This window comes from Triplophysa rosa, linkage group LG20, assembly GCF_024868665.1.
Source record: "Triplophysa rosa linkage group LG20, Trosa_1v2, whole genome shotgun sequence".
NCBI lineage: Eukaryota > Metazoa > Chordata > Actinopteri > Cypriniformes > Nemacheilidae > Triplophysa > Triplophysa rosa.
Window position 1 is genome coordinate 281,840 of NC_079909.1, and position 110,765 is coordinate 392,604.

General features: G+C 43.0%; 1 protein-coding gene across 3 annotated transcripts; it reads left to right on the forward strand.

The window, feature by feature from the left end:
• Positions 1–17,079: 17,079 nt before the first annotated feature.
• On the forward strand, positions 17,080–82,813 carry myg1 (myg1 exonuclease). 3 transcript variants are annotated; one of them, XM_057361578.1, is made up of 9 exons: positions 17,080–17,482; positions 22,000–22,112; positions 45,110–45,269; positions 65,492–65,641; positions 70,874–70,996; positions 71,145–71,326; positions 80,626–80,758; positions 80,842–80,893; positions 81,127–82,813. In XM_057361578.1, the coding sequence occupies exons 1-9, from the start codon at positions 17,312–17,314 to the stop codon at positions 81,831–81,833; spliced, it is 1,791 nt and encodes a 596-aa protein (XP_057217561.1). In that variant the 5' UTR covers positions 17,080–17,311; the 3' UTR covers positions 81,834–82,813. The 3 variants fall into 3 exon arrangements, with proteins under 3 accessions (XP_057217561.1, XP_057217563.1, XP_057217562.1); XM_057361580.1 differs by lacking the exon at positions 80,842–80,893 and having other exon boundaries at positions 17,093–17,482; positions 81,127–81,150; XM_057361579.1 differs by lacking the exons at positions 80,626–80,758; positions 80,842–80,893; positions 81,127–82,813 and adding an exon at positions 71,404–80,619 and having other exon boundaries at positions 17,097–17,482.
• The last annotated feature ends 27,952 nt before the right edge of the window (positions 82,814–110,765 follow it).

Below are 110,765 nucleotides of genomic sequence, written 5' to 3' on the forward strand. Positions count from 1 at the left end.
CACTCTCGAGATCTGTTGTGTACACACAGGGACCTGGTGCTCCGGCACCTAGATCGGTGGGGCTACAGGTCAACTGAGAAGAACAAGCTCTCCCTGGTGCAGAGCGTCCTCTTTCTCGGTAGGGAACTCGACTCTGTCCTCATGAGCGGCCCTGCTCACCCCCCGCGGGGGGCGCGAGACCTGTGACGAGGAAGCCCGCACCCACGCGGCCTCCCAGAGGCAGTGCGACTGACTACAGAGCGCACCCGATCAGTGTTGAACTGCCTGAAGCTTTCAGACAGTCAGCGGTCCCCCTGAAACAATTTCAGAGGCTCCTGGGATACATGGCATCCTCGGCGGGGTGGTCCCCCTCGGGTCGATGCACATACGACCGCTCCAACACTGGCTACAGAGTCAAGATCCTTGGAGAGCGTGGCACACCGGCAGCAGGCGTATGGTCACACGCTTTCTGCCGACACACCCTAACCCCTTGGTCTCCATGACCTTCTTGGGGTTGGGGTGCCATGTGCAAATGAGCACACAGTGTCGGGGCAATGGATGGGCCCCCGCCTGCGCTGGCATATCAACTGCCGAGAGTCGTTGGCTGTGCTACTTGCACTGAAGAGGCTACAACCTCTCGTGCAGGACAAGCACACGCTGGTCCCGTTGGACAGCACAACTGCCGTAGCGTATATCAACCACAGGGTGGCATTCGCACACGGCAGTTAACACGCCTCGCCCGGCGCCTCCTCCTCTGGAGTCAACAGGTGATCAGTTCCCTGCGAGCCACACACATCCCAGGTGTTCTGAACCAGACAGCAGATGCGCTCTCTCATCAGTCGACGCCTCGCGGGGAGTGGCGACTCCATCTCCGCGCAGCCAGCTCATTTGGGAGAGGTTCGGCTAGGCACATGTGGTCCTGTTGCCTCCCCGGACTCCACCCATTGTCTGCTTTGGTACTCCCTGTCCGAGGCAACCCTTGGCACGGATGCCCTTGCACGCCGCTGGCCGTGGGACAAGCGGAAGTACGCTTCCCTCCAGTGAGCCTCATTGCACAGGTCCTGTGCAAGGCCAGAAGAGTAGCATCAAGTGGTACTAGTTACGCCCCTTGGCCTAACCAGGACTTGGTTCTCGGAGCTAAGGCTCTGACAACGACTTCCCCCTAGCCGCTCCCCCTGGCGAACTGCTTCCCCAGGGGAAGGGGCACGTTACGGCATCCCAGGCAGAACCTGGTCTCCATGTCTGGACAGGACGAGGAGATCCTGAGTGACCCACCCCCGGTCTGTTTGGGACGTCACTCAGGCTAGGGCTTCGGCCACTGCCTTCTATACGCCCATAGGTGGCGCCTCTTCTCATCCTGGTGCTCTTCTCGGCGAGAAGACCCGCTGAGTTGCTCGGTCGGGTACGAGCTGTCCCTTCCTCAAGAGAGACTGGGGAGTAACCTCTCCCCATCCACACTGGGAATGTATGTAGCCGCTTCGGCCGCTCATCATGACCCAAGTGCTGGGTAGCCTCTGGGACAGCACGGCCTGGTCATTAGGTTCCTAAGGGGCGCGAGAGGGTGACCATCTTCCGCGCTCCTTATCCTCTTGCGACCTAGGTGGCGGGTCTCAATAGGCCCCGCCCCCTTCCAGCCTCTCTGGGTTGCTGCTCTTTCTCAGTCCTGATAAAGACGGCTTTCCGCATGGCGCTCACCTCCAAGAGGGTAGGGGATTTGCAAGCACCCTCCGTGTCCACAGATTGCCTAGAACTTGGGGCCGGGATTCTCACGTTATCTTGAGCCCCCTCCCCGGCTACGTGCCCAAGGTTCCCACCACTCTCCCGAGAGACCAGGTGGTGAATCTGCCGGCGCTCCCCACCGGGGAGGAAGACCCAACCTATCCGTGTTGTGTCCAGTACGTGCACGGCACCTCTACTTGGACCGCACGCAGAGCCCAGAAGCTCTGAGCAGCTCTTTGTCTGTTTCGGAGGTCAGCAGAAGGGATGGCTGTCTCCAAACAGAGGCTGGCGCACTGGATCGTGGGTGCCCTCGTTAGGGCATACCGATCTCTATTTGCCCCTGCCCGTTGGGAGTGAGGCACACCCCTCATGGGCACTGGCTCAGGGCGCCTCTCTGGCAGACATCTGCAGAGCTGCGGGTTGGGCTATGCCCAACAACTCCGTGAGGTTCTAATACCTACGCGCGGAACCGGTGTCAGCCCGCATCCTGGCAAGGTGTGGGACCGGCAGCCGGTAGGGCGTACGCCTGCGGAAGCCCTTCCCCCTCCGGGGGGAGCAGTGGCGATCCCGCCTCACTTCTTTCCCCTCGGGTAAAGAACAGGCATTCCATCCATCACTAAGCACCCTTCCAGGGGACAGGCTGGGCAGAGCAGCCCTGCCCCCTTAGGCCGGGGAACAGTTGAGTTATCTCCCACATAGCTTCCCACCTTGGCAACCCATGACCTCCCCAGGTGGACTCCCACCTTGCGGTTAACTCCTGCAGTCCGCACATTCCTCCCATGAGTTCTCCCCTGATGGTGAGACCATGTGGTGTCTCCACTATTCCTCCCTACGGTAGGTAGTGGTCTCTGCAGCGTTTTTCCCCCAGGGGGGAATAATGCTTACCCAGTGGCCCATACGGTGCCGGGCGGCTTCTCGCCATTTTAGATAACTAGGCCTCCGCCCGTGACGGCCGGTGACAGGGGCTTCCCAACTTTTTGTGCAAAGCTCTGGGTCCCCCTTCCACTCCACTGGAGGGTCATAATTTCGCGTTAGCGTGTTCGTCTGACTCGCCCAGGCCAGTCAACGTCGCTCCGCAGAGATTGTGACGCTGCTCAGTGCTGTGGCGTTTTCCATAGGAACCCCATTCTGTTGGTTCGACACAACGTCGAGAGACCGACAGAAAGGGAACGTCTTGGTTACGCATGTAACCTCGGTTCCCTGATGGAGGGAACGAGACGTTGTGTCCCTCATGCCACAACACTGGCCGCCCACCCCAGCGGTCGGGGGAGGATGCTTTAGGCTCCTCAGACCAAAGGTGAATGAATGAGCACGCCGGCTTCCCTCTTATACCTGGACATCTGGGGAGGAGCCCGGTATGCAAATTTCATTCGCCAATTTTCATTGGCCTTTTCTAAATACTCAGAAGATGATAGGTTCTCAAGACAAACCCCATTCTGTCGGTTCGACACAACATCTCGTTCCCTCCATCAAGGAACCGAGGTTACATCCGTAACCAAGACGTTTTCCAGTACTGACAACGATATTAGAATAATATGTATTTAATAGGCTACTCAAGCGTGGGGCTCGTTAGCGGAGAGGCCGTGGTGCTTGTGAGCGGAGAGGCTACGTGGGTTTAAGAGCCCCTGACAAACTTTTTTTTTAGTCTGTGCAGTTGCTTTTAAATGGCAAACATCACCAATGTAACATAAATGTTTGTGTATATCACCACTGTCCTTCTAAAACCTTGGATGTCCATATTCATTGTTTTTTAGGAAATGAAAAAAAAACTGTGCTTTCAAAGGGATCATTCTCTGGGATTGCAATGTTATAACTTTAGTGGGTGTGTAATGTTTCTTTTAGAGCATAAATAATGTCTGCAAAATTATGAAGTTCAGTGCAAATCGAGATATTCTCTTTAATAGTATTTGCTTTTCAAGGCCTACAGTGAACGGCTGGATAAAACCTACAGCCTTCTACTTCCTGGGTACATGATGTCATGATCCCGAGTTTTTTAATAAAACTCCGCCCACAAGGAGGAGCCTTCTTTAGAGAAGATGTAGAGTTGCAACAACCTGGGCCCGTATGTATAAAACTTCTCAAAAATGTTCTTAAGAGTAGTCTTAAACTTTGGCTTAAAAGTGTCACAAAATTCATAGAAAGAAGTAGGACTTTTTTAAGAGCAGGAGACTTTTATATAGAAGCTAAAAGCAACTTTTAGTAAAGTTTAAGACTGATTCTTCAGTTCTGACTTAAGTGTTGTAAATTAAGGACTACAATGATTTAAACACAAAATGGCCACCTTTGACCTCTGAATCAGCCAATAGGGAGCCTGCAATGGTGAAGTCACAGCAGTATGACAATTCATTTACGATTTATATAAAGATATTACAATTATTTTAATATTTCAATTTATTTGAGAAATACTTTTTTGCATTGTGTGCAAAACGATTACAAGTACTTTTATTTTATACAATTTTGCACAGTATTAATTATGACTTTCAACACATTAATTAAATGGATATGTGGTACCATTTAAGTAATTAAGATGATGAATCACATCATTATAAATTGCACTTACACCTGTATATAAAGGAAAGACCAAAGTTGCAAACTGTTAAAAATGTATTCAAAAAGAAAGTCTGTCCTTAAATGTAAGGAGGTGATAAGAGGAAAATTCAGTCCAACTTTAACAAGTAAGGACAAAAAAATGCATGGCAACAGATTACAATGACTATAAATGCAGCATTTCAGCAGAGGATTGTGAGAAAAGGTGGTACAATGTTTTGGCAACAGCACGGAAGGAAATTTCAGCATACACTGTAAAAAACAATTTGTTGAGTCAACTAAAAAAAAAAAACTTTGCTACCCAGCTGCCTTAAATTTTTTTGTTAAGTTGACAATAAATTTCTTGTTGTATTAACTTACCTTCAAAGTAGAGTCAACCTTTTAAAACAAGTCAACTAGGAAAAATCATTAAAAGGACTAAAGTATTATTTTCTAGCTCAGACAACAAATGTATTTGTTATTTTAACTTATCAATGAGTTGAGTCAACTTAAGCACATTTATTACCCGCTGCCTTAATTTTTTTGTTAAGATGACATACATTTTTGCTTTGTGTTAACTTCATCGGCACAACATTTTTCCATTAACATTTTAATAGATTTGTTGCAAGCAAACAAATTGCTATATATGTCAAGTGGAAATAATACATTACACACATTACTTGACTTTAAATATAAATCTGTCAGGAATGCTGTCACGACCGGGGGGTGTGACAGCGAGAGGAAGAACCCAAGCGCAGGCAGCGGTAAGGGGGTAACAAAACAAGACTTTAATAATAAAAATATTAACAAAACAAAAACCCACGATGGGGAAAACAAGACACAATAATAAGGGAAATAATATAACAAGCAAAACATGAACAAAAACTGACTAAACTAAACTAACAAGGACTAAACACAACACTTGACAAGACTACAATAAACTACACTAAACTAGACTTACGGAAATATCCAAGGTAAGACACAAGGTACATAGCCACAGAAGCACAACGAACAAGCACAGGACAATGAACAGGAGGGCATTTTATAGGGAGACAAACAAAGGCTAATTAACAAGGGACAGGTGTGGGTAATGGAACACTCAGGGAAAGCTGAAGAGAGAACGAGGGGGCGGGGCCGATAACGAGACCAGAGAGAGAGAGAGAGCATGGCAGGTCAAAACAAACAATGTCATGTCTCTCTCTACACTAAACACAAGGGATCTGTCACAATCCTGCCACTAGACCGGAAAATCATGAACAAGGAGGCAGGACCATGACAAAAACAACATTTTTGCAATCAAACTGACTTTACAAGTCATTTCAATCTGATATTTTACTATTATATTACATAACAAACTTATTTTACTGTTTACTTTCCATTTCAACTGCCTTGTAAAATCAATTTGGTTGCACTTCAAAATGTAAGGTTTTTTTTACAGTGAAGAAAAACTAGCACATCAAACTGTATTAAAATATGAATTACAACATGTAATTACTGTATAATATTCTTAGGAGATTGTGTCTATTTGTCTATTCCAATAAACTCATTCACATGAGATGTGTAAAAACAAACTTGACTCAACATTACAACATTTGCAAACGGTATAGAAAACCCTGAAGCTTCTCTTAAAAAAGCTACTTTTTAGGTAGCAACTTGTTGCGGAGACCGTGCACACATGAAGACCAGCTGCTTCCTCCAATGTTCATTATGTGTTTTTGCATAGCCTCAAAGGCTTACTTAATGTGTTTGGGGTAGTCAAAAAGTAAACCCATCAGGAGTCCAAAAGCCTTGAGGACATCCGAGATATCAGTAAGAACCTGACATTCTTCCATGTGAATGTCTCCTTGAAAATCTTAAATTTTGTCTGTTGGCTGAAAATACAAAAGTAAAAATACTGAAATGAGTAAATTTAGTAAGCACTCAGATATTGATGTAAGACATGCTGGCAAGCGCTTTCAGACACTCGACAGTGTCCTATTTTTGACTCAAAGCGACTAGTTTTCAGGTGTGCCTATTATGATGTAATTTCTACAACTTCTTTACTTCAAAGAGTGACCTCTGTAATGTATTTTTAAACATACCTCACAAAGCTTTAAAAAACTGGAGGAATCCTTAGACATGCCCAAAAAAGCAGTTCTGGTGTGAGTCCTGAAATGAGTCCTGAAATGACAATGAATGAACACACAATACACAAGAACTTTGCAAAAAACGAAATATTTTAAACAGAGTATTGTGTGAATGCCAAATAAAGAAATCTTATTGGTTAAAAAAAAATACTGACATTAGGATCAAGCCACAGTAGGATTTTGTTTGGCAAATGTACATCTAGGCCACTATAAAAGGACCTCATAAGGTTAGCGGACATCAGCTGGCTGAATTCAGCAACCATCTAAAAAAAATGACAAACTCAAAAACCATTACAAAATTAAAATGAGAAAGACTGTGTCTACACCTGACATGGCGCGACGCTACACACGACTTGTTCTAATGGGATTGTTGCATTGCACCTCGCCACGTCCGGTGTGGACAAAATTTTAAATTATAATGGGTTCTAATGCTTTCTATTGTCTCTTGTGTAGACATGGGCTAATAGTGATAATGAATCTTGTGAAGTCCCATGCTGCCTAAATACAGTAAATGATTTTTCAAGTCAATTTGCCTTCAGTCAGCATAAAAACAAGGTAAGGGACACAACCTGTTGTAGTGTCTTTGGTGTATAATGCCTTGTTATTACACTGATTTGATGAACTACAAGAGCAGAGATTGCATGTCCTCTTCATTTAACTGTCATCCAGAATCCATAGAACAGAGGGTCTATTTTCTACAAAATAATAATAACAATAATTAACTAAAGTAATTTTTTAAGCCTAAAAACTTACTCATGACCAGAGACAAATACAGCAATTTAGAAATACTTGAGGTCCAACAACGAATTTGCTGGCTAACACTTTGGTACTATTGAGAGATGAATCATGTGACTGCGTGGCGGTGAGATAAAAATGTATCGGAACCTTCTCTCTCAACGGCTCTGGCGAGGGAGCGCAGGGTCCGGAGCGCTTTGGAAAGGAGAAATCGACCCGTCCCGCGTTTTTAGACGCGAAATGTGAATGTAACCTTTCGAGAAACAGATTAAATTACATTTAGACATTATGTTAAATGTTTAAAATGGGGTTTTGGGTGTTTGGGGTTGGGGACGATCGCATCACGCTGTCAATCACTCTCCCCTACATTTCGAGAGAACCCCGAATCGCTTTTTATCGTATCCCTCAATACACGAGATAAAGAGCAATGGCTATTCATCTGTATAAATGGATATAAATATAAATGGAGGCTACATGCTTCTGTGAACCTTCAATACAGCAGATTTTTTTCAGAAGTCTTCCCCAGATCTGTGCCTTGATACAATCCTGTCTCAAAGCTCTACTGGCAGTTCTTTTGACCTCATGTCTTGGTTTTTACTTTGATATGCATTTTCAGCTGTTGCACCCTTTATAGAGAGGTATGTGCCGCTCCAAATCATACTTATTCAATTGAATTTGGCACAGGTTAACTCCACTCGAAGTGTAGAAACATCAACAAGCAAAACTAATGCTTCTGAGCTAAATTTCAAGTGTCCCAGAAAAGGGTATGAATACTTATGCAATGTACTTATTTTTGTTTTTTATTTTTTAATAAATTTGCAAAACTATCAAAAATCAGTTTTTTGTTTTGTCATTATTGTGCATGGAGTGTAGATTAATGTAAAAAAATAATCATTTAAAGTAGTTTAAGATAAGGCAGCAGCATAACAAAATGTGAATAAAATGAAGGGGGATGAATACTTTTGCAAGCCACTGTATATGCATGTTGTAACCCGCACTCAAGGACTTTTACCTTGCATGAGTGAAATAGCTGCCCGGTGGCTTTGAATCCATGGCCACCTAGTGCCACGGCTTGCCTGTAGGGACTTTGGATTCATCAGCACCACCTGACGAGATAAAATGGATTCTATATTTTAAACCGTTGCGTTTTAAAAGGAAAACAAGACCGGGAGAATATAACTATACAAAGAGGTTGACATTAAACATACATTTAAGAGTAGACAAAGATACAGGGAACACAGGAGTGAATATATACAGTTCTGATGATGGGGCTGATGACTGGCAGGTGAGGGTGATTGCAAACGAGGAATGGGTGTGTGATCATGGAGGAGCGTGGGTGATGATGTCCAAGGGGAAAACACTGGGAGAGACAGAGGGAAACCGTGACAGTTGTCTTGTTTCATCCTTATTAGTTCCCAGTGTATTTAAACCCCAGTGTTTCCTTTGTCTGTTGTCAGTCGTTAAATGTTTGATCTTGTCCCCAATGGTTATGCTCAGTGTACTTTGTATTATTTTAGTTTCTTTGTTCTTTTTTTATTTGGTACTTTGTCTTTTTGTTTAATAAAACCTAATGCTGCACGTGCTTCCCGCCTGGATTACTCTCACATTTTACATAGAAAACACTTTGGATGCGAATTGCGCACATAATTCGGTTCTGGTTGTAGATCCCCCGCAGAAGGGTAACTTTGTGACCGTGAGACGGCGTAGTCGCAAATCAAAACATCACTCAACAATCTATGCTTCATGAAAGAGCATTTTGGTTTGAAATAACATTAAGCTAAACGAATGATAACAGAATGTCGACTATCCTTTTAACTTCTTTTTTACACTCTAAAAATAGGCTGGGTTAAAACAACCCAATTTGGGTTATTTTGGTAACCCAACACTGGGTCAAAAATGGATAAACCCAGTGTTGGGTTATTTTAACCCATCCGGTTGGGTTAAATCTTTGACCCAACATGCGGGGTTGTTTTATTTAACTCAACTTTTGCTTAAAAATTACATTGCTGGGGCCCGTTCTTCGTACCTCGCTAACTCAGTTAGCTGGATTTGATTGTTGACGATTTCACATGATCTTGGATTGTTTGGTTCCTCGACACTCATCCTGGACTTGTTGTCTTAGCAACAGATCTGTTAGCTTAAACCTGCTCGGGAGCAGGCTTATTTCATGTAAACAGGATTAGATCTCAGCTATGACACAGTCAAGTCGGCTTTATTCATACAAAAGCAACTTGTTGCGCAAGTTACAAGATTAATAAAAAGAGCTTTGCGAATTTAACATCTAATTAAAGCCACAATATGGAATAATTTTGTTAGGAAATATCCAAAAATCACTTGCACAGTGTGTTATAGTTCATGCAGTTGTGTACTTACATTGTCCCAAATGTTCCCAAGAATGTGCAAATCCAGATAAATTCCTATTTAAAATAATGGCCGTCCCTTGTCTCCCTTGTAATGTTCGCTGCTCCTCACTACCCTCAGTTTCCGATTGTAGAAACTACGGCAACACGCAAATGCGGAAGTGGTTATATAGCATCTGGGACGCAGCATCTGTTGTTCTGTTATTATGGATCACGATTATGCTTTGGCGAGTAAAGGAAACCCAAAAAAAGCATAAACGTAGGCCAAATGAGGCAAGCATGCTTATGGACAAACGAAGAAATAAAACAAGGATTAATATCGGCGTGGCGTTTTCTAAATGGAGAGAGCTTCGTGACCAACTTGGACTCGACAGAGACTCCGCTCTCGCATGTGTTTTAATAGACAGGTATGCAAAGAAAATGTTATTGTACACGAAATACTCATGCACAGATTATTTGAATTTGCAGTTACCCTATGAAATACAGTATATGTCGCACAAAAATATCAAGCCAGTACCGTTACTTGTAAATACTGTGGGTTCATTCAAATTTACTGTTTAAATGACAACTGTATGACTGTTTGAAACACGTAAAACTGTGTAGCATTACGCTACCAAATCAATTGACAAAGTCCAATATCAGTCTCGGGTTAACGTAGCATTACATTCCATGTTTCTTGCAAGCTAATTCATTACGATGACATAAAATAAAATTCATTCATTACCTTGTCTGTGAACATGATGGGCGATCTCCATACGCCTCTGGATGGTGAAAACGACATGTCCTATAAATCCACTCTCCTACATAAAGTCATTTAGCATCGCCCTTTGTTGTTGTTTCGAAAGTGCGCCATCTAGCGGTCTAAATATTCCATATTGTGGCTTTAACGTGATGTTTTGCTTTTAGAACAATATTTATTGTAATGTAATATAATATATTTAGAACAATTTTTGTTTCTCATTTACTGTGAAAAGTATTCAGTGAGGATCGCAATAAATGAATGAACGAATAAATAAGTAAAATATAATTGTTTTCCTTGTGAAGGAGATATTTGCCATATTAATTTGTTGGACCTTCATATTAAATATACAGTATATAAAAGCACAGACAGTGCATGTGATGGAGGGAATTTATGAAAAATGCAGTTTGTCCTGCCATTTGCAAATTTGTGGTGTTTCAGTTTAAGACCCCAGCTTAATTAGTATTATATAAGGAAACTAAAGATTCTGCAGTCATGATCATGTCAATGAGTATGTGTCTTGATTGATGTCATAGACTGCATCATAGGCCTCTGAGCCCTCTGATTATTTTCTGAAAATAAATGATAATATTTCCTGTGGCTCAGTGGTTAGAGCATAGCGGCAGCAACGCCAAGGTCATGGGTGAATCCCAGGGGATTGCACATAGTGAGAAACAAAACGTATAGGACAATGCAATGTAAGTCGCTTTGGATAAAAGCGTCTGCCAAATGTATAAATGTAATATTTGCAGGTAATACTCATTTTAATACAGTAGTATTAAGCAAAAAGGAATTGAATCGATAAGGAAGCTGATTGATTAAATCTCTTAGATGGTGTGTGACACCTACAGTATCGCCAGCACTGAAGCAAAATGACCTGAATCTGCATGAGTCAACAATCTTCAGTCACATTTATGATGACGACACCATTCCCTGACCCAAACCTGTTACACTGCAGCTCAAGTGAGGACAGGATCATGAAATGACCTTTGGGCAACTGATAGGAATGAAGGATTTCAGTTTATATAAAGGGATGATCCTGATAGGGCCTGTACTGTGTCATGTGCTACACTACACACATCATCAGAAAAGAGAGGAGACCTGTGAAGAATGAAGAAGCAGCCTGATGATGATCTCTAAACCAGTACACTTAGACTGAGCTTCATTAGATCGAACTTTTGGAATACCATGTCTTTATTATTCTTAAATAAAAGAAACAACACAGACATGCTTATGCCCTCATGCATTTTATTTTTAATCTCCATAGATAATAGGCAGGTATCAGTGTCATCTTTTACCTGCAATAAGAGTCAAGAATGTTAAGTCAGTAAACAATATAGAAATAGTTTCTAAATCTGCAATATTTACTAAACCCCTATTGATAGAACGTCTTGGTTACGGATGTAACCTCTGTTCCCTGATGGAGGGAACGAGACGTTGTGTCGAACCGACAGATGGGGTTCGTCCTTGAGAATCTATCAACTTCTGACTATTTTGAAAAGGCCAATGAAATTGGCGAATGAAATTTGCATGCCGGACTCCGCCCCCGGATATCCGGGTATAAAAGAAAGACGGCGTTCTCATTCATTCACCTTTTGGGCTGAGGAGCCTGAGCATCCCTCGACCGCTGCAGTGGGTGGCCAGCGTTGTGGCATGAAGGACACAACGTCTCATTCCCTCCATCAGGGAACTGAGATTATATCCGTAACCAAGAAATTCCCTTTCTGTCGGTCTCTCGACGTTGTGTCGAACCGACAGATGGGTTCCTATGGAAAACGCCACAGCGCTGTGCCGCGTTACAATCTCTAGCGGAGCGATGCTGACTGGCCTAGGCGTGTCAGATGTGAGCACCAGCGCGAAATTGTGACCATCCAGTGGAGAGGTAGGGGTCCCAGAGCTTTCCTTGAAAGGTGGGAAGCCCCTGCCACCGGCCGTCACAGGCGGAGGCCTTGTTTCTCTAACAGTGAGAAGCCGCCCGGCACCGTAAGGCCACTGGGTAAGCGCTATTTCCTCACTGAGGAAACGTGCTACAGAGACCACTTCCTGCCGTAGGGAGGAGTTTAGTGGAGACACCAGCATGGTCTCGCCGCCAGGGGAGAACTCATAGGATAAAATGTGCAGACTGAAGTAGTTTACCGCAAGGTGGAGGTCCACCTAGGGAGGTCATGGTTTACCAAGATGGGAACCATTCATGAGGATACATCAGACAGAACCGCCCGATGGGGGGGTTACCACGTCTGGAGCACTAGGCCCGGTTAGAGCTATGTGGTAGATAACTCAGCTGTTGCCCGGCTTAAGGGGGCAGGACTGCTCTGCCCAGCCTGCCCCCAGGAAGGTGCTTAGTGATGGATGGAATGCCTGTTCTTCACCCACTGGGGAAAGAAGGGAGGTGGAAATAGCACACTGACCCACCTAGAGGGGGAAGGTGCTTTCGCAGGCGTACGCCCTACCGGCTGCCGGTCCTACGTTGCCATGCAGGACGCGGGCTGATACCGGTTCTATGCGGAGATTGTAGAACCTCGCGACTGTGTTGGGCGTAGCCCATCCCACAGCTCTGCAAATGTCTGCCTGAGCGGCGCCCTGAGCCATTGTCCACGAGGAGGCTACACCCCGGTTGGAGTGTGCCCTCACTGCCAATGGGCATGGGCGATCTTGGGATCGGTCCATGATACAGTGCACCAATCTCTGTTTGGAGACAGCCCTCCCTTTCAGCTAACCTCCAAAACAGACAAAGAGCTGCTCAGAGAGTAGGAGCGCGGACGAGGCGGTAGCCTTCTCGCGCCCCTTAGGAACCTAATGAGCAGGTCGTGCTGTCCTAGAGACTTACCAGCAACTGGGTCGTGATGAGATGCAATGGTGGCTACATACACTTCCAGTGGGGAAGTGGAGAGGTTACTCTCCAGTCTCTCTTGAGGAAAGGACAGCACGTTTCTGATCGAGCAACTCTGCGGGTCTTCTCTTTGAGAAGAGCACCAGGACGAGAAGAGGCGCCACTTATAGGCGTATAGCCGCCTAGTGGCCGGGGTCCTAGCCTGAGTGATGGTCTCAATCACCACAGGGGGTAGGCCAATCAGGATCTCCTCGTCCCGTCCAGGTGCCAGACATGGAGGTTCCAGAGGTCTGGCCTGGGATGCCATAATGTGCCCTTACCCTGGGCTGGACTGCGCGGGGGTGGAGTCGCCTCTCTCCGCAAGGCGTCAACTGACGAGAGAGCGCGTCGGCTGTCTGGTTCAGGTCACCTGGGATATGTGTGGCTCGCAGGGAGCGGATCACCTGCTGACTCCACAGGAGGAGGCGTCGGGCGAGGCGTGTTAACTGCCGTGTGCGAATGCCACCCTGTGGTTGATATACGCTACGGCAGTTGTGCTGTCCGACGGGACCAGCGTGTGCTTGTCCTGCACGAGAGGTTGTAGCCTCTTCAGTGCAAGTAGCACAGCCAACGACTCTCGGCAGTTGATATGCCAGCGCAGGCGGGGGCCCGTCCATTGCCCCGACACTGTGTGCTCGTGCACACTGCACCCCAACCCTGCAGGGAGGCATCTGTCGTCACCATGACGCGCCTCGTAACCTGCCCGAGAGGGACCCCCTTGAAGACCAAGGGGTTAGGGTGCGTCGGCAGAGAGGCGTAATGACCATACTCCTGCTGCCGGTGTGCCACGCTCTCCAGGGAACTCGACTCTGTAGCCAGTGTTGGAGCGGTCGCATGTGCATCAACCCGAGGGGTATCACCCCCGCCGAGGATGCCATGTGTCCCAGGAGCCTCTGAAATTGTTTCAGGGGGACCGCTGATCAGGCAGTTCAACACTGACTGAGCGTGTTCTGTAGTCAGTCGCGCTGTCATGGAGACAGAGTTGAGTTCCATACCGAGAAAGAGGATGCCCTGCACAGGGGAGAGCTTACTCTTTTCTCGGTTGACCTGTGGTCCCAATCGATCTAGGTACCGGAGCACTAGGTCCCTGTTTGTACACAACAGATTTCGCAAGTGTGCCAAGATGAGCCAGTCATCGAGATTGTTTAGTACCCGCACACCTCTCTCCCCGAGGGGAGTGAGGGCGGCTTCCACGATCTTCGTGAAGACTCGTGGGGACAGGGATAGACCGAAAGGGAGGACTCTGTACTGATATGCCTGCCCTCGAAGCGAGACATGAAAGTAAGCGTCCTTCAGGTCGATTGCCATGAACCAATCTTGACATCTGATATATGCCAGGATGCGCTTCTGCATGGGCATCCTGAATGGCAGCTTGAGTAGGTGTCTGTTCAGGGTACGCAGATCTAGCAACCCCCGCCTTTTTGGGGACGATGAAGTACGGGCTGCATAACCAGTTGAACATCTCGGGGGACGAGCACGATCTCTTGCCAGAGGGGTGGCGACCCTGTCCCGAAGCATGGGAGCATCCTTGCCTCTGACTGAGGTTGAGAGGATGCCCCGAATCTTGAGCGGGCGTCTGGCGAGTTGGATCGTGTAGCCGAGACGGATCGTATCCCGTAGCCACCGTGACGGTTTGGGAAGCTCTTGTCAGGCTCCCAGGGACCGAGACCGGGGCTAGGGGTACGATCTGCTTCATCGACCTCCCAGGGGGTGGTTCGATGGCTGGCAGTGCGGATCCCTCGACGTGGGGAGTCCCCGGGGAGGAGATTGGCTCTGCTGACTTACCTGATTTTGTAAGTTTTATTTGTACCTTTTTTGTTACTGTCCTGTACTTTTGAACATATTTGTTATTAGTCTGTGTCATTGGCGCACTACCGGTTCACACTAGCTGAGAGATAATATAGAGATAAATAGCAGAGCAATGTTGGCTTGCTCACCGGGAGACTGCATTTATTCATTTAATTATTTATTAGATATTATTTATTAGAATGATCTTGCTTGGTCTAAACACCATGCATTGTGCTGCGTTTTACCTCTCTGTGTTTTTCTTATTTTCTCCTGTAAAGCTGCTTTGGAACAATGCACATTGTGAAAAGCGCAATATAAATAAAATTGAATTGAAATGGAATAATATATGGTTGCCGGTGTCGATAGCTAGCATGTTGTCGTGTCTCGTCATGAATGTGTGTAGTGCATGTAAATGAAGACTAAAAAACCACAATAAACGTGTTGTGGTAAAAAGTAGCAGATTCTTTATTTCAGACCAGTAAACCACGTAAATGTTGCACAGTTCAGTTGTTGAGTAGGCTAATGTTGTCGTTATATATACTGTATACACATTCTATGCGCTGTTTTCATAGCGTATTTGGGTCCGTCGGCTGCCAGCGGGAAATCTTTGCGACAGTTTTTACGACATTGTAAACAGACAATTCCGCTTATCAACCACGTGGGGCAACTGTGAGGAGAAGTTGCTCGTTGTTGCTTTAAGTGCAAAATGAAAATAAAAATTAAATTATATCAATTACATTTGTCAGTTCCTACACTAGTTTTAATATGTTATTTAAATTGATATTTTTAACGCTCATTGTGTGTTTTTAACACAATTGCATTGTCATTTTACATACTGCATTGCCATTTTGCGGATTGCATTTCAAATTGAAAATAGAAACCAATATGCTTCCATACTATTGTTCTGCCAAACAAGAAATCTAACATCTAATTACATCCTACCTCCAATTCCTAATTTATTTAACTTGATAAGAAGTCCTTCTTTACATAACATATCGTATGCTTTCTCAATATGAAAAAATACAGCTATAATGTTTTCTTTATTTGTTTGTGCTTTTCAGATTTCTGATATAATATTGAATCCATTATATTTGTATACATTTTCAGATATTTGTAATATAAGTTATTAGAAATTTGCTTTTAAATTGTACAATATATATTTTTCATTATGACAACAATTAATACTGAATTTAAAATAAACTGCCAAGTGTCTTCTTTCATGTGAGACCAAACCTATCATTTTAGTGCAAAAGCCTCATAAACTTATCATGGGTATTTGAACCACCAAATGTTGATTTCTGTGCTGTCAGTAGAGTAAAAACCTTTGGTTAAAACTGTATTTTTTAATGGTAAGGTTGACATTTTCAGTTTCAGTTTAGTTTATTTCGACAGCACATTTTCACGGAATTGCCCAATGCTTTTTGAATGATTTAGTTTTTGTTGAATTACAGAATGAGTTGTATTTTGTATGTCGTACAGCAGATGTCAGTAAAGCGCTTTAGTTCGCGCGTCTCCGCGCAGAAGAAGAGTAGTATGCACGCGACGCGAGTGGGGCCCTGGCCCAAATGGCGCACAGGTGTCATGGGAGTGCATTTCGGGACAGACTTGACGTCATCACACCGGAAAAAGCAAGCGGTGCTTTCTAATCACTCTCGCGGTACTTTGTTGTCATTCGCTGATCAGTCTGCGCAGCGCCGCGTGAAGTCGACCACTTGTTGTCCCATTGTTGTTATTTGGGACTGGAGCTGCCGGTTTTATTGTTCTGTATTTCATATGTTTGTATTTCATATGTTGATATGCCACCCGAGCATTATGCAATAGATACTTATGTTTGTAATGCATTTATTTGCCATGACGTCATGAATGTATATTTATTAATTTGTTTACACTATACTTAATGTGCATAATGTGTTCTTAATATGCATATATGTTGTTATTTAATATTTCTCTATAATAAAGAAGCTGTGTTGTTTAGCTTTACAGAGCCCAGAGACAACTAGATATATATCTACAACAAAACATGGCTTATTACCTTAAGTAAGAAAATGCACTGCATTAAAAGTTTTTATTCTTGAATAGCTGGCTTAATAGAAAATAAATAAGCAATAATATGAATAAGTAACTAATTAATAAATTAATTTAGAATTTTATCAAAACATATATTTAAAAATGTATCCGTCATGTTTACGTATATGTCTGACATCCACGACACTCCTCCAATCTGTTCTGTGATTGGGCGTTCGCAACGATTCCTGGGTAGGGGACTTCAGTCGAGTCTGCGGTCGCATCGAGGGCACAAAGGAGGCGCTCGCGAGCAGACTTCTGAGCGCTAAAAAGACAAATGGGACACTCCACAGACTCGTAGACTTGGCGAGAACGCGCAATTTAAGTCCACGAGACCGCAAGTGCGCCATTTGGGACAGGGCCTGGATCTGCTCACTCAAGAGGGTTGGGAGTGTGTGATTTGTTAATGAATGTCATCCGCGGGAGAATCACTCGAGTGTTTAGTAATAAAGTTCATTTCATGAAGATGAGTGAAGAAGCGCATAAAGCTCGCGTGAGGATCGGGACTCATAACGGCACATTTCACTGTGATGAAGTACTCGCGTGCTTCCTTCTTCGACAACTACCAGAATACAAGGTAAACGAAAGCACATATACAGCATATACTGACGTTTGATAACTCGCATTTAAATACTTTAAATGATACTATTGAACACAATGTGTTTTAAAAGAGGAGTTTGACGGGTTGCACCATGTACTCTTGCTGAAAGCCAAATACATATCTATGGCGTAGCCTATCTGTATCCCCGACCGCACGTGGCCAAAAAAGACTGTGTTTGTTTGCTTTTCTAGTAACATGACAATTAGTACAGTTTTATTTTATATTTGTGCGTAATCCGTCACTTGATTTTAATTTCGTTACTATGCTAGCATTCCCAGATAGCACAGGTCCATCTGTAAGATGTCTGCTAAAGATCTGGCGATCTGGAAAATATCTGCTTTTCATCTGTTTAAGATCTGCTAAACATGTCGAAAGAGCTGTTGTACGTCCATTCTAAATCTGACAGCAGACGTCTCCAGTGTTGGGCAAGTTACTCTAGAAATGTAATAAATTACTGATTACGCCTTTCAAAAGTAATTAGTTACACTACTCGTTTATTACTTGTTACATTATTACCCTCAAAATCACAAAATAACCTCTTGAGAAGGCTAAAGACTAAACTTTATTGGGAAGTGCATACTCTACTCTATCAATTCTTTTAATACATTCTTTCTGCTTATTCCATACTAAAGCAGGGCTCTCTAACTTTTTGCACTGGTTGCACTGGTGCGCCTAACTTTTTTTCTTAGGTGCACCAGCACAAAAGTTAGGTGCACCCAAATTTTCGACCGCATCACATTTAACACCACATTTTACCAGTTCACTTTTTTTTTAAGCGCTGTCCATATAGGCAAAATTGACTTGTAAACGATTAAATAACAATCTGGTCAACATAAAGTTCTTTATTTGAAGCACAATTCTACAAGAAAGGTAACTTACTGAAAAAGTGTTGGTGCTTAAAGTGCTTCACTGAACTGAAACTTAAACTTAAACCATCTCAAGATAAATGGACCAGGGCTTGACATAACCTGGGAGGTTGATGGCTCCGTGTCAGAGCATTGCTTATGATTTTCGGACGGATCAGGCCTTAAAGGCGCAGTTCTTGAAAATCAGCGGCCACTAGCGTTGTATTATTAGTTTTGCAATGAATCTCCCTTTCGAAGTACGACGGTGGCCGCAACAGTAAAAAAAAGATGTTGTCTACTGAGACAGCGGATAGCAGTGATACAAGCAACGATGTTTCTTTGCAAAGGTAAGGCAATATATTAACGCAATTAATCATTTAACATGTATTCTATTGCGAAAGTTACTGTTACAATTCTATAATTAGATATATTTCTTGCGTGCTATCTAGTACACGCTGAGAGTAGTGAAGTAACTAAAGTTAGCTAATCGTAAATAGCAACGCTGTTCAAAGCGTTTGATCTGACAGCGACATAGGCAGTTAGGTGTAAGTTAGTAGACGTTTGTCAGTACGTACCGCAGGGATGGAAAAACATTATTATTCGGAGGTTATATGGCCATTTGTATGAAATGCTAACGTTCCCGTTTCAACAAAACAGTTGTTTGGTAAACATTGAAAAAGTGGAAACATTGAAAATGTTGAATTATTTTACCAGTCTAGCAGAAAACAGGCAACTTCTGCGTCGCCTTGAAAACATTTGTCTTTCAATAGTGCCTTCCATCTGGTAATAGATACACCAATGTTTATCCTGGATTTCTGCCGCCGTTTGTCTCTAATTCGTCTGGCAGCATCACGTTTGCGCTTCTTTGATGACGGAGATTCACGCTCTGTCGGCGCTTGTGCACAATACGCATGGTCCTCCATTTTATCAAAACTTCTAAGACAGAACAATCAATTGCTTCAGCTAGACGACTACTACTCCTCCTCCTCTCCGTACTACGACTTACTACTTTGTGCGTCTTCAACTCGGTGATGACGCAAGCTGCGTCTAAAAAAGCACACGAAGACCAACATATACGAAACACGCTCTGTAGAGCTGTTTGTCCGTTAGAGCTTACTGTACAAAACATGGCTGCACAACATAACAAATTCCATGTAGATAGATGTATATACAACTGGTTTATTCTATGGTAATAAAAACATAACTTTTCATTACGTCGTAAGGTTTTTATACACATCTAAAGACACAGTTTTGTATGTTATATTGCATTTCTGTTAATAGATCATATAAACATCCCGCATTGTACCTTTAACATTATTCACGAAAAAGTTGTCAATCGTTCTTTTCATCTTCTCTCATCATCCGTGGCTACATCCACTCTGTTTAACTGTTTAATCCTCACCTCTCTGTCTGACTGCAGCACACGCATTTTCACACGTACACACCAGAGGTTGTGCTAGTCTTTTTTATTGTCCGTCATTTTGACTGACAGGCTCGTAAAAAATCCGTCATAATCTATTATTACCCGTCACTATGGTGCAAGGTGGCTTTAGATGGTAATTAGTATGTTCGTGACTTCATCACGCTGTACTTGCTGTGCTTGAGTCTATAAAAATACAGTTTTTCTGGACTTTTCTATCTAGAGCCCTGTAAAGCCTGTCATAAATAATAATAATATTTCAACTGTGACATTTTAACTTCAAACATTTTTTCATATGTTAGCTAGTATTTCTTAACCTGCATACTCCATAATGTAAAAAGTCTCTCCTTAGTTTCTTATAACTTGTATATCTTAACTAGTGCTTCTGCATATTTCTGTGATGATTTCTTCGTCATTTAACAAATATAACAGCGTTAGAGCAGCAAAAACTAGTCTGACAAAACATAACATGTTGCTAATAGCAGCCTGGCACTCGACAGTAGAAGTTGATTCATTGCTCTCCGTGCCCGGTGACATTACTTTCTCCAGAAGTTTAACGGTGCTGTACTGCCCTTTCAGCTTGTTTTTCGCGGGAGAGGGTTTTGCTTACCTCCACATGACCGACAACGCACAACAATGTTCTTGCCTTTGACAGAAATAAACTCAAAATAATGATTGTATTTAGGGCTGTCACAATTATGAAATTTGATTGACGATTAATTGTCTAATAAATCATTGCGATTATGGCGATTAATTGTCTGTTTTAGGGATTTGGCGATTATGACGATTAATTGTCTGTTTTTGAGCTTTGACATTTAATTCTCATTCATTTTTGATTCAGCGATTGAAATGACCATATTGTTCTGAATACAAGACTATGTTTTTTTCTTGGAAATACATCGGAAAAAATTGGGTCATCATATATTTAAGGTTTAGGCTTTTACCTGTCAATAATACAACCACCAAATACTTGTAAATGAAGTAAATTGATCAGGAGTGAAATGAAGCCACCATTAAAATACTATCAGTCATAGAAAAGCTTCTAGTCTGTTTTTTTCTCACTTGCAAGACTACAGTAACATTTTACTTGTGTGTTAATGAAATTTTGGTAGATTGGTTTTCACAATGAGATTTGCTTAAATAATATTAAATTGTACTGCAGGTAATTTGTATATGTTTTAGTTTTTTTTTAAGTGATTGTGTTGTGGTGGTACATTTTACAAGTATTACCATGCTTTAGTAACAATATATACACTAAAATATGCAATATGCAGATGCACTACAGCTCCCCCTAGTGTCTTCTATAGAGATGTGCCATAATTGCGATGATCCGAAATCATCGCGATGAGGTCAAACAATCGCGATGAGATGATTATTTAATAATCGTGACAGCCCTATTAGTTGTCAGTTATAATCATCAAATTAAAAGAAATAAACATTTGAAATATATCAGTCTGTGTGTAATGAATGAATATAATATACAAGTTTCACTTTTTGAATGGAATTAGTGAAATAAATCAACTTTTTGATGATATTCTAATTATATGACCAGCACCTGTATATTATGATGTTATACATTGTTATGATGGCTTATTTTGATTTTATTGTGTATTAAGGACACTTTTCATCATGTTCACAACACAATGTAAAGATAACTTCACATTAACTTAACAAGTTCATTCTTGTTGTGAACGGATTGGAAATGATTCGGCACTGTCTCATGTAATCAACAGATAAATGGCGTATTCTGAACTCCTCTGTTAGTTTTATTTTTAAACTTCTCAAATATCAAATCGTTCGTCCTCGGGCTCAAAAAATCTGTCACAGCAAACAGCGAATCGTAGTAATGCGCTCATGTTGTGTCTGTAACCTTGTCAATGATGAGCTGAGCTGTGACCGAGGCGACGACAGCGAGAAACCTCAGTCACCCAGCCACACAGCTCCAGACTCTCCTCTTCTCACACACATAGGCCTGCACTGGTGGGCTCGCGATCTACTCGTCTTTTCACATGAGATAGAACTACTAGAAAAAAATCCAAATTAGCACATGTAAAAAAAAAACGCTCGCGCTGTGCGCTAAATGCGACCATTGGAGCCCTGGCTAAAAGTCAAATAATCCTGACTTTACCTGGCTAGCCACTTAAACCAGCTTCATGGTACAGGCCCCTGGTGTTATGCAGTTATTGAAGTTATACAGTTATTTTTATTTTTTTTCTTGTGTGTATTAGGATGCAGAAATCGTGCGCAGCAGAGACTCGTCATTCCTGGCTGAATGTGATGTTGTGGTTGATGTAGGTGGAGAATATAATCCCAGTGTTCAGCGCTATGATCATCATCAGAGGTACGCAAGTATTCCGCTTATACCACGGTTACCACATTGTTCTAATGTTTGCTGTGAACCCATTTTTAGGTATTTGTCCTGGAATGTGCTAATTTTTAATAAGACGCTAATTTGACTAATTTCTAGAGGTTGCATCATCAATTTAAAGTAAGTCTGTCTCCCTACACTTTGTAAACGTACAACTTGCAGTGAAATGTTCATCTGGTACACTCCAAAGACTCTGCAACATAGAGGAGAATATATATATATATATACTGTATATATATATATATATATATATATACACAAAAGAATATAACAATAACAATTCAATTTTATTTATATGGCGCTTTTCACAATGTGCATTGTTCCAAAGCAGCTTTACAGGGGAATATAAGAAAAACTGAAAAACACAAAAAAGGTCAAACACAGCACAGTGCATGGTGTTTATAGAACAAGCAAGATTATTCTAATAAATAATATCTAATAAATGCAGTCTCCCGGTGGTTTATTTAGCATATTTTTGTCTTTAATCTAGATTTAAATTGGGAGAGTGTGTCTGACCCTCGAATAGTATCGGGGAGGCTATTCCAGAGTTTAGGTGCTACTTTTGAGAAAGCTCTTCCCCCTTTGGTGGATTTATTTATTCTAGGTGTTATCAAAAGTCTGGAGTTTTGAGATCTTTGAGAGCGTGATGGGTTGTAGTGTAGTAGAAGCTCTGTTATGTAGGTAGGGGCTAAACCGTTTAAGGCTTTATAAGTGATTAAAAGAACTTTAAAGTCAATACGATTCTTAATGGGTAACCAGTGAAGGGTTGATAACATTGGGGTTATGTGATCGTATTTTCTGGACCTGGTTAGAACTCTGGCAGCTGCATTCTGAACTAACTGTAGTTTGTGTATTGATGCTGCAGGACAACCACTAAGTAGTGCATTACAGTAGTCAAGTCTTGATGTCACAAATGCATGAATAACCTTCTCTGCATGAGCCACACATAAAATATTTCCTAATTTGGCAACATTTCTAAGGTGGAAGAAGGCTGTTTTTGTGACATTTGAGATGTGATTTTTAAATGACAGGTTGCTGTCTAATATAACGCCTAGGTCTTTAACTGTATTTGTTGGAGTAACAGTGCAGCCTTCAATTTGCAGGTTATAATCCAAAATATTCTGCTCACGTGTCTTTGGTCCGATAAGTAATATTTCTGTTTTATTAGAATTTAATAGAAGGAAATTACAAGTCATCCAATGTTTTATAAAATACATCAAAATACATACAACAATGTATTTTGTTCTCTGATGATAAATAAGAGGTTTAAATAAGAGATCAGTGTTGAGGTAGACAGCAGGTGGCAATGGAATGTGCACATACTGTATATGTTACTGTGTTCTAGAAGTTCAGTGGTAAAGTGTAATGAGCTGATGAATGACATCACACTGTCATAGTCCTTAAAGTGCAGGCCGTGTCCATATTAAGGAGTCTAATGGACTGGGAGAAAAAGCTCTTCTTGAGCCTCTCTGTTTTGGCCAACCGAATGCGGAAAGCAGACTGCAGTAGACAGAAAAGAGAATTTGCAGGGTCTTTAATGATTGTGACAGCTCTGGCTTTGCATCGCAGACCGAGAGATGCACTCAACTAAGCGCACCACTCTGTCTGCATCGCACGCGAGTGGTGCTGTGAGACGCCACAAAAGACAACAGAAACCATTAAGAACAAGGCGTTTATCGCGCCGCATCCAGTGGGGATGGAATTTCTCTATATAATAGGTTCTATAGGCATTTGTCGCAGCACTCGCGTCTGCAAACAAGCCGAAACTTTTGCGGCTCTTTCTTATCAAAGCCCTGAATACTGTATATGCGCGCTTCTTTAATAACACAAGACGCAGTGTGGCGTCTTTAACATGTCGATCGAGTGCTTTAAATCTTAAACAACTTTAAACAGCTGTCCAAGTTCAAAAATATATGAAAATGCGCTTTATTTGCAGTACACACAGCTTCATCCGCACACACACTCATCTGAATGGGCCAGAGAGAGAGAGACACACTGTCTGAAAGATGTATTTATATGCTTTTTGTCAAAAGCAACATTTTCATATAAGATAACTCAACTCAACTTTATTTATATAGTGCTTTTTACCATTTTCATTGTTACAAAGCAGCTATACATGAGACATATTGACTATAAGCAAAACAATTAAAGTTGTACCTGTAAAAACAAGAAAAAGGTGAATACACAGAAGACAGACACACCCACACACACCCACACACACCCACCCACACACACACACACACACACACACACACACACACACACACACACGTATGGGGTGTGGTTTATGCATTATGTATTGCAATCAGTCGTGTCGATGGTTGCGTACTTTGCCATGACCAATGACGTGTGATAAGAAGCGTGAAACTTTCGTCGCCCCGCCTATTGCGTGAGAAGCTACGTGTAAGTTACGCGACGTCTGCGCTGTGTGGTCTGAAGTAGGGCTGTGCGATTTGGGGAAAATATCTAATTGCGATATTTTTGACAGACATTGCGATTGCGATTTGATTTGCGATTTTAACTTTTCTAATTCAAGTTTCAGCTCAATATTGTTGTGTGGAGCACAGTATGGGTATAGTTACCCTGCTGAAAGAAAACAACAAAAAAACATTACAGAAATTCTAATAGTTTCCATTAAAACCATTACAAAATTCATTTTTGTAGTGTGTTTTGGGCATTATTTAAATGGGGCTTACTGTTGTTCAATTGGTTCCCAACTTCCAGATTACATCATACCAATAGAATCCAAATACCAGTGTACACTATTATAGTTTCCATTAAAACAAATACAACTCCCATTGTAACCCTTAAATCCATAACATTTTCTATTGTGTTGTAAATAGTTCATAGATTTATAATATAAAAGTATGTGGGATTTTTTAAAACAAGTAGAAAATGTGTTGAATGTTTAATTTCATCCAAGTGAAATTAGCAAAACCGTTAGATAGAATTTACATTTGTTTGAAACGCGGAGATAGGCGTGAGTTGACACAGGGTGCGCGCATGCGTCAAGCCTCATCCATATTGCCAGATGCCCGTGTGGAGACGGACTCAAGTACTATAAACGTCATTACGAGACAGGCTGTGTGTGCGCGTCAAGTTTAAACTGCTCGTCCGCGAGACAGGCTGTGTGTGCGCGTCAAGTTTAAACGGCTCGTCCACGAGACAGGCTGTGTGTGCGCGTCAAGTTTAAACGGCTCGTCCGCGAGACGCGCAACGCGGGGAAGAGTCGCGCTAGTATGACACAGGCTGTGTGTGCGGTCTTCTGAATTGGATGGTTCTTTAGTATTTATTTGCCTAATATGATCGATCTGACTCTGCAGATGACATAACACACACTCTCTCTCTCCTGCCTTCTGTTTGTTTGTTTTTTTAATGTCGGACATTTACGCAGTTGGCTAGGGCAGTGCTGATTAGGCTTAACGGAGGTGCGCTCACTCAGTTGGTTAGCAAGAATGCCACTCGAAGCGGGCTTGGAACAGACGTGTTTCCTATTTTTCACATCGCTTCCACATCGCAGCCTCTTGCGATTAGCAAATCGCAACGTCTCGCATCACGATTGCAATTCGATTTCGATTAATCGTTCAGCCCTAGTCTGAAGTAACTTTCTGCTTGTTACCACACAAAAATAACCAATATGTTTGCTTGTATAGTAGAACTCTAATACTGGAATGCAGAAAGTCAGTTGTATTACTTAACGCAGTTGATTAGGAAAAGGTAAATGAAATCTTGCAGTAAGCAGATTTTGTCTACAGCAATTGTATAGACGCAGTTAAATGAACACAGTGTCTTAGTACAAATAGCCGCCTTGTTGGCAAAAGAGAAAGTGTCAAAACGACATTGTTTCAAGCGACTCCAGTGGCGTAAGGTGTAAAGTCTGTATGCGTGGCATGGGAGAGCGGGGTTCAATTCCATCTCTTGCTGAAAACGATCTTTTACCTTTTTTAGTTACTTTACAGGTCATAAAGGCATTTGTTTTCAATAGAATTGATTTAAGACTTAATTAATGAATTCACTTTTAGTCATAAAGATTTTGCTTTAAATGTGTTTGTCGCTGTGTCTGATAGTACAACATCAGGACCGATGTATTAACCCTTTCCATGAAATAACAGAGCTGTTAGGCTGATGAAATAATCAGAAGAAATGTAACCTCAAATTAAGAATGTGACATAAAGCACCTGGTGTTCAGCAGAGTCAGACAGAAGAGTGAAGAGAATGAAGTCCTGTCCAAAGATTGCTTTGTTTTTATGAATAACTGAAAAAGGTCAATTTTAGTTTAAAATCTGCAGTGATGTGTGAACAGTATACACTCTTACAGATGCTCTTCACGTATGAACAGGTTTTCTGCAGGTTTCACAAAGTGAAATTTAATACTTTTTAAGACCTTTTTTAGACCATTATGAATGAAATTACGACCTGTATCACAACATAAAAACCACACACCCTACATTCCCAGATCAATTTCTCATGATGACAGCGGAACTTGCTGTATTTTAATACAACTGGATGCCCAATAAAGCCGTTGTTGTTTATATTAATTTATATATTTAATGTTTCTGTTGTCAGACATAAAATAATATGTATTTTTTTTATTTAAAACAAATGTTTATGTTCATATGTCTAGTCCAGGGGTCGGCAACCTTTGCAACCAAAAGAGACATTTTAGACCTTCTCCCACCAAATAAAATTTGTCTGGAGCCGCAAAATATATGTAACCTTTAAATTACTGTAACAGGTTATGCATGTAAGGTAGTAGTTACCCAGTTGGACCACTAGGTGGCAATATAGTGCGGTTTTTATTGTACTTGGATGATAAGCAATTTATACATTTTTGTCCCTGGCAAGAAGTGGGAGTGTTGCAATAGGAAAGTAGCATTGCGAGATTTTTTCTGTGAACTTTTGTTTTGGCGGCGTTTGATGAACAGCCACAAGAGACCACCTACTCTCCCCATACAGACATTGTGCATAAACATTATGAGAAGCGCGCTAGCCAGACAGGATTTAAACTATGCCGGCTAAAGACCTAAACGTTTTGTTTAAAGACAAAAAACGTACCAAGCAGAATGTTTTCTCACCATTCCATCTCTAACACACGCATATACAGTGCTCGGCGCTGTCTCACATCTGTCAGAGCAGAAATAAAGCCGCTGCTCTCTGGATGCTTTTTCTGTCATCTCCGGTCGCGCTCATACATTGCATGGACTTATTTCGAATATTCGAATGAAATGCTTTTTCAGATATTTCTTGAAGAAATCAGGACAGTAGTGGTCAAAAGTGGACAAAATAGACAGATTACAGCAGCAGGTGTAAACGGGTATGTGCCTCTTTCATCCACTTGTGATCCATCGACCAAAACGCATCTTATTACCAGGCATAAACAGGGCCTTATAAAGACTGCAGAGAGCCACATCAGGGTGGCAGAAGAGCCACATGCGGCTCAAGAGCCACATGTTGCCGACCCCTGACCTAGTCAGTAACAATGACATGTGCTTGTAAATGATGTTTTGTACTCACTCACAAGCAAGCTGCGGTTTGGTCATGAATGTGCTGCTTCTGCCGCTCACTGAACAGAGAAGACGCCAAGGGAGACATTTTTGCACTCACTGAAAGTAAAGGTTTATCCAAAAAGACGCTATTCGCTTTTCTGAAGGAAAAAACTCTGTTAACACAGCACCACTACACGCCGTTGTGTGTATGCGTGCACGCGACGTGCTGTGGTCTGTGACAGATGCAAATGCACCATGCGTGCATTTTCCAAAACGGACCAGGCATTAGAAAGCCAATGAATGGGAAACACACGCCCCTTCGCGATCATGTTCAGGGCAGGGGTAGAAGCCTACGATCACGTTTGTCCGCGCTAACTGAACTTTTTGTGGCTAGCTTTGCTAACTGAGAGGAGAACTGATGTGTATACGCTATATCCTATAGTATATAAGCATCAGACATATAATATTAGACGTTAGACAACACGTGTGTAATGTATACGGTTTGTAACAGTCTGAAAACCTTTAATCACATGGTTCCTCTAAATAATTAGAGGATAGTTCAAAATAGCCTCAAAGAAGAAATCACGGCTGCACTAGGCCACAGCAGCAGGAGAAAGACAAACACACTGACAATCACCAAGTAAGCATTTTGACTATTTCTCTTTTAAACGCAACATTTTTACTTTGCATAAAATATGGAGTAACTTTAATACAGCGATCCAGCAACAAACATGCATCCCTTGTTACCAACAACTTACACACAGTATTACGCGTTGCACAAAAAATGTTAAGCAACATTAAACAATATTCACCTACCACATGCACATCTGGTGAAAATAATTAGCCTAAACATTTTGAAAACGAGCCATTGTATAAGGTGACATTTCAGCAACTGACAAACGGATAGCGACTCGTAAGTAGCACTTAAAGCACTGCTACGTGCGATCACGTTAAGTGCATTGTTGGGAAAGGCACGTGAAACGATGAAGAACATTCGCAAAATCGCTTGTAGAAAACGCTCTTAAGTGCTAAGATCCATCGTTATCGGGAAACGCAGCCCTGGGCAACTGTGCTGAAATGGTGAAATTATAACACCTAGTCCTATTAAGCGAATCTGAATTTTGTTGTCGCAATTAAATTTAATCCCCTTACATTTCATGTAAAAATATTTTGGAGCGGTGCGTAAGATAAGTTGCCAACAAATAAATAAGTAAGAAAGGAATACGAACGAAAAACTTTGTTTAATAAATAAATAAGAAGGGAAAACGAAACAAAAAATGTTTATTAAATAAATAAATAGCCTATAAACGAATAAGAAAGGAATATGAAATGAAAAACTTTAAATAAATGGCTAAGCACCAGCTTACACCGACTATTGCAACAAAACAGCGGTGTTTTAAACGCATCATTTTGTTTATTTTCATGTCACAGACATGAATAGCAACACTTGTTAACATACGTGTGTGTATTTACTGTATACGGTGTAATCAACTCTGTTTCCAGCTGCGCTGTCCCGATAGCTACACAGTATATATCATTTACACACAGAAACAAGGTTGTATAGTGTTGCTAAAAGCTGATGTCAGTAAGCACGCTATTTATGGCGCAAACCAAAGAAACGACGCGCTGTCACTTGCAGCCGAACCAACCCAAATAGACGATAACGATGTTTAGTGTCTTGATAACTTATGTGATTATTTTATATGTCGGTGACATGGATAAACAAATGATGTGTTTAAAAACACCGTTAGAGTGTGTGAGTGAAACCCGCCGCAGCTTGTGGTCAAGTACAAAAGCTTGTGTAATTTGACACACATCCTCTGCTTATACACTGCGTTCCAAATTATTATGCAAATTGGATTTAAGTGTCGTAAACATTTAATTTTATATTGTTCAATTAAACTTATGGATGGTATTGTGTCTCAGTGCTCTTTGGATCACTGAAATCAATCTCAGACACCTGTGATAAGTAGTTTGCCAGGTGAGCCCAATTAAAGGAAAACTACTTAAGAAGGACGTTCCACATTATTAAGCAGGCCACAGGTTTCAAGCAATATGGGAAAGAAAAAGGATCTGTCTGCTGCCGAAAAGCGTCAAATAGTGCAATGTCTTGGACAAGGTATGAAAACATTAGATATTTCACGAAAACTTAAGCGAGATCATCGTACTGTGAAGACATTTGTGGCTGATTCAGAGCACAGAAGGGTTCGTGCAGATAAAGGCAGAATGAGGAAGGTTTCTTCCAGACAAATTCATCGGATTAAGAGAGCAGCTGCAAAAATGCCATTGCAAAGCAGCAAACAGGTATTTGAAGCTGCTGGTGCCTCGGGAGTCCCGAAAACCTCAAGGTGTAGGATCCTCCAGATGCTTGCAGTTGTGCATAAACCTACTATTCGGCCACCCCTAACCAATGCTCACAAGCAGAAACGGTTGCAGTGGGCCCACACATACATGAAGACTAATTTTCAAACAGTCTTGTTTACTGATGAGTGCCGTGCAACCCTGGATGGTCCAGATGGATGGAGTAGTGGATGGTTGGTGGATGGCCACCATGTCCCAACAAGGCTGCGACGTCAGCAAGGAGGTGGCGGAGTCATGTTTTGGGCTGGAATCATGGGGAGACAGCTGGTGGGCCCCTTTAGGGTCCCTGAAGGTGTGAAAATGAACTCTGCAAGGTATGTAGAGTTTCTGACTGAGCACTTTCTTCCATGGTACAAAAAGAAGAACCATGCCTTCCGTAGCAAAATCATCTTCATGCATGACAATGCACCATCTCATGCTGCAAAGAATACCTCTGTGTCATTGGCTGCTATGGGCATAAAAGGAGAGAAACTCATGGTGTGGCCACCATCCTCCCCTGACCTCAACCCTATTGAGAACCTTTGGAGCATCCTCAAGCGAAAGATCTATGATGGTGGGAGGCAGTTAGCATCAAAACAGCAGCTCTGGGAGGCTATTCTGACATCCTGCAAAGAAATTCAATCAGAAACTATCCAAAAACTCACAAGTTCAATGGATGCAAGAATTGTGAAGGTGATATCAAAGAAGGGGTCCTATGTTAACATGTAACTTGCCCTGTTAGGATGTTTTTGATTGAAATAGCTTTTGATTTCAGTAAATATGACCTCCTAATGCTGCAAATTCAACAAATGACCATTTTCAGTTTTTTACAACCTATGAAATGTTTTCAAACTCTGTTGTGCATAATAATTTGGAACAGTGCATTTTGAGTTTTTCATTTTTTAAATAAATACTGTTGTCAGTGGGAGGTTTGTTCAATAAAATTCCAAATGTACCCTAACTGTTGATTACTTGAAAATTATACTGACTGTCATTTGCATCGACAAATTAGGAAAACCAGAGAAAGATATCATTTGCATAATAATTTGGAACCCAGTGTACATTCATAAGATCATTCATCGTTTTAATAACTCCAGCTCGGTAGTCCAAACAATTGTTTTTACTACCATTTGCAAATGATTTGCTGGTGCTTTGTTAGAACTTTCAATAATTAAGAATTGATTCAGTAACTGATAAGATCAGAACAATAATTAATCAAATTAACAGCGATAGAACGAACAACAATAGCTATAACAAACTCCATCATTCAGAACAGAAAGGAACAGTAACTAAATAGTAAACAAAACATAAAGTAAAAAACAGGTAAAAGGGCATTACTTAATTTAAGAATGATAACTGTTAAAACAACATTATTGCAGACTTCACGGCGCGCACGTCACGCAGCTCCTCACGTTAAAGTTAAATTTTATTGTTGTTGTAATTTTCAAAAGCCGATGCTTTGCCATTTATTTAACATAAACGTTTTTTGTTTCGTATTCCTTTCTTATTTATGTACTTGTTGGCAAATTATCGTATGTACCGCACCAAAATATTTTTACATGAAATATAAGGGGATTCAATTTAATTGCGACAACAAAATATCTTATTGTAAGATAGTCTATCTAACTATTTTCGTTTTTTAACTATTTTTTTGCTTGATGTGTGGTGTGATTATTCGCTTTGTAAGGTCTGTGTTTAATATAAGCAAATGTCATTGCACTTTTTTGTAGTTTTGTGTGTTTTTATTAAGAAAGATATTGAACCAACCATTAACTCAAGCAGTTGCCTTTTTTACACGTCCAATAACTGGTGGGAAATTTTAATAACCGCCACATCCCTACCGCTGTGTGTGTGAGTAAAGCCCGTTCATGGCAGTCACAAATAGCCTAGGCTATGATGATACAGCTGAAGTGGTCAAGTAAAACATCTCGTGTGATTTGACATACATCCGCTGTAGGTTGCAAATAATGATACACTGTAAAAAAGTATCCACGTTGTTTCTTCACTTTAGTCGTGTTGTCGAAATATTTGAATTTGGCCCCACAGACTTTGCACACAGTATGGCTCTTATCAACGATACCTTTCTCTTTGTCTTCACAAAATCCAAAATGTTGCCACACAGCCAATTTCAAATTTGATGGAGCAGGTCGTAGTTTGTCCATCTTGGTCCAAACGAAGCGAATTCGCCATCACACTTACTGAACTCAACCTTATTTTATATAGCGCTTTTTACAATTACATAATGTACATAAGACATATTGACTATTAGCAAAACAATTAAAGTTGTACCTGTAAAAACAAGAAAAAGTTGAAAAAACAGAAGACAGACATACCCACATACAAAACACTCCACACACACAATATGCACATGTACTAACACACATAGACATAGACACACACACGCACACACACGCGCGCGCACACATACACACACACGCACATGCTTTGGTTGACTATCCCCGTGGGGACAGTCCATAGGCGTAATGTTTTTATACTGTACAAACTGTATAATCTATCCCTATCCCTAAACCTAAAGATCATAGAACACTTTTTGCATTTTTAGATTTGTAAAAAATATTGTTCTGTACAATTTATTAGCTGTTTTGCCCCTGGGGACCTCAATTTTGGTCCCCACGGTGACACGAGTCCCCATGTGTTGGTGTGTATTCAGGTTTAGGTCCCCACCGGGATATACAAACATGAACACGCACACACACGCGCGCGCACGCACGCGCGCACACAAACGCACGCACGCACGCACGCACGCACGCACACACGCTCAGTGAGAGCACACATTTAAGATAATGAAGAGAGAGAAACACATATAAATTCCTATATGCAATATTAATTAAGTAAAACTTTAAAACTCTAAAGCAGTCCCCCGGCCAGGCAAATAGTGCAAAAACAGTATGCAAATGGTGGCGAGGAACCCAAAACGCTAATCGAGAAAAAAAACCTCAGGAGAACCCAGGCCCAACCAGGGGATTCCAGTTCCCCTCTGGCAAAAGCTGTTGCCTCTGCACAAGCTCCAGAGAACTTGCACAACAAGGCTAAATAAAATAAATAAACTTAATAATAAAATAAATTATAGTTTAAGATTATCATTATAATCTAATAGCATTTGAAATTTTGTGGTGAAGACGTGTCAGGTGACCGCGTCCTTCTTTATCCAGCTCTATCATCTCAGCTCTTGTCAGGTCGCCGCTTCCCATTCTCCGCTCTACCATCAGGTCAGGCCATGAACTGCATCCTGCTCGCTGTGGTAACCTTGGAACAATGAGACAAGACTGGCTGAGAGTAGAGTACTGTTCTGTACTCTTTGATGCAACAAGTACATCAGTTGTGTTTTTGGTTCCGGTTGATCTAACTAATGCAGCCTAAACCCTCAGAAGATTTATATTATGGAAGAGTAGTGTATGCAAGATTAAAAAGATGCGTCTTTAGTCTAGATTTAAACTGACAGAGTGTGTCTGCCTCCCGGACAGTGCAGGGAAGACTATTCCAAAGTTTAGGCGCTAGATAGGAAAAGGATCTACCACCTGCACTTGATTTTGAAATTCTAGGTATTACCAACTGACAGGACGCCTGAGAGCGTAATGCACGTGAAGGACTGTAATACAAAAGGAGTTCATTCAAGTACTGAGGAGCTAAACCATGTAAGGGCTTTATAGGTAATAAGCAAGATTTTAAAGTTAACGCGATGCTTTATAGGTAACCAGTGCAAGGTTGACAGAACCGGGCTAATATGTTCATACTTTTTTGTACGTGTAAGAACTCGAGCTGCCGCGTTTTGGACCATTGGAGTTTTTGTAATAAGCCTGCAGGGCAACCACCTAACAGTGCATTACAGTAGTCTAGTCTTGATGTCATGAATGCATGAATTAACTTCTCTGCATCTGAATTGACAGCATATGACGTAGTTTAGATATATTCTTAAGATGGAAAAACGCAATTTTACAGGTGTTGGCGACGTGGCTCTCAAATGACAGATTACTATCGAATAGAACGCCAAGATTCTTTGCTGACGACGAGGGTTTTATGGAACATCCGTCAATAGTTAACAGTATTCTTGGTTGTTACTTATAGCAGTTTTCGGTCCAATAAGTAACACTTCTGTTTTGTCCGAGTTCAGTAATAAAAAGTTGTTACTCATCCAGTTTTTTATATCGACTATGCATTCCATTATTCGATGGAACTGCTGTGTTTCATGAGGCTTCGAGGAAATATAAAGTTGAGTATCATCAGCATAACAGTGAAAGCTAACTCCGTGTCGCTTTATTATATCTCCTAGAGGTAGCATGTATAATGCGAAGAGCAGAGGCCCTAAGACTGAGCCCTGTGGTACACCGTACTGGACTTGCGATTTGCGTGACACCTCATTGTTTATTGCTACAAATTGAAAACGGTCGGATAAATAAGATTTAAACCATTTCAAAGCTATTCCCTTAATGCCGACATAATTTTCGAGTCTATGTAGGAGTGTGCTGTGGTCAATGGTATCGAATGCAGCACTAAGGTCTAGCAGCACCAATAACGAGATACAACCTCGGTCAGACGCCAATAGCAGATCATTTGTAACTCTGATCAAAGCAGTCTCTGTACTGTGACATGCTCTAAATCCAGACTGGAATTCTTCATTGATGTCATTCCTTTGGAGGAAGGAGCATAATTGAGTTGAAACTACTTTTTCCAGAACTTTAGATATGAAAGGTAGATTCGATATAGGCCTGTAGTTCCTAGTTCTCTAGGGTCGAGTTGGGGTTTTTTGACAAGGGGCCTTATAACAGCCACCTTATATGCTTTAGGCACATGTCCTAATGTCAGAGATGAGTTAATAATACCAAGAAGAGGATCTATAATTTCTGGGAGCATCTCTTTCAGTAGATTTGTAGGTATAGGGTCTAGTATGCATGTTGTTGATTTAGATGATCTAATAATTTTAGACAGCTCATCTTGATCTACGGTATAAAATAATTGCATTTTCTCCTTAAGGGCGCTGTAGTTAGTTTGTTCAGCGGGTTTCACTTCTGATTGCATTGTTATAATTTTTTCTCTAATATCTTGGATTTTATATGTGAAGTAGTTCATAAATTCATCACTGTTATGCTGATATACAGGATCAGAAGTCACTGACGATTTATTTTTGTTAATTTAGCCACTGTGTTAAATAAAAACCTAGGGTTGTGCTGGTTTTCTTCTATTAGTGATGAAAAGTAGGCGGATCTAGAAGTTTTTAGGGCTTTCCTGTATTTTCAAATACTATCCTTCCATGCTGTACGAAATACCTCTAATTTAGTTTTCTTAAAGTTGCGCTCCATTTTTCGGGCCGCTTTCTTTAGAGCCTGAGTGTGTTCATTATACCACGGTGTGGGGTGCCATTTTTAATCTTCTTTAAACGTAGAGGAGCAACTGTGTCTAGCTTACGAGAAGGTGGAATTAAAATTTTCAGTGGTAATGTAAAGATCTTCAACGTTATTTCTCATGCTAAGCATTTGAGACAATTCGGGCAGATTATCGAGAAACGCATCTTTGGTAGTTGAAGTTATTGTTCTACCATATTTGTAACAATGAGTTTTATTTGCAGCCGTAGGCCAGTGAAGCAAACATAATACCAGATAATGATCCGAAATGTCTTCACTCTGCTGAAGGATTTTAACGTCGTCCACATTTATACCGTAAGACAGTATTAAATCTAAAGTATGATTACGAAGGTGAGTGGGTCCTGACACATGTTGACTAATGCCCATGGAGTTAAGAGTGTCTTTGAAAGCCATTCCTAAGGCATCTGTAACGTTATCTACGTGGATGTTAAAGTCACCAACGACAAGGAGTCTATCTGCGGCCAGTACTAGTTCTGATAAGAACCCACCAAATTCTTTAATAAAATCTGTGTGGTGCCCTGGAGGCCTATATACAATAGCTAGAATCAATTTAAAAAGTGTTTTATCTTTAGTATTAGGTGTTGAAACATGAAGAACCATGACTTCAAAAGAATTATATTTAGAGTTCGACTTCTGGGAAATGCTAAAGAGTTATTGTAAAGTGCTGCGACACCTCCCCCTCTGCCTTTTAGACGAGGCTCTGTTTATAATAATAATCTTGGGGGACAGATTCATTTAAAGCAATATAATCATCTGGTTTTAGCCATGTTTCTGTCAAACAGAGCATGTCTATTTTATGATCTGTTATCATATCGTTAACAAAAAGTGCTTTATTAGAGAGAGATCTAATATTTAGCAATCCGAGTCGTAACAGTTGATTATCTGTATTTTGTTCATGTTTAGTTTGTTTAACGTTTATTAAATTACTTTCAAGAGGTTTACGCATTATTTTATGTTTGCTAATCCGGGGGACAGACACAGTCTCTATTTTGTGATGTTTGGGAGAACGGATTACTACATGTTGTACATTTTGTGTATTCTGCGACGTGTGACGGCAAGCAGACAGTTGGTTAAGCCATTCTGTCTGCTCCTGACCTGGGCCCCAGCGAGTCAAGCTTTAGCATTAGCATTAAAGACTTTTTGCCATATTTCTAGACAGGATGGAAGCCCCAGCCCAGGAGGGATGGAGACCATCTCGTTCGGTCCAGCGGCGTCCCAGGTCAGCCGGCGTCCGTGTATCCAGCCGGCGTCCAGTCCGGTGATCCAGCCGGCGTCCAGTCCGGTGATCCAGCCGGCGTCCAGTCCGGTGATCCAGCCGGCGTCCAGTCCGGTGATCCAGCCGGCGTCCAGTCCGGTGATCCAGCCGGCGTCCAGTCCGGTGATCCAGCCGGCGTCCAGCTCCGGTGATCCAGCCGGCGTCCAGGCCGGTGATCCAGCCGGCGTCCAGTCCGGTGATCCAGCCGGCGTCCAGTCCGGTGATCCAGCCGGCGTCCAGCCGGTGATCCAGCCGGCGTCCAGCCGGCCTTCCAGCCGGCGTCAAGCCTGTCCAGCCGGCCTTCCAGCCGGCTCAAGCCCTGTCCAGCCGGCCTTCCAGCCGGCGTCAAGCCCTGTCCAGCCGGCCCCTGGGAAACTGCCAGGGCCAAAGACTGTCCCCCCAGGACTCCCCCTAAGTCCCCCAGGACTCCGCGCCCTCGAGCGCAGCCGGGGACTGGGACTTTCCCCACCCCCTTGGACTGCCCCCTATGGGCCCTTGTTTGGCCCCCCCCCCTCCCATGTTTGTTTTTTTGATGCTCACCCAAGTCCTGTTTTGTTTGTCGTGTCTGCCACTGATTTTGTTTTCCATGTTTTGTCTGTTCATGTCACTGTCTCAGTCGGTCTTGTCTCGTCCGTCTACCCCTTGGTGAGCACCTGGAGGTGCTCATTAAAGGGGGGGGCTTCTGTCATGGCTCTGCTTCATTTAGTCATGTTTTTCTTGGTCCTGTAGCAGAGTCATGACAAAGCCTTTGGTTATGTGTGGAGAGAAACATATTATTGTCCTTTTGAGAATAATATACATTCTCTCCAGTGTCTCGTTATTGGCCCCGCTCCTCTTGTTTCCTTGTGATCTTTCCCTGAGTGTTTGATTACCCACACCTGCCCCATGTCGTTATCCCTCGTTTGTGTTCCCCTATAAATACCCTCTTGTTTCTTTGTCTTGTGTTCGTGGATTTCGTTGTGTATGTGTGTGTTTGGTGAATGTCCCCCGTAAGTGCTACTCTGTGAGTTCTCGTCTTGTTCCTGCCTTGTCTTTGGGATTATTATTTAACGTTTTGGACTTCCATGCCTTTTACTTTGACGTTTAGTCGTGTTTTGTTTTTTTGTTATTTCATTCTGCTGTTTTTGGCCCCCTCGTGGGAAGTTTTTGTTCTAGTTTTGTTATCTTAGTTGGTTCTTGGTTTGACACCCCCTCGTGGGTTTTTGTTTTGTATTTTTATTATTAAAGTCTTGTTGTTTTGTTAACCCCTTCACGCCTGCCTGCATCTGGGTTCTTTCCTCACCACGATCGTGACAGATGGAGTCGAACATCATTTGTGCCGACGTGAATTACAATCTTACTGAATTTACGATTAGCCTTAGCCAGCACATTTAAATTTGACTTGATGTCAGGCGCTCTGGCTCCCGGTAAACATTTGACTATGGTGGCTGGTGCCTCTATGTTAACGTTCCGAAGAATAGAATCACCGATTACTAGGGCACTTTCAGCAGGTTTCTCAGTCGGTGCGTCACTGAGCGGGGCAAACCTGTTCGAGACTGTAATCAGAACGGTTGAGTGATGTTTTGTCCAGCGACTATGCCGTCTCACAGTCACGAAGTTTCCCAGCTGCGGGGGATTTTCAACCAGCACCGAGGTGTGTGCGCTAATGTTGCTCGCATCCATAGTGTTTTCTATCGTCGTTAAACTCTTACTATCCTCAGATAAAGATTGGATGCGAGACTATAATTTTAAGATCTTCTCTGTCAGCCTACCTACGTATTTCCCTGCGTTTATCATATATAAAACCCTCGCAGCTGACAGAGAAGGCTAAGCTAAACATATGACATGAGGTGCAAGTAACAATAATAGGAATAGAAGCCATAACTCACCGGGTTTGAAGTGCAATTCCAACTTACCAAGGTTGCTCGATGAATCGTAGTATTCTCGGTTAAAAAGAGAAACAGTTAGCACACAAGACAAACTAGAGGCAAGATGATATTCCACAGTGTAAACAGAAAGCAAGCTAACACGCTATTGCTATTCTAACGGCGTTAAGTTAACTATGACTTTTGGTCTAGAATCTTCAAGTAAATAACAAGAACAGGGTTATTGAGATATCAGGATAAGTTAGCAACGACAATAATAATGAACTATAATAAAATACACTAATACTAGAGCGAAGTGTAAGTGCACTGATACAAACAAGCCGCCGGCAGCGATGCAGGAAACTTACATTCATCTGTCAACGGATATTTCTGTTTAGCCTGCGCCTGGCCTCAGCTCAGTGGCAATTTGAACTGAACACAGAATCGATTCAGAATTTTTGAGAATCAATTCTGGATCATTAGATAATGAATCGCGATGCATCGAGTTTTTCTCCCACCCCTAAATGAGAGCAAGACTGAAATGATCTTGTTTGGTCCAAATGAACGCAGCGTCCTTGAATATGATCTTTATATTCTGTCACCTTACAGTAACAATTGTGTTCAAAATCTGGGGGTAATGCTTGATGGCGCTCTTAAATGTGACAAGCAAATATGTACTGTGATTAAATTCAGTTGTTAACACAGTCATCTTTTAGCAAAGGTCAAGCCCTTACTGTCTGCAAGAACTTTGAATCTGTGATGTTGTAACGGATACACTTTTCATGCGCCAGTGCGCCTCACCTACTTCAAGTTTCTATAATGTTACACCATTTTCAGTAAATGAATAATCACAAAAAAAACCCATACAAATCTTGAACCAATTCTTCGTGATAATTAATATTATAATTTATCCGGATTGAAAAACAATAGTCTGGAGAAAAGGGTGTGGTTATCGGATAAAAGAGAGAAAAGAACAGATGAGGGTAGGTGGAGTCAGAAGGCAGAGTGCGGTAGGAAAGGCTGAACCTTGCAGAGCGTGTGCATGTGTATTCAGTTTGTTTGGATTGCCACGATGGAATTGCTTTCAAATCAAGTTAACCTTGTGGGTATTACGTCTCTAAATCTTTGGATACAGTATCTCACAGTAGTGAGTACACCCCTCACATTTTTGTAAATTTTATTATATCTTTTCATGTGACAACACTGAAGAAATGACACTTTGCTACAATGTAAAGTAGTGAGTGTACAGCTTGTATAACAGTGTAAATTTAATGTCCCCTCAAAATAACTCAACACACAGCCATTAATTTCTAAACCGCTGGCAACAAAAGTGTGTACACCCCTAAGTGAAAATGTCTAAATTGGGCCCAAAGTATCAATATTTTGTGTGGCCACAATTATTTTCCAGTACTGCCTTAACCCTCTTAGGCATGGAGTTCACCAGAGCTTCACAGGTTGCCACTGGAGTCCTCTTCCACTCCTCCATGACGACATCACGGAGCTGGTGGATGTTAGAGACCTTGCACTCCTCCACCTTCTGTTTGAGGATGCCCCACAGATGCTCAATAGGGTTTAGGTTTGGAGACATGCTTGGCCAGTCCATCACCTTGAAGGGCTCAGCATACTACATTCGAAATCGAAAAACGACCTTCTGTGACCTGATTTCGAACAAAATCTGGTCCAAACGACAATTCGTTTCACTAGTTCGCTGCAGCAAACCAAACAGAACTCTCCGGGAAAGTTTGTGTTGGCTGGTAAACACCCTCAAGCCACCATTGGTCCATGGCCATTACGTAATAGGTGGGTGTGTTGTTTGTGTGGCCACGTGCGCAGGCTATTTGCCTATGTCATTTAAACCCCACCTCCAGAAAGGGATGTTGGATTGTTCAAAAGCACTTTACCGTCTATCAACGTTTTCGAGCTTCTTTTTACCCCAAAACGCAGAGCGACAGCGCAATTCGCCTGGACTATGCTGAGCCCTTTACCCTCAGCTTCTTTTGGGGTCATTATCCTGATGGAATACTGCCATGCGGCCCAGTCTCCGAAGGGATGGGATCATGCTTTGCTTCAGTATGTCACAGTACATGTTGGCATTCATGGTTCCCTCAATGAACTGTAGCTCCCCAGTGCCGACAGCACTCATGCAGCCCCAGACCATGACACTCCCACCACCATGCTTGACTGTAGGCAAGACACACTTGTCTTTGTACTCCTCACCTGGTTGCTGCCACACACGCTTGACACCATCTGAACCAAATAAGTTTATCTTGGTCTTATTCCCGTATGGTATAACATTATAAAACATTACCATAACCATGTCGCAACCATACGCGCCGCCCAATTGGCTAAGGCTGTTCTAGCTCCACTGGCACCGTTAATGCATTCGCAGTGTCCCCCGGTTCCATTTTATTAATTGGTCATTTGGCACCCCATTTTGCATCCTTTCGCTTCAACCACAACCAGTGGCTCCTTCTCAGCAACAGTGGCAAGTTCTTTGACTACGGTCTGTTGGGCCTGTCCTCTGATCCCCACTTTCTTAAGCAGCCTTGTAGTGGAATTGGAAACAAAGCCCCTGCAGCCCACTTCCACCGGGAACACTTTCGTTGTCCATCCCCGATCTTCAGCCTCCGCTGCCAAGTTGGCATTCCCAATATTATTTCTTTCAAATGCTTTGTTAATGGCCTCTTCCCAAGGTACAGTCAACTCAACTATGAGGACTGTCCTACTGGAGCTGGACCACAGAACCATGTCCAGCCGCAGGTTGGTCGCTGCGATTTCCAAGGTGAAAGTAAGTGTGTGGTTTAAATGAACTCGCATTTCCCAATCCCTGGCAATACTCAGCAGACCTGAATCCGGTTTTCTGCCCCTCCCGAATAAAGGGTTGCCTTTTTAGTGAGTTAGCCTGGGCGTTTTGGGTGATGGCATTTGCTGCCACTCTCTTGGTCTCTACTGCTGCAGCAAAGCTCTTTAGTACTTGATTGTGGCGCCATGTGTATCTCCCCTGTGTCAAGCTCTTCTTACAACCCACAAGAATATGTTTAAGGTTTGCTGGAGCTGCACATAGGTGGCAGGCTGGATCCTGTCCACACCAAACATGCAGATTTGCTGGTGAGGGCAGCACATCATATTTAGCTCTTATGATAAAACTTGTTTGTTTCCATACTCCACAGCTCACTCCAAGTGACTTTTGCCAAACCAAGCCCCCCTTTGCCATGTTGAACTGGTCCCATGATGTCCCTATGTCTGAGGGATGCCTTTGCATCTCCTACCGCTGTAGTTGGGTTCCATTTCCTCGCAACTGTTGGAGCAGCATCTCTTACACAGGGATCAAAGATTCTTTGAGCGTCATCTCTAACCTTGTTTTGGTGCATTTATATTCCTCCACAAGGCTTGAAATGGGAAGAGAGAGAGCTCCATTCCCATACAGCCCTATGTTGCTAAGGCATCTTGGTAGCCCAAGCTATTTCCGCACTTGTGTACTCGCCAATCTCTCCAGGTTCTTGGCGTGAGACACAGTGAGCTCATACATTGAAATTGGCCACATCAGGCATGGCAACAAGCCAAATTGGAAGCACCAGAGTTTCAGCTTCCCAGGAAGAGCTGTATTATTGATTATCTTGAGTCCACTGGCTGTCTCTTGCCTGAGTTGTTCGACGTCTTTAAGGTCTGCGGTGTACCACCATCCAAGGCTTCTGATGGGCTTTTCCGCGACTAGTGGTATAGGCTCGCCCTTTATACAGAAACTGGCGTTGGTAAGCCTGCCCTTGACATAAAAATGCAGAGGATTTGCTGGGTTTGACCTCCATTTGTGCATCCCTAATTTTCTCCTGGAGCTTATCCAGCAGCCGCTTTGTACATGCTTTGGTTGTTGCGATGGTTCTCATGTCATCCATGTATGCCCTGATTGGAGGTAGGCGGAACTCATTTTTCAAATGCTCTCCTCCAACCACCCAGCGTGATGCCCGGATTATTATTTCCATTGCCATTGTGAAAGCCAGTGGTGAAATTGTGCAACCTGCCGTTGTTACGTGTAGACGTGTATATATATTTTTATTGTTGTGGTTTTGCTGTTTCCTTGTTCTTTCTCATGTTCTAAACCTGTTTTCTCCTGTTTATCTGTAGTCAAGGAGTGTATATATTTATATTTTATTTGTGTTATTTTCTTTGCTAGCTTAGCGGACTAACTAGTTAGGTGGGTACTCCATTTTGTTTATTATTTTGGGCCTATTCCCCCTCCTGAAGTCCTGTTTGCTTCCTCATTATTGTTTGAATGCTCTCTTTTTGCTACTTATTATGGAGATGGCTGAGCAAACTGAAAAATAAACCTTTGTTTTAAGAAGTCATACGTTGGGTCTGTAAACTGAACTTTCTCTTGCATTTTTATTCTAATCTTTTTTTTATTTAATACTGTTACTCCATCTCTTAGACTGCCATTAACACTCAGAACGTAACACCATTATGCCAACCTCCAGCTGTTGCCACGCGGTGGTACTATCCTGTGTGGTAATACAGAACTGGAGATCCTGAAAATATGCCTTAATCAGCTTTGTTACCTGCTCTGGAACGTGGAAGAAGTCAAAGGCTGTCCACAGCAGCTCACGTGGCATTGATCCAAAGGCATTGGCAAGATCTAGAAAAAACACATGCAGGTCTTCTCCTTTTTTGCCATTTGCATCCTGTGACAGATGATGTTATCATGTTCCAAAGAGAAAGCCCCTATGCCTGCCTTCTGAACTTAAGTGTCAATGAAGTTGATATTCTTAAAAAATCCTAAGAGTCTATTGGCCACAATGCTGAAAAAAATCTTACCTTCCACATTCAAGAGGCTAATTTGGCGAAACTGGTCAATAGTTGAGTTTTTCTCCTTGGGGATCAGTATACCTCCTGCCCTTCAGACCATTGGTATCACCTGCTTTTTCCATGCCACAGCCATTAATCTCCAAAAGTACTTCAACACTCCAGGGGCTTTCTTGTAGAGCCTGTATGGTATACCGTTGGGTCCAGGAGCTGAAGCTGATCTTGCCCTTTTACTGCACTCTCAACTTCGCTCCATTTAGAGGGCCTTGTGTCCATCTGATGTTCTGGTAGCTGAACTGGTGGCATGTCCTCTGGAATGGAGATTGGCTCATGCCTCTGATTGTCGGAATACATTTTCCTTAGGTGTTCCTCAAGATCTGTTATAGGTACTGTACGGATCCCAGTTTTCTCCTTGCTAAAGATGCTACTGATAAACTTGTAAGGATCTTTGTAGAAAGCGGTCCTGGTTCGCTCCTTCTTCTTATGTTGCTTTCTCAAGCTCTCTGCTCTTCGCAGCGAGGCCAGGTGACTTTTAATATTGCCTTGTAGTGCCTCTAGGCCCTTCGTTTCCTCTTTTGTGGCCTTTTTCCACTGTTTCCTCAGGTTCCTCATTTCTCTCACAAGTCTGTCAATTTCTTTTTGTCTCCTGGACTTGGGTTGGCCCGTTGTCTCCTTCTGTGACCTTGGGTTCTTGCTTTTCACTCCAAATCTCTCCACCCCATAGGTGTATGTGATCTCCCCATCTTCTCCAGTTTTTTTTTGACATCTCCTTTTTGGCCTGCTAAAAGCTGGATGAGATCTGAGTCAATGGTTGCCCATTCTTTGTTGCAGGATTTAGGCCAAAGTATCTGAGGTCTTCAATCCATTTTCCTTTCTACTGCTTGCTGCGGCTGGGTAGTCTCCGTGTTGCTTATTGCTGGTAAGTTTATGCCCAGTTGGTCTTCGTCTGGTGTTCTGACCCTGTGGGCTGTGGTGCTTGTCCCTTAACTGGTCTTCACTCGACTGATTTGCCCTACCTCTTGTGAAGTATTGGTCAGTGCGAGGCCCCTCACTAAGCTCTCTCAGGCACTTCTTCCTGCCCTGATGGATTTTAAGAAAAGGTTGAGAACCACTGGTCTATATGATATGCTTTAACATTAGAACATTATCTATATACAGAGACTAAAATAGGCCATTCCGCGATTTTAATGGCTTGAAACTATACAAATGGCCGATCTAGTCACTGTCTACATACAAATGCGTTGAAGTCTCTACTGAATGCATACATTTAAATCAACTAAAACCGCAACATGTAGTGTTTGCAAAACCTTTAATAAATGTAGATTAATGCAGTCAAACGCTGTATGAATGACGTAGATGTGCCATCTAGTGGCTGTGTATGGAAGTCTCTTGAGGCTACAGTATTCTTTACTTTTTGTGTTCAATTATTGTTTAATGAATTATTGCTGATTCAAATTAAATTAAAATTAGGCCTCATATAAACTGCTCAAGGGGTGCCATTTGTTAATCTCATTTTATTTGACATTAGCATAAGATATTTGCACAAAGCATCAACCTCTTTTATTAAATATTGTTTAGGTGACTGTTAAACTAATAAACATTTGAACTGATGTTTCCGAAATTGCCAGTCAGAATTGGGTAGTTATTATAGTTTGTCTTTGTGTTGCGAAGTGAAAATTATCTATTTTTGGCAAACAGTTGCTTGTTTTTAATAATGTAACATTTAATTAGTAACAATAAAGGCTATTTTGGGGGATTGGGGTTGGGCGAGGGTGCGTGCAGTCTTCCTTCTTTTTTGTCCTTGGCTGATCCGAATTTTTAGCTCATTTAAAATATTGATTGTTCCCCTCTTATATTTTTTCAACAGATCTTTTGTGGAAAGTTTCAATAGTTTGTGTTCAGAGAAGCCATGGGTGACGAAGTTGAGTTCGGCGGGTTTGATATACCTACATTTTGGTAGACGTGTCCTTGCTGAACTGACACAGCTGAAACAGGAGGACAGACAGCTGGAGGCGCTTTATGATAAGGTAAGTTTATTTGAACCTCTTTGAACAGATGAGGGTAGAACCATGGGTGCACATTTCATTTAACAGTAGGGAGGGACAATAAACATAAAATTTCTCAAGAGTAATTTTTGAAGGGGACACAAATAATAGTCAAAATTGTACTTCTAAAGATATGTGAACACAGAGGAAAGCCTTGCTAATTTGCTAATATCATTATTGTAGCATGGAGACTGCGTCATTATGGTTACTTTCAAAGTTTCTCTCTGGCTAATGAAAAAGCTGATTTTTCTTCAAAACTATTTATTGCAAATGTTTTTTTAAGTTGTTTACAATCAAGCCATCAACAAGAAATGTATACAGATTTGGAACATGTAGAGCAGGGCTATTCAATTAGTTTGTCATGAGGGCCAGTTCATGAAAAGCATCCCAAATGAGGGGCCGGAGCAGTGTTAATTTTGACAGCAAATTTTGATTTAGTTTTAGTCATAGTCTTTTGACGAAAATGCAATTTAGTTTGTCACATTTTAGTCAACCCCATCATTTTAGTTTTAGTCTAGTTTTAGTCGACGAAATATGAAAAACATTTTAGTCGAATAAATATACATTATATTTAGTCTACTAAAATCTAAATGGTTTAAATCATTTACTTGGTGTAATTAAATGTTCCATAGAAAGATTCAACTGTTTTGACATAATTTACTTCACCTTAGAATAAAATTAAACCAGGTCATTACCTTTATTTTTCAGAAAATTCCAGTAACTAGATATGCATTGTTGGAACGCAGAGTATTAGACCATGAACGACATGTTCCAGTTCGTTCAAATCCATTTGACTCAATTGACTCGTTAAGTAGGGCATGTTCATTCAGTTCATTCAACCAATGAAACGCTCTGACACAGCTCACACTCAAAGGCTATTGGCTCATGGCATGCCTCTTTGAAGGAAGTCTTTGCTTGAGACGGCAATGAATGAGAATAGCTTTCAAAAAGACATATTATATAAATTGTATTACATTTCTTTAGTCATGCAAACATGTTACATATTTGGTTGGAATGTACAGTTCGACTCACTTCATCACTTCTATAATCAGTAGAGGACAGCGCTGGTTTCTTTTGGCTGACTCTGTTGCATTTCACGTTATGCAGCAGCTCGTGTTAAGTTAACATAGGCATATAAAAACCTTTGAGCTTGCCTTCGTAATGTGTTTTGGGGTGACTCGCCTGCAGTTGCGCTTCAAGTTTGCGGCGTTTTACCGGCGATCGTGAAGGAAAATAAGACGCTTTGTAAACCTCGTGGAGACACAGAATACATGTCTGTGCTTCCACTTCTCCCAGAGACTTCTCTCTGCCGTTTATATGAGATAAGCAGCACATGCGCGCAAACTGATGTCTGCCAGGTGGGACAAGAATATTTTCGTCTCGTTTTTATTAGTTGACGGAAATGTTAGTATATTTTTATTACAGTTTTCGTTATAATGCATTCATTTTTATTTAGTTATCGTCTCGTTTTCGTCAGTGAAAACATGTCGTTAACGAATACTTTTCGTCATAGTTTTCGTTAACGAAATTAACACTGGGCCGGAGAGATATGGCTTGCAATATGAGGGATGACACAACAACAATAAGAAATCTGTTAGATTTTTTCCCAAATTCCGTTTTTTCTGTTTTAATTTTTCTGCATCTTCGGTCCTTCACTATACAATAGTAATATAAAAAAATACTAAAATATACTACAGTATTCACTTATAAACTATATTAAAAACCTGCAGTAGATACAGTACGTTGAACCATACAGGGAAAAATAAAAATAGAAATAATAGAATCTTCCGTGATACATTTGCAAGATTCTGTGCCATTCCGCGTTATACAGCAAAATCTGTTTAATGCCTGAAATCCGTGATTCAATCTTGGGGCCGTGTATGTTGTATTTTTACATTTGTGCCCCATAAGACACCCAAAGTTTTTTCCTATATTTAAACATGCTGATGTTGTATGTTAAACTGCACAACAACAACATTGTTGTTCATTGGTTCATTGTAAGATGCCCAAGCAGGCCTTTCTACATTCAAACATGTTCATTTGTTGTATTTTGAAACTGCATAACAAAAGAGGAAAATTCAGTGAGTGAAACAACATTAACCTACACAGGCGCTATTCTCCGAGGCGCTATTCTCCACCCTTGCCTCTGTACTTTTGAAATGGTGGTCCTATTCGTGCTAGCAAAATGTCAGAAATGAAAGTAATAAAAGTTATCATCCGTCATTGTCCTGTTCACCGCGTCTCACAGGAGAGAAGGCTTGCGAGTCACGCTACTTGCCTAATGTCACGTGACTCCTGCTTGGTGTTGCTGCAGCTCGTGCTGAATGGAACAGGCGCGCTTCACTTCAGTACTGTAGGGTCTTTTCCCGACTGAACTAAATTTATTCTAGAGATTCTTTTTCACACTATGCTACTTGAAGGGGCGGAACAAATTACATGGAGGGCCGGGTTCGGCCCGCCGGCCGCCAACTGAATAGCCCGGATGTAGAGAGTGAGTAATTCATCACATTTGTTGTTTAATAAAAGCTCAACACACTTACCTGACACTGTACACCTGAATAATTCCTTCTCTCCCTGTCTCTCAATACTTTCTGTCTCTTTTTCATGTGATTGATACTGTGACATTAGTATTTTCATAAGTTCCCATTCTTTTAAAGAGCTCTGAACATGCAGACTTGCAGTCATATTATAACTGAACTGAACTCACATACTGCAATAAAAGTGAACAACTAATAAAGCTGTTTCCATTTTGTCTCTGTTGTCAAGACAGGAAACAAGTATAAAAACACACGTTAACAATGAGTCACTTTTAAAACCATACATCTACATTAAAGAGTGGTGGTTATTTTCCCATGTAGTGCACTGCCTCCGCCAACAAACTACAGTATGTGCATAGATGTACCATGTTCATGTTCGTTTACTCAAACAGTCAGTAACAGTGACAGATGCTTAAATTCTTTGTTGCACTCGTTGATGAGTCGCCTGAGTTTCAGTCAACTGAATGTTTAGCTTATCCGCCGCACACACACTGCACAAATTGATGCTGAGAAAACAACCTTTTCCAACTGAATGAAAGCTCTGCACCTTTTGTGGACAAAAGGGGCCTGAAATTTGCTAAATTCAAAGTCACTAAATTGTCACCGGTATGTGCACAACTGTGTGTGGCTAATTGTGGCCTTTAATGTTAACATTATGCCAGGTCGCCGCAAATAAAACAATGCATGGGAAACTGCTTCGGCGTGTTAATTGTAGTGTGTGACGCACTATGCAACAAGCTACTGTTAACAAGCTAACGTTAACTAGCTAAGCAACGTTTCAATCGCTAACATAGCAGATTCATGGAAAAATCTTGGTGAGATGAACGGGGAAAGAAGGCAGTGGGCCAAACCACTGTGAGGCACGGGAGAGGGAACTCAACTGTTTCTAAACTTAACGCATTTTTTGCGTTTGTATTTTTATTTCTACTTACACAATTATTTGAGGTATACATAAAAATATTTTTTTCAATAGACCGTGCGATTTTTAATGATTTTTGGGGGGAACAACCCTCGGATGGGGGGACGTGTCCCCTCCGTCCACCCCGGGATTTACGTCCATGGGTAGAACTTAATTCTAAAGGGCAAGATATGATCGTGCGTAGCCTCTACGCCAGGGGACGGCAACCTGTGGCTCTTCTGCCCTCCTGCTACGGCTCCCTGCAGTCTTTATAAGGCCCTGTTTATGCCTGGTATTAAGATGCGTTTTGGTCGATCAGATCACAAGTGGACGAAAGAGGCACATACCCGTTTACACCTGCTGCTGTAATCTGTCTATTTTGTCCACTTTTGACCACTTCTGTCCTGATTTCTTCAAGAAATATCTGAAAAGGCATACATATTCACCCAGCCACACACCCTGGCTGGGTAATGTATTTTATTACATAGATATTTATGTTTTATAGATATTTTATTCGAATAGACAAAATAAGTCCATGCAATGTACATATAAGCGCGACTGGAGATGACAAAAAAAACACAGAGAACGTCTTGGTTACGGATGTAACCTCGGTTCCCTGATGGAGGGAACGAGATGTTGTGTCGAACCGACAGAATGGGGTTTGTCTTGAGAACCTATCATCTTCTGAGTATTTAGAAAAGGCCAATGAAAATTGGCGAATGAAATTTGCATGCCGGGCTCCTCCCCGGATGTCCGGGTATAAGAGGGAAGCCGGCGTGCTCATTCATTCACCTTTGGTCTGAGGAGCCTAAAGCATCCTCCCCCGACCGCTTGGGTGGGCGGCCAGTGTTGTGGCATGAGGCATGTTGTGGCGGCCAGTGTTGTGGCATCTCCATCAGGGAACCGAGGTTACATCCGTAACCAAGACGTTCCCTTTCTGTCGGTCTCTCGACGTTGTGTCGATCTGAAAGAATGTGGTTCCTATGGAAAATGCCACAGCACTGAGCCGCGTCACAATCTCTGCGGAGCGACGTTGACTGGCCTGGGCGAGTCAGACGAACGCGCTAACGCAAAATTATGACCCTCCAGTGGAGTGGAAGGGGGTCCCAGAGCTTTACACAAAGTTGGGAAGCTCCCGTCACCGGCAGTCACGGGCGGAGGCCTAGTTCTCTAAATGGCGAGAAGCCGCCCGGCACCGTACGGGCCACTGGGTAAGCATTATTCCCCCCTGGGGGAAAACCGCTGCAGAGGCCACTACCTACCGTAGGGAGGAATAGTGGAGACACCACATGGTCTCACCATCAGGGGAGAGCTCATGGGAGGAATGTGCGGACTGCAGGAGTTAACCGCAAGGTGGGAGTCCACCTGGGGAGGTCATGGGTTGCCAAGGTGGGAACCATTCATGAGGATACATCAGACGGAACAGCCCACGGAGGGGGGTTACCACGTCTGGAGCACTAGGTCTGGTTAGAGCTATGTGGGAGATAACTCAACTGTTTCCTGGCCTAAGGGGGCAGGGCTGCTCTGCCCAGCCTGTCCCCTGGAAGGGTGCTTAGTGATGGATGGAATGCCTGTTCTTTACCCGAGGGGAAAGAAGTGAGGCGGGATCGCCACTGCTCCCCCCGGAGGGGGAAGGGCTTCCGCAGGCGTACGCCCTACCAGCTGCTGGTCCCACACCTTGCCAGGATGCGGGCTGACACCGGTTCCGCGCGTAGGTATTCGAACCTCACGGAGTTGTTGGGCATAGCCCAACCCGCAGCTCTGCAGATGTCTGCCAGAGAGGCGCCCTGAGCCAGTGTCGATGAGGGGTGTGCCTCACTCCCAACGGGCAGGGGCGAATAGAGATCGGTATGCCCTAACGGGGGCATCCACGATCCAGTGCGCCAGCCTCTGTTTGGAGACAGCCCTCCGTTCTGCTGACCTCCGAAACAGACAAAGAGCTGCTCAGAGCTTCTGGGCTCTGCGTGCGATCCAAGTAGAGGCGCCGTGCGCTTACTGGACACAACACGGATAGGTTGGGTCTTCCTCCCCGGTGGGGAGCGCCTGCAGGTTCACCACCTGGTCTCTCGGGAGAGTGGTGGGAACCTTGGTCACGTAGCCGGGGCGGGGTCTCAAGATAACGTGAGAATCCTGGCCCCGAGTTCTAGGCAATCTGTGGACACGGAGGGTGCTTGCAGATCCCCTACCCTCTTGGAGGTGAGCGCCATGTGGAAAGCCGTCTTTATCAGGACTGAGAAAGAGCGGCAACCCCGAGAGGCTCGAAGAGGGCGGGGCCTCTTGAGGCCCGCAACCTAGGTCGCAAGAGGGTACGGAGCGCGGAAGGTGGTCACCCTCTCGCGCCCCTTAGGAACCTAATGACCAGGCCATACTGTCCCAGAGGCTACCCAGCACTTGGGTCATGATGAGCGGCCGAAGTGGCTACATACATTCCCAGTGTGGAGGGGGAGAGGTTACTCCCCAGTCTCTCTTGAGGAAGGGACAGCTCGTACCCGACCGAGCAACTCCGCGGGTCTTCTCGCCGAGAAGAGGCACCACCTGTGGGTGTATAGCCACCCAGTGGCCGAAGCCCTAGCCTGAGTGACGTCCTAACCAGACCGGGGGTGGGTCACTCAGGATCTCCTCGTCCCGTCCAGACATGGAGACCAGGTTCTGCCTGGGATGCCGTAACGTGCCCCTTCTCCTGGGGAAGCAGTTCGCCAGGGGGGAGTCGTTGTCAGAGCCTTAGCTGCGAGAACCAAGTCCTGGTTAGGCCAAGGGGCGTAACTAGTACCACTTGATGCTCCTCTTCCCTGGCCTTGCACAGGACCTGTGCAATGAGGCTCACTGGGGGGAAGCGTACTTCCGCTTGTCCCGCGGCCAGCTGTGCGCAAGGGCATCCGTGCCAAGGGTTGCCTCGGACAGGGAGTACCAAAGCGGACAATGGGTTGAGTCCGGGGAGGCAACAGGACCACCTGTGCCTGGCCGAACCTCTCCCAAATGAGCTGGCGTCGACTGACGAGAGAGCGCATCAGCTGTCTGGTTCAGGAAACCTGGGATGTGTGTGGCTCGCAGGGAACTGATCACCTGCTGACTCCAGAGGAGGAGGCGCCGGGCGAGTAATGTTTAGCTGCCGTGAGCGAATCCAATGATATACGCCACAGCAGCTGTGCTGTCCGACCGGACCAGCACGTGCCTGCCCTGCAAGAGAGGTAGTAGCCTCCTCAATGCAAGTAGCACAACCATCAACTCTAGGCAGTTGAAATGCCAACGCAGGCGGGGGCCCGTCCACCGCCCCGACACTGCTTGCCTGTTTGCACACGGCACCCCAACCCCAAGAAGGTCATGGAGACCCCAGGGGGTTAGGGTGTGTCGGCAGAAAGCGTGTGACCATACGCCTGCTGCCGGTGTGCCACGCTCTCCAAGGAACTTGACTCTGTAGCCAGTGTTGGAGCGGTCGTATGTGCATCGACCCGAGGGGACCACCCCCGCCGAGGATGCCATGTATCCCAGGAGCCTCTGAAATTGTTTCAGGGGGACCGCTGACTGTCTGAAAGCTTCAGGCATTTCAACACTGATCGGGTGTGCTCTGTAGTCAGTCGCACTGCCTCTGGGAGGCCGCGTGGGTGCGGGCTTCCTCGTCGCGGGTCTCGCGCCCCCCTCGGGGGGTGAGCAGGGCCGCTCATGAGCACAGAGTCGAGTTCCCTAGCAAGAAAGGGGACGCTCTGCACCGGGGAGAGCTTGCTCTTCTCAGTTGACCTGTAGCTCCACCAATCTAGGTGCCAGAGCACCAGGTCCCTGTGTGTACACAACAGATCTTGAGAGTGCGCCAAACTGAGCCAGTCGTCGAGATAGTTTAGTACCCGCACACCTCCTTCCCTAAGGGGAATGAGGGCGGCTTCCACGACCTCCGTAAAGACTCGTGGAGACAGGGACAGACCGAAGGGGAGGACCCTGTACTGATATGCCCGTCCCTCGAACACGAACCGTCGAAACGGCCGATGTCGAGTGAGGATCGAGACATGAAGTACGCGTCCTTCAGGTCGATTGCCATGAACCAGTCCTGACACCTGACGGACGTCAGGATGCGCTTCTGCGTGATCAACCTGAAAGGCAGCTACTGTGTAGGTGCCTGTTCAGAACACACAGACCCAAGATAGGGCGCAACCCCCCGCCTTTCCTGGGGACAATGAAGTACAGGCTGTGAAACCCGCTGAACATCTCGGCTGGTGAGACAAGCTTGATCACTCCCTTCACCAGAAGGGTGGCGGCCTCGGCCCGAAGTACGGGAACATCCTAGCCTCTGACTGAGGTATATCGGATGCTGAACTTGGCGGGCGTGTGGCGACTGGATCGCGTAGCCGAGACGGATCGTCTTCCCTAGCCAGCCTGACAGTCTGGGAAGCCAGACAGGCTCCCAGAAATGAGACGGGGACTAAAGGTACGATCTTTTTCATCGTCCCCCCCGGGGGTGGTTCGATGGCTAGCATTACGGATTCCTTGCCGGGGGAGGTCCCCCGGGGAGGAGATCGGCTCTGCTGTTTTTCCTGCCTGGCGACTGCCCAGCTCAACGCACTGTCTGACTGAGAGTGCTGAGGGCTGGTGTTTATACTCGACATTGCGCTTCGCCATGACGCAACGTCGAGTTTGCCGTTCACCATCGTGCAGAGGGTGGGAGCGGCTGTGATAACCCAGAGAGAGAGGAAACTCTCCTTAGCGAGTAAGTGGGCGCTAGCCCCCCGGAGGGGGCCAGCAGGATCCGTCCCTATCCGACTTCCCAGCGATGTGGCTGGGGTCGGGCCCAATGGTAGCCTCGATCCCCCTGAGGTCTTCCCATGAGGGCCGCTTCACCGCGGCTGCTGATGGGGCGATGGTCTCCTCTTCGCTGTCTCCTCCAGGGGGGGCCTTCTGAGTGGGGGGCGCCAGAGCTGGAGGGCGTCGAAGAGGACCAGGGCTGCTGGGAAGCAGAAGGTGGACAGGACTCGACGGCCGAGGCGGCCGAGTCGCGGCACGGAGGACTGCTTCTTTACTGTCGAGAACCCTCCGGGGGAGGCCGCGTGTGGGTCTCGCGCCCCCCGACGGGCGGGGGTGAGCGGGGCCGCAGCGGCTCGACAGTAACACCAACCAGCCCCCCCTTGCGAGACCGGTGCGTCGAGAAAGCGGACCTTCTCGGCGTTACTCATCTGCGCAAGGATCGGCCAGAGGAGTTTCTCATGGACCACAAGTGTGGACATCGTCCGACCCAGGGCCCGCGTGGTCACCTTGGTCGCCCGTAGAGCGAGGTCGGTGGCGGCGCGGAGTTCCTGCATAAGCGCTGGGTCGGTCTTACCCTCGTGGAGCTCTCTCAACGCCCTGGCCTGGCAGGAGCCATAGCGTGGAGAGAGGAGGCAGCTTGGTCCGCCGCAATGTAAGCTCTCGACACCAGAGATGCCGAGACACCACATGCTTTGGACGGGAGTCTAGGTCGAGCCCCCCCAGGTGGCCGCCGCCTACGGGCACGAGTGCACCGCGGCGGCATACTCCACCTGGGGGACACCGACGTATCCTCCAGCTGTCTCAACCTCGAGGGAAGAGAGGGTGACAGAACTTTGTTTGACGTGAAACGTGCCGGAAGGGGCGTTCCAGGTCTTGCAAAGTTCCTCATGCACTTCCGGTAAACACGGCACTGGGGGCGGGCGCGGCTTGGAGCCGCGCTCAAACCCGAGGCGCCATGTAGCCAGCCGCGAACGCCGGGAGAGGCAGTGCGGGCACTGCAACCCAACACTCACGGCGGCCCGGGAAAGCATGGCCGACATCTCGACATCCGCTTTTTCCTGGGCTCGACCCCCCGAGGGAGGGAGCCCGAGGAATCGTCGGAGTCGGATGGCAGTACGTCACCCCCCGATGCTGCAAGAGACATCTCATCATCACGCATCGTGTCCGAATACGTGATTGAGGAATAAGACGGCGGACCGTTTTTTTTGGGGAACGGTCAGACGAGCGAAACGAGGTGTGAACGGTCCGTGAGCCGTGGCTGGCGGATTATCGCTCACAGTAATCCTCATCTCACCCTCGCTGCTTGCCATAGCGGACGGCAGGGCCGTAGTCCTGCCGCCACGGAACGGGGAGCAAACGAGGTGGTGGCTGAGTCCCGTGGGAACACAGCCACCTGTGACGCAACGTCTGAATCGTCACCGCCCGCAGTGCGGGCAGGACGTATCCACAACGTCTGCCCCAGCGTACTGGAAGCAGGCATTGTGTCCGTCCCCCTCCTCGATGAGTGTGTTGCACCCATGAGAACAGCGGGACAAGCCACGCTGGAGAAATTTGCTCTTTTAGAAAAGGAAATTTGCTCGAACACCTCCGGAACTGCCGAGACGCCCAAGGGAGAGTCACTGCAGGAAGGGACCGTCCGCTGTCCACGTCCTAGATTCCAGCAGAAAGAATGATCACCAAGATTGTAGAAAAGCTCATCAGATGCGTAGGCTCTGAAGAACAAAAGGTGAATGAATGAGCACGCCGGCTTCCCTCTTATACCCGGACATCCGGGGAGGAGCCTGGCATGCAAATTTCATTCGCCAATTTTCATTGGCCTTTTCTAAATACTCAGAAGATGATAGGTTCTCAAGACAAACCCCATTCTGTCGGTTCGACGCAACGTCGAGAGACCGACAGAAAGGGATCAGCGGGTTTATTTCTGCTCTGACAGATGTGAGACAGCGACGAACACTGTATATGCGTGTTAGAAATGGAACTGTGAGAAAACATTCTGCTTATGTTTTTAGCCTTCAAACCAAAATTTTAGGTCTTTAGCCGACATAGTTTAAATCCTGTCTGGCTAGCGCGCTTCTCATAATGTTTACGCATGATGTCCGTATGCGGAGAGTAGACAGTCTCTTGTGACTGTTCATCAAACGCCGCAAAAACAAAAGTTCATGTATAAATTGTTAACATCTAAATACAATAAAAATCACACTATATTGCCACCTAGTGGTCCAACTGGGTACCTACTACCTTACATGCATAACAACCTGTGTTATAGTCATTTAAAGGTTACATATATTTTGTGGCTCCAGACAAATTTAATTTGGTGGGAGAGGGTCCAAAATGGCTCTTTTGGTCTCAAAGGTTGCCGACGCCTGCTCTACGCCATAGGCAACGTGCCGGTTTTCATTTGTACTTGTGTGTCAGTGTCGAAGAAGAAGAAGCTGCTCGTTGTTTACGCTGTTTTGAGAAGCATTAGCAGTGATAGCGGAAAGTAAACAATCACTTTTGTTGCAGCTTGAGATGTTAAAAACAGATGCACAAATAATTTACTTAGATAATTAATTTGGCAAATGTGTTTGAGTAAACATGACGCCATCGCAGTTTTTGACCTTAGGGAGGGCTTTAAACAGACCAATCACAGTGCTTGTGGTCCGCGTTGAGTTGACACGTTGTTACATTTTTGAAGAGGTGCACATCAGGCTACGCACAGCCTACGGCGTAGGTCCTACCCACGACCATTAATCGCCCTTAACTGTTACATTGAACCAAACACTATCATAATTATCTTAGTTGATGATTTCATATACTTGATTTTTGACCAAAGAAACATCAAAAATCAAGATCTTACTCTGCACAGCAGAAACTTGCAGGCAGGTGTGGGTGGAGCTAAACTCTGCTGGACACCGGCCCTCCAGGACCGAGTTTGGGTGCTCGACCTGATTTTGCCAAGTGGTTGATGTCCTCAGGGCAACATATTTTGTTGACCTAAGGACAACATTTTTATAAATAAACCTAAACCCACACCGAACCCCAACCATAACTTACCCCTAAAATCTTCTATATCCTATATCAACCTTGATTAGTTAAGTGATTCAAGGATAGGCATGAAAGGGCTCTTTTAATTCATTCAAATAAATAATATTTAAGTACATAAAGTACTCTTATTAACTGACCAAAGTATTACAAATGTGAGAATTATACATTAAAGCACAGATTTTAAAGTTAGACTCTGAATTTTGATGTCAATTCCACTATTACCCACACATATATTACACAAAGTATTTAGTTTAATTACATCAAAAGTAAGTAATTAAATTACAGAAAAAAATAAGTGTAATCCCTTACTTTACTTTTGCAAGGGAAAAGTAATTAAGTTACAGTAACTAATTACTTACCCAACACTGTATTACAGACCCATACATCTCCCAATCACAAGACAATCTTTGGTACTACCAGCGATAACGAACTCCGCATGGAAAGAGAAACGTATGCATTCTGTAGCTGGAAATACTTTCATTATTTTGAGTTTATTTCTGTCAAAGGTAGGAATGCACCGATACCATTTTTTAAAGACCGAGTACGAGTACCGATACTTTTTTCCTGGTACTCGCCGATACCGATACCTATAACAGATGCCTGTATAATGTACAATAATGTTAATAAACCAGTATCTTACTGGTACATTTGTTTTTCTTTTGTTTTTAGGTCTACTTAAATGTAAGTACTATTTTTAAATTAAGTTCATTTTTTTATGATAAGTAGCACAATTTTACTAGCACATTTACTTCAGTTTTCTATAGTAAACAATATACTCTGTGGTCAAATTATAAAAATTTAAGGGGGGTGGTGTGGTAAAATGTGAGTGTATTATAACTTGTTCAAGTCAACTGGACTTTTATTTTTGACGGATCGCCGCAAATGGTGTTTGTTTATGTCTTCGTGTCCTCGTGCAGTGAAACGCTGGCTCTGAAAGGTTCACAAGCACAATGGGTTCAGGTTCAGTACACGCAACCTCACCACTCTTTCACACACATTCACGCAAAACAAGCAGAATACATATTTAAACAGTATCTGAATATTTCGTTAGCTGTTAGCGGTTCAGTGCTAATTTCTTGTTAGGAAATAATACATTTGCCAGATTCCGTGCCATTCCGTGTTGTACAGCAAATTCTGTTTTTATGCCTGGATTCTGTCTGCGTTTTCCGCATTGCGGAAATCATAGGGCTCTATGTATGTCACGTGAGGATTCGGTGTGTCATTACGAGTACGAGTACATGAGCTTGGTATCGGGCCGATATTGTGCGTTTTCGGTCATATGGAGGTTAGCAAAATCCTCTCTCCTGCGAAAAACCGCCTGAAAGGGCAGTACAGCATGGTTAAACTAACTACTGCAATGAATCAACTTCTACTGTCGAGTGCCAGGCTGCTATTAGCAACATGTTATGTTTTGTCAGACTAGTTTTTGCTGCTCTAACGCTGTTATATTTGTTAAATGACGAAGAAATCATCATAGAAATATGCAGAAGCACTAGTTAAGATATACAAGTTATAAGAAACTAAGGAGAGACTTTTTACATTATGGAGTATGCAGGTTAAGAAATACTAATTAACATATGAAAAAATTGTTTTAAGTTAAAATGTCACAGTTGAATTATTATTATTATTTTTGACAGGCTTTAGTATGGAATAAGCAGAAAGAATGTATTAAAAGAATTAAAGACGGGGTGCCCAATAGGTCGATCGCGATCGACCAGTCGATCGCACAGGCAATGCTGGTAGATCGTAATAAATTAACCAATCTAATATTCTTTTGTTAAATTTTAGTAAAATTTCATATCGTTCCCTCTTTTAATTTCTGTCTGACTTGCACTTGACCAATACATTTTGACAAAATAAATAAAAAAAAATGTTTTGTTTACTCATGACACTTACGCAGGCTGCTCGTGCCTTCCAAGAGCTTCTGAGCACAGAGCGTGAAATCGCGCAGCTCGCAGTACATGCTTGTTCGCAAAACAATCTAAAATTCAAACCAATTTTATAATGAGCGCGGTACCAACCAAAGTCAAAAACATACCATTTCCATTCGGAGTGGGAGGAAGATTTTTTTCTTCACTATGTCTTTTTCTAAATGCATTTGTCTGATCTGCCAGACAAGTATTGCTATTCCAAAGAAAGGAAATGTGGAGAGACATTTTCGGACACTTCATAAAAATTATGAGAACGATTTTCCTGCAAAAAGCGAGCTTAGAAGAGCAAAGGTAAAAGAACTGAAATCTCAATTATCTGGTCAGCAGTCACTCTTTACTCGTCTAGGCCAAAAAGCAAAAGCAGCCACGGAGGTATCATTCCGGGTGAGTCACACCATCGTCAAACATAAAAAATCATTTCAAGAAGGAGAAATGATAAAATACGCTTTTGTCGAGGCAGCAGACTCATTGTTTCGGGATTTTAAAAACAAATCTGAGATTGTGTCCGCCATCAAAGCTGTTCAGCTATCAAGATCTACAGTTACGCGTCGTTGTGAATTAATGGCCGATGACTTGACACAGCAACTGAGAAAGGACATAACTGATTGTGAATGTTTTTCATTGCAATTAGATGAGAGCACGGATATTAGTGATACTGCGCAATTGTGAGTTTTCATACGGATGGTGTTTAAAGACATGACAGCGAGAGAGGAACTGCTGACCCTTCTGCCTGTGAAAGAACACACTCGGGGCGAAGACATTTTTCGGGCATTTAAGGACTTTGTCGACAAAACACAGCTTCCGATGTCTAAATTAGTGTCAATCACCACTGACGGAGCACTTGCGATGGTCGGCCGTTCTAACGGTTTTATTGCCAAGTGCAAGGAGGATGATGTTTTTCCGGACTTCCTTAATTACCATTGCATAATACACCAACAATCTCTATGTGCGAAAATGCTGAACATGAAAGAGATCATGGATGTATGCATGATAATAGTCTGTTCAATTCGTGCACGTTCACTTCAGAGACGGCTCTTCCGCACTTTTTTGGAGGAAGCGGACTGCAACCACACAGATCTCCTGCTGCATACAGATGTCAGATGGTTAAGCAGTGGCAAATTCTTGGAAAGATTTCGAGGGCTGCTGCCTGAGATAAAGGAGTTTCTCCTGTCTACACATAATACAGAATTCAAACAACTTGAGAACGAGCAGTGGCTTTTAGATTTGGCCTTTTTGACTGACCTGACTAATATGCTGAATGAGCTAAATTTAGAGCTGCAAGGTAAAGAGAAGATGGTGGTCAACATGATCAGCTCAGTTAATGCTTTCAAAAGAAAACTACAGTTACTCACATCTAAGCTGCAGCGCCACCAATTAGGGAACTTCCAAAACATTGCATCTGAACTTCACAAGCAAGGAAAGGAGCCAGCACAACTTGACAGTGAGCGCTACATTGAGCAAATTGAAAAGGTCAGATCAGACTTTGACAAACGTTTTCAAGACTTTGCTTTACTTGAGCCAGTTGCTACATTCATGTGCTTTCCATTTGGAGATGAGCATGAGGTTGAGTCCCTGGCCACAGACATGGGGAAGCTGTTTCAGATGAACCCATCCGCATTGGAAGATGAGATTTTAGCACTGCAGACTGACATTGAGGTGAAGGCAAGGGCCAGTGGACAGTCTTCTTGCAGAAGAGAAGTATCCAAATATCAGAAAATGTGCCACCTCACTGACCGCACTGTTTGGCTCAACTTATCTATGTGAGTCAGCCTTTTCTCACATGAAGATTATTAAGTCAAAACACCGGTCCACCATGACTAATGACAATTTGGAGGCCTGTGTGAGACTAGCTACCAGCAGCTACTGCCCAAATTATGCAAAACTGTCTGATTCAATTCAGTGCAAGTCATCAGAATAAGGTACATGGCCTGGCTATTGTAATCTGTTGTGCTGTAGATGTTTTGAGTTTAGTGTTAAAATTAATGATATCAGCACTGAACATTGTTTTGCATTGTTGAATTCCATGTAGAGAATACGTTGGAAGTGTAATTAAAAAATAAATAAATGTGTTGAATGTGTTATAATTAGGGCTGTCAACGTTAACGCATTAACGCATGCGATTAATTTTTTCAAATTAACGCGTGAAAAATATTTAACGCAATTAACGCAGCATCCGTTTGTTTTGACATTCTTTGTCTAGCGTTACATTATGTAATCACGCTCTTATTCGTGTACAGGCTTTTAAACCACTTAAGCTCGATTTGAAACTGTTGCTTTGACGCGTTCAATGAAGATAGACAGCTTCTAAACTGTGGGACGCGGCAAAACGCAACGCGAGGTCCAGTCTGGTGTAAACAGTCATGGGCTGAAGGCTGCGTCGGTGAATCTCTGTCAGACCGTGTCACATCCGTGTTAAGTTCTCTTTCGTGCTTGAATGGATAAAATCATACAAGATTATGTCAGAAAGCCCGTTTTGTCTAGCATTTTCTTAAGCAAGACTTCAAAATGTAAAATAAAATCTTAAATGAATGCAAAGAGTTGTGAAAATGGGGGTGCGGTTACGGTCAGATCTGTGTACTGAGACAGCTCTTAAAGGGGCCACGTTCTTAAACGTGCTGCTGTGACTCCTGTCACTAACGTTAATCAAAGAACAAAATAAAATAAATCAATGTGATTTTGTAGCTTTAATGAGAATTCTTCTGCAATTTACTTATAATTTAGCATTAAAGACGAGTGTTTGAGAACTTCCTTCAATTTCTGTATATTTCATGATAGCTCTATAATTAATGTTAAAATAATCAATTTAATAGAGACATCAGTTACAGTACTAATATCAAAATGTTTTCTTTCATTCATAAAATGACGCTGTTAAAGAAATATGTTGTTTCTACATCAATTTGAAGATTAAATGTGAAAGTATATTTTAAAATATTATTGTTATGTGCGATTAATCGTGATTAATCACAGAAAATGTGTGATTAATCCGATTCATTTTTTTAATCGATTGACAACACTAGTTATAATGTGTTTTTTAGTTGGTAGATCTTATCAGGTTTACCATTTTAAAAGTAGATCATCACGCAAAAAAGTCTGGGCACCCCTGGAGTAGAGTATGCACTTCCCAGTAAAGTTTAGTCTTGAGAAGGCAAAAGAGGTTATTTTGTGTTTTTGAGGGGTGGGGGTAGTAATGTAACGAGTAGTGTAACTAATTACTTTTGAAATAAAGTAATCAGACCAGTGACTTGATTACTTTTAAAAGGAGTAATCAGTAATTTAATTACATTTCCAGAGTAACTTGCCCAACACTGCTCACTAAACACATTTGTGCTTACACACTGTTGATAAATGAGGCCTCTGGTTTCGTCGCATCCACGTAACCTTGTGACGTAATTTGCCTGTCGTGGTCATGTCAAAACAATGTCTTGGATTAAAAGTGTTGTGTTTGTAACCAGTTAGTAATTTTACGTTTTTATTTAATATTCTTTGGGCGGACATGCAGTACAACCAATTTAACTTGTCCTTATAGCTATAACTAAAAACATAAATGACTCTGAGTTGGAATACTTTTCTTTTACAGATTTGCTTAATATGACTTGGTGTTATAATCGCACTATTTCAGCACAGTTGAATTGCCCAATAGGACATTTCCCACGCGTTATGCATGACGGGAGGAGCAGTCAAGAATATGAATAGAGGAAAGGAGGTCAGAGGTTTCACTGGGTTCGTCAGGTAGGCATCCTCTGTGTTTGGGGGATAAATGATTATAGAAAAACACGGCATACTTACCTTTCCTTGCCATTATCAGAGAGACATCTCATGAGTAGTGTGTCCCACTTTCCTCACATCCATTATCCTGGGTGAAAGATGCCTTTTGGTGAGGTGCTGCTGATAATGCCCATCAATGCGACACATGGTCAGTTGTGCTCCTCAGCCTCATTGGGTGTTTCGGCCCTTTATCACAAGACACCCTCAGCCAAGGGAGGCCCACCGCAGGTTGATCAGACCTGTGTGTGTCGCATTGTTACATGGTCATCTGGCAGCCCATGCTGTGTCCATCTGCCTAAACCACAGCCATTGGCTTCTTCTTTCTGCACCACTGGCATGTTCTTGTTTCCCTCCACTGGACCTGTCCTCTGAGAGTGACCTATTTGTCAGCTATGGTGACCTAGGCATATAACCCGTCCAGTGAGTAGTGAACTCACCCACTGCAAGTCATATGGATAAAAGCAACATATCAACATATCAAATCGCGTTCAAAACGGTACACAAAAAAGTGTTCTCCAGACGCTTAATTAACTGTTATTTAAAACATATCATAAAACGTGATATATCGCAGATGATTTAAGAAACATACTAAATCATTACAGATGCATAAATATGATAGCACTTAAAATATAAGGTATTGTTGGTCTTTTTTATACTGGAGACAGAGTTTTACTGGATGTTCTCTTCAGGTGCCGGTCATGTCCTGGTTGCCATGGTTACTCTTAACCATCACTGTGCTGTATAATACCATAAAAATAATACAATAAAATTTAATAAAACTTTACTGTCATTTATTTTTGTAAAAGCCGTTTATTTGTTTAGAAATATTTAGAGGCTCACCTGATCAAAAAAAGCGTTGCGATTGATGTCAGAAAACATTCTGCTCAGACTAGAAGTAAAAATTAGGGATGTCCGACCACATTTTTTCCTTTCAGTATTGAACATACCACGATGGTTCGAAAGCGTTGAATAAAATCAATTTCAGGATTTTTGATCATTCAGATCCTGTCTGCTACAGGTGAAGTGATTAAAGCACACGGAGCCTTGATCTAAATAAAGCTTAGATGGACCTCGTGAGAAAAAATGCATTTGTTCTGTAATCTTATATTATTATCAATTGCACACATATCTCGGTCGAATTTATAAGTCAATTATTTTCAATGTCAAGTTAGCTCGCAGTACCTGGATGACTGTGTGATCGAGTTTAAAATGGTGAATAACAGACCTCTGAATTGACTCGTGACTGGCTAATAATAATCCAGTATTTCAGAGTGTGGTCTAATAAAACTCATTCATGTGTTCTTCAGCTTGTATACGGGCTGACAGAATTCATCTGTAGATATGCTTATATCAGTGACGTAGACGGAGTTTTATTTTTGAGGCGGCCTGTCTGTAAATGAGGGGCCATTATGTATATGTATATAGCCATTTCATTAGGTTTCGATCTATTACTAAAACGATACACCTATATTATACAGCACATTTGACCGTTTTAGCAAACATAAACATAATCATCTGCATATTCTGCGTCTCTCTCTTGTGTAACACACCTGATTTAATCACCAGCTCATAGAAGAGCGCTACATGAATGAACTGTGTTCCTATTGACAGGAAATCGGCTGAAGTTTACTTCTGAAGTTAACCTTAATCTTCACACACGGTCAAAGCTTACTACCGTACGGAAGTTTGAAGGGTTATTTAACCGCAACCATGACGTTTGCATAGGAGTCACGCTTTGTGCACTTCATTGCCCTTTATGTCCACTTCGCAGGGCTCTTGAACAAACCTCTGAAGCGGTAAGAGACGCATACAAAATAAGAGCGAGGGGTGTGTGTGAGGACCAGAATTAAGAACCGCAGTAGCTTGGTGGCGACCAGTCAAACCATTGGCTCACCTTTTACATGACAAGGCGGAGTGTTCGATGGTGAGAAAAGTCTTTTGACAATACAAGAAGTCATATTCAGTGTAATCGTTATCTTTAGTAGTATACTCATTTTCTTCTTGCTCAGCTTTTTGTAATTGATAAATCGCAGCTTATAAATTAAACTCTTGGCGCAAAAGATGCTACGCACAACATGTGACATAATCAAACCAATAATTTTAAAAACAGCGGTGAGCACTGATTGGTCGATTAACCAGAGTAACAAATCAACAATTCCTTATTTTTTTATTTTAAGCAATCACAAATCTGAGGGGGCCGTACATGTAAATGAGGGGGTCTTGGTCCTTTCACTCTCATTAATGGATTTAAGCGTCTAAAGTTAAACTTTTTTTTTCTGTGGCATGTTGAGCGTTTTAATGTTTAAACTAAAGAGTAACTAAGACATTTCATGAACAAATAAGTTATTGGCTTGGCTTGGGGAAAAAAGGAGTCGGCCGTGCGCATGACGCAGTTTACTTTCACTTTTGAATTAGCTTGAATTAATGATGGGTTCAATATATTTCTTAAAAAAAACACAAAAAAGGGCAATGACATGTACTTAAATTAAACACAGACCTTACCAAAATGAATAATCACTCCACACACCATGCAACAAATAAGAGACGAGTGTAAAAAACCTTAACCTTAGATAGGTTGCCGTTAACAAAACGAATAATCAGACACGCATCACGCGATAGAGATAAATAAGAAATGAAAATATAAAAAAACCTTTACATTAAATAACTTGCCTATATTAACAAAACGAGTAGCCGAAACACTGTGCAAAAATAAATAAATAAAAGGAAAAAAAAAACGAAAAATGCTCATGTTAAACAAATGGCAAAGCACAAAAAGAAAATGGAAACCTTTACTGGCTCTTGATGACAGTGCTTACATATTCTGAATGGTCTTTGCCAGAAAAGCCTCCGCCATTGTCTTGTCAGTCAGCTCACTTACTCTCCTGACACGATGAATCAAATCTAACTCCTGCTGCTGATCTTGTTCAGCTTACACTGAATATAGCAGACACGTTCAGATGTGCGATTGTAGTCTGGTCCGTGTATCACCGGGGACACCGACTGTCTCAACAAGCCTATAGTGGGCTGAGGAATAGTCCTATAATGAAGCGTGAAGTTGAACACCTGATGCCTGAAGTAGAGGGCTGCTGTCCCATAGTTTGCAAAGTGCCAGGTCAAAGAGACTGAGCTCTCCACACAACAAAAACAGGCATTTCTCTATTCTGGGATGTTTTCAAATCTCTTGATTTAATTTCAAGTGGGCGATTCCCAATTGTGTGTCCTGTAGAGAATAATACCGGTGAAATGCCAGCAGGATTAGACAAGGAGCTCATTTTATTATTCCCAGTGTCAGACACATGAGGTGTTGTGTTTCAGATGTATGAGAACTTTGTGGAGGAGGTGGATGCAGTGGATAATGGGATTTCTCAGTGCGACGGTGAAGCGCGGTACTCCATCACCACCACCCTCAGTGCTCGCGTTGGCCATCTCAACCCTCACTGGAACAGCAAAAACCAGGACACAGAGGTTAGTGTGAGAGCTTCACAGACATATAGGATCACATAACGGGCTGCTTGACAAATGCACTGTAAGTGTGTCCTATGGTTCAGAAAAAAGACATCTCTATGTTATTTTATATTATAAACATGAATCAAATCAAATACTATAATAGATTATCAGTTTGTTTTCAACATTTTTGTTTGTCAACTACCCATTGATCTAGTGTGTTGGACTGACACATTATTTTACACTTGCATTCATATCTTTAGTCCGATGACTGTAATGTCATTAACACTTGGTAGAGTCAGAGGACAACTGACCACCAAGAAGATTTAGATTTTCTTTAGCCTGTTCACTGACATCCATTATACACTACTGGTGAAAGGGTTTACAACACATTTTAGAATGGTAGTAAGCTTATCAAAACTGTGGAGTAACACAAAGGGAACTACATGAATGATGTTTTAACTAGGGGTGACCCCTATCGTCGAAGATTCCACGATTCGATAGGAGGAGCCTGATTCTCACAGTCTCACAGTCATTCTCTTCGCAGATGTGTTATGAAACGAGGATCAGGCCATTTTGGTTATATGGGGGTGCGCAATGTCTGTTCTCACATTGACAGGCTAAACCTACCGATTTTGTCCCAGTAAGTGAACAGCCTATTAAATGCAGTAAATAAAATGTGAAAAGAAAGCTTTTAATAAATATTTTTAACGTGCGTGGTGTATTAATTCATTTGACCACCCCTGTGACAAATAAAAGTTTCACTTTCCATGATCCGTGACCAACACAGCAGCATCTTGGTGGCAGGGATGTAAATATTATTTAACAATGTCGGGGACACGAAAATCTGAAGTGTGGATGCACTTTGAAATGTTTAAAGATGATTAAAAAAAAAAAAGATGTTGTTCAAACAGCTTATGACCTACCACTCAACAACTACAAACATGGCCTTCCACTTAAAACGGGTAAGTTTCAAAATAAGATTCCCGGGGCTAATATAATGGCTAATATACAAATAGCATACAATATTGGGACTTATAAGTTACAGACGTGCTCAAATTTGTTGGTACCCTTACAGCTCATTGAAATAATGCTTCATTCCTCCTGAAGAGTGATGAAATTAAAAGCTATTGTATCATGTATACTTGCATGCCTTTGGTATGTCATAGAATAAAGCAAAGAAGCTGTGGAAAGAGATGAATTATTGCTTATTCTAAAATAGTCTGGACACATTTGTTGGTACCCCTTTGAAAAGATAATACATCATTTGATTATAGTGATATTTCAAACTAATTAGTTTCTTTAATTAGTATCACACATTTATCCAATCTTGTAATCAGTCGTTCAGCCTATTTAAACAGAGAAAAGTAGTCACTGTGCTGTTTGGTATCATTGTGTGCACCACACTGAACATGGAAAAGAGAAAGCAAAGGATAGAGTTGTCTGAGGAGCTCAGAAAGAAAATAATAGACAAGCATGGTAACGGTAAAGGCTACAAGACCATGTCCAAGCAGCTCGATGTTCCTGTGACAACAGTTGCAAATATTATTAAGAAGTTTAAGGTCCATGAAATTGTAGCCAACCTCCCTGGGCGCGGCCGCAAGAGGAAAATACACCCCAGACTGAGCAGAAGTATAGTGCGAATGGTAGAAAAAGAACCAAGGAAAACTGCCAAACAGATACAAGCTGAACTACAAGGTGAAGGTACGCCAGTTTCTGATTGCACCATCCATCGCTTTTTGAGCAAGAAGACCCAGAAGGACTCCACTTTTGAAAGAAAAACATTAAAAAGCCAGACTATAGTATTTGCTAAAATTCATATTGACAAGCCACAATCCTTCTGGGAGAATGTCCTTTGGACAGATGAGTCAAAACTGGAGCTTTTTGGCAAGTCACATCAGCTCTGTTCACTGATGAAAAAATCTAACTTTCAAAGAAGTGAACACCATACCTACAGTGAAACATGGAGGAGGCTCTGTTATGTTTTGGGGCTGCTTTGCTGCATCTGGCACAGGGTGCCTTGAATCTGTGCAGGGCACAATGAAATCTCAAGACTATCAAGGCATTCTGGAGTGAAACGTACTGCCCAGTGTCAGAAAGCTCTGTCTCAGTCACAGGTCATGGGTCCTCCAACTGGATAATGACCCAAAACACACAGATAAAATCACCCAAGAATGGATAAGAACAAATCATGTGACTATTCTGAAGTGGCCTTCTATGAGTCCTGATCTGAATCCTATGGAACATCTATGGAAAGAGCTGAAACTTGCAGTTTAGAGAAGGCACCCATCAAACCGGAGACAGCTGGAGCAGTTTGCTCAGGAATACTTAAAGAAAGAAACAAATACCTAAACATCTTGGATGACATGGGGGTGTGTAAATGATTATGAAATTGTATTTTGAAAATGAACTACTCCTTTAAAATTCAGGTATCGGATCAGCCCACCCCTACTTTAGATCCACCCGCAGTATCAGATTGATGACAGCTCATCTTGTTGTACAGGCGCGCAGCACCGAGACGAACTCAAAAAAAGCTAGATTTGGGACTGACAGTGTCTGAGAAGAGGAAAAGAGAAATTTGAGGTTTTTTTTTTTCAAAATTGCAGAGTTTGTTGCTCTTGGCATGAGGCAAGTGAACATTGAGGAAGGTGAAGGTTTTAAAGAATTAATGCACACACTTGAGCCAGGAAACACCATTCCCAAAAGAGAGACTGTTATGCACGGGGTGGATGTGAAATAACGGGAGTCTGTTGCGCGGGGCATACACTACAATTATGCATAAACAGTGTATTAAAGAAAGATCCCATTTGTCACAGTGTTGCTGCTTCAAGGCGCCTGGTTTCGCACTTCAAAAAATCACAAAGGCCACCACTGCACTTGCAGAAAAACTAAGAGAACAGAATGTAGTCAAGCATAAACTTGTGCAAGATGTTGCACTCGATGGAATTCTGTCTACATGATGTTCGATTGCCTGTTAGACCAAAGAGGGCCAGTTTCAGCTGTGCTGACGGATTCCAGTGTGAGCAAACGGTCCGGCCGTGATCTAGAGCTCACAACATCCCAGTGGAGAACGGCAGAAGACACTGTCAGTGTTCTCAAGCCAATGATCACACTGACGGAGCTTTTGTCACAAGACATGAACGCATCTCTGTCTGCCACTGTTCCGATGCTTATGAACATTAAGAAATGACACTTAGTGATGCATGAAGACTACAGCGCTGTTACTAAAACCCTCAAGACTACACTGACCGAGGGGTTTGACAGACGATGGGAGCTCAAAGATCATCTCCTGGGGAGCTGTATTTATATTAAGGCTGCTGTTCTTGACCCATGTTTCAAGAAGCTTTCTTTTTTTACTGACGAGCAAAGGAATGAGGCGTATACTGCACTGGAAAATCTGAGAAAAAAAAGAGTCTAGCTGCCAGGCCTGTACAGGAGGAAGATGAGGACAGTGACTTGCTCGAGGAGCGTGATCGTTTGGACCCTTCAAAACAAAAAGAGAAGGACCAAGTCGTGTCCATGCTGTTGTCCACAATGTCCAGTGATGAAGAGGAGCAACAGCCAGAGGACAGCGAGATGAAGGCTTGTATAAAGGATACCACGAAAAGCAATACAGGGCCGCTGGAATGCTGGCAAAAGAACGATGAGAGATACCCAAAGCTGTCGAGAGCCCCAAGAAGGATCCACAGCATCCCATCTACCTCCACACCATCAGAACAAATTTTCTCCAAGGCTGGAGTTATAAGCAGTAAAACCAGGAGTGCACTTCTGCTGGCCAACGTTAACAAGCTGGTTTTCCTTGCACACAGTTTGAAAAGGCTCACACGGACACAGACATAGTGAAAGATTGATTTATTTCGATCATGTGGGGACAAGTGATTTCGAAACATTTCAGGCTGTTCAAATTAAATTTTTGGATGCTGTGAACATGTTTATCCAAAAGACACTCCAGTTTAACCTTTATTGTTGTCTTTGCAGTTATATAGACAAAGTTGACAATTTTGGATATACTTTAGTTAATCATTTTCATTGAAATCATTTCTTTATTTTTATTTAATTTATTAATCACTCTGGGTTTATTTAATTTAACTTTATTTTGAGGAATATGTTTCCTTGCATTTTATATTCACCTTGTGACTTAACTTATGTCGTTCTTCATTTATTTTTATTTATTAGAAAGTTATATTCTGCTCTAATTTAATTATGTAAATTCATTTTTGATTGTTTTCGGTGTGTCAGTGTTGCGCTGTCCTTGTATGGTCGCTGCATCGAGCTTGCTCGCACAGGCCGATTTTGCCAAATGAATTTGTTTTGCCAACATGTGAAATGCAAATCCTTTCTGCAGTTATTTATTTGATATTTTTTAGGTTTGTTGATCCAAAATTGTATTCTAGCCTATATCTTTGTGTGGTGTTGTTTTGTACATCGTGGCTTTAAAATGTTCTGAGGAATCGTTTAATGAATGTTCATCCGCATTGCATTTATCCCTACTGCATTTCATTGCCTTTCATTTAGGTTTAAAGAAATGGTATTTTCAGTTTTGTCTATCACTTGACAGGCAGTTTTGCCACACACAAATGATTCGACTATTATTCGACTATAGGCAAGACGTGACCATTCTGATTCGACTATGTAAATCCTCAGTCGGGGACACCACTAGTTTTAACTATGAAAATAAAACAAAAATGTTATCAGGCAGCTTCTTGACATGATTTGTAAACCATATTGAAGGTGTTTCCATGTATTTTGTGTGCCTACTGTCTGATCTTTGTTTTTATTAAAAAATATTGTGAGGTCATGCAGAATATGGCATTAATATGTGCTTTATATGCATTAATATCCAACCAATATGCATAAGCAGGTAATTATGAGGATGAGTTGGATTTTTTTTGTCTACTAAATGAAAGTCAGACATTTAAGCACACACCTTCAGATCAAAAGTTTTTGAAGCTAATGAGAAACATTTCACTCAAGTGTTTGAACACTTTGAAGGGTATCTTGCCTGAATTACAACTGGAGCCTTATAGACACCTTACTTCAAATCATTCAATGTAAAGTGTGTGTCAACTCTGATTTAGTTACTGACACGTGTAGTAATATTCTTGAGGGTTTAACATGCGCATGCATAGATCAGAATAAAAGCGTGTTGTAATAAACATGTACAACACTAGCTCACATATTAGAGAGGAATGAGAGCGCAGCACTATGTCAACCATCACATCTTTGTTCATGTAGTGAAGTGTTTTCTCACAGGAGGGTTTCCATAAAGCCATAGCTCTCGTGGGAGCTGAATTCCAGGACCGTTTGAGTTACTTCATGAATGCCTGGGTTCCAGCGAGAGACATCGTGCAGCAAGCGGTTCAGAGCAGATATCAGGTAAAAATCTGTGCTCGGATCCCAAACCTCGCCAAGGCCAACATCAGCTGTACAAGTCTTCAAACACGATCATGACTGATATCAATGTAAGACATCCACAACATAGAGACAACTGGAGAAAGTATCTGTTGTTTGTTCTGGTGTGCAGGTGGACCCGAGCGGTGTGATCGTGTTGCTGGCTCAGGGTGGATGTCCGTGGAAAGAGCATCTCTTCGCTCTGGAGAAAGAGATGAAGCTGGATGTGCCCATCAAGTTTCTTCTGTACCCGGATCAGAACGGCCACTGGAGAGTCCAGTGTGTTCCTGCTGGACCCAACACCTTTCAGAACAGGTGCGTCTTGTGTCTAAATGCACAGAGATTTGAACAGGTCTCGTGTTGTGTCATTGTTGATGGTATCGTGTGTGTAGATTGAGTCTGTTGGAGGAATGGCAAGGGGTCCGGGATGACGCACTGTCCGAGCTCAGTGGGATTCCCAACTGCATCTTTGTTCATGCAAGTGGTTTTATTGGAGGGAACAAGACACAGAACGGTGCTCTGGAGATGGCGAAAAGAACGCTTCAGATGGCACCCAAACCTTTACAGACCGACACAAACCTGTGATCCACATGATAACTGCATAGAAAACTACATTCTGTTTGTAAACACTGTAGAAAATACATCAACTCTTGCAGCAAGTTTGTTTTCATGATATTTATTCATTAAATATCTAGTTATTAAAAGAGTAAAAGAGATGAAATCTGTGTCTTTACTTGGCGATTCACAACAGTAATGATTATAATTTGAGTGCACTGGTCAGATTGTATGGGTAATGTGGTTCATTCATCTTTGCATGTTTAGGTTTTACCTGTAAACAGAAGAAAGTGGAACCGGCTGCTGTATGGCATGTATGCAAGATTCTCATGATGAAGCGCTTGTAGCTTGTCCTTACAGCAGTTGATCCACCATAAATCCAATGCACCTGTTGCATCATTTTCAAGTAGTCCTGAATACTTTGATTAGCTTGATCAGGGTTGTATCTAAACTCTACAGGACACTAGGCCTCCAGGAGCCCAGTTGACTAACCCTGGTTTACAGTTTAGAATGGTCATCATTTGAATTTCATGGTCATCATCTCTCTCCACTGGCTACCGGCTGAAGCCCGTATCGGATACATGGTCAACATTGCATTTATGTCATCCTCATTCAAGATTATTTGCTGGAATGGAGACAGAGGCACCACTGTACAGTTTTCTAACAGAAGTCGTTCTGCTGACACAAAAATATTGTGGTGCAGATAAAGCATATCAGCTGTGTCATCACATGACAAAGTCCCAACCATTCGATCTCCTAAGATGGGAAAATTCAGGCAAATTCAGCACCATATTTACATGTCCATGGCATACGAAGCTGCTGACTCTGCTGAAGTTGCCTAATTATCTGGACCTGGATTGTCCTATTGTTTTTATTAAACTTCCCAAGTATTCCATTAAAACGCTCAAATGAAAGCACCAAGATGAATAAACTGGTCCATAGTCTAACATGAACTCTTTCAAATGAAGATGTAAAGGCATATTGGGGGTGCAGTACAATGGGCCAAAAAGTTCAACAAATTTTGAAATAAAATGCTTGCAGGTGTCCATCTGCTACATCCAGTCTACTGACTGAAATGACTCTGGAGCAGAGGATGATACAAGCCTGCACAAAGTCAAACCACATGTCACAGTGTCTGCTGTCAATAAGCCCCTTCAGGCAAAACGGAGTAAATGGTTCTCCAGTTTTTCCACTGATCCGCAGTAAAGCCTGAAAAGCATGATGCAATTCTTAAGGGAATTCTCCTAACATCATGAGGTACTTTGATGGTTTCCACCCTAGATTGAAGTTCACCAAGGCTATTTGCTGTTAAAATTCCTAATTCTGTCTATAGTCGGAATACATGTCTCGCTGTACCAAGGAGTAGGTTGTGCATTGGATCTATGATGACAAATCGGATGGCATTATAGTAACTCAAACGGAAAAGTTCTGACCATCTAGCTCCATATTCGTGCTCAATTCTTTTTTTGTTCCGTCTTTTTCTTTGCCCGCTTTGATAACCCAGCATAGTGTATGTGGTCCTTTGATGTGTGTGATTCCCATGAAAACCGGTCAAATCCAGAGTAGTCCATTTTTGCACCAAATTATTTTTATTATTTTTCAAACACTTGTTACATCCTGCAAGAGTAAGTTAAATGCAAATTGTAACACACATATTGATACTTGGGCATTCAAATGTTTATATTCCACCTTTTTACACTAAAAAGCATATGTTTAAATGTTTAACTTACCTTTGTGTGCTCCATGGCCATTGAAACCTCCACATTTTCGAGTTGCTGGGATATCTGATGCCAGACACAACAGAGCTGATATGTAAACCTGATATCCTATAAAAGAACTGTCTTCCAAAATAACATCACTCCAGAGTTCTTGAAGCTCATCAACCAGTAAGTCTAAGAATGCATTTATGGTTAGTGAAGGTTGAATCAAGTGAATCATATTATCTTCCTTGAAACGGTCTTCATGAGGTAAATTCAAAATGACCAAGTAGATGGCTCCAATTGAATATGGTACATTTTAAAAGGTTGAAACCAGTCTACATTGAGCATCATTGCCAGATTATTTGGGGCAGCTAAGAATGGCTCTCCATCCACATACTGGTAATCCTTCCATACTTGACCATCATATACATCTCCTAACACCCTCAGGTATTTTCCGCAGTCGCCATTTTCCGCAGTCGCCATTTTGAACAAGAAATTCCAGAGACTGTCTAACACTGTTGTAACAGTAAGGCCGTACAGGATATAAAAACTCTTTCCCGCTGGAAGATTTTACATTTCTTAGCAAGGCAGAACGTCTTGGTTATGGATGTAACCTCAGTTCCCTGATGGAGGGAACGAGACATTGTGTCGAGACGACAGATGGGGTTCGTCCTTGAGAACCAATCGCTTCCGACTACTTTAGAAAAGGCCAATGAAATTGGTGAATGAAATTTGCATGCCGGACTCCGCCCCCGGATATCCAGGTATAAAAGGTGGCATGAAGGACACAACGTCTCGTTCGCTCCATCAGGGAACTGAGGTTACATCCGTAACCAAGACGTTCCCTTTCTGTCGGTCTCTCGACGTTGTGTCGAGCCTACAGATGGGGTTCCTATGGAAAACACCGTGTCGTGTCACAATGTCTATCGAACCGATGGTGACTGGCCTGGGCGTGTCAGCCGTGAGCGCTACCGCGAAATTGTAACATACCAGTGGGTAGGTAGGGGGTCCCAGAGCTTTTCCTGAAAGGTGGGAAGGCTCCTGCCTTCGGCCCTCACAGGCGGTGGCCTTGTTTCTCTAACAGCAAGAAGCTGCCCGGTACCATAAGGCCACTGGGTAAGCACTACTTCCTCAAATGGAAATGAGAAATGTGCGGACTGAAGGAGATAACCGCAAGGTGGAGGTCCACCTTATGGAAGGTCATGGGTTGCCGAGGTGGGAACCAATCATGAGGATACATCAGACGGAACCGCCCAATGGGGGGGTTGCAACGTCTGGTAGCACTAGGTCCGGTTAGAGCTATGTTGTGGATAACTCAGTTGGTACCCGGCCTAATGGGCATGGCTGCTCTGCCCAGCCTGCCCGCAGGAGGTGCTTGCTTAGTGATGGATGGAGTGCCTGTTCTTCACCCAGTGGGGAAAGAAGGGAGGCTAAATTAGTACGCTGACCCACCTAGAAAAAAAGGGGGGGAGGTAATGTCGTAGGCGTATGCCCTACCGGCTGCCAGTCCTACATGTTACCATGTAGGACGCGGGTTGATACCGGTTCTACGCGGAGGTTGTAGAACCTCGCGAAGGTGTTGGGTGTAGCCCAACGCGCAGCTCTGCAGATGTCTGCCAGAGAGGCGCCCTGCGCCAGTGCCCACGAGGAGGCTATATCCTGGGTGGAGTGAGCTCTCACTGCTAGTGGGCACGGGCGGTCTTGGGATTGGCACGCCGTGGTGACTGCGTCCACAATCCAGTGTGCCAACCTCTGTTTGGAGACAGCCTTCCCCTTTTGCTGGCCTCCAAAACAGACAAAGAGCTGATCAGAGCTCCTGAAGCTCTGCGTGCGGTCTAAGTAGAGGCGCAGTGCGCGTACTGGACACAACACGGACAGGGTTGGGTCTTCCTCCCCGGTGGGGAGCGCCTGTAAGTTCACCACCTGGTCCCGAAAGGGAGTGGTGGGAGCTTTGGGCACGTAGCCATGCCGAGGTCTCAGCATAACGTGAGAATCACTGGGCCCGAATTCTAGGCAATCAGGGGACACAGAGAATGCTTGTAGTTCCCCTACCCTCTTGATGGAGGCGAGCGCCATCAGGAGAACAGTCTTCATCGTGAGATGAGAAAGAGCGGCATCTCCTAGGGGCTCGAAGGGGGGCCTGTTGAGGCCCTCCAGGACCACATCAAGGTCCCAGGAGGGTTTGGAGCGCGGACGAGGCAGATTCCGACTTCTCGCACCCCTTAGGAACCTGATGACCAGGTCGTGCTGTCCTAGAGACTTGCCAGCAGCTGAGTCGTGATGAGCGGCAATGGCGGCTACATACACCTTCAGTGTGGATGGGGAGAGGTTAGTCTCGAGTCTCTCTTGTAGAAAGGACAGCACGTTCCCATCGAGCAACTCCGTGGGTCTTCTCTTCGAGAAGAGCACCAGGACGAGAAGAGGCGCCACTTATAGGCGTATAGCCGCCTAGTGGTTGATGCCCTTGCCTGAGTTATGGTCTCAACCACCGCTGGGGGTAGGCCACTCAGGATCTCCTCGTCCCGTCCAGGGGCCAGACATGGAGGTTCCAGAGGTCTGGCCTTAGATGCCATGATGTGATCTTCCCCTAGGAAAGCAGGTCCTTCGTCAGGGGAATCGGCCAGGGGGGAGCAGTCGTCAAGAGCATTAGCTCCGAAAACGAAGTCTGGTTGGGCCAGTATGGCGCAACTAGTAACACTTGATGCTCCTCTTCCCTGACCTTGCTCAGGATCTGTGCAATGAGGCTCACTGGGGGGAAGGCATACTTCCACTTGTCCCGCTGCCAGCTGTGCTCTAGGGCATCCGTGTCGAGGGGAACCTCGGAGAGGGAGTACCAAAGCGGGCAATGGGTGGGTGTCTAGGGAGGTGAACAGGTCTACCTGAGCCTGCCCGAACTGCACCCAAATGAGCTGGACTGCACGGGGGTGGAGTCGCCACTCTCTGCAAGCCGTTGACTGATGAGAGAGCATGTCGGCTGTCTGGTTCAGGTCGCCTTGGATATATGTGGCTTGCAGGGAGCGGATCACCTGTTGACTCCACAGGAGGAGGCGTCGGGCGAGTCGTGTTAACTGCTGTGAGCGAACGCCACCCTGGCAGTTGATATACGCTATGGCAGTAGTGCTGTCCGACCGGACCAGGACGTGCTTGTCCTGCACGAGAGGTTGTAGCCTCTTCAATTGCAAGTAGCGCGGTCCACAACTCTAGGCAATTGATATGCCAGCACAGGCGGGCCCCATCGCCCCGACACTGCGTGCCCGTTGCACACTGCACCCAGCCCTGCAGGGAGGCGTCCGTCGTCACCACAACATGCCTCGTAACCTGCCCAAGGGGGACCCCTCTTCATAGGAATGTCATGGAAGACCAAGGGGTTAGTGTGCGTCGGCAGAGAGGTGTAACTACCATCTGCCTGCTGCCGGTGTGCCACGCTCTCCAAGGAACTCGACTCTGTAGCCAGTGTTGGAGCGGTCTCATGTGCATCAACCCGAGGGGTATCACCCCCGCCAAGGATGCCATGTGTCCCAGGAGCCTCTGAAATTGTTTCAGGGGGACCGCTGACTGCTTGAAATGTTCCAGGCAGTTCAACACTGACTGGGCGCGTTCTGTAGTCAGTCGCGCTGTCATGGAGACAGAGTTGAGTTCCATACCAAGAAATAGGATGCTCTGCACAGGGGAGAGCTTGCTCTTTTCTCAGTTGACCTGTAGTCCCAGTCGATCTAGGTGCTGGAGCAGTAGGTCCCTGTGTGTACACAACAGATCTCGCGAGTGTGCCAAGATAAGCCAGTCGTCGAGATAGCAAGATGTGCCCACGAAGGCTGCCTCAGCATGCTGGAGACCCAAACACTTGAGGCAGGCATTGTGTCCGTCCCCCTCCTCGATGAGGGTATCGCATCCACGAGAACAGCAGGACATGCCACGCTGGAGAAATTTGCTCTTTTAGTCTCAAACACCTCTGGAACCGCCGAGACGCCCAGAGGAAATCGCCGCAGGAAGGGACAGTCCGCTGCACCACGTCGTAGAAAACCGGCAGTCTTTAGTTGCGCTATGTAGCGAAGTCTGTAGTTCATGAGCGAAGGCTCTGAAGAACAAAAGGTGAATGAATGCAGCACGCCGTCTCCCTTTTATACCCGGATATCCGGGAGCAGAGTCCAGCATGCAAATTTCATTCGCCAATTTCATTGGCCTTTTCTAAAGTAGTCGGAAGCGATAGATTCTCAAGGACGAACCCCATCTGTCGGCTCGACACAACGTTGAGAGACCGACAGAAAGGGAACCACATTTCTTCTTTTCTGCAGATCTTTTGGAATGGAATGTGACTACAAGACTTAGTACAACACCTTTCTACCATCCGTTTGACCTCAGGTTTCAGATAAGGTGTATATTGCCATACATTTTGGACAAACCACATATTGTACAAAATTATCACGAACAATACCTGTCCATTTCCTGAGAGAGGACAAAGTCTTTGGAATATTGCTCGCAATCACTGCCTGCGCAGCAGACATCCCCCTTCCCAAGCCCACGTTCTGCCGCAGCAGACGTCCCCCTTCCCAAGCCCACGTTCTGCCACTGCAGATACTTCCCCAAGTTCACGCTCTGCCGCAGCAGACACAAGTCAGCATCACCGCAGTGATCCCACCCCACGTCCTTCACTTCTACACTCCACTGCTCAGTAAGCACCAATTCAACAGGACCTATGCCCCAGCAGGAACCCGCATCTCCATCAACACAGCCTCATCTGCTCCAGCAGAAGCTTGTGACCTCGGTTGCCACAGCAACCATGCTCCAGCAGGAGCTCGCGTCTCCATCACCACAGCCTTAGCCGCCCCGCAGGGTCCAGCTCTTTTCTCGCGTCTCCATCACCACAGCCTTAGCCGCCCCGCAGGGGCCAGCTCTTTTCTCGCCTGCAGCAGACACCACCTCTAAGGCCACTGCAGCCTCTACCTCCTTCGCTTCCCCTGGAGCCTTAATCTTTACTCCGCACTGCCACAGTAGTGCCGCTCCCCAGGAGCCCTATCTATACTCCGCACTACCACAGTAGTGCCTGCTCAACTAGAAGCCTCATCTTCCTTCATCGCCACAAGCTGGGCCAGAACCTTGCCAACTCGAGCAAGCCTCTTTTAGGGATACATTGCTCAGGCTGCTGTCCCGCATCAGTTGCATTTTTTGGGGGGTATGCTCCAGGTTCGGGCATACACCGGGCATGGGGCCCTCTCCCAGGTCAAAGGGGCAGGTGCTCCGAGTTCGGTGAGAATCACCTGGCTATCGATTAGCAATCACAGCAATCATCCTATCAGCCCTATAAGTAGTCAAGCCGTCTTGCCTCCATTCTCCCGAATGTTTCGCAACATCCCTCCTCCACCCCGACTACACACCACGAGCCCATTTCACCTCAGCACCGTAGGGTATCCTCCAGGTTCGGGCACACACCGGTCCCGGGGACCTCTCCCAAGTAAAGGGGCAGGTGCTCCGAGTTCAGGGAGAATCACCGAGCTTGGAGCCCTCGCCACGGGACAGCATGCCAAATACGCATACTATCCGTCCCACCTTATTATCTGCTAGGCGAACTCTTGAATCACATACGAGGTCATGAGTCAAGACACTGGAACCAAAACATATAAACAGAGATGATTTTCTTTCCTGGAATTTATTTACTTTTCATTTTTACATTGCGCCTCACTTTCAGCACCCCCGAGACTCCTCAGCTGGGATGTGGGTTGGGTGATCGAAACACCTCAACGAGTCCTGCAATGGATAACATGGTGCTGCTTACAGCTATCACTGGCTTATCTGGTCAGTTGAGCGAGTTTGCTGCTAATGTCTCCCGGGAGTTTAAGTCGATCAACGAGAGACTACAGTCTCTGGAAGATCAACTTATTCAATGCGAATCAAGCGGCTGCTCGACTGAGGATTTGAAAAGGAAGAGACGGCTGCACAATCCTAAAATTGAGGTAGCCTAAATTCTTCAAATGAAATAACCTATGCTTTAATTTGGCAGAAGTGTAAGTTTTGTAACAAAGTATTTTTACTTATATTATATAGGAGGCGGTCCGTCGGATTCATGTTTCGCACCTCTGTACCCTCCACACACACCCCCACACCCAATCTTGCTTATTACCTATGAAGCCCTACATGGTTTAGCTCCTCAGTACTTGAATGAACTCCTCTTGTATTACATTCCTTCACGTGCATTACGCTCTCAGGCGTCCTGTCAGTTGGCAATACCTAGAATTTCAAAATCAAGTGCAGGTGGTAGATCCTTTTCCTATCTAGCGCCTAAACTTTGGAATAGTCTTCCCTGCACTGTCTGTGAGGCAGACACACTCTGTCAGTTTAAATCTAGACTAAAGACGCATCTCTTTAATTTTGCATACACTACACTTCCATAATATAAATCATCTGAGGGTTTAGGCTGCATTAGTTATATCAATTTATTTTATTTAGCCTTGTTGCGCAAGCACTGTCGAGCTTGTGCAGAGGCAGCAGCTTTTGCCAGAGGGGAGCTGGAATCCCCTGGTTGGGCCTGGGTTCTCCTGAGGTTGTTTTTCTCCATTAAAGTTTTGGGTTCGTCGCCACTGTTTGCATACTGTTCTTTGCACTATTTGCCTGACCGGGGGGGGGGCTGCTTTGGAATTAGAATTTTAAAGTTTTACTTAATTAATATTGCATATAGGAATTTATACTCTGTTTAATATTTGATCTGTGTTTCTCTCTCCTTTATCTTAAATGTGTGCTTTCACTGTGTGTCTGTGTGTGTGTGTGTGTGTGTGTGTGTGTGTGTGTGTGTGTGTGTGTGTGTGTGGGTGGGCATCCGTGTGTCTGCGCTTGTCTGTCTGTCTGTCTGTGTGTGTGCATCCGTGTGTCTGCGCTTGTCTGTGTGTGTGTGTGTGTGTGTGTGTGTGTGCATCCGTGTGTCTGCGCTGGTGTGCGTGTGTGTGCATGCGCATCCGTGTGTCTGCACTTGTCTGTGTGTGTGCGCACTTGTCTGTGTGTGTGTGTGTGTGTGTGTGTGTGCGTGCGTGCGTGTGGGCAGCCGTGTGTCTGCTCTTGTCTCTGTGTGTGTGTGCATGGGCATCCGTGTGTCTGTGTGTGTGTGTGCGTGGGCATTGACTGTTGTCAATAACTGTTCTATAAATAACTTAGTTCCTTTACAGTTATTAAAGTAAACATCCGTAAAATAATAGCACCTAAACCTAGGACCTACTGAAGGGTAATCTTTAATCTGAGTGAGCAGAACATGAGCTAAGTAAGGCCGTTAAAACTAGGGTCCAGGTAAAAAATACCATTATTCCTTTAATGAAATTGAATTGTTGTGAGCTCCTGTCTGAGTCCTGTTATTTACACTATTGTCTTCATTGACAGGTTCTGCTGTCCCACTTTCAACCTGCCCTTCTGTCACAGTGAGAGCAGCAGAGGTAACACCCTTCACTCTGGCGCAGAAGGCTTCATCATCATTACCATCATTATCATTACTCCGAACGAGTGTTCTCAACAGGTAACTAATCTGTACTTATCCTGCTGGATCCGTCTGCTGCCTTTGACACTGTTAACCACCACATACTCCTGTCGACCCTCAAGGCTATGGGTGTCTCTGGAGTGGTGATACAATGGTTCAGATCTTACCTCACAGGTAGGTCATTTAGAGTATCCTGGAGAGGTGAGGTCTCTGAGTCCCAACATCTCGACACAGGCGTGCCTCGGGGCTCACTGCTTGGTCCGTTGCTATTTTCTATATACAGTACATGACATCCCTAGGCTCTGTCATTCGGAAACATGGCTTTTCCTATCATTGCTATGCGGATGATACACAACTCCACCTGTCATTTCAGCCTGAAAACCTGACTGTTTCTGCACGCATTTCAGAATGCCTAGCTGACATCTCGCTCTGGATGAACGACCATCACCTGCAGCTGAGCCTTACTAAAACAGAACTGCTTGTAATCCCAGCCGACACAAAGAGTCATCACAACTTCTCCATTCAACTGGGCTCATCAACGATTACATCTTCCAGAACGGCCAGAAACCTGGGAGTGGTGATCGACAATCAGCTTAACTTCACTGATCATGTTGCCAGCACCACCCGGTCCTGTAAATTCATCCTCTACAATATTAGGAAAATTAGACCTTTCCTATCCGAGTATGCTACGCAAGTCCTAGTCCAGGCTCTTGTTCTGTCCAGACTGGACTACTGCAATGCGCTACTGGCTGGACTTCCAGCTTGCACAACCAAACCTCTACAGATGATCCAGAATGCGGTGGCAAGAGTGGTCTTCAATGAACCGAAGAGAGCGCACGTCACTCCTCTCTTCACTAAGTTACATTGGCTCCCTATAGTCGCTCGAATCAAATTCAAGACTCTGCTCCTGGCCTACAAGACCATCACTGGTTTGGCACCCCATTACCTTCACTCGCTAATGCAGCCAGATCCCTACACTCTGCAAACGAACAACGTCTTGTGGTGCCATCCCAAAAAGGTAAAAAATATCTCTCACGTACCTTCTCTGGATCGATTCCACATTTGTGACCCTGGACAACAAAACCAATCTTATGGGTCAATTTTTCGAAATTGAGATTTTGACATCATCTGAAAGCTGAATAAATAAACTTTCTATAGATATATGAGTTGTTAGAATAGGACAATATCTGGCTGAGATACAACCGTTTAAAACTCTGGAATCTGAGAGCGCAAAAAAATCAAAATATTGAGAAAATTGCCTTTGAAGTTGTTAATCAGGGGCACTGTGGCAGACCATCCACTCACAAAAATAAAGTTTTTATATATTTAAGGTAGGAAATTTACAAAATATCTTCATGGAACATGATCTTTACTTAATATCCTAATGATTTTTGGCATAAAAGAAAAATCGATAATTTTGACCCACACAATATATTTTGTCTTTTACTACAAATGTTCCCGTGCTACTTAAGACTGGTTTTGTGATCCAGGGTCACATTTATGGAATGATCTGCCCGCTGCTACAAGATCAGCAGATTCTGTAGCCATCTTTAAGAACCGTCTGAAAACACATCTCTTCCGTCAACACCTGACGGATCAGTTCTGACTTCTATCTCTTTTCTACTCTTTAAAAAAATAACTTAGCTCTGTATATTGTGATCTGTATATTGTGAGCTATATGAGACCAGTTTTCTTTTATTGCACTTATGCTTTTTGTTGTCCTTATGTTGTTCCAATTGCTTCCATTGTTTCCTTCATCTGTAAGTCCAGTCCCTTTGGATAAAAGCGTCTGCTAAATGACTAAATGTAAATGTAACAGTGGGGGACACTGAGTGTGGGCTTTTACCTGTTAGAGTTGACATGCTAATCTTTCTAAAAAAGAACTGCTAGTTAGTTTTGTTTCTTCATCAAATAGTTTATTGACCTTTATGCTCATTGTTCATTTGTTTTTCATTTGATTTTGTTTATTTTAATCTAGACTGTGTTACATAAAAGTGTTGATCACTAACTATGCCATGAATGTTGTAGGGGTTTATTTTTTGCAAGGATTGTGTGGAACATTTCTAAATAAATAGAAAAATGTTGAAAATCAAAGGTTTGGGCTTATTATTTTCACTGGAAATCACTAAAGTCAGAGAGTCAAGTACCGAAAATGGTACCGGTATCGAAATTCAGGTACCGGCACTGGTAAAAATGTGAAAGGTACCCAACCCTAGCGGTTACATTCCAGCGTTCATGTTTCTGAAAAATGGAAAAAAAATCTGAGTATCTATTCTTCAAACTGTGTCTACAACACTGTATAATTAAAGCATACGCCAACATGTTTTTACTAACTGCAAGGAGCGGTGTCTTTAAATGGTGTCCATGATGTTGCCCCTATCCTGACTGTTTTCCTTCTGTCTGAGAAGATGCCAGTGCGTCCACCAACCAAGGGTGAAGAAAAAAACATCTTTATTGCTAGTGTTCATAGCATCACAGTAGGCAGTTGGGTGATTCCCTAAAACACATAAAGCAGATTTTGATTGAACAGCAAGTATCCTTAAATTGAATGTACGTCATGTTAATTTCATGAATGTTTTTATGTCATGCATCTAGGTTGTATCATGAAATAAGTCTGCATAAGGTTTTCAAAATAAAATTTTTACATTAAAAATAAAATTTTTGATTTTATCAAAAGTGATTCTATCAAAGGTATGTCTTTTAACATAATTGTTTATATGATTCTAAACTGATATTCTTAAAAACATTTAGAATAGTCAAATCTCACACATCCCGTTATTAAGAGTTGTCTTTGCACATCTGATTTAGTTTAAAAAACCTTCTGTGGCAACACCTTAAAGGCGCAGTTCTTGAAAATCAGCGGCCACTAGCGTTGTATTATAGTTTTGCAACGAATCTCTGAGCCATTTGCTCACCCCTCCCTTTTGAAGTACGACGGTGGCCGCAACACTAAAAAAAGATGTCGTCTACTGAGACAGCGGATAGCAGTGATACAAGCAACAATGTTTCTTTACAAAGGTAAGCAATATATTAACATAATTAATCATTTAACATGTATTCTATTGCGAAAGTTACTGTTACAATTCTATAATTAGATATATTTCTTGCGTGCTATCTAGTACACGCTGAGAGTAGTGAAGCAACTAAAGTTAGCTAATTGTAAATGGCAACGCTGTTCAAAGCGTTTGATCTGACAGCGACATAGGCAGTTAGGTGTAAGTTAGTAGACGTTTGTCTCCCCCTTTGTAAAGTCAGGAACAACCGGAGTACGTACCGCAGGGTAACGTTAGAGGGAGAGGCAGAGGTGTTGGTGGTGCAATCAGGCCGAGGAGAAGCAGAGGAGCTACCCGGGAAGATAACACTAGAGAGGACGAGGAAAGACTGGAAACCCTCCAAAGAAACAGGAGAGCTGTAACCGATGTTTGTAACATTATTATATTCAGACCTTTTTCAGACCTGCACTGTTTCATAAACCCCAATACAATACAAAGTGATAACGTTATTTACAGGTCTGTGCACATACAGCAGTGTCACTGGTATGTTAGTCTGTAGTTAGATGTGTTATTACAGTATAAATTGTCATGTACTGGGAAGCATAATGATTAACTTATATGAAGAAAACAGAGTAACATTCAGGTGTATATTGAATTTTTCGACAAGTTTAGCTAACACTCTCCAGCCTATAATCCGTTATATGCTGTATCATATTGCAAACATTTTATCATGTAACTTACAAAGCCTTATTTTATTTCCTGTGTCCTCTTTTTTCAGAGACTTCTTCAGGAGATGACCCTGGAAGAGCACAGGGAGCTCTCCACCATACTGCTGGAGAGGCAGCCAGGCGTTGTGTTTGATGCCCAGGCATGGTGCCCCACCTTTTTTCTGGAATACCAGGAGTACCATGGTGTACATGTGGTAACTGTGGGGAAATGCCTACAGACCTGGAGAGGAAATGTTGTGGCCAGGAGCCAGCTAACTGTGTGAGCTTACTGCCGCACTTCTCCCTGTACTGCCTTGAAGAAGGCTTTATTTGCATTCACAGGCAGTACTGGGAGGACATTACAGCATTAGGCCACATCAGGGAGCCTGGGGATGACAACAGGGAGTACCGCTATGGTGCATACAGCTCAACTCTCAACTCAACTTTATTTATATAGCGCTTTTACAATTTTCATTGTTACAAAGCAGCTGTACATGAGACATATTGACTATAAGCAAAATAATTAAAGTTGTACCTGCAGAAACAAGAAAAGGTTGAAAACACAGAAGACAGACATACCCACATACAAAACACTCCACACACACAATATGCACACGTACTAACACACATAGACATAGAGACACACACACACACACACACGGATGCGCACGCACACACACACAACACACACACACGTACGTACACAGACAAGTACGCACACAAACACACACACACACACGCTCAGTGAGAGCACACATTTAGGATAAAGGAGAGAGAAGCACAGGTCAAATATAACAGACTATAAATTCCTATATGCAATATTAATTAAGTAAAACTTTAAGATTCTAAAGCAGCCCCCCCGGTCAGGCAGATAGTGCAAAAACAGTATGCAAACGGTGGCGAGGAACCCAAAACTCTAATCGAGAAAAAAAACCTCAGGAGAACCCAGGCCCAACCAGGGGATTCCAGTTCCCCTCTGGCAAAAGCTGCTGCCTCTGCACAAGCTCCAGAGAACTTGCACAACAAGGCTAAATAAAATAAATAAACTTAATAATAAAATAAATTATAGTTTAAGATTATCATTAATAATCTAATAGCATTTGAAATTTTGTGGTGAAGACATGTCAAGAGACCGCGTCCTTCTTTATCCAGCTCTATCATCTCAGCTCTTGTCAGGTCCCCACTTCCCATTCTCCACTCTACCATCAGGTCAGGCCATGAACTGCATCCTGCTCGCTGTGGTAACCTTGGAACAATGAGACAAGACTGGCTGAGAGTAGAGTACTGTTCTGTACTCTTTGATGCAACAAGTACATCAGTTGTGTTTTTGGTTCCGGTTGATCTAACTAATGCAGCCTAAACCCTCAGAAGATTTATATTATGGAAGAGTAGTGTATGCAAGATTAAAAAGATGCGTCTTTAGTCTAGATTTAAACTGACAGAGTGTGTCTGCCTCCCGGACAGTGCAGGGAAGACTATTCCAAAGTTTAGGCGCTAGATAGGAAAAGGATCTACCACCTGCACTTGATTTTGAAATTCTAGGTATTACCAACTGACAGGACGCCTGAGAGCGTAATGCACGTGAAGGACTGTAATACAAAAGGAGTTCATTCAAGTACTGAGGAGCTAAACCATGTAAGGCTTTATAGGTAATAAGCAAGATTTTAAAGTACAGGCACTTCATCTACTGGCAACATGGCTCTTTAGGCCGGGGAAACCGACTTGTCATCCCCAGTTGTTGTGTTTGGAAGATCAGGGACAAATTCCCTGATCCTCGGGGACACCACGCAGGTTTCATTCCTGGCCTTTGAATTTCCTTCCAGGCTCTCTGGCATGGTCGTATAGTACCACACAAGTACTCACAAACCTGACCCCGCGTCATCAAGGCATCAAAAAAATGTTCGTTGTTTGTATTTTATTTAGTGCTGTCAATCGATTAAAAAAATTAATCGGATTAATCACACATTTTCTGTGATTAATCACGATAATATTTTAAATATACTTTTACATTTTAATAATTTCACATTTAATCTTCAAATTGATGTAGAAACAACATATTTCTTTAACAGCGTCATTTTATGAATGAAAGAAAACATTTTGATATTAGTACTGTAACTGATGTCTCTATTAAATTGATTATTTTAACATTAATTATAGCCATTCAACAATATAATTGAGAGCTATCATGAAATATACAGAAATTGAAGGAAGTTCTCAAACACTTGTCTTTAATGCTAAATTATAAGTAAATTGCAGAAGAATTCTCATTAAAGCTACAAAATCACATTGATTTATTTTATTTTGTTCTTTGATTAACGTTAGTGACAGGAGTCACAGCAGCACGTTTAAGAACGTGGCCCCTTTAAGAGCTGTCTCAGTACACAGATCTGACCGTAACCGCACCCCCATTTTCACAACTCTTTGCATTCATTTAAGATTTTATTTTACACTTTGAAGTCTTGCTTAAGAAAATGCTAGACAAAACGGGCTTTCTGACATAATCTTGTATGGTTTTATCCATTCAAGCACGAAAGAGAACTTAACACGGATGCTCTGTCTGACAGAGATTCACCGACGCAGCCTTCAGCCCATGACTGTTTACACCAGACTGGACATCGTGTTGCGTTTTGCCGCGTCCCACAGTTTAGAACAGTGGTCACCAACCTTTTTGGGCCCATGATCCCCGACCTCGGAATTGTTGAAAGGCAAGATCTACCACTCAAAAAGTTGAAAATAAAAACAGCCAAGATTGAACCTCCAGCTTATGGCCTTTTATTTAGCCTATAATTGTGGGTCTGTTTGAATTACCTGAAATTCTTTGTTCCACTTTTCAGATGCAACTAAGTAAACTCTGTAACATGTAGAGTTGCCACTTTCAGTGTGTCAAAATGAGTTGAAAAACACCAATTCAAACACCAGCTCAAGGACTAATTCACACATGACAGCTTGACATTAAAACGTGGTTAACAATACGTTTAACAAGACCCTAATTATTTAGGTATTTACTGTATAAAGATTTGTTATTTATGATGCATTTATTTGGTTTACTTTTATTAAGTAAATAGTATATAGATGGAAATGTTATAAATAGGTCCTAATAATAACAACAAGGTCAATTATTTATGCTAAATCATTTATCTATTTACTTTTACCCATCTAATAATGTCTTGGTAATTAGTATCTGTTTCACGAAATAGCTGAAGGTCTGACAATGTAGTATGGAATGGGCGATCATATTAGGCTAATTGAAAACATAAATAGGACGTCAGCAGTTGTCATCTCCTGCATGAGATAGTACTGAAAACTGCAGTTTAAAATCATTCACAATTACAACTTTGTGAATAGACTGATGTTGTCTTTCAGACAAACTCAACATTAAAATGCAGAGAGCCAGAGAGCCGCGACTCCTGATAGGCGGACAGTATGAAATGCGTGCATCATCCACACTCGCGGCGCTTGCTTGCGCATCCAGTGGCATTTTAATGTCATATGAATAAACAGTTCCCTTTCTGTCGGTCTCTCGACGTTGTGTCGAACCGTCAGATGGGGTTCGTCCCTGAGAACCAATCGTTTCCGACTACTTAGAAAAGGCCAATGAAAATTGGCAAATGAAATTTGCATGCCGGACTCCGCCCCGGACATCCGGGTATAAAAGGGAGACGGCGTGCATCATTCATTCACCTTTTGTTCTTCGGAGCCTTCGGTTATGAAGATCTTCTCTTGCTGCTTAGCAAAAGCTTCACATTGCCGGTTCTATGATGTGGTGCAGCTGACTGTTCCTTCCTGCAGCGACTTCCCCTGGGCGTCTCGGCGGTTCCAGAGGTGTTCGAGCCTGCAGATGGTGACTCACCGTCTGCATACTAAAAGAGCTAATGTCTCCAGCGTGGCATGTCCCGCTGTTCTCTTGGGTGCGGTGTCCTCATCGAGGATGGGGACAAGCACGATGTCTGTGTCAGGTGTTTGGGGGTCCAACACGCTGAGACAGCCTTCGTGGACTCATCTTGGTCATAGAGACGTTGCGGTCACGGGTGGCTGTTTTCTCCCGAGAATCAGCCACCACCTCGCATGCTTCCCGGGCTGTGACGAGGATGGCTAAGGCCATTCCGTTCGCCAAGGCGAGCGGCGAGGGTGATATAGGGATTTCTGCGAGCGCTAATCCGTCAGCCAAGTGCTCGCGGACCGCTCGCACCCCGTCTCGCTCGCCTCATTGTTCCCTAGCTGGCGGTGCCGCATCGGAGAGCGAATTGCTGGCATTCGATCCCGACGACTCTCTGCAGCTCCCCCCTAGGGGGGGACGAGCTCAGGAGGATGCGGATGTCGAGATGTCGGCCATGCTTTCCCGGGCCGCCGTGTGCATTGGGTTAGAGTGTACTCCGGTGCCTCTCCCCCAGCGCTCACGGTTGGATACGTGGTTCTTGGGCTCTGAGCGCGACTCCAAGCCGCGCCCAACCCCGGTTCCATTTTTCCCGGAGGTGCATGAGATACTGGCGAAGACGTGGAACGCCCCCTTTTCGGCGCGTACACGTCAAACCGGTTCCGTCACTCTCTCTTCCCTCGATGGTGGGGCGGCTAGGGGTTACGTTGACGTGCCCCAGGTGGAACGTGCAGTCGCGGTGCACCTGTGCCCGCAGGCGGCGTCCACCTGGAGAGGTCGACCAAAACTCCCGTCCAAGGCGTGTAGGACTTCGGCATCGCTGGTGTCGAAGGCTTACACTGCCGCGGGCCAAGCTGCCTCCTCTCTCCACGCCATGGCCATCCTGCAGGTCCATCAGGCCAAGGCGTTGAAAGAGATCCACGAGGGTAAGACCGACCCGGGGTTAATGCAGGAACTCTGCACTGCTACCGACCTCGCTCTAAGGGTGACCAAGGTGACCGCGCGGGCCCTGGGTCGGGCGATGTCCACCATGATGGTCCAGGAGAGGCATCTCTGGCTCAACCTTGCACAGATGAGCGACGCCGAGAAAGTCCGCTTTCTCGATGCGCCCATTGCGCAGGGTGGGCTGTTTGGTGACACTGTCGAGGACTTCGCTCAGCAGTTCTCGACGGTGAAGAAGCAGACGGAGGCGATTAGCCATATTCTTCCCCGCCGAGACTCGGCCGCCCGTAGGCCTTCGAGTTCCCGTGCGGCCTCTGCTTCCCAGCAGCCCCGGCCCCCATCGAATCCAGCTCCGGTTCCAGCGCTCCCTACCCAGGCAGCACCCCGGAAGAGGGCGTCTAAGGGGAGACCACCACCCCGTCAACAACCTTCGAGGAAGAAGCGTTCCTGACGGGAAGACCCCAGTGAGGTTAATACCATCGGGCCCGTATCCAGCCATGACATCGCTGGACGGTCGATCCGGGACGGTTCCTGCCCCGTTCCTACATCAGCCCACGGGGGCCTAGCACCCACTTTTTCACAAAAAGAGTTTCCTATCTCCCTGGGTGTTCTTCACAGCCTCTCTCACCCTCTGTCAGACGGTGTTCGGCCACTCGACATTGCGTCTTGGCGAGGTGCAACATTGAATGTATTTTGCAGCCCTCAGCACTCTCAAATCGACGGTGCGGGGACCTGCATCGCCAGGCAGGCAAACCAGCAGAGCCAGTTTTCTTCCCGGGGGCTCCCCGGCGAGAGACCCGCACTGCCAGCCATCGAACCACCCCCCGGGGGGGGGTCGATGAAGCAGATCGTTCCTTTAGTCCCCCTGTCACGGTCCCTGGGAGCTTGGCTCGAGCTTCCCACACCGTAACGGTGGCTGAGAAGGACGATCCGTCTCGGCTACGCGATCCAGTTCGCCAGAAACCCGCCCAAGTTTCGGGGCAACCTCATCACCTCGGTCAGAGGCCGGGATGCTCCCGTACTACGGAGCGAGGTCGCCACCCTTCTGGCGAAGGGTGCGATCGAGTCCGTTCCCTTAGCCGAGATGTCCAAGGGGTTTTACAGCCCTTACTTCATCGTCCCCAAAAAAGGCGGGGGGGGGGTGCGCCCCATCCTAGATCTGCGTACCCTGAACAGACACCTGCACAAGCTGCCGTTCAGGATGCTCACGCAGAAGCGCATCCTGGCATCCGTCAGATGTCAGGATTGGTTCATGGCAATCGACCTGAAGGACGCTTACTTTCATGTCTCGATTCTCCCTCGTCATCGCCCGTTCCTACGGTTCGCTTTCGAGGGTCGGGCATATCAGTACAGAGTCCTCCCCTTCGGTCTGTCTCTGTCCCCTCAGGGAAAGAGGTGTGCGGGTACTCAACTATCTCGACGACTGGCTTATCTTGGCTCACTCGCGAGATCTGTTGTGTGCACACAGGGACCTAGTGCTCCGGCACCTAGATCAATTGGGACTACAGGTCAACCGAGAGAAGAGCATGCTCTCCCCTGTGCAGAGCATCCTCTATCTTGGTATGGAACTCAACTCTGTCCCAGTCGGTGTTGAACTGCCTGGATCATTTCACGCAGTCGGCGGTTCCCCTGAAACTATTTCAGAGGCTCCTGGGACACATGGCATCCTCGGCGGCGGTGATACCCCTCGGGTTGATGCACATGAGGCCGCTTCAACACTGGCTCCTGAGTCGAGTTCCTTGGGGAGCGTGGCACACCGGCAGCAGGCAGATGGTGATTACGCCTCGCTGCCGATGCACCCTAACCCCGTGGTCTTCCATGGCCTTCCTTCGGGCAGGGGTACCCCTAGAGCAAGTTATTAGGCATGTCGTGGTGACAACAGACGCCTCCCTGCAGGGTTGGGGTGCAGTGTGCAATGGGCACGCAGTGTCGGGGCTTTGGACGGGCCCCCGCCTGCGCTGGCATATCAATTGCCTAGAGTTGTGGGCTGTGCTACTTGCACTGAAGAGGCTGCAGCCTCTCGTGCAGGGCAAGCACGTGCTGGTCCGGTCAGACAGCACTACTGCAGTAGCGTATATCAATTGTCAGGGTGGCGTTCGCTCACTGCAGTTAACACGACTTGCCCGACTCCTCCTCCGGTGGAGTCAGCAGGTGATCCGCTCCCTGCGTGCCACGTATATCCCAGGCGACCTGAACCAGACAGCCGACGCGCTCTCTCGTCAGTCTACGCCTCGCGGAGAGTGGCAACTCCACCCCCGCGCAGTCCAGCTCATTTGGGTGCAGTTCGGGTGGGTGCATTTTGTTTGCCTCCCTCGAAACCACCCATTGCCCGCTTTGGTACTCTCTGACCGAGGGAATCCTCGGCACGGATGCCCTAGCGCACAGCTGGCCGCGGGACAAGCGGAAGTACGCCTTCCCTCAGTGAGCCTCATTGTACAGACCCTGTGCAAGGTCAGGGAAGAGGAGCATCAAGTGTTACTCGTTGCGCCACACTGGCCCAACCGGACTTGGTTCTCGGAGCTAATGCTCTTGACGACAGCTCCCCCCTGGCCGATTCCCCTGACGAAGGACCTGCTTTCCCAGGGGAAGGGCACGTTATGGCATCCCAGGCCAGACCTCTGGAACCTCCATGTCTGGCCCCTGGACGGGACGAGGAGATCCTGAGTGGTCTGCCCCCGGCGGTGGTAGCTACCATTTCTCAGGCTAGGGCACCTGCCACTAGGCGACTGTACGCCTACAAGTGGCGCCTCTTCTCGACCTGGTGTGCTTCTCGAGGAGAAGACCCACGGAGTTGTGCGATCGGGTCCGTGCTGTCCTTCCTACAAGAGAGACTCGAGACTAACATCTCCCCCTCCACACTGAAAGTGTATGTAGCCTCCATTGCTGCTCATCACAACTCAGTTGCTGGAAAGTCTCTAGGGCAGCACGACCTGGTCATTAGATTCCTAAGGGGTGCGAGGAGGCGTAACCCGCCTCGTCTGCACTCCATACCCTCTTGGGACCTGGATGTAGCCCTGTCAGGTCTCACCAGGCCCCCCTTCGAGCCCTTAGGGGATGCCTCTCTTCCTCATCTTACGATGAAGACGGTTCTCCTTTTGGCGCTCGCCTCCATCAAGAGGGTAGGGGATCTACAGGCTTTCTCCGTGTCCCCTGACTGCCTAGAATTCGGACCCAGGGATTCTCATGTTATCCTGAGACCTCGGCCCGGCTACGTGCCCAAGGTTCCCACCTCTCCCTTCCGGGACCAGGTAGTGAACTTACAGACGCTCCCCACTGGGGAGGAAGACCCAACCCCGTCCGTGTTGTGTCCAGTACGCGTGCTGCGCCTCTACTTAGACCGCACACAGAGTTTCAGGAGCTCGGATCAGCTCTTTGTCTGTTTCGGAGGTCAGCAACCGGGGAGAGCTGTCTCCAAGCAGAGGTTGGCCCACTGGATTGTGGACGCTGTCAAGGCAGTTTACCAATCCCTAAATCGCCCGTGCCCCCTAGGAGTGAGGGCCCACTCCACCCGGGGTGTTGCCTCCTCTTGGGCCTTGGCACGGGGGGCCTCTCTCGCAGACATTTGCAGAGCTGCGGGTTGGGCTACACCCAACACCTTCGCGAGGTTTTACAACTTCCGCGTAGAGCCGGTGTCTGCCCGCGTCCTGCATGGCCACATGTAAGACCGGCAACTGGTAGGGTGTACTCCTGTTCGGTTCTTTTCCCCCTCTCTCGAGTGGGTCAGTATACCGATTTAGCCTCCATTCTTTCCCCACTGGGCGAAGAACAGGCACTCCATCCATCACTAAGCAAGCACCCCCTGGGGCGGGCTGGGCAGAGCAGCCCTGCCCCTTAGGCCGGGTATCACCTGAGTTATTCGCAGCATAGCTCTAACCGGACCTAGTGCTACCAGACGTTGCAACTCCCCAGTAGGGAGGTTCCGTCTGATGTATCCTCATGCTGGTTCCCACCTTGGTAACCCATGACCTCCCCGGGTGGACCTCCACCTCGCAGTTTTCTCTTCAGCCACACTTCTTCTCATGAGTTCTTCCCCTTCGGTGAGACCATGTGGTATCTCCACTATTCTCCTTCCTGCGGTAGGAAGTGGTCTCTGCAGCGCATCCCCCACTTGAGGAAGTAGCGCTTACCCAGTGCCTTACGGTTCCGGGCGGCTTCTCGCTGTTAGAGAAACAAGGCCGCCGCCTGTGAGGCCGAAGGTAGGGGCCTTCCCACCTTTCAAGAAAGCTCTGGGACCCCCTACCTACCCACTGGTAGGTTACAATTTCGCGGTAGCGTTCACGGCTGACACGCCCAGGCCAGTCACCGTTGCTTCGTTGAGATTGTGACAGGACCCAGTGTTATGGCGTTTTCCATTGGAACCCCATCTGTCGGTTCGACACATTGTCGAGAGACCGACAGAAAGGGAACTTCTCGGTTACGTTTGTAACCTCGGTTCCCTGATGGAGGGAACGAGACGTTGTGTCCTCTTGCCACAACACGTGCTGTCCTCTGCAGCAGTCGTGAGAGGTCTCAGGCTCCTCAGAACTAAGGTGAATGAATGATGCACGCCGTCTCCCTTTTATACCCGGATGTCCGGGATGCAAATTTCATTTGCCAATTTTCATTGGCCTTTTCTAAGCAGTCGGAAATGATTGGTTCTTAGGGACGAACCCCATCTGTCGGTTCGACACAACGTCTCGTTCCCTCCATCAGGGAACCGAGGTTATAAACGTAACCGAGACGTTTTTAAGTGTAATGCACCGCAACAGTATGGTGACCTCCAAATGACAGTTACGCCACTGCATGCACGAGTCATTTTGCATTTGATGACTGACCACCGACATTAGAAACGCTGAAGAGCGATTACGCGCAGTCGCGCATCACAATGAAATGTGGTTAATGATAACGGTCGCATTAAAAACTCACGCAGTGAATCATTATTTACACAGCCGTGAAAAGATTAATGCAGAACTTAAAAACATACAACCGCTGAATGAAGAGAAAGAGAGATGCGCTTGCAAAACTGAACATTGATCAGGCACAATATATTTGTCTATTAATTTTCCTATTAGCCTACTTTCGGTGATCGACAGGTAACGTGTCAAAGATCGACCAGTCGATCGCGATCGACGGGTTGGCGACCACTGCACTAAGGCTTTGTGGCATTGGTAGTCTCTCTGGATCCACTTCTTTTCCCGTATTTGTTCTGCTTCCAGTTGACCATGTTCACAGCTTCCCATAGTCCAGGTGTGAACATCAGAGACATGGTGAAGAATGCCAACCCATAATATCTGAAAAAAATAAATATGCACTTTTAATATGTATTTGTCTGGCAATGTAGTAAATTAACCAACAATATAAATTGACTTAGTGCTTACCATGAACTGCTCACGTGTGTCAGCTTTCTTGCAACACCACCAAAAATGGTTGACAACGTCTTTCAGCCAGTTCAGGAGAATGGAGCATCCTTTTATCTTTGCTGCCTTGAGAAGAGAAACAAATAATATATATTACTGTAAAATATAGGCATTCAAAGATGTCATCAGAGTCATACTGTCATCTATGAACTGCACATGATTAAAATCCCTATATATTCACCAAAGTTGCTTTATGGTAATTACATGTGACACTACATTACTCCCTTGTTGCACTTACGGCTGCTATTTTTTTAGCAAGGTTTTTTGCACCATGCCACATGTCCAGACTGTGAAGAATTCCGAGAGCCTTGTATTTGCCTTTCTCTGGGTCTAAAAGATAAACAATGGACACAATGTTACTACAATACTTACTGTACATTACTGTTATATACATATATATTTATACCTTATGACAGATTTATACTTACTCATAAGAGCACCAATTTGGGCATGAGCATCTTTGCAGATCTCCACTACATTTACTTCAGATGTAAGCTTGTCCATAGTCTGGATGAAACCCTCCTTCTCCATGACAACAGAGTTCCACAATGTCTGTCGCTTGTCTATGGTGGCCACATGAATTATCTCCTTGGTGTCATTCTCCATGGTGGTATAGCTGCAGTATTGTGCACAGTGACCAGGCGAGTCATTTCTGCCATACGCTGTAAAAAGAAATATAGCATGTCAATATGTAGTTGCTTACATGCAGTCACGCCGTATTTTGAAAGTGAAAGTGTATTTCTTTGCTAGTTAGGTCACTTAAAAAATCTTGCAAAACACACCTAAGACTACAATATCTTTCCCTTGAAGGCGACGAAGAGCCTCTGTCCTTTTCTCTTCCCAGAAGTCTTTTATTGTATCGACACAGTAAGTGTCTTGAATGCGTAGAATGTGGTCTTGCTTACCATCCCCATGTTCATGAAATTGAATAAGAGGGCAACTTTTGCATAGTTATTGCCAGACAACAAAATGTTGGTTGACAAAAGAAAATGCCCTGCTTGCATCCCAAACTTCATTATAGGCTGGGAATTCCACCTCCACAGGCAGTGTCCATTGGGACAGACCTAAAGGTGAAATCGAAAAAACATTTGTGACCCTGGACGACAAAACCAGTCTTAAGGGTCAATTTTTTGAAACTGAGATTTTTACATCATCTTAAAGCTGAAGAAATAAGCTTTCTATTGATATATGGTTTGTTAGGATAGGACACTATCTGGCGGTACAACAACTATTTACAAAGATGGAATCTGAGTGTGCAAAAAAATCAAAATATTGAGAAAATCGCCTTTGAAGTTGTTAATCTGAGGCACTGTAGCAGGCCATCCACTCACAAAAATAAAGTTTTTATACATATACAGTAGGAAATTTATAAAATATCTTCATGGAACATGATCTTTACTTAATATCCTAATGATTTTTGGCAAAAAGAAAAATCGTAAATTTTTACCCATACCATGTATTTTTGCCGATTACTAAAAATGTTCCCGTTCTACTTAAGACTGGTTTTGTTGTCCAGGGTCACATTTGTTTTTGTCATGTACAGCAACGGCTTTTACTATAACCTTTTTATGAAAAAGTACGGTTCAGATACGCTTTGTTTGTCTGCACTTCCCCATTCGACAGTAGCTCTGGTGCCCCTGGTAGTGATATTTATTTCAAAGGGTGCAACAGAGTTGCATGGCGCACCCGTCCTCAGAACGCCTGTACATTTTTCCACTGGCAGGATGAGAAAGGTTGCCAGTTGTCTCAAGCAATTCTCATAGACTATGAAAGCTCTAGCAGCTATTATGTCATCTTCACAAATGACTTTCAGGAGTCCTGGGAAAACAGGGTCTTGATCACAAAGAACAGGCTCATCAGGGGGGTCTTCATGTGCAGGCAGGTCATGAACAGTCTCATCAATTCCAATAACAGGAAGTCCTTCAATAGATTGTGTGCTTTTCAGTGCTCCACCCATTCTGTTGTGGTACAAAAATGTTTAGTAAAATAACATCACACATGAATTAGAAATTTGTTAATGACCAACACACCTTATTGAGATAGGTGGCATATACTCTTCGTCGGAGCTGAAACCATTGTTTCCATCATCTCTGTCTGTGAAGTATGTTGATGTTTTGTTTTGAAAAAGTTATCAAATAATAACACTGTATAATAACACATAGATTTATGAAGTACTACTTACACACTGTTCTTTGGGTCATTGAACACATTTTCTTCCAAGTCCTTCTCAACCATGCTCATGTCATGTAAGCTGCAAAAATATATTTAAAAATATATACATGGAAATATATAAAAAACAAAAACGTAGTGTAAAAAGTTATGAGGTTACCTTTGTTGAAGGTCCAGAATTTCAGTTGATTCTCCAGTGACATTAGGATCACAATCTCTGTAAAACATAACCTAATGTTATGCATAGCCCATATATGTGCATTCAAATGACATATAGATTATACATGTAAAAACAACTACTTTGCATGATCAAGTATCTAGTCAAACCTGTTGAAATAAAATGCATTTCCATGCATGATTTGCCTATCTGATTCACTACAAGCACCAATGCTTGACAATGCGGGAGCTGAGACAAAATGTTTTGACTTCATGGGAGTAGAGGTGGACGAAGTACACAACTTACTTACTTGAGTGAAAGTACAGATACTACTGGTCAAATATTACTCCAGTACAAGTAAAAGTTGTAAAGACAGATTCTTACTTAAGTAAAAGTACAGAAGTACGTGCTTTTAAAAGTACTCAAGTATTAAAAGTAAATTTCCTTTATGTCAGTTGTGCATTGTTTTATTGTTTATACCTTATGCCTCTGAAGCAACCTACTGAATACATTGAGTAGCTCACAGTATCAGTTGTATTAAAGGAGTAGTTCACTTCAAAATTTGCCCCCATTGACTTTCCATAGTCGTTTTTATTCCTACTATGGAAAGTCAATGGGGGCAAATTTTGCAGTGACCAACTCCTTTAAGATCTTTATATGTTTAGCACATATATGTTTAGTTGAGATATAATCCTGTATGATAATTTAGCCTAGTTATCCTCATTAGCCCCCTAGGCCTATATGTATTTATGAGCAGTGTTCTTTTGTTTTGTATATTCCCTTTACCAGTTTTAGCAGCAATTTACCAGTAAGTAGTAAGGTTCTTGTAAATAGTAAAGTGTAGAAGCCATGTGTTTGTTGGATTTATTACCATTTGTATTACCATAATTTAACTACAAACATAAACTATAGCTAGTATAATAATGAATATAATGAAACTATGGTATGTTTAGTTGCTGTGGTTTTACTAAAGATTATTAATTGGAGTATGGTTCCTATATTTAGAAAATGGTAAATTTGTGGATACTGTGGTTTTAATGCAAATACCATCCCTGCTGAAAAAAAACAATGAATTTTTTAATTAGAATGAGATTTTTAAATTAAATTCCTCTTTGTAGTGTGTTTTGGGTTTTATTCCAATAGGATTTACCATCCCACCAATAGAATCCATCACATACAAGTAGACAACAAGTATCCATAGTACAATTCCCCTTACTAAAATTTACCATGGTTTTACTGCAGTTAAAAAAAAAAAAACATGGTTACTGTAGTAAAACAATGGTTATCACAAAATAACCATGGTTTAGAAAACAATGTTTTTTGTAAAAACCATAGTAAATGATGGTTACTGTAGTAAAACCATGGTTTTGCCCTAAGTAATCAATGCACCAAAAAAACATGGTTACTACACTTGTACCACAAAAAAAAACATGGTTAATTTTCGTAAGGTATAACCATTAAATCCATTATATGTTGTATTTTGGGCAGGGTTCTATTGTTTTTATTTCAACAGGAATACTTCAACTATAGTTACTTAAGTAAAAACATCATTCATTTTCCAAATCGCTTTAAATGATATAGCAGCAGATCAGAAGTTAACACGCACGCGTAACTCAAGGTGTATGTGATGCTTATTTACCGTTTAGCCGTTATGCCGATCATTTTCATGACAATGTTTCTACGATATTTGACTGATCGTAACCCACAGATGATTACACCACAATTTAACATGTGCCTTTTTCGTCTTTTATTGTTCTATTTGCCTTTTTCGTCTTTAGCAGCGCCTATGTTTACATTAGTTTAACGGGAAGATCCCAGAGTTGCCAGATTTGCGTTAAAAAAATCTGCCAAATGGCCATTCAAAGCTTGCCGGAAAACCGCGAGCTTAGAAAAGCTGAAATACTTGGCAACAGTAAAAGGTCGTGCAGATCGCCAGCCAGATAAATTGCGCACACAGGAAACCCGCTGCATAGAAACTATGTTCTACTTTTGGACCTTTTTATAAATGTAGTGGAATAAAAAGTATGATATTTGTCTTTCAAATGTAGTGAAGTTAAAGTACAAGTACTCAGAACAAATAATACTCAAGTAAAGTACAGATACTCAAAAAGTGTACTTAAGTACAGTACTCAGGTAAATTTACTTTGTTACTGTCCACCACTGCATGGGAGTCGATGTTGCCGGACCTCTCTCATAGCTAGCAACAACAAGAAAACAAACAACAACATAATCGGAAAATGAAGTGTTACATGACACAGTCATACATTGTTTGACACTTGATAGCCACACTGTCATGTTAATTCATTTCTACACTTATAAGGAAAAACATTATTATTCGGAGGTTATATGGCCATTTGTATAAAATGCTAACGTCACCGTTTCAACAAAACAGTTGCAGAGGTGGGTAGTAACGCGCTACATTTACTTCGTTACATTTACTTGAGTAACATTTTGGAAAATATGTACTTTTTAAGTAAAATTAAAAGTGTACTTTTACTCTTACTTGAGTAAATTTCTAATAGAAAATCTGTACTTTTACTTCGTTACATAACTTACATTGCGTGACGTTCATTCGTTCCTTCATTTTAAAATATGCTTTTAAAACGCGTTGTTTATTTCAAGGTCGTCGTCTCTTTTTACGGGCATTCCCGAGTGATCGATTCTTTTGAGTCGATTCTTTTGAAAGCATTAATTGAACAATGGGCAAAACCATTTGAATAGGCTAATGAATCGGTTCAAATGATTTGTTCAGTTCGCAGCACGATCTGAATCATCTGAAGCAGGATTACTCACTCCTCGTAGCGTGAAACTTAAGAACACAAAGAACACAAAGAGCGTTGGATGAAGTGGATATTAATCAGAGATGGCAAAAGTACACACATCCTTTACTTAAGTAGAAGTACAGATACTCATGTTTAAAAGTACTCAAGTAAAAGTTGAAGTACTGACTAAACTTGTTTACTCAAGTAAAAGTATAAAGTATTTTTTTTAGATTTAGATTCAATTTATTGTCATTGCACATGTACAAGTACAAGGCAACGAAATGTGACCTCTGCATTTAACCCATCCAGAGAGTAGTGAACACACGTACACCCGGAGCAGTGGGCAGCTATCACTGCAGCGCCCGGGGAGCAAGTAGGGGTAAGGTGCCTTGCTCAAGGGCACCTCAGTTGTTACCCGCCGGCCCTGGGAATCGAATCGGCAACCTTCTGGTCATGAGTCCGACTCTCTAACCATTAGGCCACAACTGCCCACAAGTATGGGCTCTAAAATGTACTTAAGTAAAAAGTAGCCAATACTACTACCTGTTTTAGAGTCACGCTCGTACCTCACAACTGAACTACCATTATGTAGAACACAAGCATAAAAAAGACTGATGGAATAAATCTATTTGCCACTACCTAGGTAGTGGAAAAAAACACAAATTTATAATACAATTATGATGTAAGATAAGAGTGTAAAGGACAAGCGTATTGATAATAATTGTGACAGAATTCCCTTTGTCTCAAGTTCTCAACCATAATTTTAGCTATTCTTTGTGTTGCCTTCCGCCTTGGTCCGTGGCAGCTTCTTAGACTACTAGCCTATGTCTGCGATGCGTAATAGCCAGGAAATGACTGTTTGGTACTGTGATTGTCAAAACATTTTATAACAGAATTTCACTGCTTTCAATTTTAGATTAACTGTCCCTTTAAATTTTAAGCACAGACCATTCATGGACATATCATTATACAAAGGTTGTAGACACTTGGGAGAGCTTGTAAAAAGAGAAAACTGAGAAATAAAGAGATAATTAATTAGGCAAGTCAATTTACTTGGTAAAATTACTGTTTTTCTTGATTGGTTAAACACATTTCTTGAAATTATGCCTCGCTTTAAAATATTAAATGTTTAGCCTCTTACATTGTACGTTACACTCGTTCAACATTAAAACTGATGTCAGTGTTGCTAGATTAGGTGGATGATTTCCAGCCCAAAGGCTCACTAAAACCTACTCACTCCAACAAAAACCAGCCCAAAATTTTAACTTCCAAAATAATGTGATAGTATTTTATTGCAATGTCAATCAACGTTGATAAGGATGTTTTTTATTTCCTTATAATTTTAATCATGACAAGATGAAAAAATATAATAAAAATCAGGAAAATAGATCAAACAGATCAAACAAGGCAAATGCATTAAGAAAATTAGAAAATAAGACTAATAGGATATGTCCAGAAACCACTTCAAATGGCAATTAGGAAATTAGCGCATTTTTGTGCAAAAGTGCCCACTATAATTAGTTCATCGAAAGCAACGCAATGAGCAGGATTTTTCACTCGTTCATGAACTTAACGCACACACCACGATAGCAAAAAAATGCAATTCATAATACTAATGAACAACAGCAACAATAATGCGCTTACCTTAACGAGCTGCCTTAACTTCTGAAAGAACTACAGTACAACTTTCGTGAAGTATATGTTTGTAGAACATGCGAATAGCTAAATAGCTAAATTACATATTTTAAATCTGGTCCTTTCGCGCTAAAAAACCCTACCATTCACGAGTCACCACATGATGCAGAATATCACGCTCGAGATCTGAGAACGTTACTCCGTCTTCTTTGATTTGATTGGTCACCGCTTTGCTCTGTAAACAGTAACTCCCGCCTTCTTACATTTGATTGGCTAGTGGCCACCTCACACAGCGCTTCGGCTTTTAGGCAGACCTATCATTAGGTTGAAAAAGTCACGCAATGACAAGAAATAATATTGATTGTGCATCAAATACAGATTAAAACTAAAGTAACGAGCCTGGTTTAAAATGTAAGAAGTAGAAAGTACAGGTATTTGCGTAAAAATGTAAGAAGTGAAAGTAAAAAGTCGTCAGAAAAATAAATAGTGGAGTAAAGTACTGATACCAGAAAAATCTACTTAAGTACAGTAACGAAGTATTTGTACTTCGTTACTTCCCATCTCTGATATTAATCTATTCTATACAATCAAAACTGCAAATGTGTCATATTGTTTGCCAGCAATGATAAATGCCGCCATATGCGCGCACCCGCGCGACCTGTTCGTCAGACACCGCAACATGCGCGTTACCTGTCAGACACAGAGACGTGGGCCTGCAGAAATATACATTTGAAGAACAGAAGGAAGAAAACTTGTTGATGGGCGTGTGGTTCACTGTTTACTGTTTGTTTACAAGTAAGAGCGTTTCACAACACACACGTGACACAACACGAGAAAACATGAGCTTTGTTCAAAAATGTGTATTTCATTTAAGAGAGCACTGCAGATGTTCTAGATCATCTTAGGAAATGCTCTGAGTTTAGTTCATGCTTTAGTTTGACATGGTCTATTATTCTAAATAAGTTGTGTAAACTACATTGACATCAGGACTAGATACATTTACAGAAATGCTTGTCTCTTCTGTGTTTGTCTATTCTTTAGTCTCTCTAGTATATTGCAAAGATATCTGCTTATGATAATTAAAAATGTTGATTAAAATGTAATATTAAAATATTGGCGTTAATATTAATTTTATGTAGTAGGCCTATATAATCAGATACAAAGTAACTAAGTAACTAGCTACTTGAGTAGTTTTTTCATTGCATACTTTTTTACTTTTACTCAAGTAAATTTTAAAATAGTGACTTTTACTTGAGTAAAGATTTTGGCTACTCTACCACCTCTGAACAGTTGTTTGGTAAACATTGAAAAAGTGGAAACATTGAAAATGTCGAATTATTTTACCAGTCTAGCAGAAAACAGGCAACTTCAGCGTCGCCTTGAAAACATTTGTCTTTCAATAGTGCCTTCCATCTGGTAATAGATACACCGATGTTTATCCTGGATTTCTGCCGCCGTTTGTCTCTAATTCGTCTGGCAGCATCACGTTTGCGCTTCTTTGACGACGGAGATTCACGCTCTGTCGGCTCTTGTGCACAATACGCATGGTCCTCCATTTTATCAAAACTTCTAAGACAGAACAATCAATTGCTTCAGCTAGATGACGACTACTCCTCCTCTCCGTACTACAACTTACTTCTTTGTGCGTCTTCAACTCAGTGATGACGCAAGCTGCGTCTAAAAACACACACGAAGACCAACATATACGAAACACGCTCTGTAGAGCTGTTTGTCCGTTAGAGCTTACTGTACAAAACATGGCTGCGCAACATAACAAATTCCATGTAGATAGGCCCGCTCCCTATGTAGATACAACTGGTGTATTCTAAGGTAATAAAAACATAACTTTTCATTACGTAAGGTTTTTATACACATCTAAAGACACAGTTTTGTATGTTATATTGCATTTCTGTTAATAGATCATACAAAACATCCCGCACTGTACCTTTAACTCCTAGACACTATTCGCAGATTTACTAGAGAGACTGACATATACAGCAGATTCTGGGCTCTTTTCAGCGTCAAACCTCTTTTATTATTTTGTATTGGCCATCTGATTGTGTCACAAGGAAACTCAAGAAGTAGACATTACATCATACAGTAAGTGTTTCGGTTTACTTTTTGTTTAAACAAGGTTTTAATTGTTGTTGTTAAACAGTTTGCTTTAGATCCAAACTTTACGTCGAATCACCTTTTCTTAATTGTATCCTCACCATTTTCTTATTTTTTTGTTTTTGAGTGTCTATTGAATTTACTAGGCCATATTTTCTTACACAAAGCAACTGAGCAATAGAGGTCTTCAATGCAAGGATATGAAGTAGCTTGATGTTTTTTTGTATATGTAAATACACTGTAAAAAAAAATTCCGTAAAAAAACGGAATTTTCTGTTAATTGACAGTGTGCCTACAGTAAAAAACAAGAAACTTTCTGTGTTTTTAATGGTATAACTACTGTAAAAAAACTAAACATTTTCTATTATTTAAAAGTTTTGTATATTAAGAAAACAGTTATTTTCTGTGTTTTAATGGTATACCTATAGTAGAAAAGTGGACATTTTCTGTGTTTTAATGGTATACCTACAATAAATAAACAGGGCAATTTTACTCATTTAATGGTATACCAACACTCACTGACTTTCCCCTGTAATTAAAAAATGGAAAAATACTCTTAATGTATAGTTTACCTAGAGTAAAACAAAACCCTTTTTTCTACAGTATACGTAAGTGTGAAGAAACAGTAAAGAATTGTTAGTGAACTGTGTACCTACAATTATTATATGAATTATTATTAAAAACAACAACAACTTTGTAATAAAAACAGATTCTTTAATGAATACAAATAATTTGTAATTACAAATAATCACTAAATAAGTAATAATGACTAAAATAGAAAAACATACTGTCAAATTTTACTTTAAGGTGCATGTGTAAGACAAGTGGGCAAATTACAAATACATTTCAAGAAACCAAGTTAACTCCAAGATGGCAAGAAAACTGGGAACATCTTCAACAGTCAACTTTGAGATGCAATGTAATTCCAGACCTAAACCAGGACTGAACCACTGAAAAGGCATCCAAATGAAAAGTTAAAAACACTTAACCTTCAACTACTATAGTTACAATTCCATTTTACATTGATGAACATGCAGGATATGTTGCAATATCACATCCACGTCTTTCGTCTTCTTTCTCTCCATAACTGGTATTTATATGGCTGTAAAACAAAAAGTAAACATCACTAATAATACAAACTAACATTTAACTTACAACTGTTGTGATTACTTGCATGTCAATAGTTTACCCAAAAATGAAAATTCTGTCATCATTTACTCACCTTCTTGTCATTTCAAACCTGTATGACTGACTTTCTTCCGTAGAACACAAAAGGAGATATTTTGAAGAATGCTGGTAACCGAACAGTGGCGACACCCATTCACTTGCATTGTATGAGTGGCGGCACCCATTCAAGTGAATGGGTGGTGCCGCCACTCTTCGGTGATGACAGAATTTTCATTGTTGGGTGAACTATCACTATAAGATTTTACCAAATAAAGTGTAGGTACTTTTGACAACAATACTTGGAACAATAGGTGGCAAAAGAGAAGCAGTATGATGAAAAAAATATGCTTAATTACCTTTAAATCTTCCAAGGATTCTGAAAGTCATTCAGGTCTGACAGGGATCGAAGGAGTTTAGGTGGTATGTTATACTGCTTGGCGCCCTTTTTTGCTGCAGGCTCCTGTTCTAAACACAACAAAAATGTATCACCTTACTTGGCTTGGAAAAATTAAATAAACTTTAAAATGTTAGAGATGCAGAAAGTGTGTGTGTGTGCGTTAGAGATACAGAAAGTGTGTGTGAGTGTGTTAGAGATGCAGAAAGTGTGCGTGTGTGTGTCTGGTGTCAGTAGCCATCAAGTCTTCAATGCTGATCCTGATCATGTCTTCTGTCTTTGGTAGTGGTCTCCTCTTCTCCTTTAGAAAATAACTATTAGTAAGAGAGTAGAAAGAAAAATAAGTTCTCACTCATGATATGGCAAGTAGCTGTCTAATAGACTGATTTCACTCTGCTGCCATTTTGAAATGGAAAACGAGGCAGAGGTGGGAAGAAAACCGTAAGGACAGATAGACTGCAATGGTTTGGACTAACGTTACCATCGGGTGTCTGTGACATGAATAAACAAATGATGCATTTACTTTAAAAAAACGTTACAGTAAATGTGCGCGCGAATGAAACCCGTTTATGGCAGTATAAACAGTCACTATGTGATGGTACGGCTAAGTGGTCAAGTAAAACAGTTCGTGTGACATGCATCCTATGCTTATATTGTCACATTTAAGATTTTAGGTTTGTTGTACAAACCACTTCAGTATATCGGTCTTTCCGATTTTCTTCCCACCTCTGCCTCGCTTTCGATTTCAACATGGCGGTGGCGTGAAATCAGTCTAAGCGGGATAACCGTAACCTTACTAAAGTAAGTAAACTTACCTGCGGTGGTTGTCGCATAAAAAAACCCACTCGCCCCCGCTTCGCGTCGATGTCTGATCATCATCCTGTCAGGTTTTTTGTTATAACCGTCTGGATGTATATTAACCTTACATGTGTGTATATTCCCCATATAGCGTTACACAGTGTCTACTGTATAGATACATATAACGTTATATATAATATAAAATAAGTTATTAATATGCAAACAGAAACACAGACGGCCAGATGCTAAGTTTAAAATAGCGTTCATTGTAAATTCATTTGAAATACACCACGATAACTGTCAACCAAACTATACAATATCACTAACTTACCTTTGAATGCTAGCCCTTGTTAATTGTACAGTACAAAGAAAACAGTAAGTTTATATTTCCATTAAAAACATACCTTTTACACACAGAGCGGAGATGAAGTTCACCGTGTCTGTCACACAGTGCAGCGGGGGATGGGACGTTACTTACCGCGCACCAAGCAGGTTAAAAATACTGACAAATAAACTGTAAATTAACAGATAGCATATTCACTGATGAGGAGAAGGCAAAAACAAGTAAAAACCAATAAGTATTACAAATAATCACTCATAGTTCAGTTTGTACTTGATAAAACATCGGTTCTTGTTAACAATATCCAACGAAATTCACTGTTGTACTTTACATGGACGGTTCAGTAATAATGGTAATAAAGCAGTCATTTAATTGAAATGTCGTGTTAATATTTTATTAAGAGTAGCCTACTTACCAGTGGAAAAACTTGGGTAAAATGTTGTGTGACGTCCATGACCATCAAAAGTTGTCGGAGGCGCGATCACAGTCCCATAATGCAATTCGAAAATGTATATAAACGGAAAAACACCCGTAACACGTGTTGTATGGAAAATGTCCGTTAAAATATACAGTCATTTAACTGTCAGTGTGCAGATTTTTTTTACAGTGTAGCTTTATTTTTTTTTTTTCATACACAGCTTTATATATATGTATTTTTCATAGACAGATTGGACAGGTTACGTGCTGTATTGTGTACTACAGGTAAGTGGTAAAATGTAGTTTAATTTAGGAAACTTTCGACTTGTGAAAATATATCCTTAAAATAAACCTAAAAAGTGGCTAAAGCATGCAAGAAAAATGGTCAACTTGTGCACACAATGCATCGTCTGAAGTGCTGTGAATTGACTTCAACTGAGCAAAACATATAGTGCTCTCAAGATAGAGATGCTCTGGTTTCAGCTCTTAGAGTGTTCCTGATTTAAAGGATTGGATGGTCTTTTTTTTCTACTTAGTTTATTTATCATATTCAGCCAAATGCTTGTGTTTTCATCTTTTCTTGACTGCTCTATAAGTACTTTCAAACATACATTGCATTTTAATTTGCCTTCACCTTGTCTTTCAGTGATGTAGACGTGCATCGGCATATGAAGGTAAGCCCACATGCATTACCCATTCCAAATCTCACATGTCAACAAATGACAGACATAAAGATACACTTCTAAAACTGCATGTCCGCTATAGACCAGCGGAAGTCGTAATTTAGTTCACACTTCTCTAATAACCTGATGTGTGAATATAATTACTATGATACCCTATTTGTCTTAATGAACAGATTTACCTTAAGAGCAAATGATTAAATCCTAACACCAAACTACGATATACAACGTGGATGCAACATACAGTATATCTTGCGCTAACAACAATTTTGCTCAAGACTTTTTGACTTACATATCCAAAAAACATTTTTACACATCTTAAATTGTTTTTCTTCGGTAAACATTTTAACAAATGCGTTTTAGTCGGTACGAAGTTGTCAGGCTTTACACTTATGTTTTATATAAGGTTTTGAAACATTGTTCTAATATTTATGGCTTTCTGCTTATTCACGGCTTTGATTTGGTTTCATACATGTCTCACTAAAGCTAACCGGCGAGATGTTGTTCCGTCGTCAATACAAGGAGCATCTCAAAAGCGAAGCGGCTGAATTCGTGAGACCACGTGATTTGCTTGTCTGTCATTGTTATCTCTGAATTTTTCGTGTTTTAGGGGTTATACCATGGGAAAGTAAAAAAAATAAAATGGTTAGGTTTGTGCAGTTTTTGTAGTGCTTATTGCTATGTCATTCTTTGTTCCCTTATGTTTTGCTCCACTTGAAAGAACATTATTTTATCACAAAATAACCTAACAAAATAAGGTTTTGTTTGAGGATAAACCTCTCGTTTAGTATTGCATATGTCGTATCTTCGAAGAGTATATAGTTTGATCAAATTTATAGAAGTGAGATACAGCTGTACGATTATTTATGAAAAAACAGGAGCTGCTAGAGGTGGGATTAGTGGGGAGAGTGGGATGGAACTACAGCACGAGCACTCAACACATCATCACATTAATCCCTTCGTGTTTTGTACATTATGCACGTACACGACGATTGCCAAGTTTATGTAACATCCATCACTGAAATGCCGTGAACAAATAGACACCCCTAAACTTCATTATCGCAAGAGAAAAAAGCAGTGCTTTTCCGGGAAAATGGACAATAGAAGGAATAGGATCCCTGTGACGACACATGGATCCAGAATTGACTTCTTTACACTGTTAAACATGCTGGCTTCTCATGCTTAACGTGGTCAACTTTTTAAAAAAAGAGTTGGACGTATGACATAATATTTCTGTACTTGATACACTCCACCGGCATTCCAACTTGTTTTGGAAAGTTTTTTCTAATTCTGGATCCACATGTTGTTGAAATACACCCCGTTACAACCACGCGCTGTCACAACAATTTACGCGTTGTCGTGTTTGCATCTTGTCTCCCTGAAACAGAGGCCTCTCAGTATAATGTCAGGAATGATGTCTTTCCTGTCTGGGAAACGTAAGTTTTTATCACATCCTATACACAGTATATATATACATATCGAATGCTTTATTTAATTACTTACTTATTCAATCATTCATTTACATACTTATTCATTCCTTGGTTTATTTATTTAATCACTTATTTATGCGCTGCTTTATTTATTCATCCTGTGATCTGTTTCACCACGATACCGCAGCGGAGAGAAAGAGAAAACGCGCGTTGTAGAGTTGTTTGTCCGTTTAGGGCTGCTGTAAGTAGTATACATGGGGGACATAATGTCAAAATGATTGACAGGTATGATTGATGGTGACCTTTGACCTTTTCGGGGGGGGTTGAATTACTTCCGGACCACCCACGTTGTGAGGGCCCCTCCCCCTTTGCTTTGACCTTTGACCATACCCGCCCCATTGTGAGGGACTGCCCCCCTTTGTGTTGAACTTTTGGCCTTTGACAGTATCTGTCCACGTCGTGAGGGATTGCCCACGTCTGGAGTTGAACTCTTGAACTTTTGCCCGTACGGTTACCGAGCATTTTTCTCTCTTCTCCGGAGATCNGTATTTATGAGCAGTGTTCTTTTATTTTGTATATTCCTTTACCAGTTTTAGCAGCAATTTACCAGTAAGTAGTAAGGTTCTTGTAAATAGTAAAGTGTAGAAGCCATGTGTTTGTTGGACTTATTACCATAATTTAACTACAAACAATAGGCCTAGGGGGCTAATGAGGATAATTAGGCTAAATGATCATACAGGATTATATCTAAACTAAACATATATGTGCTAAACATATAAATCTCTTAAAGGAGTTGCTCACTGCAAAATTTGCCCCCATTGACTTTCCATAGTAGGAATAAAAACTACTATGGAAAGTCAATGGGGGCAAATTTTGAAGTGAACTACTCCTTTAATACAACTGATACTGTGAGCTACTCAGTGTATTCAGTAGGTTGCTTCAGAGGCACAAGGTATACGACAATAAAACAATGCACAACTGACATAAAGGAAATTTACTTTTAATACTTAAGTACGTTTAAAAGCACGTACTTCTGTACTTTTACTTAAGTAAGAATCTGTCTTTACAACTTTTACTTGTAGTGGAGTAATATTTGACCAGCAGTATCTGTACTTTCACTCAAGTAAGGAAGTTGTGTACTTCGTCCACCTCTGCCTAATACCAAACTACGATATACAACGTGGATGCAACATCTATCTCGCGCTAACAACAATTTTGCTCAAGACTTTTTGACTTACATATCCAAAAAACATTTTTACACATCTTAAATTTTTTCTTCGGTAAACATTTTTATCATTTTAATATATGCGTTTTAGTCGGTACGAAGTTGTCAGGCTTTACCACTTATGTTTTATATAAGGTTTTGAAACGTTGTTCTAATATTTATGGCTTTCTGCGTATTCACGGCTTTGAGTCATCCACACATGTTGGTTTCATACATGTCTCACTAAAGCTAACCGGCGAGATGTTGTTCCTTCCTCAATACCAGGAGCATATCAAAAGCGAAGCGGCTGAATTGGTGAGACCACGTGATTTGCTAGTCCGACGTTGTTTTTCTGAATTTTTCGTGTTTTAGGGGTTATACCATGGGAAAGTAGGAAAAAAAATGGTTAGGTTTGTGCAGTTTTTGTAGTGCTTATTGCTCTGTCATTCTTTGTTCCCTTATGTTTTGCTCCACTTAAAAAACAATTTTTTTACCACAAAATAACCTAACAAAATAAGGTTTTGTTTGAGGATAAACCTCTCGTCGTGCATTTCGGGTCTCCTTCCAAGGATGCAATGTGAAATACGTACGGAAGTCTGCACAAGGACATTTATTTTGACATAGAACTGTGCGGCTTGGACATGGCGTCCGTCAAAAATAGGCTAGCTGCGCATTAAAGATCGGGCAACACACTCAGTTTCTGCCAATCTCATATTATTCTTGAGTGCCTATACAGTAGTATTGCATACGTCATATCTTCGAAGAGTGTTTAGTTTGATCAAATTTACAAAAGACAGATACAGCTGTGCGATTATTTCTGGAAAAACACGAGCTGCTATAGGTGGGTCTAGTGGGGAGAATGGGATGGA

What these genes read in the sequence shown, in the direction of transcription:
- myg1 (XM_057361578.1), top strand. Translation starts at nt 17,312, where the DNA reads ATGAATGTCATCCGCGGGAGAATCACTCGAGTGTTTAGTAATAAAGTT. An exon ending in GACAACTACCAGAATACAAG is followed by an intron (nt 17,483 to 21,999) that starts GTAAACGAAAGC and finishes TGTGTGTATTAG; the next exon opens with GATGCAGAAATCGTGCGCAG. An exon ending in CGAACGAGTGTTCTCAACAG is followed by an intron (nt 80,759 to 80,841) that starts GTAACTAATCTG and finishes TCGACCCTCAAG; the next exon opens with GCTATGGGTGTCTCTGGAGT.